The sequence below is a fragment of the Natrix helvetica genome (assembly GCF_964273705.1).
Source record: "Natrix helvetica genome assembly, chromosome: 5".
NCBI classification, from domain to species: Eukaryota; Metazoa; Chordata; class Lepidosauria; order Squamata; family Natricidae; genus Natrix; species Natrix helvetica.
Genome location: NC_138551.1, coordinates 63947732 through 64091910, shown reverse-complemented (window position 1 = coordinate 64091910; position 144179 = coordinate 63947732). Strand labels below are relative to the sequence as shown.

Genomic DNA, 144179 nt, shown 5'->3' with positions numbered 1-144179 from the left:
ACGGACATCAATATTGGATTCGGAACCCTTCGGTATGGATTGGAGTGTGCACAATTTTTGAACTATACTTATGTACATTTCCTGGAAAAATATATGGGAAAATCCCATTCGCGAAAACTCCACTTAGGGTTAGGGACAGCTCTCCTTGAATTTGGAGAGCACGACGGACATCGCCATTGGATTCGGAGCTCATTGGTATGGTTAGGAGGGAGCATGCCTTTTGAGCTGGCGTTAAGTACATTTCCTGGTAAAATACACGGGAAAATCCCATTTGCAAAAATTGCACTTAGGGTTAGGGTTAGCTTTCCATGAACTAGTAGAGCAAAATGGACATCACCATTTGATTTGGAGCCCATCGGTATAGTTTGGAGTGTGCACACCTTTTGAGCTATATTTATGTACATTTCTTTGCCAAATTCATGGGAAAATCCCATTTGCGAAAAATTCCATTTAGGGTTAGGGTTCGCTCTCCACAAACTCATAGGGCAAAACGGACATTGCCATTGGTTTCAGAGCCCATCAGTATGGTTAGGAGGGTGCACACCTTTTAAGCCATATTTATGTATCTTTCCTGGAAAAATACATGGGAAAATCCCATTCGCCAAAATTCAACTTAGGGTTAAGGTTCGCTCTGCACGAACTCATAGACCAAAATGCACATTGCCATTGGTTTCGGAGCCCATCAGTATGGTTAGGAGGGTGCACACCTTTTGAGCCATACTTATATACATTTCCTCACAAAAAACATGGGATATTCCCATTCACGAAAATTCCACTTAGCGTTAGGGTTAGTTCTCCATGAATTTCTAGATCAAAATGGACATCAATATTGGATTCGGAGCCCTTAGGTATTGTTTGAAGTGTGCACACCTTTTGAGCTATACTTATGTATCTTTCCTGGAAAAATACATGGGAAAATCCCATTCGCCAAAATTCCACTTCGGGTTAGGGTTTGCTCTGCATGAACTCATAGAGCAAAATGGACATCACCATTTGATTTAGAGCCCATCGGTATAGTTAGGAGGATGCACACATTTTGACTGCGTATTATGTACATTTCCAGGCAGAGTATATGGGAAAATCTCATTTGTGAAAATTACATTTAGGGTTATGGTTAGCTCTCCATGAATTCGCAGAGCAAAATGTAAATCCCCATTGGATTCACAGCCATTTGGTATGGTTAGGAGGGGGCATGCCTTTGAGCCATACGTATCTACATTTCTTGGCAAAATTCATGGGAAATTCCCATTTGCGAAAAATTCCATTTAGGGTTAGGGTTCGCTCTCCACGAACTCATAGAGCAAAACGGACATTGCCATTGGTTTCAGAGCCCAACAGTATGGTTAGGAGGGTGCACACCTTTGAGCCATATTTATGTATCTTTCCTGGAAAAATACATGGGAAAATCCCATTCGCCAAAATTCCACTTAGGGTTAGGGATAGTTCTCATTGAATTTGTAGAGCAAGACGGACATCGCCTTTGGATTTGGAGCCCATCAGTATGGTTAGGAGGGAGCATGCCTTTTGAGCTGGCATTAAGTACATTTCCTGGTAAAATATATGGGAAAATCCCATTCACGAAAATTCCACTTAGGGTGTGGGTTCGCTTTCCATGAACTAGTAGAGCAAAATGGACATCACCATTTGATTTGGAGCCCATCGGTATGGTTAAGAGGATGCACACATTTTGACTTCAGATTATGTACATTTCCAGGCAAAGTATATGGGAAAATCCCATTCGTGAAAATTACATTTAGGGTTATGGTTAGCTCTCCATGAATTCGCAGAGCAAAATGTAAATCCCCATTGGATTCAGAGCCCGTTGGTATGGTTAGGAGGGGACACACCTTTTGAGCCAGACTTATGTACATTTCTTGGCAAAATTCATGGAAAACTCCCATTTGCGGAAAATTACATTTAGGGTTAGGGTTCGCTCTCCACGAACTCGTACAGTTAAACGGACATTGCCATTGGTTTCGGAGCCCATCAGTATGGTTAGGAGGGTGCACAACTTTTGAGCCAGACTTATGTATCTTTCCTGGAAAAATACATGGGAAAATCCCATTCGCGAAAATTCCACTTGGGGTTTTAGGGATAGCTCTCCTTGAATATGTAGAGCAAGACGGACATTGCCATTGGATTTAGAGCCCATCGGTATGGTTAGGAGGGAGCATGCCTTTTGAGCTGGCGTTAAGTACATTTCCTGGTAAAATACATGGGAAAATCCCATTCGCGAAAATTCCACTTAGGGTTAGGGTTAACTCTCCATGAACTCATAGACCAAAACGGTCATTGCCATTGGTTTCTGAGCCCATCAGCATGGTTAGGAGGGTGCACTTCTTTTGAGCCACACTTATGTATCTTTCCTGGAAAAATACATGGGAATATCCCATTCGTGAAAATTCCACGTAGCTTTAGGGACAGCTCTCTTTCAATTTGTAGAGCACGACAGACATCGCCATTGGATTCGGAGCTCATTGTATGGTTAGGAGGGAGCATGCCTTTTGAGCTGGTGTTAAGTACATTTCCTGGAAAAATACATGAGAAAATCCCATTCGCGAAAATTCCACTTAGGGTTAGGGTTCGCTCTCCATGAACTCATCGACCAAAATGGTCATTGCCATTGGATTCGGAGCCAATCAGTATGGTTAGGAGGATGCATACCTTTTGAGCCATACTTATGTATCTTTCCTAGAAAAATACATCAGAAAATCCCATTCGCGAAAATTCCACGTAGGGTTAGGGTTAGCTCTCCATGAATTTCTAGATCAATACGGACATCAATATTGGATTCGGAACCCTTCGGTATGGATTGGAGTGTGCACAATTTTTGAACTATACTTATGTACATTTCCTGGAAAAATATATGGGAAAATCCCATTCGCGAAAACTCCACTTAGGGTTAGGGACAGCTCTCCTTGAATTTGGAGAGCACGACGGACATCGCCATTGGATTCGGAGCTCATTGGTATGGTTAGGAGGGAGCATGCCTTTTGAGCTGGCGTTAAGTACATTTCCTGGTAAAATACACGGGAAAATCCCATTTGCAAAAATTGCACTTAGGGTTAGGGTTAGCTTTCCATGAACTAGTAGAGCAAAATGGACATCACCATTTGATTTGGAGCCCATCGGTATAGTTTGGAGTGTGCACACCTTTTGAGCTATATTTATGTACATTTCTTTGCCAAATTCATGGGAAAATCCCATTTGCGAAAAATTCCATTTAGGGTTAGGGTTCGCTCTCCACAAACTCATAGGGCAAAACGGACATTGCCATTGGTTTCAGAGCCCATCAGTATGGTTAGGAGGGTGCACACCTTTTAAGCCATATTTATGTATCTTTCCTGGAAAAATACATGGGAAAATCCCATTCGCCAAAATTCAACTTAGGGTTAAGGTTCGCTCTGCACGAACTCATAGACCAAAATGCACATTGCCATTGGTTTCGGAGCCCATCAGTATGGTTAGGAGGGTGCACACCTTTTGAGCCATACTTATATACATTTCCTCACAAAAAACATGGGATATTCCCATTCACGAAAATTCCACTTAGGGTTAGGGTTAGTTCTCCATGAATTTCTAGATCAAAATGGACATCAATATTGGATTCGGAGCCCTTAGGTATTGTTTGAAGTGTGCACACCTTTTGAGCTATACTTATGTATCTTTCCTGGAAAAATACATGGGAAAATCCCATTCGCCAAAATTCCACTTCGGGTTAGGGTTTGCTCTGCATGAACTCATAGAGCAAAATGGACATCACCATTTGATTTAGAGCCCATCGGTATAGTTAGGAGGATGCACACATTTTGACTGCGTATTATGTACATTTCCAGGCAGAGTATATGGGAAAATCTCATTTGTGAAAATTACATTTAGGGTTATGGTTAGCTCTCCATGAATTCGCAGAGCAAAATGTAAATCCCCATTGGATTCACAGCCATTTGGTATGGTTAGGAGGGGGCATGCCTTTGAGCCATACGTATCTACATTTCTTGGCAAAATTCATGGGAAATTCCCATTTGCGAAAAATTCCATTTAGGGTTAGGGTTCGCTCTCCACGAACTCATAGAGCAAAACGGACATTGCCATTGGTTTCAGAGCCCAACAGTATGGTTAGGAGGGTGCACACCTTTGAGCCATATTTATGTATCTTTCCTGGAAAAATACATGGGAAAATCCCATTCGCCAAAATTCCACTTAGGGTTAGGGATAGTTCTCATTGAATTTGTAGAGCAAGACGGACATCGCCTTTGGATTTGGAGCCCATCAGTATGGTTAGGAGGGAGCATGCCTTTTGAGCTGGCATTAAGTACATTTCCTGGTAAAATATATGGGAAAATCCCATTCACGAAAATTCCACTTAGGGTGTGGGTTCGCTTTCCATGAACTAGTAGAGCAAAATGGACATCACCATTTGATTTGGAGCCCATCGGTATGGTTAAGAGGATGCACACATTTTGACTTCAGATTATGTACATTTCCAGGCAAAGTATATGGGAAAATCCCATTCGTGAAAATTACATTTAGGGTTATGGTTAGCTCTCCATGAATTCGCAGAGCAAAATGTAAATCCCCATTGGATTCAGAGCCCGTTGGTATGGTTAGGAGGGGACACACCTTTTGAGCCAGACTTATGTACATTTCTTGGCAAAATTCATGGAAAACTCCCATTTGCGGAAAATTACATTTAGGGTTAGGGTTCGCTCTCCACGAACTTGTACAGTTAAACGGACATTGCCATTGGTTTCGGAGCCCATCAGTATGGTTAGGAGGGTGCACAACTTTTGAGCCATACTTATGTACATTTCCTGGCAAAAAACATGGGATATTCCCATTCGTGAAAATTCCACGTAGGGTTAGGGTTAGCTCTCCATGAATTTCTAGATCAAAACAGACATCAATATTGGTTTCGGAGCTCATCGGTATGGTTTGGAGTGTGCACAATTTTTGAGCTATACTTATGTACATTTCCTGCCAAAATTCATGGGAAAACCCCATTCGTGAAAATTCCACGTAGGGTTAGAGTTAGCTCTCCATGAATTCAAAGATGAAAAGAGACATTGCCTTTGAATTCAGAGCCTGCTGGTATAGTTAGGAGGGGACATGCCTTTTGAGCTGGTGTTAAGTATATTTCCTCAAAAATACATGGGAAAATCCCATTCGCGAAAATTCCACTTAGGGTGTGGGTTAGCTTTCCATGAACTAGTAGAGCAAAATGGACATCACCATTTGATTTGGAGCCCATCGGTATGGTTAAGAGGATGCACACATTTTGACTTCAGATTATGTACATTTCCAGGCAAAGTATATGGGAAAATCCCATTCGTGAAAATTACATTTAGGGTTATGGTTAGCTCTCCATGAATTCGCAGAGCAAAATGTAAATCCCCATTGGATTCAGAGCCCGTTGGTATGGTTAGGAGGGGACACACCTTTTGAGCCAGACTTATGTACATTTCTTGGCAAAATTCATGGAAAACTCCCATTTGCGGAAAATTACATTTAGGGTTAGGGTTCGCTCTCCACGAACTCGTACAGTTAAACGGACATTGCCATTGGTTTCGGAGCCCATCAGTATGGTTAGGAGGGTGCACAACTTTTGAGCCAGACTTATGTATCTTTCCTGGAAAAATACATGGGAAAATCCCATTCGCGAAAATTCCACTTGGGGTTTTAGGGATAGCTCTCCTTGAATATGTAGAGCAAGACGGACATTGCCATTGGATTTAGAGCCCATCGGTATGGTTAGGAGGGAGCATGCCTTTTGAGCTGGCGTTAAGTACATTTCCTGGTAAAATACATGGGAAAATCCCATTCGCGAAAATTCCACTTAGGGTTAGGGTTAACTCTCCATGAACTCATAGACCAAAACGGTCATTGCCATTGGTTTCTGAGCCCATCAGCATGGTTAGGAGGGTGCACTTCTTTTGAGCCACACTTATGTATCTTTCCTGGAAAAATACATGGGAATATCCCATTCGTGAAAATTCCACGTAGCTTTAGGGACAGCTCTCTTTCAATTTGTAGAGCACGACAGACATCGCCCTTGGATTCGGAGCTCATTGTATGGTTAGGAGGGAGCATGCCTTTTGAGCTGGTGTTAAGTACATTTCCTGGAAAAATACATGAGAAAATCCCATTCGCGAAAATTCCACTTAGGGTTAGGGTTCGCTCTCCATGAACTCATCGACCAAAATGGTCATTGCCATTGGATTCGGAGCCAATCAGTATGGTTAGGAGGATGCATACCTTTTGAGCCATACTTATGTATCTTTCCTAGAAAAATACATCAGAAAATCCCATTCGCGAAAATTCCACGTAGGGTTAGGGTTAGCTCTCCATGAATTTCTACATCAAAACGGACATCAATATTGGATTCGGAACCCTTCGGTATGGATTGGAGTGTGCACAATTTTTGAACTATACTTATGTACATTTCCTGGAAAAATATATGGGAAAATCCCATTCGCGAAAACTCCACTTAGGGTTAGGGACAGCTCTCCTTGAATTTGGAGAGCACGACGGACATCGCCATTGGATTCGGAGCTCATTGGTATGGTTAGGAGGGAGCATGCCTTTTGAGCTGGCGTTAAGTACATTTCCTGGTAAAATACACGGGAAAATCCCATTTGCAAAAATTGCACTTAGGGTTAGGGTTAGCTTTCCATGAACTAGTAGAGCAAAATGGACATCACCATTTGATTTGGAGCCCATCGGTATAGTTTGGAGTGTGCACACCTTTTGAGCTATATTTATGTACATTTCTTTGCCAAATTCATGGGAAAATCCCATTTGCGAAAAATTCCATTTAGGGTTAGGGTTCGCTCTCCACAAACTCATAGAGCAAAACGGACATTGCCATTGGTTTCAGAGCCCATCAGTATGGTTAGGAGGGTGCACACCTTTTAAGCCATATTTATGTATCTTTCCTGGAAAAATACATGGGAAAATCCCATTCGCCAAAATTCAACTTAGGGTTAAGGTTCGCTCTGCACGAACTCATAGACCAAAATGCACATTGCCATTGGTTTCGGAGCCCATCAGTATGGTTAGGAGGGTGCACACCTTTTGAGCCATACTTATATACATTTCCTCACAAAAAACATGGGATATTCCCATTCACGAAAATTCCACTTAGGGTTAGGGTTAGTTCTCCATGAATTTCTAGATCAAAATGGACATCAATATTGGATTCGGAGCCCTTAGGTATTGTTTGAAGTGTGCACACCTTTTGAGCTATACTTATGTATCTTTCCTGGAAAAATACATGGGAAAATCCCATTCGCCAAAATTCCACTTCGGGTTAGGGTTTGCTCTGCATGAACTCATAGAGCAAAATGGACATCACCATTTGATTTAGAGCCCATCGGTATAGTTAGGAGGATGCACACATTTTGACTGCGTATTATGTACATTTCCAGGCAGAGTATATGGGAAAATCTCATTTGTGAAAATTACATTTAGGGTTATGGTTAGCTCTCCATGAATTCGCAGAGCAAAATGTAAATCCCCATTGGATTCACAGCCATTTGGTATGGTTAGGAGGGGGCATGCCTTTGAGCCATACGTATCTACATTTCTTGGCAAAATTCATGGGAAATTCCCATTTGCAAAAAATTCCATTTAGGGTTAGGGTTCGCTCTCCACGAACTCATAGAGCAAAACGGACATTGCCATTGGTTTCAGAGCCCAACAGTATGGTTAGGAGGGTGCACACCTTTGAGCCATATTTATGTATCTTTCCTGGAAAAATACATGGGAAAATCCCATTCGCCAAAATTCCACTTAGGGTTAGGGATAGTTCTCATTGAATTTGTAGAGCAAGACGGACATCGCCTTTGGATTTGGAGCCCATCAGTATGGTTAGGAGGGAGCATGCCTTTTGAGCTGGCATTAAGTACATTTCCTGGTAAAATATATGGGAAAATCCCATTCACGAAAATTCCACTTAGGGTGTGGGTTAGCTTTCCATGAACTAGTAGAGCAAAATGGACATCACCATTTGATTTGGAGCCCATCGGTATGGTTAAGAGGATGCACACATTTTGACTTCAGATTATGTACATTTCCAGGCAAAGTATATGGGAAAATCCCATTCGTGAAAATTACATTTAGGGTTATGGTTAGCTCTCCATGAATTCGCAGAGCAAAATGTAAATCCCCATTGGATTCAGAGCCCGTTGGTATGGTTAGGAGGGGACACACCTTTTGAGCCAGACTTATGTACATTTCTTGGCAAAATTCATGGAAAACTCCCATTTGCGGAAAATTACATTTAGGGTTAGGGTTCGCTCTCCACGAACTTGTACAGTTAAACGGACATTGCCATTGGTTTCGGAGCCCATCAGTATGGTTAGGAGGGTGCACAACTTTTGAGCCATACTTATGTACATTTCCTGGCAAAAAACATGGGATATTCCCATTCGTGAAAATTCCACGTAGGGTTAGGGTTAGCTCTCCATGAATTTCTAGATCAAAACAGACATCAATATTGGTTTCGGAGCTCATCGGTATGGTTTGGAGTGTGCACAATTTTTGAGCTATACTTATGTACATTTCCTGCCAAAATTCATGGGAAAACCCCATTCGTGAAAATTCCACGTAGGGTTAGAGTTAGCTCTCCATGAATTCAAAGATGAAAAGAGACATTGCCTTTGAATTCAGAGCCCGCTGGTATAGTTAGGAGGGGACATGCCTTTTGAGCTGGTGTTAAGTATATTTCCTCAAAAATACATGGGAAAATCCCATTCGCGAAAATTCCACTTAGGGTGTGGGTTAGCTTTCCATGAACTAGTAGAGCAAAATGGACATCACCATTTGATTTGGAGCCCATCGGTATGGTTAAGAGGATGCACACATTTTGACTTCAGATTATGTACATTTCCAGGCAAAGTATATGGGAAAATCCCATTCGTGAAAATTACATTTAGGGTTATGGTTAGCTCTCCATGAATTTGCAGAGCAAAATGTAAATCCCCATTGGATTCAGAGCCCGTTGGTATGGTTAGGAGGGGACACACCTTTTGAGCCAGACTTATGTACATTTCTTGGCAAAATTCATGGAAAACTCCCATTTGCGGAAAATTACATTTAGGGTTAGGGTTCGCTCTCCACGAACTCGTACAGTTAAACGGACATTGCCATTGGTTTCGGAGCCCATCAGTATGGTTAGGAGGGTGCACAACTTTTGAGCCAGACTTATGTATCTTTCCTGGAAAAATACATGGGAAAATCCCATTCGCGAAAATTCCACTTGGGGTTTTAGGGATAGCTCTCCTTGAATATGTAGAGCAAGACGGACATTGCCATTGGATTTAGAGCCCATCGGTATGGTTAGGAGGGAGCATGCCTTTTGAGCTGGCGTTAAGTACATTTCCTGGTAAAATACATGGGAAAATCCCATTCGCGAAAATTCCACTTAGGGTTAGGGTTAACTCTCCATGAACTCATAGACCAAAACGGTCATTGCCATTGGTTTCTGAGCCCATCAGCATGGTTAGGAGGGTGCACTTCTTTTGAGCCACACTTATGTATCTTTCCTGGAAAAATACATGGGAATATCCCATTCGTGAAAATTCCACGTAGCTTTAGGGACAGCTCTCTTTCAATTTGTAGAGCACGACAGACATCGCCATTGGATTCGGAGCTCATTGTATGGTTAGGAGGGAGCATGCCTTTTGAGCTGGTGTTAAGTACATTTCCTGGAAAAATACATGAGAAAATCCCATTCGCGAAAATTCCACTTAGGGTTAGGGTTCGCTCTCCATGAACTCATCGACCAAAATGGTCATTGCCATTGGATTCGGAGCCAATCAGTATGGTTAGGAGGATGCATACCTTTTGAGCCATACTTATGTATCTTTCCTAGAAAAATACATCAGAAAATCCCATTCGCGAAAATTCCACGTAGGATTAGGGTTAGCTCTCCATGAATTTCTAGATCAATACGGACATCAATATTGGATTCGGAACCCTTCGGTATGGATTGGAGTGTGCACAATTTTTGAACTATACTTATGTACATTTCCTGGAAAAATATATGGGAAAATCCCATTCGCGAAAACTCCACTTAGGGTTAGGGACAGCTCTCCTTGAATTTGGAGAGCACGACGGACATCGCCATTGGATTCGGAGCTCATTGGTATGGTTAGGAGGGAGCATGCCTTTTGAGCTGGCGTTAAGTACATTTCCTGGTAAAATACACGGGAAAATCCCATTTGCAAAAATTGCACTTAGGGTTAGGGTTAGCTTTCCATGAACTAGTAGAGCAAAATGGACATCACCATTTGATTTGGAGCCCATCGGTATAGTTTGGAGTGTGCACACCTTTTGAGCTATATTTATGTACATTTCTTTGCCAAATTCATGGGAAAATCCCATTTGCGAAAAATTCCATTTAGGGTTAGGGTTCGCTCTCCACAAACTCATAGGGCAAAACGGACATTGCCATTGGTTTCAGAGCCCATCAGTATGGTTAGGAGGGTGCACACCTTTTAAGCCATATTTATGTATCTTTCCTGGAAAAATACATGGGAAAATCCCATTCGCCAAAATTCAACTTAGGGTTAAGGTTCGCTCTGCACGAACTCATAGACCAAAATGCACATTGCCATTGGTTTCGGAGCCCATCAGTATAGTTAGGAGGGTGCACACCTTTTGAGCCATACTTATATACATTTCCTCACAAAAAACATGGGATATTCCCATTCACGAAAATTCCACTTAGGGTTAGGGTTAGTTCTCCATGAATTTCTAGATCAAAATGGACATCAATATTGGATTCGGAGCCCTTAGGTATTGTTTGAAGTGTGCACACCTTTTGAGCTATACTTATGTATCTTTCCTGGAAAAATACATGGGAAAATCCCATTCGCCAAAATTCCACTTCGGGTTAGGGTTTGCTCTGCATGAACTCATAGAGCAAAATGGACATCACCATTTGATTTAGAGCCCATCGGTATAGTTAGGAGGATGCACACATTTTGACTGCGTATTATGTACATTTCCAGGCAGAGTATATGGGAAAATCTCATTTGTGAAAATTACATTTAGGGTTATGGTTAGCTCTCCATGAATTCGCAGAGCAAAATGTAAATCCCCATTGAATTCACAGCCATTTGGTATGGTTAGGAGGGGGCATGCCTTTGAGCCATACGTATCTACATTTCTTGGCAAAATTCATGGGAAATTCCCATTTGCGAAAAATTCCATTTAGGGTTAGGGTTCGCTCTCCACGAACTCATAGAGCAAAACGGACATTGCCATTGGTTTCAGAGCCCAACAGTATGGTTAGGAGGGTGCACACCTTTGAGCCATATTTATGTATCTTTCCTGGAAAAATACATGGGAAAATCCCATTCGCCAAAATTCCACTTAGGGTTAGGGATAGTTCTCATTGAATTTGTAGAGCAAGACGGACATCGCCTTTGGATTTGGAGCCCATCAGTATGGTTAGGAGGGAGCATGCCTTTTGAGCTGGCATTAAGTACATTTCCTGGTAAAATATATGGGAAAATCCCATTCACGAAAATTCCACTTAGGGTGTGGGTTAGCTTTCCATGAACTAGTAGAGCAAAATGGACATCACCATTTGATTTGGAGCCCATCGGTATGGTTAAGAGGATGCACACATTTTGACTTCAGATTATGTACATTTCCAGGCAAAGTATATGGGGAAATCCCATTCGTGAAAATTACATTTAGGGTTATGGTTAGCTCTCCATGAATTCGCAGAGCAAAATGTAAATCCCCATTGGATTCAGAGCCCGTTGGTATGGTTAGGAGGGGACACACCTTTTGAGCCAGACTTATGTACATTTCTTGGCAAAATTCATGGAAAACTCCCATTTGCGGAAAATTACATTTAGGGTTAGGGTTCGCTCTCCACGAACTTGTACAGTTAAACGGACATTGCCATTGGTTTCGGAGCCCATCAGTATGGTTAGGAGGGTGCACAACTTTTGAGCCATACTTATGTACATTTCCTGGCAAAAAACATGGGATATTCCCATTCGTGAAAATTCCACGTAGGGTTAGGGTTAGCTCTCCATGAATTTCTAGATCAAAACAGACATCAATATTGGTTTCGGAGCTCATCGGTATGGTTTGGAGTGTGCACAATTTTTGAGCTATACTTATGTACATTTCCTGCCAAAATTCATGGGAAAACCCCATTCGTGAAAATTCCACGTAGGGTTAGAGTTAGCTCTCCATGAATTCAAAGATGAAAAGAGACATTGCCTTTGAATTCAGAGCCCGCTGGTATAGTTAGGAGGGGACATGCCTTTTGAGCTGGTGTTAAGTATATTTCCTCAAAAATACATGGGAAAATCCCATTCGCGAAAATTCCTCTTAGGGTGTGGGTTAGCTTTCCATGAACTAGTAGAGCAAAATGGACATCACCATTTGATTTGGAGCCCATCGGTATGGTTAAGAGGATGCACACATTTTGACTTCAGATTATGTACATTTCCAGGCAAAGTATATGGGAAAATCCCATTCGTGAAAATTACATTTAGGGTTATGGTTAGCTCTCCATGAATTTGCAGAGCAAAATGTAAATCCCCATTGGATTCAGAGCCCGTTGGTATGGTTAGGAGGGGACACACCTTTTGAGCCAGACTTATGTACATTTCTTGGCAAAATTCATGGAAAACTCCCATTTGCGGAAAATTACATTTAGGGTTAGGGTTCGCTCTCCACGAACTCGTACAGTTAAACGGACATTGCCATTGGTTTCGGAGCCCATCAGTATGGTTAGGAGGGTGCACAACTTTTGAGCCAGACTTATGTATCTTTCCTGGAAAAATACATGGGAAAATCCCATTCGCGAAAATTCCACTTGGGGTTTTAGGGATAGCTCTCCTTGAATATGTAGAGCAAGACGGACATTGCCATTGGATTTAGAGCCCATCGGTATGGTTAGGAGGGAGCATGCCTTTTGAGCTGGCGTTAAGTACATTTCCTGGTAAAATACATGGGAAAATCCCATTCGCGAAAATTCCACTTAGGGTTAGGGTTAACTCTCCATGAACTCATAGACCAAAACGGTCATTGCCATTGGTTTCTGAGCCCATCAGCATGGTTAGGAGGGTGCACTTCTTTTGAGCCACACTTATGTATCTTTCCTGGAAAAATACATGGGAATATCCCATTCGTGAAAATTCCACGTAGCTTTAGGGACAGCTCTCTTTCAATTTGTAGAGCACGACAGACATCGCCATTGGATTCGGAGCTCATTGTATGGTTAGGAGGGAGCATGCCTTTTGAGCTGGTGTTAAGTACATTTCCTGGAAAAATACATGAGAAAATCCCATTCGCGAAAATTCCACTTAGGGTTAGGGTTCGCTCTCCATGAACTCATCGACCAAAATGGTCATTGCCATTGGATTCGGAGCCAATCAGTATGGTTAGGAGGATGCATACCTTTTGAGCCATACTTATGTATCTTTCCTAGAAAAATACATCAGAAAATCCCATTCGCGAAAATTCCACGTAGGGTTAGGGTTAGCTCTCCATGAATTTCTAGATCAATACGGACATCAATATTGGATTCGGAACCCTTCGGTATGGATTGGAGTGTGCACAATTTTTGAACTATACTTATGTACATTTCCTGGAAAAATATATGGGAAAATCCCATTCGCGAAAACTCCACTTAGGGTTAGGGACAGCTCTCCTTGAATTTGGAGAGCACGACGGACATCGCCATTGGATTCGGAGCTCATTGGTATGGTTAGGAGGGAGCATGCCTTTTGAGCTGGCGTTAAGTACATTTCCTGGTAAAATACATGGGAAAATCCCATTTGCAAAAATTGCACTTAGGGTTAGGGTTAGCTCTCCTTGAATTTCTAGAGCAAGTCGGACATCAATGGTATGGTTTGGATTGTGCACACTTATGTATATTTCCTGGCAAAATTCATGGGAAAACCCCATTCGTGAAAATTCCACGTAGGGTTAGAGTTAGCTCTCCATGAATTCAAAGGTGAAAACAGACATTGCCTTTGAATTCAGAGCCCGCTGGTATAGTTTGTAGGGGACATGCCTTTTGAGCTGGTGTTAAGTATATTTCCTCAAAAATACATGGGAAAATCCCATTCGCGAAAATTCCACTTAGGGTTAGGGTTAGCTCTCCGTGAATTTCTAGATCAAAACGGACATCAATATTGGTTTTGGAGCCCTTCGGTATGGTTTGGAGTGTGCACACCTTTTGAGCTATACTTATGTACATTTCCTGGCAAAATTCATGGGAAAATCCCATTTGCAAAAATTCCACTTAGGGTTAAGGATAGCTCTCCTTGAATTTGTAGAGCAAGACGGACATCGCCATTGGATTTAGAGGCCATCAGTATGGTTAGGAGGGAGCATGGCTTTTGAGCTGGAGTTAAGTACATTTCCTGGTAAAATACATGGGAAAATCCCATTCGCGAAAATTCCACTTAGGGTTAGGGTTAGCTCTCCATGAATTTCTAGATCAAAACGGACATCAATATTGGATTCAGAGCCCTTCGGTATGGTTTGGGGTGTGCACACCTTTTGAGCTATACTTATGTACATTTCCTGGCAAAATTCATGGGAAAATCCCATTTGCAAAAATTGCACTTAGGGTTAGGATTAGCTCTCCTTGAATTTCTAGAGCAAGACGGACATCAATGGTATGGTTTGGATTGTGCACACTTTCTGAGCTATACTTATGTACATTTCCTGGCAAAATTCATGGGAAAATCCCATTCGTGAAAATTCCACGTAGGGTTAGAGTTAGCTCTCCATGAATTCAAAGGTGGAAACAGACATTGCCTTTGAATTCAGAGCCCGCTGGTATAGTTTGGAGGGGACATGCCTTTTGAGCTGGTGTTAAGTATATTTCCTCAAAAATAAATGGGAAAATCCCATTCACGAAAATTCCACTTAGGGTTAGGGTTAGCTCTCCATGAACTCATAGAGCAAAATGGACATCACCATTTGATTTGGAGCCCATCGGTATGGTTAGGAGGGTGCACACATGTTGACCATGGATTATGTACATTTCCCGGCAAAGTATATGGGAAAATCCCATCTGCGGAAAATTCCACTTAGGGTTAGGGTTAGCGCTCCATGAATTCGCAGAGCTAAACGGACATTGCCATTGGTTTCGGAGCCCATCAGTATGGTTAGGAGGGTGCACAACTTTTGAGGCATATTTATATATCTTTCTGGAAAAATACATGGGAAAATCCCATTCGCGAAAATTCCACCTAGGGTGAGGGATAGTTCCCATTGAATTTGTACAGCAAGACGGACATCGCCTTTGGATTCGGAGCCCATCGGTATGGTGAGGAGGGAGCATACCTTTTGAGCTGGCATTAAGTACATTTCCAGGTAAAATACATGGGAAAATCCCATTCACGAAAATTCCACTTAAGGTTAGGGTTAGGTTAGCTATCCACGAACTCATAGACCAATGTCATTGCCATTGGTTTCGGAGCCCATCAGTATGGTTAGGAGGGTGCACACCTTTTGAGCTATACTTATGTACATTTCCTGATAAAAGTCATGGGAAAATCCCATTCGTGAAAATTCCACTTAGGGTTAGCGTTAGCTCTCCTTGAATTTCTAGAGCCAGACGGACATCAATGGTATGGTTTGGAGTGTGCACACTTTTTGAGCTATACTTATGTACATTTCCTGCCAAAATTCATGGGAAAATCCCATTCGTGAAAATTCCACTTAGGGTTAGCGTTAGCTCTCCATGAATTCAAAGATGAAAACAGACATTCCCTTTGAATTCAGAGCCCGCTGGTATATTTAGGAGGGGACATGCTTTTGAGCTGGTGTTAAGTATATTTCCTCAAAAATACCTGGGAAAATCCCATTCACGAAAATTCCACTTAGGGTTACGGTTAGCTCTCCATGAACTCATAGAGCAAAATGGACATCACCATTTGATTTGGAGCCCATCGGTAGGGTTAGGAGGGTACACACATGTTGACCGTGGATTATGTACATTTCCAGGCAAAGTATATGGGAAAATCCCATTTGTGGAAAATTCCACTTAGGGTTAGGGTTAGCGCTCCATGAATTCACAGAGCAAACGGACATTGCCATTTTATTTGGAGCCCATCGGTATGGTTAGGAGGGAGCATGCCTTTTGAGCCATACGTATCTACATTTCCTGGCAAAATTCATGGGAAAATCACATTTGCGGAAAATTCCATTTAGGGTTAGGGTTCGCTCTCCACGAATTCATAGAGCAAAACAGACATTGCCATTGGTTTCGGAGCCCATCAGTATGGTAAAGAGGGTGCACACCTTTTGCGGCATACTTATGTATCTTTCCTGGAAAAATACATGGGAAAATCTCATTCGTGAAAATTCCACTTAGGGTTTTGGATAGCTCTGCTTGAATTTGTAGAGCAAGACGGACATCGCCATTGGATTTAGAGCCCATCGGTATGGTTAGGAGGGAGCATGCCTTTTGAGCTGGCGTTAAGTACATTTCCTGATAAAATTCATGGGAAAATTCCATTCGCGAAAATTCCACTTAGGGTTAGTGTTAGCTCTCCATGAATTTCTGGATCAAAACGGACATCAATATTGGATTCGGAACCCTTTGGTATGGTTTGGAGTGTGCACACCTTTTGAGCTATACTTATGTACATTTCCTGGCAAAATTCATGGGAAAATCCCATTTGTGAAAATTCCACGTAGGGTTAGAGTTAGCTCTCCATGAATTCATAGGTGAAAACAGACATTGCCTTTGAATTCAGAGCTGGCTGGTATAGTTAGGAGGGGACATGCCTTTTGAACTGGTGTTAAGTATATTTCCTCAAAAATACATGGGAAAATCCTATTCACGAAAATTACATTTAGGGTTAGGGTTAGCTCTCCATAAACTCATAGAGCAAAATGGACATCACCATTTGATTTGGAGCCCATCGGTATGGTTAGAGGGATGCACGCATTTTGACTACGGATTATGTACATTTCCAGGCAAAGTATATGTGAAAATCTCATTCGTGAAAATTACATTTAGAGTTAGGGTTAGCTCTCCATGAATTTCTAGATCAAAACGGACATCAATATTGGATTCAGAGCCCTTCGGTATAGTTTGGAGTGTGCACACCTTTTGAGCCATACTTATGTATCATTCCTGGAAAAATACACGGGATAATCCCATTCGTGAAAATTCCACTTAGGGTTAGGGTTAGCTCTCCTTGAATTTCTAGAGCAAGACGGACATCAATGGTGTGATTTGGAGTATGCACACTTTTTGAGCTATACTTATGTACATTTCCTGGCAAAATTCATGGGAATATCCCATTCGTGAAAATTCCACGTAGGGTTAGAGTTAGCTCTCCATGAATTCATAGATGAAAACAGACATTGCCTTTGAATTCAGAGCCCGCTGTTATAGTTAGGAGGGGACATGCCTTTTGAGCTGGTGTTAAGTATATTTCCTCAAAAATACATGGGAAAATCCCATCCACGAAAATTCCACTTAGGGTTAGTGTTATCTCTCCATGAACTCATAGAGCAAAATGGACATCACCATTTGATTTGGAGCCCATCAGTATGGTTAGGAGGATGCACGCATTTTGACTGCGGTTTACGTACATTTCCAGGCAAAATATATGGGAAAATCTCATTCTTGAAAATTACATTTAGGGTTAGGGTTAGCTCTCCATGAATTCGCAGAGCAAAATGTAAATCCCCATTGGATTCAGAGCCCATTGATATGGTTAGGGGGGGACACACCTTTTGAGCCAGACTTATGTACATTTCTTGGCAAAATTCATGGAAAACTCCCATTTGCGGAAAATTACATTTAGGGTTAGGGTTCGCTCTCCACGAACTCGTACAGTTAAACGGACATTGCCATTGGTTTCGGAGCCAATCAGTATGGTTAGGAGGGTGCACAACTTTTGAGCCAGACTTATGTATCTTTCCAGGTAAAATACATGGGAAAATCCCATTCACGAAAATTCCACTTAAGGTTAGGGTTAGCTATCCACGAACTCATAGACCAAAACTGTCATTGCCATTGGTTTCGGAGCCCATCAGTATGGTTAGGAGGGTGCACACCTTTTGAGCTATACTTATGTACATTTCCTGATAAAAGTCATGGGAAAATCCCATTCGTGAAAATTCCACTTAGGGTTAGCGTTAGCTCTCCTTGAATTTCTAGAGCCAGACGGACATCAATGGTATGGTTTGGAGTGTGCACACTTTTTGAGCTATACTTATGTACATTTCCTGCCAAAATTCATGGGAAAATCCCATTCGTGAAAATTCCACTTAGGGTTAGCGTTAGCTCTCCATGAATTCAAAGATGAAAACAGACATTCCCTTTGAATTCAGAGCCCGCTGGTATATTTAGGAGGGGACATGCTTTTGAGCTGGTGTTAAGTATATTTCCTCAAAAATACCTGGGAAAATCCCATTCACGAAAATTCCACTTAGGGTTAGGGTTAGCTCTCCATGAACTCATAGAGCAAAATGGACATCACCATTTGATTTGGAGCCCATCGGTAGGGTTAGGAGGGTACACACATGTTGACCGTGGATTATGTACATTTCCAGGCAAAGTATATGGGAAAATCCCATTTGTGGAAAATTCCACTTAGGGTTAGGGTTAGCGCTCCATGAATTCACAGAGCAAACGGACATTGCCATTTTATTTGGAGCCCATCGGTATGGTTAGGAGGGAGCATGCCTTTTGAGCCATACGTATCTACATTTCCTGGCAAAATTCATGGGAAAATCACATTTGCGGAAAATTCCATTTAGGGTTAGGGTTCGCTCTCCACGAATTCATAGAGCAAAACAGACATTGCCATTGGTTTCGGAGCCCATCAGTATGGTAAAGAGGGTGCACACCTTTTGCGGCATACTTATGTATCTTTCCTGGAAAAATACATGGGAAAATCTCATTCGTGAAAATTCCACTTAGGGTTTTGGATAGCTCTGCTTGAATTTGTAGAGCAAGACGGACATCGCCATTGGATTTAGAGCCCATCGGTATGGTTAGGAGGGAGCATGCCTTTTGAGCTGGCGTTAAGTACATTTCCTGATAAAATTCATGGGAAAATTCCATTCGCGAAAATTCCACTTAGGGTTAGTGTTAGCTCTCCATGAATTTCTGGATCAAAACGGACATCAATATTGGATTCGGAACCCTTTGGTATGGTTTGGAGTGTGCACACCTTTTGAGCTATACTTATGTACATTTCCTGGCAAAATTCATGGGAAAATCCCATTTGTGAAAATTCCACGTAGGGTTAGAGTTAGCTCTCCATGAATTCATAGGTGAAAACAGACATTGCCTTTGAATTCAGAGCTGGCTGGTATAGTTAGGAGGGGACATGCCTTTTGAACTGGTGTTAAGTATATTTCCTCAAAAATACATGGGAAAATCCTATTCACGAAAATTACATTTAGGGTTAGGGTTAGCTCTCCATAAACTCATAGAGCAAAATGGACATCACCATTTGATTTGGAGCCCATCGGTATGGTTAGGGGGATGCACGCATTTTGACTACGGATTATGTACATTTCCAGGCAAAGTATATGTGAAAATCTCATTCGTGAAAATTACATTTAGAGTTAGGGTTAGCTCTCCATGAATTTCTAGATCAAAACGGACATCAATATTGGATTCAGAGCCCTTCGGTATAGTTTGGAGTGTGCACACCTTTTGAGCCATACTTATGTATCATTCCTGGAAAAATACACGGGATAATCCCATTCGTGAAAATTCCACTTAGGGTTAGGGTTAGCTCTCCTTGAATTTCTAGAGCAAGACGGACATCAATGGTGTGATTTGGAGTATGCACACTTTTTGAGCTATACTTATGTACATTTCCTGGCAAAATTCATGGGAATATCCCATTCGTGAAAATTCCACGTAGGGTTAGAGTTAGCTCTCCATGAATTCATAGATGAAAACAGACATTGCCTTTGAATTCAGAGCCCGCTGTTATAGTTAGGAGGGGACATGCCTTTTGAGCTGGTGTTAAGTATATTTCCTCAAAAATACATGGGAAAATCCCATCCACGAAAATTCCACTTAGGGTTAGTGTTATCTCTCCATGAACTCATAGAGCAAAATGGACATCACCATTTGATTTGGAGCCCATCAGTATGGTTAGGAGGATGCACGCATTTTGACTGCGGTTTACGTACATTTCCAGGCAAAATATATGGGAAAATCTCATTCTTGAAAATTACATTTAGGGTTAGGGTTAGCTCTCCATGAATTCGCAGAGCAAAATGTAAATCCCCATTGGATTCAGAGCCCATTGATATGGTTAGGGGGGGACAAACCTTTTGAGCCAGACTTATGTACATTTCTTTGCAAAATTCATGGGAAAATCCCATTTTCGGAAAATTCCATTAGGGTTAGGGTTGCATCTCCACGAACTCCTAGAGGAAAACGGACATTGTCATTTTATTTGGAGCCCATCGGTATTGTTAGGAGGGGGCATGCCTTTTGAGCCATACATATCTACATTTCCTGGCAAAATTCAATGGAAAATCCCATTTGCAGAAAATTCCATTTAGGATTAGGGTTCACTCTCCATGAACTCATAGAGCCAAACGGACATTGCCTTTTGTTTCAGAGCCCATCAGTATAGTTAGGAGGGTGCACACCTTTTGAGCAATACTTATGTACCTTTCCTGGAAAAATACATGGGACAATCCCATTCGCGAAAATTCCACTTAGGGTTAGGGTTAGCTCTCCTTGAATTTCTAGAGCAAGATGGACATCAATGGCATGGTTTGGAGTGTGCACACTTTTTGAGCTATACTTATGTACATTTCCAGGCAAAATTCATGGGAAAATCCCATTTGCAAAAATTCCACGTAGGGTTAGGGATAGCTCTCCTTGAATTTGTAGAGCAAGATGGACATCGCCATTGGATTTAGAGCCCATCGGTATGGTTAGGAGGGAGCATGGCTTTTGAGCTGGAGTTAAGTACATTTCCTGGCAAAATTCATGGGAAAATCCCATTCGTGAAAATTCCACTTAGGGTTAGAGTTAGCTCTCCATGAATTCATTGATGAAAATATACATTGCCTATGAATTCAGAGCTGGCTGGTATAGTTAGGAGGGGACATGCCTTTTGAGCTGGTGTTAAGTATATTTCCTCAAAAATACATTGGAAAATCCCATTTACGAAAATTCCACTTAGGTTTAGGGTTAGCTCTCCATGAACTCATAGAGCAAAATGGACATCACCATTTGATTTGGAGCCCATCGGTATGATTAGGAGGGTGCACACATGTTGACCATGGATTTTGTACATTTCCCGGCAAAGTATATGGGAAAATCCCATTTGCCGAAAATTCCACTTAGGGTTAGGGTTAGCGCTCCATGAATTCGCAGAGCTAAACGGACATTGCCATTGCTTTCGGAGCCCATCAGTATGGTTAGGAGGGTGCACACCTTTGAGGCATATTTATATATCTTTCTGGAAAAATACATGGGAAAATCCCATTCGCGAAAATTCCACTTAGGGTTAGGGATAGTTCTCATTGAATTTCTAGATCAAAACGGACATCAATATTGGATTCAGAGCCCTTCGGTATGGTTTGGAGTTTTCACACCTTTTGAGCCATACTTATGTATCTTTCCTGGTAAAATACATGGGAAAATCCCATTCACGAAAATTCCACTTAGGGTTAGGGATAGTTCACATTGAATTTGTACAGCAAGACGGACATCGCCTTTGGATTCGGAGCCCATCGGTATGGTGAGGAGGGAGCATACCATTTGAGCTGGCATTAAGTACATTTCCAGGTAAAATACATGGGAAAATCCCATTCACAAAAATTCCACTTAAGGTTAGGGTTAGATATCCACGAACTCATAGACCAAAACGGTCATTGCCATTGGTTTCGGAGCCCATCAGTATGGTTAGGAGGGTGCACACCTTTTGAGCTATACTTATGTACATTTCCAGGCAAAGTATATGGGAAAATCCCATTTGTGGAAAATTCCACTTAGGGTTAGGGTTAGCGCTCCATGAATTCGCAGAGCTAAACGGACATTGCCATTGCTTTCGGAGCCCATCAGTATGGTTAGGAGGGTGCACACCTTTGAGGCATATTTATATATCTTTCTGGAAAAATACATGGGAAAATCCCATTCGCGAAAATTCCACTTAGGGTTAGGGATAGTTCTCATTGAATTTCTAGATCAAAACGGACATCAATATTGGATTCTGAGCCCTTGGGTATGGTTTGGAGTGTTCACACCTTTTGAGCTACACTTATGTACATTTCCAGGCAAAGTATATGGGAAAATCCCATTTGTGGAAAATTCCACTTAGGGTTAGGGTTAGCGCTCCACAAATTCATAGAGCAAAACGGACATTGCCATTGGTTTCGGAGCCCATCAGTATGGTAAGGAGGGTGCACACCTTTTGACGCATATTTATGTATCTTTGGAAAAATACATGGGAGAATCCCATTCGTGAAAATTCCACTTAGGGTTAGGGATAGCTCTCCTTGAATTTCTAGAGCAAGATGGACATCAATGGTATGGTTTGGAGTGTGCACACTTTTTGAGCTATACTTATGTACATTTCCTGGCAAAATTCATGGGAAAATCCCATTTGCAAAAATTCCACGTAGGGTTAGGGATAGCTCTCCTTGAATTTGTAGAGCAAGACGGACATTGCCATTGGATGTAGAGCCCATCGGTATGGTTTGGAGGGAGCATGCCTTTTGAGCTGACATTAAGTACATTTCCTGGTAAAATACACGGGAAAATCCCATTCGTGAAAATTCCACTTAGGGTTAGCGTTAGCTCTCCTTGAATTTCTAGAGCAAGATGGACATCAATGGTATGGTTTGGAGTGTGCACACTTTTTGAGCTATACTTATGTACATTTCCTGGCAAAATTCATGGGAAAATCCCATTTGCAAAAATTCCACGTAGGGTTAGGGATAGCTCTCCTTGAATTTGTAGAGCAAGACGGACATTGCCATTGGATTTAGAGCCCATCGGTATGGTTAGGAGGGAGCATGGCTTTTGAGCTGGAGTTAAGTACATTTCCAGGTAAAATACATGGGAAAATCCCATTCACCAAAATTCCACTTAGGGTTAGGGTTAGGTCTCCATGAATTTCTAGATCAAAACGGACATCAATATTGGATTCGGAGCCCTTCGGTATGGTTTTGAGTGTGCACACCTTTTGAGCCATACTTATGTATCTTTCCTGGAAAAATACATGGGAAAATCCCATTCGTGAAAATTCCACTTAGAGTTAGGGTTAGCTCTCCTTGAATTTCTAGAGCCAGACGGACATCAATGGTATGGTTTGGAGTGTGCACACTTTTTGAGCTATACTTATGTACATTTCCTGGCAAAATTCATGGAAAAATCCTATTCGTGAAAATTCCACGTAGGGTTAGCGTTAGCTCTCCATGAATTCATTGATGAAAACAGACATTACCTTTGAATTCAGAGCCCGCTGGTATAGTTAGGAGGGCACATGCCTTTTGAGCTGGTGTTAAGTATATTTCCTAAAAAATACATGGAAAATCCCATTCACGAAAATTCCACTTAGGGTGTGGGTTAGCTTTCCATGAACTAGTAGAGCAAAATGGACATCACCATTTGATTTGGAGGCCATCGGTATGGTTAAGAGGATGCACACATTTTGACTTCGGATTATGTACATTTCCAGGCAAAGTATATGGGAAAATCCCATTTGTGGAAAATTCCACTTAGGGTTAGGGTTCGCTCTCCACGAACTCGTACAGTTAAACGGACATTGCCATTGGTTTCGGAGCCCATCAGTATGGTTAGGAGGGTGCACAACTTTTGAGGCATATTTATATATCTTTCTGGAAAAATACATGGGAAAATCCCATTCGCGAAAATTCCACCTAGGGTTAGGGATAGTTCCCATTGAATTTGTACAGCAAGACGGACATCGCCTTTGGATTCGGAGCCCATCGGTATGGTGAGGAGGGAGCATACCTTTTGAGCTGGCATTAAGTACATTTCCAGGTAAAATACATGGGAAAATCCCATTCACGAAAATTCCACTTAAGGTTAGGGTTAGATATCCACGAACTCATAGACCAAAACGGTCATTGTCATTGGTTTCGGAGCCCATCAGTATGGTTAGGAGGGTGCACACCTTTTGAGCTATACTTATGTACATTTCCAGGCAAAGTGTATGGGAAAATCCCATTTGTGGAAAATTCCACTTAGGGTTAGGGTTAGCGCTCCACGAATTCATAGATCAAAACGGACATTGCCATTGGTTTCGGAGCCCATCAGTATGGTAAGGAGGGTGCACACCTTTTGACGCATACTTATGTATCTTTGGAAAAATACATGGGAGAATCCCATTCGTGAAAATTCCACTTAGGGTTAGGGATAGCTCTCCTTGAATTTGTAGAGCAAGACGGACATCGCCATTGGATGTAGAGCCCATCGGTATGGTTTGGAGGGAGCATGCCTTTTGAGCTGACATTAAGTACATTTCCTGGTAAAATACACGGGAAAATCCCATTCGTGAAAATTCCACTTAGGGTTAGCGTTAGCTCTCCTTGAATTTCTAGAGCAAGATGGACATCAATGGTATGGTTTGGAGTGTGCACACTTTTTGAGCTATACTTATGTACATTTCCTGGCAAAATTCATGGGAAAATCCCATTTGCAAAAATTCCACGTAGGGTTAGGGATAGCTCTCCTTGAATTTGTAGAGCAAGACGGACATTGCCATTGGATTTAGAGCCCATCGGTATGGTTAGGAGGGAGCATGGCTTTTGAGCTGGAGTTAAGTACATTTCCTGGTAAAATACATGGGAAAATCCCATTCACCAAAATTCCACTTAGGGTTAGGGTTAGCTCTCCATGAATTTCTAGATCAAAACGGACATCAATATTGGATTCGGAGCCCTTCGGTATGGTTTTGAGTGTGCACACCTTTTGAGCCATACTTATGTATCTTTCCTGGAAAAATACATGGGAAAATCCCATTCGTGAAAATTCCACTTAGAGTTAGGGTTAGCTCTCCTTGAATTTCTAGAGCCAGACGGACATCAATGGTATGGTTTGGAGTGTGCACACTTTTTGAGCTATACTTATGTACATTTCCTGCCAAAATTCATGGGAAAATCCTATTCGTGAAAATTCCACGTAGGGTTAGCGTTAGCTCTCCATGAATTCATTGATGAAAACAGACATTACCTTTGAATTCAGAGCCCGCTGGTATAGTTAGGAGGGGACATGCCTTTTGAGCTGGTGTTAAGTATATTTCCCAAAAAATACATGGGAAAATCCCATTCACGAAAATTCCACTTAGGGTGTGGGTTAGCTTTCCATGAACTAGTAGAGCAAAATGGACATCACCATTTGATTTGGAGCCCATCGGTATGGTTAAGAGGATGCACACATTTTGACTTCGGATTATGTACATTTCCAGGCAAAGTATATGGGAAAATCCTATTCGTGAACATTACATTTAGGGTTATGGTTAGCTCTCCATGAATTCGCAGAGCAAAATGTAAATCCCCATTGGATTCAGAGCCCGTTGGTATGGTTAGGAGGGGACACACCTTTTGAGCCAGACTTATGTACATTTCTTTGCAAAATTCATGGGAAAATCCCATATGCGGAAAATTCCACCTCAGTTGAAAGCTTGATGGTTCCCTTTGTGGAAACCTCTGTCCTGCACTCTTCTTGCAAGAAGCAGATGTCCAGAGCACAATTGGGCCATTTTTTTAGGTCTGGCACTTTGTGTTTCTTTCAGCTTTGGCCAACCACCAAGAATGTTGCAGTAATGCAGTGATTGCTTATCAGAGCAAGGCAGACATTTTAACCCTTTGGGGAAAGATTTGGTTTCCTTTTTACGACCCTGTAATCCCGTTTTATCAGGGCAGAGTAGAGATGACTGAATGGAGATGAATGTTTACTGCTTTACTTCCCGACACCTACATGGCATTCACAGCAGATATTTTCTCTTTGCGGCTTGATAAACATCTGTTACTGTCTAGGATTGAACTCTCAGCCTCCTGTGTTTGAGGCAAACACCTTTACCCCTAGACAGGGGTGGGTTCCGGCAGGCACTTCTGCCAGTTCGCTCATGCGTGCGTCCCATACACGCTTGATGCACACTGTGTGCGTATGCACAGTGCAATTAAAATTGTTCTGCACATGCGCAGAACCAAAAAACAAGATAGTGACGCCTATGACACTGTCCAGAGAACCAGTTCAGGGGTGTTTCTCTATAAACTGAGAATAAAACATTTATAGTTCATTTTTAAAATGTCCATCTATGCATTCATTGACCTGAACTGGATCTTTGGTTTCACACAAGGGAGGAGTTCTTTTTAAATTCATAAATTTAATATTGCAAAAGTTGATGTGTGTATGTAAATAGATTTTTTAAAAAAAAGTTACAATAAATGTAAGCTTTGAACATTTTTTTATATTATTTGGAAGCCCAGAAACTATAAAACCAATAAGTAACCTACATGGGTTATCAAAGGATCAAGTTATTCATTAACACTAACTTGCCAAGCTATAAATAACTATGTTTCTATTGTATGTCATACTATATTGCATCACATTGCCAGTGAATGCCGACAGATGTAATCAGATTATCTAGGTGGCTATTTTTAAAGGCTTGCAATTATATAATAACCCTAACCCTGAATTAAATCTACAACATTTTTTTCCGTAGAGTTTTCAGTCATGGCACAAATGAATGGGCTCTAATTATTCTACTTGAGACTCATAGTGCAAAGATTTAGTTCTTTGGAGAAAAGTATCATGCTGAGAAAGGTGGAATGAAAGAAAAGAGGGTGACCAGCAACAAGGTGGAGAGACAATGAATGCACATTAGGAACAGATCATCATACCTTTTTTAGCTCGCGTGCCACAAATGGGGGAGCGCAGGGGGGTCATGTGTGGGCGTGCCACACCCATAATGGGATGCGCAACCCCCAGTGCGCATGCACGCGCTACAGGTGCTCCCCCTCCCATTTTTACATGCTTTTTTCACCCTCCCCAGGCTCCACAGGCTTTATAAGAGCCTGGGGAGGGCGAAAACAGCCTACAGAAGTTTCAGCGAAGCCTCTGGACAGTCCCTGAAGCCTTCGGAGCACTCAAAACGATCCTCCGAGCAAAACTGAAGTGACTTCCGGTTTCCTTAGACGGTCATTTTGAGCGCTCCGAAGGCTTCAGGGACCATCCGGAGGCTTCCCTGATGCCTTTGGAGCGCTCAAAACGACTCTCCGAGCAAACCGGAAGTCACTTCCGGTTTGCTCGGAGGATCGTTTTGAGTGCTCCAAAGGCTTCAGGGACTGTCCAGAGGCTTCCCTGATGCCTCCCAAAATCCCATTGACGAAAATTCCATTAGGGTTAGTTCTCCATGAATTTGTAGATCAAAATGGATATCGCCATTGGATTCGGACACCTTTTGAGACATACTTATGTGTTGTGACCCAGCAGGATCCTTTGCAGATGCTGAGCGACTCAGATAGCGACGAACCCTATGAGTCGGCTATGGAGGAGGTGGAGGACCATGAGCAGGGTTCAGACACAGAGCAGGGACCAGAGAGGCTGGTTGGCCACCAGGAGGCGCCTGAGGCATGGAGCAGTGGGAATGATCGGAGGGAGTTTGTCTTTGACGCAACATTGAGGAGGGCGGAGAAACGAAGGCAACAGCTGCTCCAGAGACAAGCTCCTAAAAAATAATGAAGCTCTGGTGGTTGGGGCATTGCCCCTCCCAAGAGCTTATATAAACAAAGATTTTGTGAGGAGATTTCTTGCAGGACACAACCGTTTAAAGTAATCTACAGTACGTCTGGTCTTAAGATAGTCAAGAATGCAAGTAAGGACTGTGACATTGATGCTATTATACATCTTGGCACTAATGATCTATCCCAGAAAGATGTACTTTCTGTAAAGAATGATTTCCAGAACTTGGGGTATGAACTTAATAGTATAGGTTGTAGGCTTATCTTTTCAGAGGTTTTACCTGTATATAAGGAACAAAAAGGGAAGGGCCAGCGTGTAGCAGAGTTTAATGTTTGGCTAAAGGAGTGGTGTAAAAGGGAAGGCTTTGGTTTTATTAGTCATGAAGCCTGTAGCTGGTCCAATGAAAAACTGTACAAAAGAGATGGGTTGCACCCATCCAAGAAAGGAACTGAGTTACTTGGCATTAAATTCACAGATTTTCTTGATAAACATTTAAACTGAAGAGCGGGGACAGAGAATTAATAGATACAGAACATCTCTGTCCCCAGCAAACTAAAATTCATAGGGTTATAAATGCATGTAACATAGATGTGTGTGTGGGTAAGATTATCACTCCTGCTGTCAAGCAAAACCAAGCATGTAATAGTGATTGTCATACCATGTGCATGAATCACACAAGTGGCAAGAAAATAGGGGCAGTCAGGCATAATACATGTTATGTAGACAGTAAACACAAGGTCAATCAAAATGGACTCAAATGTCTATATACCAATGCACATAGTATGAGGAATAAACAGGGAGAATTAGAAATTCAAGTAAAAGAGGGCAGATATGATATTATTGCCATTACAGAAACTTGGTGGGATGAAACTGACAAATGGAACATACAGCTAGAAGGATTTAAATTATTTAAAAGAAATAGACCAAATAAAAGAGGAGGTGGAGTTGCACTATATATAAGAAATAACTATGTCTCTACAGAAATAGAGCACAACAATAATGAGAACTATCTTGAATGCATTTGGGTCAATATTAAAGGTTGTGGGGGAAATGACATTGCCATAGGTCTATACTACAGGCCACCCAACCAAGCAGAGGAAGAAGATGAACTTTTTGCTAGTCAGCTAACTAAGGTATGTAGGAAGCACACCACAATAGTAATGGGAGATTTTAACTACCCTGACATCAACTGGGAAACAAACTCTGCACCAAGTGGAAGATCCAACAGGTTCCTAACAAACCTAGCAGACAACTTTGTTTTCCAAAAAGTAGAGAAGGAAACAAGGGGATCAGCCATACTGGACTTAATTCTCACTAACAGAGAGGAAATGATAGAAGGTGTTGAAGCCATAGGAACCCTGGGGGCAAGTGACCATGCAATATTGGAATTCAACATTATCCAAACACAAGTAGTAGAACAAAGTCAAACTAGAGTCTTGGACTTTAAGAAAGCTAATTTCAATAAACTTAGAGAGAGCTTGGGAAAAATTCCATGGATGAGAATCCTCGAGGGGAAAACAACTCAAGAAGCTTGGGAAATTTTGAAAAATGAGATTAGAAAAGCCCAGTCTAACACAATACCAATGAAGAAGAAAAACAACAGCTCCCAAAAGAAACCAGCATGGCTGCATAAACAACTATCTGACAAACTGAAAGACAAAAAAAGTAAGTATAAAAAGTGGAAGGAGGAGGACATAACTAAGGCAGAATATCAGCAAATAGCCCGAGCCTGTAAAGATGAAGTGAGGAAAGCTAAGGCTCACAATGAAGAAAGGCTTGCCACAAAAGTAAAAATTAACAAAAAAAGCTTCTTCCAACATGTTAAAAACAAGAAAAAAGTTAAGGAAACAATTGGTCCATTGCTAGGAGAAAGTGGCAAGAAGGTGACAAGCAACAGGGAGAAAGCAGAACTATTTAACTCATGTTTTGCATCTGTCTTTACACAAAGGGATAAAACAGTCCAACCTATCAAAAGCAGCACCACAAAATTAGGAACACAAATTGAAATAGGGAAGAAAATGGTAAGTGAGCACCTGTCTACCCTAGATGAGTTCAAATCACCAGGACCGGATGGATTACACCCCAGAGTTCTGAAGGAACTAGCAGACGAGATCTCAGAACCACTGAATTATATCTTTCAGAGATCCTGGAACACCGGGGAACTACCAGAGGACTGGAAAAGAGCTGATGTGGTTCCCATCTTCAAAAAAGGGAAAAAATTAGATCCAGGAAACTACAGACCTATCAGCCTAACCTCAATACCAGGAAAGATTCTGGAAAAAATAATCAAGCAACGAATTTGCGAACACCTAGAAGCAAACAAAGTAATAGCCAAAAGCCAACATGGATTTGTCAAAAACAGATCATGCCAGACTAATCTTATTGCATTCTTTGATAATGTGACAAAATTAGTGGACCAGAGGAATGCCGTTGATATAGTTTACTTGGACTTCAGTAAGGCTTTTGATAAGGTAGACCATAACCTACTACTAGATAAAGTAGAAGAATGTGGGTTAGACAGCATCACCACCAGATGGATTGGTAACTGGCTGACCAACCGCACTCAACGTGTAGTTCTCAATGGAACTCCATCTACATGGAGGGAAGTATGCAGTGGAGTACCCCAAGGCTCTGTTTTAGGCCCAGTACTCTTCAACATCTTCATCAATTATTTGGATGAGGGAATAAATGGGGAACTCATCAAATTTGCAGATGATACCAAGCTGGCAGGAATAGCCAACACTCCAGAAGATAGGCTTAAGATACAGAAGGATCTTGACAAACTTGAACATTGGGCACTATCTAATAAAATGAAATTCAATGGTGAAAAGAGTAAGGTTCTACATTTAGGCAACAAAAACGGAATGCACAGGTACAGTATAGGTGATACCATACTCAGTAGTAGTAACTGTGAAAGGGATCTTGGAGTCCTAGTGGACAACCATTTAAATATGAGCCAGCAGTGTGCAGCAGCTGCCAAAAAAGCCAACACAGTTCTAGGCTGCATCAACAGAGGGATAGAATCAAGATCACGTGAAGTGTTAATACCACTTTATAATGCCTTGGTAAGGCCACACTTGGAATACTGCATTCAGTTCTGGTCGCCACGACGTAAAAAAGATGTGGAGACTCTAGAAAGAGTGCAGAGAAGAGCAACAAAGATGATTAGGGGACTGGAGACTAAAACATATGAAGAACGGTTGCAGGAACTGGGTATGTTTAGCTTAAGAGAAAGAAGGACTAGGGGAGACATGATAGCATTATTCCAATATCTCAGAGGTTGCCACAAAGAAGAGGGAGTCAAACTATTCTCCAAAGCACCTGAGGGTAGAACAAGAAGCAATGGGTGGAAACTAATCAAGGAGAGAAGCAATTTAGAACTGAGGAGGAATTTCCTGACAGTGAGAACAATTAATCAGTGGAACAGCTTGCCTCCAGAAGTTGTGAATGCCCCAACACTGGAAATCTTTAAGAAGATGTTGGATAGCTATTTGTCTGAAACGGTATAGGGTTTCCTGCCTAGGCAGGGGGTTGGACTAGAAGACCTCCAAGGTCCCTTCCAACTCTACTATTGTATTGTATTGTATTGTATTGGTCTGATCTATTTCTGTTTGTAACATGCTGGAGAACCTGTCATCTGTATCTGTTGGAGTCTGGGTTGCTGCCAAGGTCTTATCTGTGAGTTCGTGTTTGGGCTTTCAGCCACCAAGATTGTAGTCCTGTTATTAAAGTGTGGCATCCAGCTAAGCCTGTGTCAGCATTCATTACTGGACGAAGGGGGGGGGTACATTTCCTTGCAAAATTCATGGGAAAATCCCATTTGTGAAAATTCCACTTAGAGTTGGGGTTAGCTCTCCATGAATTTGTAGAGTAAAATGGATATCACCATTGGATTCGGAGCCCTTCAGTAGGGTTAGGAGCGTGCACACCTTTTGAGCCAGACGTATGTACATTTCCTGACAAAATACAGGGGAAAATCCTATTCCCAAAAATTCCATTTAGGATTAGGGTTAGTGCTCCATGAACTCATAGACAAAATGGACATCGCCATAGGATTTGGAGCCCATTGGTATGGTTAGGAGGGTGCAGACCTTTTGAGTCAGACTTATGTACATTTGCTCTCAAAATACATGGGATTATCCCATTCGCGAAAATTCAATTTAGGGTTAGGGTTAGCTCTCCATGATTTCAGAGAGCAAAATGGATATTGCCATTGGATTCAGAGCCCATCGGTATGTTTAGGAGGGTACTTACTGTCAAATCTGGCTTATTTGCATTTTGTGGTAAAATACAAAGAAAAATCACTTTGGGGGAACATCCAATTAAGGTTAGTATAGGGCTGCCATGAATTCAGACAGAAAAATCAACATTGCCAATGAATTTGGAGTGCATGGATATGTTTATGAGGGTTCTTTCTTTTCGAGTCTGCCTTATCTGCATTTCCCGGTAAAATACAGGGGAAAATCCCATTGAGGGGAAAATCCACTTAAGGTTAAGCCTTCATTAATTTGGACAGAAAAATGGACATCGCCAATGAATTCAGAGTGTTAGGGTTCTAAATACCATGCAGAAATAAATCATTGTCCAAGGCAAAACATCCTTAATGGTGCAATTTCTTCCACAGGCATGTTAGCACAGCTATGGAAATTCCAACTCTGGAAGTACATGCTCTGGGTTCACCCAGTTGAAAGTTCATGATCTCTCCCCACACCCACAAATCCATCACATGTTCCAATCATCATCTTCCACGCTGGCATGTACACCCATCTTCTTCCGGCCAGGTGTCGAGGTGCTGAGACAAAAGATGACCTTGGCTTCTACAAAAGAATGTCAACAATCCATTCTACAATCCTACTCCTTTCTATTCCCCCCTCCCAACTACTACACTATTGAAACAGCATAGAAAATTATAAGAAAGTGTGGCAGGCCAAAGATCCAAAAAAGAATATAATTACAGGCCTGACAGGCGGCCTCTCCTCAAAAGAAAAACGTTTCCTGCAAAGAGAATAACATAAAAGTTAACATAACAAAATTAACCACCTCTTCTCCACCCAGGGGAACCCCTTGACTTCTCGGGAAACTTCCCATTGAATTGCTTTACTAACTTCTCCACTTTCAGGTTCCCACTGTTTACCCAATTAGCTTCAGACCAAGGGTAACCCTTCCAATGCACTAAGTACTGTAAGAAACCCCTATTCAGCCTGAAATCTACAATTTTTTCCACCTCAGATTGTGTTTCCCCTTCCATCACTAAAGGAGGAGATTGAGCTTGGGTGGATGCTCTTCTGTTAGACCCAATTACTGGTTTCAACAAGCTACAATGAAATTCTGGGTCAATTTCCCCTAGACTTCTGGGTAGACTGAGTTGAACTGTAACTGAGTTAACTATCTTCACTATTGGGAATGGACCTAGAAATTTTGGACCCAATTCCTTGCTAAGCATCTCTAATCTTATGTATTTGGTAGATACAAAAACATTGTCCCCCACACGGTAGGGGTTTAGGAGTGAGCGACGTTGATCATCTTGCTTCTGGTAGGCTTCTGCCGCAACTGCTAGAGCCTTCTTCGTATTCTCCCATCCTTTCTTTAGCATGTCCATCCATTCACTCAAAGACATGAAAGAAGGAGGTTCTCTAGGCAACTCAGGCATGGCAACAACTTCCATGCCACTGGTAATCTGGAAACCCGCTAATCCTCTGCTGCTGTGGACCGCATCGTTGTACGCCACTTCGGCGAAGGGTAGCAAGTCCGACCAGTTGTCGTGCTGATAGTCCACAAAACACCTGATGTATTGTTCCACCACCGCATTGGCTCCCTCTGCTGCGCCGTTCATGCTGGGATGAACCTCTGAGCTCACTTCTTGTGTGGACCCAATAGATCTCAGGACCTCTCTCCAGAACTTGGCTGTGAACTTGACTCTGCGGTCTGAAATGATCCTCTTGGGTACTCCATGCAGGCGATAAATGTGTTTCACAAACATTTTCGCTAATTCGTTTGCGGATGGCAATCCTGACCAAGCAATGAAGGGTGCCTGCTTAGAAAACAAATCAATAACAGTCCAAATTACTTTATGCCCACTGCTGTCTGGGAGTTCCATGATGAAGTCCATTGCGACCTCTTCCCATGGCCGTTTCGGGCTCTCTGCTGCAGGTGCTGTAGGTTCTGGGCTCTTGGATCCAATCATCCACGGCTGGCCTTGTTCCTCCTCCGAGGCCTCCCCTTTGGTAGGACTCTTTGTCACCTGAAGTTGGGGGTCCTCTTCCAGAGGTCGGTTGGGCATTTCCCCCTCCGAGGCCTCCCCCTTAGTTGGACTCTTTGTCACCTTCAGTTGGGGATCCTCCTCCGGAGATTGTTTGCCCTTTTCCTCTTCCGAGGCCTCCCCCTTGGTAGGACACTTCATCACCTTAAGTTGGAGATCCTCTTCCAGAGGCTGTTGGCCCAGATGACTTTTCTGTGCGGGCATCTGGGGCCCTCTCTTAACCACCGTGGCAATTGGTACACACGTTTGTTCTTCGGCAATTCCCTCCTCCGAGGCCTCCCCCTTGGTAGGACTCTTTGTCACCTTAAGCTGGGGATCCTCTTCCAGAGGTCGTTTGCCCAGATGACTTTTCTGTGCTGGCATCTGGGGCCCTCTCTTTACCACCATGGCGACTGGTACACACATTTGTTCTTCGGCAATTCCCTCCTCCGAGGCCTCCCCCTTAGTTGGACTCTTTGTCACCTTAAGTTGGGGATCCTCCTCCGGAGAATGTCTGCCCTTTTCCTCTTCCGAGGCCTCCCCCTTGGTAGGACACTTCCTCACCTTAAGTTGGGGATCCTCTTCCAGAGGTTGTTGGCCCAGATGACTCTTCTGTGGTGGCATCTGGGACCCTCTCTTTACTGCCTTGGTGGTTGGTGCGCACGTTTGTGGCATTGGGGCTGGAGCTAAGCACTCTGACGCTCTGTGGCCAAGTTGACAACAATGGTGGCATTTAATTGGGCCCCACGAGGAATGGAACCTAGTTACATCTCTAAACTCAGGAACCGTTTCATCACACTGCCTTGCTCTCCAACTTGCAGCTGCCCCCTTGGTAAACCCTTCTTCCATGGTGGAGATTGCTTCTCTGTAGGAAGGTGGAGTAAGAACCTTTTGGGGCATTGCAGATGCACCTTGTTCCGCTTCCCATCTTGCAGGCCTGGCTTTGGTAATCCCTTCTTCCATGTTGGTGATTGCTACTCTGTAGGAAGGTGGGGTAAGAACCACTTGGGGCCTTGCAGGCGCACATTTTCCCGCCATCCACAATGCAGGCCTCTGTTTGGTAATCCCTTCTTCCATGGAGATTTCTTCTCTGTAGGAAGGTCTGGTAAGAACCTTTTTGGGCCTTGGAGGGGAGACTGGAACTGGTGGGGAGGTCAATCCCTCGGTTGGCCACTGCCCAGCTTTCTGCCATGGTGCCATCTGCTGAGGGAGGGCAGGTGCCCACTGGCATCCCTCCCATCCATGACCTGGGGTTAAGACCCATCCCGGGGTTGCCTGCTTCACAGGTTGCAGCTCAACCAATGATGGCTGGCTAGGGGGTTTTACGTGCCAAGGACCCTCCTGCTGGCTTGGAGGAGTTATGGGCCAAGTAGGTGCCCTTTGCTGGCTTGGATGAGTTATGGGCCAAGTAGGTGCCCTTTGCTGGCTTGGAGCATTTCCCCATGCTGATGGCAAAGGAGTTGGTAAGTAGCATCTCTTCCATCCAAGTCCTGGGAGGAAAGCCCAATTTACTGCCCAATTTGCTTCATTTACTGGTTGCAGCCCCATTTGTGGTGGCTTGCAAGTGACAGATGCTGGAAAAATTCCTTCTTCCTGCCTCCTTTGAAATTCCCATTTTGAAAGGGAATCCTTCTCCCAGCTAGTTGCAGGGTGACAAGCCATTTCATTTATTGCCATCTGGAAGGAGCCCAAACCTCTGTTCTAGGGTTTTTTTCCCCCCAAGCCTTGTTTCCAAGCTGGGGGGAAGGAGGGGGAGCATGCACTCACAATTTGCTGAAGAAATATTTCTGAGACCTTCCTTCGTCTTGTCGTGTCTCCTCCTGCATTCCTCCTGATGCAATTAAACTGGAAGCAGCATTCCATTGCCTTTGAAGTTCCGCACTCAGCTTCTTATCACCAAAAGCTTCTCATTTATTCTTCGATGATATTTACGCTGTCCCGGTCAGCGTTGGGAATGCCAAGACCCCCAACACCAGCCCCCCCCCCTGCGAGGGGGGGTGCTAGTGAATTATTTTGAGAGAGAGGGTTGGAATAATGTTAGGGTTCTAAATACCATGCAGAAATAAATCATTGTCCAAGGCAAAACATCCTTAATGGTGCAAGTTCTTCCACAGGCATGTTAGCACAGCTATGGAAATTCCAACTCTGGAAGTACATGCTCTGGGTTCACCCAGTTGAAAGTTCATGATCTCTCCCCACACCCACAAATCCATCACATGTTCCAATCATCATCTTCCACGCTGGCATGTACACCCATCTTCTTCCGGCCAGGTGTCGAGGTGCTGAGACAAAAGATGACCTTGGCTTCTACAAAAGAATGTCAACAATCCATTCTACAATCCTACTCCTTTCTATTCCCCCCTCCCAACTACTACACTATTGAAACAGCATAGAAAATTATAAGAAAGTGTGGCAGGCCAAAGATCCAGAAAAGAATATAATTGCAGGCCTGACACAGAGCACATTAGTATGTTTAGGGGGGTTACTTAATTTTCAAGACTGGCTATCTGAATTTCCTGGTAAAATATATAGAAAAATCCCATTGGTGGGAAAATCCACTTAGGGTTAGGCCTCCATGAATTCACACAGAAAAATGGACATCGCCAGAGAATTCAAAATGCAAGGGTACGTTTGAGAGGTTGAATACAGAGAAAAATCCCTTTGGGGGAAAATCCAATTAGGGTTAGGCCTCCATTAATTAGTACAGAAAAAATGGACATCATGAACAAATCTGGCGTGCATAGGTGTGTTTAGGAGGGCACTGACTTTTCGAATCTGGTTTATCTGCATTTCCTGGTAAAATAATTGAAAAAATCCTATTGGCAGGAAAATCCACTTATGGTTAGTATTAGCTCACTATAAATTCAAAGAGCAAAATGCACATTACTAACAGATTTGGAGTGTTTGGTTATGTTTAGGAGGGGGTTCACTGTTTAAGGGTACCTTATCTAGGTTTCCCAGTAAAGTACATGGAAAAATCCAACTAGGGGAAATTCTATTTAGGGTTAGGGTTAGACTTAAGTCACCATAAATTCAGAGAGCAAAATGGACATTACCAATGGATTCGGAGAGCTTGGTCATGCTTAGGATGGGGGTTCACTCTTTGAGCCTGCCTTATATAGGTTTCATGGTAAACTACACAGGAAAGCCCAACTGGGTATGTTTACGGTTAGGATTAGTGTTAAAGATAGGGAAGGGTTAGGATTATGGTTAGGGTGAGGTTTAGGATGAGGTTTAGGGTGAGGTTTAGGGTGAGGTTTAGGATGAGGTTTAGGATGAGGTTTAGGGTGAGGTTTAGGGTGAGGTTTAGCGTGAGGTTAGGGTTAGGTTAGGTTAGGTTAGGTTAGGTTGGGGTTAGTGTTAGGGTTAGGTTAGGGTTAGGTTAGGGTTAGGGTTAGGTTAGGGTTAGGTTAGGGTTAGGTTAGGGTTAGGTTAGGGCTAGGGTTAGGGTTAGGGCTAGGGTTAGGGTTAGGTTAGGGTTAGGTTAGGGTTAGGGTTAGGGTTAGGGTTAGGGTTAGGGTTAGGGTTAGGGTTAGGGTTAGGGTTAGGGTTAGGGTTAGGGTTAGGGTTAGGGTTAGGGTTAGGGTTAGGGTTAGGGTTAGGGTTAGTGTAGGATTAGGTTAGGGTTAGGTCATCATTAATCCCATTGCTGGAAATTCTAGTTAGTGTTAACGTTGGCTCAATATAAATTTGGAGACCAAAATAGACATTACCCACATATTCAGAGAACTTGGTTATGCTCAGCAGGATGCTCGCTGATTGGGCCTGCCTTATCTAGGTTTCCTGGTAAAATACATGGGAAAATCCAACTGGGAGAAAATCCATTTAGGGCTAGGGTCAGGATTAGGGGTTCAGGTTATGGTACGGGTAAAGGTATGGGTATGGGTTAGGGTTAGGTTAAGTGTCAGCGTTCCAAATATCATGCAGAATTAAATCAGAGTCCAAGCCAAAACTGTCCTTAAAGTTCTAATTTAATACGTCAGCCATGTTGGCAACAAACTGTGGAAATCCCAAATCTGAAAACTTCCTGAGATTCCACCCAGTTGAAAGTTCATGATCTTATCCCCACACCCATAAATCCATCACATGGTCCAATCTTCTTCGGCCACGCTGGCATTTCCACCCAGCTGGTTCCGGTCAGGTGCAGAAGTGCGGAGACAAAAGATGACCTTCGGCTTCTAGAAAAGAATGACAACAACATATTCCACAATTCTACTCCTTTCTATTCCCCCCTCCCAACTATTACACTAATGAAACAGCACAGTGAAATAATACAAAGTGTGGCAGTCCAAAGATCCTAAAAGGAACATAACTACAGGCCTGACATTAAGGTTAGGTCATCATAAATTCAGAGAGCAAAATATATATTACTCCAGAATCAGATAATTTGGTTATTTTTAGGTGGGTGCTCACTGTTTAAGCCTGCATTATCTATGTTTCCTGATAAAATGAATGGGAAAATCCCATTGCAGGAAGTTCTAGTTACGATTAGGATTTGGTCACCATGAATTTGAAGATCAAATTAGACATTATCAATGCAGTCAGATTGCCTGGATATGCTTAGGGTTAGGGTTAGGGGTTAGGATAGGCGTCACCATAAATTTGGAGAGCAAAATAGAGATCATTCTCATGCTTAGGAGGGTCTGCACTGTTTGAGCAACTTACAAACACAAAAAGCCAATAAAACCCTGGAAAATAAATATTCATAACAAGAGTATCAATTACAATTTTGAAAAATGGGGAGAAAGTCATTTTGTAAATTTCATGTTATATTTTCCTGCCTGGAGGTTTGGTCCCCTCTAGTGTCCCATTTCTGTATTTACAAAGTTTATATTTTCTTTTTTCTTTTATTTTCAACTTTCAGACAATGATCTCATTCCTAATAAACAAAACAACTTGTGTTTTGCTTAGTCAATTTTTCAAAAGTTATAACATTTAAAATTCATCTGGTCCCTTAATCCTTTAAAAACTTTCTTATGTTAACTTCTTACTTAACTTTTTTGCCATTTGCAGGCATTGTTGTTGTCTTGTTTAATCTAAAGAAGGATTAGGGGTGGCACAGCAGTGTTCCAATTTCTAAGGGGCTGCTGCAAAGAAGAGGGGGGTCAACCTATTCTCCAAAGCACCTGAAGGCAGAACAAAAAGCAATAGGTGGAAGCTAAGCAAGGAAAGAACCAATCTAGGAATAAGAAAAATTTCCTGATAGTAAGAATGATTAATCAATGAAATGGCTTGGCTTCAGAAGTTGTGGGTGCTCCGACATTGAGGTTTTTACGAGGAGATTGGACAACAATTTGTTTGAAATGGTATAGGATCTCTGGTTTAAATAAGAGGTTGGACTAGAACAGTGATGGCGAACCTTTTTGGCCCCAAGTGCCAAAAAGGTCACGTGGAAAAATCATGTGCATATGGGTCTGCACTCCAGAAATGCCAAGCTTCTGGGTTCTAGAGCACATATGCGCACGATGATCAGCTGGCTGGCGTGCATGTGCAGGCCAGTTTTCTGCACTGCTGCGACACTTAGGACAGCTGATCATTGCACGCACATGCACACCAGAAATCCGGAAGACAAGCAGGCAAGGGCGCACATGATGGGTGACATGGCTTCATGTGCCACTTTGAGCAAGTGGGCCATAGGTTCGCCATCACGGGACTAGAAGATCTCCAAGATCCCTTCCAACTCTGTTAGTTTGTTTTATCTTCTTTTAAACTTCTTTAAACTGCTAGTTAGCTTTTATTCTATTTTGGGAGGCAGTTTTACTTACCAGGTTTTTTTTTTTCAAGTTGAAAGACCTTTTTTTTAACTAAAATAAGTGTAAATCAAAATGTGATCAGTAAGTGAAGTGGATGAACCTGATGTCCTTAAAGGCTTCACCTCAGTTGAGAGCTTGATGGTTCCCCTGTGTGGAAACCACTGTCCTGCACTCTTCTTGCAAGAAGCAGATGTCCAGAGCACAATTGGGCCATTTTTTCATGTCTGGCACTTTTGTTTCTTTCAGCTTCGGCCAACCACCAAGAATGTTGCAGTAATGCAGTGATTGCTTAAGAGAGCAAGGCAGACATTTTAACCCTTTTGGGAAAGATTTGGTTTTCTTTTTATGACCCTGTAATCCCGTTTTATCAGGGCAGAGTAGGGATGACTGAATGGAGATGACTGTTTACTGGTTTACTTCCTGACACCTACATGGCGTTCACAGCAGATATTTTCTCTTTGCGGCTTGATAAACATCTGTTACTGTCTAGGATTGAACTCTCAGCCTCCTGTGTTTGAGGCAAGCACCTTTACCCCTGTACAGGGGTGGGTTCTGGCAGGCACTTCTGCCAGTTCGCTCATGCGTGCACCCCATACACGCTTGATGCACACTGTATGCGTATGCACAGTGCGATTAAAATTGTTCTGCACATGCCCAGAACCAAAAAACAAGATAGTGACGCCTATGACACTGTCCAGAGAACCAGTTCAGGGGTGTTTCTCTATAAACTGAGTATAAACTATAAAAACATTTATAGTTCATTTTTAAAATGTCCATCTATGAGTTCATTGACCTGAACCGGATCTTTGGTTTCACACAAGGGAGGAGTTCTTTTTAAATTCATAAATTTAATATTGCAAAAGTTGATGTCTGTATGTAAATAGATTTTTTTTAAAAAAGTTACAATAAATATAAGCTTTGAACATTTTTTTATATTATTCGGAAGCCCAGAAACAATAAAACCAATAAGTAACCTACATGGGTTATCAAAGGATCAAGTTATTCATTAACGTTAACTTGCCAAGCTATAAATAACTATGTTTCTATTGTATGTCATACTATATTGAATCACATTGCCAGTGAATGCAGACAGATATAATCAGTTTATCTAGGTGGGTATTTTTAAAGGCTTGCATCTATATAATAATCCTAACCCTGAATTAAATCTACAACCTTTTTTTCCGTACATATATATCCAATTTCAATTAAGCTCAGTATTTGTCTATAGTACAGTATTTATATATTTCATTAATTCTATCAAATACTTTATCATGTACGAGGAACCCCAGTTTTTGCTCCCTTGGTCTGCTTGGAGGAGAAACAGAGGAAAGTGTAAATGAAAAGTGTGAATTTCTCATAATTCAAAATATTTTAATATTTGTGTACATTAGCTTGTTCTAATGACAATGCAGATAAATGTCTGTTTAGCATCTATTAATATTAAATATGACAGTATCTCGATAGAAGAAAATGCAAAGGATCTGCAAGACCTCATATTAAAAGTTAAAGAATACAGTGAAAACACGATTGGTGTTAGAGATATACCATGAACAACTAAAATACCATGAACAACTAAGAAAATAGATCACTGAACAAATTAACCTAGAGTTTTCAGTCATGGCACAAATGAATGGGCTCTAATTATTCTACTTCAGACTCATAGTGCAAAGATTTAGTTCTTTGGAGAAAAGTATCATGCTGAGAAAGGTGGAATGAAAGAAAAGAGGGTGACCAGCAACAAGGTTGAGATACAATGAATGCACATTAGGAACAGATCATCATAGAGACAATCTGAGTGGTCCAGTGGTCGGATTCAAATCTTTTTGCTACCAATTCTGTGGGTGTGGCTTTGTGAGCGTGGCAGGGGAAGGTTACTGCAAAATCCCCATTCCCTCCTGATCAACTGGGACTTGGGAGGCAGAGAATAGATGGGGGCGGGGCCAGCCAGAGATGGTATTTACCAGTTCTCCAAACTACTCAAAATTTCCTCTACCGGTTCTCCAGAACTGGTCAGAACCTGCTGAATATCACCTCAGGTGTGATCACTGAGAATTGATATACTGGTGTCCCTTCATTATCATCATCATCATCATCATCATCATCATCATCATCATCACCGTCACTAAATAAATGGCAAAATGCTAGATTTAAGATTCAACTGTTGACATAAAGTAGTATTTAATATTTGGATCCATTGGACATGCATTTTATTTTGTCGATCTCAAATGTTACATTTTGCTGGTGAATCAAAATAGTTAAGAAGCAATAGCAAATATTTAGATAAAACCCAGGTTATTTTCAAATGTTAAATGGAACAACTACAAATTCTGATGAATTCATATAACGTTTGATTTTCCTCACTTTCTAGAGACAAAGTCCTATCCAGGATATCTTGGTCAGGCTAAAGGTAATAAGATAAGGAATGTAGAAAATCAATAACTGACAAAATAATTTGTAGGCAGTCCCAAATACAAGATTTAAGCAGATAAAGAATGTACAAAACCAAAATTCCAAATACGTCCGAGCACCCCCCAAAAAATCAAGAATTCTGGTATCAACGTAATCTTTAATGCAAAGACATTGTGGGGCCATCATTAGGAGTTTTGACACTAGGCCTGCAAGGATGACATCTTTGCTTCAAGTGTCAACCATTAAGTCATTTAGAATAAAGTCCTCGTTGTACCCAAATTTATCCCCTGATTGTTGGAAATGCAATCACAAGCCTGGAACATTCTATCACATGTGGTGGACGTGCCCCAACACAAGGAAGTACTGGTGCAAAATTCGAAAGTGGTTAGAAGAAATCACTGAGCGAAAAATAGAACTCAAACCAGAAGCGTTCTTACTAGGACTGCTGGATCAAAAAATGGACAAACAATCTCAATACATAACCATACATATACTCACAGCAGCCAGGATTGCCTTCGCACAAAATTTGAAAAAAACTAATACACCCTCAGACGAAACTACAATCAGGAAAATACTTGAGTGTGCAGAAATGGACAAAATGACAATAGAACTAAAAGAAAGAGAAGAATCGGACTTTTATAATGTTTGGAATAAAATATACAAGTGGCTAGAAATTAAAAGCCAAAACAGGAAATAGAGAATACAAATAGATGGAGATACCAATAATGAATATTACTATAAGGGTTTATACTATGCTTGTTACATCATAGGACAAGGCTATAGTAATAGGAAGGCAATGCAGAAGGGAGAATTATAAAAGCTAGGCAAGAAAGCCGATATTGAAAGATGTAAAATTACTCTATATTGTTATGTATGTTCCGTGTTTTGTTTTGTTTTGTTGTGGCTTTTTTTTCCCTTGTTGTGTCTTTTTTACTGTTTTTAAATATTAAAATATTCAATAAAAATTATTTTAAAAAATAGAATAAAGTCCTCCTTCTTGCTAAAGTTCTGTTCCTGAATGGAACATTCACTGCTCACGGTCCCTTATTGCCAGTTGCTTAACAGATGTTATAAATTATGGCAGACCCACCAAAAGCTACTTATGACCAGATTCCAAACTTACACCCCCCACCCCCCTATGTACCTTTTCCCTAACAATCAACTGCAGGGATGATACAGTGCCACCTTCTACCTATCTTCCACCACCATCACTGGCAAACATTTCCCCAACAGCTTCCAACTGGCCTTAGGCCTGATCCCTACCAGGCCCCATACACTCCTTCTCAGTTATCTATGTTTCCAGTAGCCAAATTGCATTCTTGGAGCTGTAAATATAACCACTGCTTCTAGAATCATGCCACATGGCCGTATAACGAAACATCCACTCTAGCACTCTCAGGGGTCTCCAAATGGTGGAGGGTGTTTAGCTTGGTGGGATGGGAATCAGGCCTAAAGCTTTGGAGGGGGGGAATGCAATGGGGGTGAGAAAAGGCCTTTGGGATTCAAGGGGCAGGAAACAGAGCACAGGGTGTCATGGGGGGGGGGGGCGCTTGGGAAGTCCAGGGCAGGTGAACTTGGGCCTGTGCTAGGCCTCCAAGGGCCTCCCCCAAACTTGAGGCACCCTGTGTTCCACTTAACAACTGCCTATTTATTAAATGGTTGTATTGGGAGAGCAGGGATGGGAGATCATTAAGTGAGATGCTTCATTAAACAGCCATTGCGACATGCTGGTTTAATGGGCAGGCTTCATTACAGCTGTATCTCAAGGACTAGCTGTATTGCTAATTTACCAAATCATCTTAGTATCACACATCTGATTTAATAGTGTGCTTTGATGAAAACAATCTTGTGAAAGTCGAATGTTAAGAAAACTTTGGACATAAAATTTAAAAGCAAATTGGTTCACTTCTACTGACCAAGAATAATACAACAATTAATTCAAAATAGACTAATCTTTAAAACTTTTCATGTCTTTGTTAGCTTTTGGCAAGTATTTCCTGCTGCAGTTATAAAACCACACTGGAAAAGAATCCTATGTGATATATTTACTTATACAAGATTTCACAATATTCAAGAGACCATTATGAGATAAGCAAATAAGTAGGGGAAAACACCAACGGACAAATACTTCCTTATGTGTCGTGGCATCATTGACCTTGTAATCCTGGAACAGATCTTCATATAACTATTTTCTAAAACTAAATAAATGGTCGTTTTACCATTTAATGCACTTTTCTGTATAAGTTTTAAGAATCTGGGGATTACTTAAAACAATTAAGAAAGTGAGGAAAACTGTTTTAAAACAATCAAGGTGAGGGAAAATAACAACAAACTTTTTTCATGGTAATTCAGAAAACAAAATTCAAAGGTCTTGTCTTATGACAAAAGTATACTTAGTCTGATATGAAAGCAATTGGCAAAGTTAGCATTAAGAAGAAGATTATTCAAACTTCAATTTTTCTTGATCTTAGCCTTCCAGTGTGTTACAACGGAATGAGTTACACAACCAGCCATTGACCATCTGAACTAACGTGCAACTTCAGGTGTGGCAGAGTAAGCAAAAATGTTCTTAGGATAAACTTCTGTTCTTTAAGCCCCACAGATTATAAACCTTGATTAATAGTACATAGTACTATGTACAAAGGAGGAAGAACATTAAGAGTTGTATACACAGGGTTGAACTGATGTATATTTGCAACTTGTTACATGTCTAATTGTTTGTCTGTGCTCATCAGTTCATATTGTATTTCTGATCAATGGTTCATTTCAGGAGTGGGTTCCAGCAGGCACTACTGCCGGTTCACTCATGTCCGTGTCGCACACACATGCTTGATGAGCATTGTGTGCACATGCGCAGTGCAATAAAAATGCTTCTGCGCATGCACAGAAGCAAAAAACAAAATGGCAGTACTTATGGCGGCACCTGGAGAACCAGTTCAGGGGCGTGGCAGGCCTGAGTCTCTACCACTACCGGATGGGCCGAACCGGTCCGAACCAGTAGGAACCCACCACTGGTCCATTTCTAAATGAATATAACATAATAGGTTTCCTTGTGTTAGATACTTGTCTGCACACATCTAGAAAAGAATATTTTAAGATAAAAATCTGACTTTAAGCAATTTCTATATTTTGGTTTGCACAGAAATGAGACTTTAGCTTTTGTCTCAACTAAAGGATATATCCAGGGAAGCAGGTATTAAACTAGTGTTATAATGCTGATTATTCAAACTCTCCTATACTATCCTAATCACTGGAAAACAAAGATTTTAGTTCATGGATACTTTGGGGTGTATCCTGTAAATTTGTGGTTGCTAATCACAAAAATAACCTGTAATTTAACCTCTCAAGGAGCGTTTTGTTAAAAAAAAATCTTCTGTTTTTGCCAGAATGATTTAACAAATTTCTTTACACAGGCTGACCACCTCATTTTCTGTGCTGGCATTGACCGTTTGTTAATGGCCTTGGCTTATGAGCATGATCCATTAGAAAGGTGTTTCTTTGGGAATCCATCATTGCTGGCCGTGTATTGTTGAACATTTCAGTGAGATGCTTCAGGCACTGAGTGCAAATGAAAATCATCAGCAAAACACTTTTAGCGCCGGGGAACTCATACAGCCTGTCCAAAGCATTATCCCATTAAATACATTGTCATCATTAAAAGTTAATTTCATACTTCTCAAGTTTCCTATGAGATACAGTCATTCTGAAATTATATTTGCATTCAGTTGGAAGGAGGTCTATCATCGTCGCCAAATGATTTTCAGGAAGCAAACTTTCAAAAAAAGGTGTTGTTCAGTGACCAAGGATACAGCTGTCTTTGTGTGTGTTTGTGTGTGTGTGTTTGCTTTTGTGTGTGTGTATTAGAGAGAGAGAGTTTTAACTGACCTTTTTGTTTCTTTCTTCTTTTATTATTGGCAAAAGAAACAGTAAGCCACTCCCTTAGAAGACTCAATGTATATAAGAATGCAAACTGTCTTTATACAAAAGGAAACGACCCAGAAGAACATATACTGCCATGGGACTCACCCTATTTTTAATGCTAATTACGGAATTACTCCAGGATGCTGGCTCAGGTAACATACCTACTATGCATCTATACTGAACTCTGTGAGGTAGTTTTCCAAGGGCAAAGATTAGAATGAAGTTAATATCAGGAGTAGGGAAATGCTGATTTAACTGCTAATGATAATCCTGACACAATGCACAAAGGCTAACAGTTTTATTATTTTATTAGTTAATGGTGGTATTAAGTACTTTTTAAAGATAGAATTTAAGAAGACGAAATCCAGAAGGTAAATGTGTAAGTCTGCTGTACTTAGGACCCACTTGGTGAAGTTGTTAAATCCTTTGCATATGTTACCAATATAACAGTGGCATGACAGCAGAAACCTGAACTTGCTTTTAATTGGGACAAGCAGATTTGGGGGACTACGGGTTTGCAAAAAAGAAAAAAGGGAGCAACAAGAAAAGGGGTGATTAGTGTCTTTCTCCACTGTTGTTGTTCAATTTACGCCCACAACACCAGGAGTCTTTATTTATTTCTGTTAGCTTAATGACAAGTGAAAGGGATCAAAAATGCTATTCAAATGACTGAGTTCCAGATGCAGCTGTAGCTTTCAAGCAAAAGAATAGATGCCAAACAGAAATGGCTGGAGGGGAATGGATTCATTTCTTATATAATACAGATTATCAAAATTAGTATTCCTTCTAAAAGTACTGATAAGGACTTAAATATGCATGAGCATGTAGTGCCCAGCCACTTTCTCATACATAGCAAATGTACTATCAAATCTATGTCTAAATTCCACTATTCCAGACTATGGGTAAGGACTGCCCTGAAGAAAGTTTCCTTCATTCATCCCCCCCAAAAGTAGTTATTTTACGAAGAAAATATACCTGTTTGACTACATTTGTTCTTCCTAACATCATGTGTTTTATATATATAAAAAAGTTTCTTGAGAATTTATTAGCTGTAGTTGCATTCCCGCCTAGGCTGGACCATAGCATCTCACCAGTTGTGCATGCAATTGACTGACTGATGGTTTGGGAATCACCACTCTTGAGAAGGAAGAAAAGAAGGAAGGAAGGAAGGAAGGAAGGAAGGAAGGAAGGAAGGAAGGAAGGAAGGAAGGAAGGAAATTCCAGACTCCGTAGGCAATCAATCAGTGAAAACTATCATTGATTAGTCCAGAATAAGCTATAGCACAATATTTAGCTGCACAGAAAACATGTATCTGCATTTGCCAATAAAATGAAAAGTATGAAATATATCAGGTGCACCTGGTCTGTTAGTTAAAACCAATAATATAACAACTGAGCGATATAATAGATCATGATATATCTCAGGTTCTCAATCTCCCTTGAACTATAAGGACAGATCCAGGGTATTCAGATTTGGGATATTATAAAACTAATCCTTCAACCCCACTAATGGTAAATCCAATGTTACCTTTTTGTATAAATTAAAGCGCTTAGAAATATAATAATAGTATTAAATATCACAGCTGAAATATTTGGGCTACTTTTGGACAGGGGTCACTGTCAACAGCGATAAATCAAAAGTAGTATTAAGCAGAACTTTTTTGCATGATAATTGCCTTGCAAACCTTATTTATCAGTAAAAGCTATTGATTTCCATCTGATTCAATTATTTTTAAAAAAGATGGGAATCAGACTTCAATCCAAAATGAATAAACCAATTAGATTTATTTTGGACCACTATATCTGATCTGGAGAAATTCAAGCAACCACAAGATGGCAGCAAAGAATAAGAAGTTTCTCTATAGAGCATTTTAATTGCCATCTTGGAGTTGACCAGATATTTTTTCACCTGGATGTGGTAGCTTTGTAAATATAAATTTCTAGTTGAATTAATGCAAGCACAAGATGTGAGTATTGGGTTTCAGTAGTTTTTTGTTTTGTTTTACTTCGATTGACCCACTTTTAGAGCAACTATAAATATGGCAAGAATCCCTAACGTTACATTGGTATAATAATGGATTGCTCATTTTTTACATTGGTCAGGTTACTAAAAGTAATGATTTATCTCCCCTTTATGGAACTATGCCTTATACCTTAATTTTGGGGATTAATTTTTTTGATTTTTTGATTTTGATTCTTTTAGTCAATGTCCCTGTGTATGAATTCAGTATTCTTTGTACAGTGCAATCAAAGGGTTTGTATGCATTTGGAAATTATTATCATAATAGCACTGATGGTGATCATTATTGTAATAATCTGCTCTTTTAATCTCAATTTAGTGCCAGCTCTATCTACCGTGGGGACACCTCCAACTCCAGGTTAGTGTGACTGCATACAACACGAGGTTAGTCTGATGGAATGTCAGACTTATTAAACTTTTTTTTTTAATCTTAGCATATATGAATCTTATATTTCATACCTTCTTATCTTTAGTAAAGCAAAATGAGCGTCTAGGAAAAATGTGCTTTTTGCAAAGGCAAAAATTTCCCTTTGAAAAATGCAACTTTCTTTTACATCACATCCCCAACCACATATAATCAAAATCAATCACAGGAAGATTCTCATTTAGATATGGGGAAGAAATTAGTCTGGTGCACATTTTAATGAACATTTTCAATTATTTTGTATTTTTACTCTTATATACCTGTTCAAAATTGTATTGGGAAAATTGTTTGTGAAAATTGAATTGCAATGCAATATTCTTATGCTATTTGTCATGTCCCTCAAATGTTTATATTAAGGAAGCACACTTAAAAAGCATGCATATTGATGCTAATGACATTCAAAAATGCTTTGTATTTGAGTAAATGTCTTGCAAAACATTATTGTTAATCAGAAGTGCATGCAAAAATATGTAGAAAAGAACTGTGCAATTGTAAAACCTGAGAATTCAGCTTAGAATTAGATGTGGAACTTGGATGTTTGTCACAGAACATAAAGCAAAATAAAAATAAGGCACTTCCAGGGTAGCTTGGGAAAAAAAGTACTTACCAGTAAGTGGTATGAATTTTCGCAGAGTTTTCTACTACCCTTCCTTAAAAATACAGTAAATACATATAAATACCTACTATTCTGCCATTTAAAACTCACTTTGCATTAAAGTACTGTTTGAAGAAATTTTCATTCTCGGGGTAACCTATATGATAGTTTTCCAGATGCTGGCACTATAATTCCCAGAACTCTCCGAATATTTGATATACACCCAGAATCAGGGAAGTCTATTCTGTGAATTGAAAGAACTAAACCTACCCTATTTTATTCACTTCTAGATGTAAATAATACTAATGTGTTCACTCTGGTCTTGCATAGGGCTGTCTCTGAGACTTGCCGGCACATACAACTATTGTGAGGGACGCTTGGAAGTGTATTATGAAGGAGCCTGGGGAACTGTCTGTGACCACAACTGGGATATAAAAGATGCTCAGGTTGTTTGCCAACAATTAGGATGTGGGAATGCTGTAGAAGCCCTGCCCTGGCCTAAATTTGGCTCAGGCTCAGGCAAAATTGTCCTAAGTGATGTGCAATGCAAAGGAGATGAATTTTTTCTATGGGATTGTGAGAACCCTGGATGGGAAGTGCATAACTGCAGTCATCAACAGGATGCTACCGTTCTCTGTACAGGTATGTGCGGGTTTTCTTAAGTCTTGATTTTTTTACTGGAAGTGTGGAATTAATATGGTTATTCACTAAATAGTACTGTAGAGCAGCGGCCCCCAACTTTTTGGGCACCAGGGACTGGTTCTGTGAAGAAAGGTTTTTTCCATGGGCCAGAGGGAGTGTGTTTTTGCGTGCTGCTTAAATCCCCTGGGGGGGGGGTCACTTGTATGCAAGCCCGGGTTGCTGGCATGCCACGGACCAGAGCAGGTCCATGGACCGGGAGTTGGAGATCCCTGCTTTAGAGGCACTCATAGGATAAGATGGTTCCATAACTACAGATATCCATTTTATTGTTTCTTGTTGTATTAGTTGCTAAAATCCTATAGACCAGTGATGGTTAACCTTTTCCGGACAGAGTGCCCAAAGCACAGTCATGCATACACAAATGTGTGTACGCGCACCTGAACCTCCAAAATGCAATGTGTGCTTGTCCCATGCACATACGCCCCACCCCCCCTTGCACATGCCCATGTTCCCCCCACAGCCCGCACATTTGGGCGCCCTGCACACACCCCACCCCCATGCATATGCACACGCTCCCCACATCCCCCTGGTATGCGCGGCAGAGACCCAAAGACCAGCTGGCCGGCGGGAGGCACGCACGTATGCACAATGGAGCTGAACTGGGGCAATAGCTCACGTGCCATCAAAGAGGGCGCTGAGTGCCATCTCTGGCACGCGTGCCATAGGTTCGCCATCACAGCTATAGACTTTAAGCAGCATACGAAATTGGAAAATCTATAAAACCTAAAATATCAAATCAAACAGACATCTTAAAGTAAAACTAACTTGTAAACAACACAAATCGAACAAAAAGAAATACAATAACACTGATACATCAAGCCCAGCCCTGGGATCAAAGCCAGGTTTTAAAAGTTTTCTGGAACCCTAGAAGAGAGCAGGTTGTCCTTATATATTCTGTTTCAGAGGTTGGGGCCCATGACGAAGGAGGACATTATTCACTTGAACTTTCCAGGTGATCAAACTACTCCTTCACTTACAACAGCATTTGGGACCAGAATTTCTCTCACAAAGTGGGCTGGTCATAAAGCATAACCGCATCACAAAGGGTGGGCAATTCCTGCAGTCCCAATTGCTGTTGTTAACAGAATCCCAGTTTAAACTATTAGTAGTGTCTTACCAAATGTTACACTAAAGTATGCTAAATGTGGGTTTCCTCAAATGTCCGTGTAATCCCTTTTAGCGATATTTTCAGTAAATCATTCAAGATGAACCATGGGTCTGCAATAGAAAAAAGAAACAGAACCAGTACTTGAAGGCAAATCTTGAATGGCCCTTCCACATATTCCCTGTTGCATACTGTATGGTCTGTTGGTTGTTGCCTCTTTCATGGTAGTTCCCATGGCATTCTGTTACTATTTGGATAAATGTGAACATATGGAAAGAGATAATCATGTGGGAAGTTCTGATCGTTTATCTGTTGGTCCCCTAGGAAAGGCAGAGACTTATTTGAGAATGTCTGGTATAATCAAATTCTCCTTTGTGAAGGCAGAAGTTCAAACATTGTTTGAGCAATTACTGATTGAATTCTAAGGAAGAGGAAACCTTATTACATAAAATGATCATTCTTAATTGTTCAGTTAACCAGTGTAGAACAATGCTATTCCACAACTCCAATGTCATTGACATTTCCCACTCTTTCAGTGCTACACAATCCAGAAGTAAACTGTAGAAGAGCCTCAAATACTAATAATGTTAAAGTTAAACCTCCAGAGCAGAGGTGAGTTTCTGCTGGTTCACCCCTGATTGGGAGAACTGGTAGTGGCGGTGGCAGGAGGCTCCGCCCACCTGCCCGGATGCTTTTGCGCTTCTGTCCATGCACAGAAGTGTCATGCGAGCTTACGAGCGAACCGGTAGTAAAATAAATTGAAACCTACCACCGCTCAAGAGCAATCACGACATGCTCAATTTGCTCAGCATTTGATTTGCATTTGAAGGCCATTCTAAACAGGTTCAGAGAACAAAATACAGGTAGGTCTCACTTAACACACCACAACAGGAACCAGCAACTCTGATACGAAACAATGCAGTCACTGAATGAAATATTACATGACTGTGCCCAGCTTATAATGTCAGCTCTGCTTCAGTAATTAAAAGATTTGTCTGTGGTTGTTAAGTGCAACATCATGTGATCATGGCTTGCAACTTACTGTAGGCTTCCCCATTGATTTTGCTAGTCAGAAGCTGGCTGTGAAAGTCACAAATACCAAGCATGTGATTGTGGGACACTGCAACCATTGTAAATGCATGTCAGTTGAGAAGCAACCATATTGTCATCATGTGACTGCAGGGATGTTGTGATGGCCACAAGTTTGAGGACCAGTTGAGGCCATGAGAATTTGAATTGTCACTGAACAAGGCAGTCATTAACCAAGAAGCATGTGTAATTTTTTCCTCTTACTTATCTCGTTTTTCTCAGTTCAGTTTACTATTTGTGCTAAGCAGTGCCTTAAGCAAAGATCTTAAATAAAAAAGTTTAAACAACACCATGTGATAATGATTAATTAATCATTAATGCTTTAATTTTATAAAAATTGTTTTTTTACAGATGAAAAGTATAAACCAGGTAAGTTTTCTTTTTCATGTTTATGAATATTTTCCTATGTTCTTACATAATAATAATGTACCAAACTGTGGAGCATCTCATCAAAGCAGGTATCCTCCAGTTTTCATCACTACTTGTGGGAAATAGGTTGCAAAGGGCTACTTTGGGAATATTTTTTACATTAAAAGTCTTCACAATAATAGTGTTAATGATTCACAGTGTGGAGTTTGGTATCAACTTTTGAATGCTTATGATTTTGCAAGTTCTATGGAACTAAGACCACTATAATTTTTTTATAATTATAGTTCTTAGGGAAGATTATGAATAAAACCATTAGTAGATATTACTATGGATATGGTTAATTCAAAATTCTGAAATTCTGTTCATGTAGGACTGCTTTACCTTCAAAAGTCAAAGTGCATTGCTCAGAACCAAATGAAGAAGGCAAAGAAGCATGAAATTAATATGCCAGTGATAGAAGTCTGATGACAAAGTCATAACCAGAAATCAATATGGGTTTGGCAAAAAACAGATCATACTAGACAAAACTTATTTCATTCTTTGACAAAGTGACAAATTAGTAAGCCAGCAAAATGCTGTGGATATAATTTACTTGGACTTCAGTAAGGCATTTGATAAAGTAGATCACAACCTACTACTTCATAAAATAGAAAAATGTGGATTAAACAGCATCACTATCAGATGGATTTGTAACTGGCTGACCAAACACACTCAATGTGTAGTCTTTAATGGAACTGCTTCTATATGGAGAGAAATATGCAGTGGGGGAAATCCAAGATTCTGTCTTAGGCCCAGTACTCTTTAACAATTTAGATGAAGGGATAGAAAGGGAACTCATCAAACTTGTAAATGACACCAAGCTGGCAGGAATAGCCAGAAGATAAGCTCAAGATACAGAAGGAGAGGGATCTTGGAGTGCTAGTCGATATTTAAAGATGAGTCAGTTTGCTGCAGCTGCCAAAAAAGCAAACACAGTCCTAGAATGCATTAATGGAGGTACAGAATCAAGATGACAGGAAGTGTTAGTGTTACTTTATAATGACTTGGTAAAACAGCACTTGGAATATTGCATCCAGTTTGGTGGCCAAGGTATAAAAAAGATGTTGAGACTCTAGTCTAGAAAGAGCAACAAAGATGATTAAGGGACTAGAGACTAAAATATAGAAAGAGCAACAAAGATGATTAAGGGACTAGAGACTAAAATATAGAAATAATGGTTACAGGAATTGGGTATGTCTAGTTAATAAAAAGGACTAGAGGTGATTTTATAGCAACATTCCAATATCTAAGGGGCTGCCACAATGAAGAGGGGCCAACTGAAAGCAGAACAAGAAGCAACAGATGGAAACTAATCAAGGAGATAATCAACCTAGAACTAAGGAGAAATTTATTGACAGTTAGACAATTAATCAATAGAACAATTTGTCTCCAGAAGTTGTGGATATTCCAACAATGGAGGTTTTTAAGAAGAGATGAAAGAACAATTTGTCTGAAATGGTATAGAGCTTCCTATTTGAGCACGGTGTTGGGCTAGAAGACCTCCAAGGTCCCTCCCAACACTGTTATTCTGTTACTTCCAACTTCTAAAACAAAATCTATTTTTTTCTGTGAACAAAAAAAAAGATGAATTTCAGCAAATTCTTCCAGATAAAAGCTGGTAGCATGCCATACCACTCACAATAGCTAATGAAAAAGAAGAGTTTAACAGCAGCAGATGTAGTGATTCAGCAGACAAGAGTCCTATTTAGATCAATATAATTATAGAAAACTAACACCCGGAATATAAACAAAATTCTACAAAGTTCAGCATTTGCATGACCTTTTACCATTGCAATTCACCAGCTGTTTTAGTTTTTAGTGCACATTGCACAACCTCAATCATATGATGTTAAATATTTGATTACCTGACAATACATGAAGATGTTGAACTTTATTGAGGTGAAGAGGGAAATAGTTTTATTTGTCCATATTTGTGTGCTATCTATAGACATAGATGTAAATAGGTTGCAGATTTAATAATCACATTTTATTATATCTTCCAGCTGGAACTGAAGGAGATGGTGAGTGTGTGTTTGGGGTCTTTTCTTTTCAACAAAACACAGTAGCTTTTAAAATATTTTGCATGAAATGAGTTTCTTTAAAACTTTCAGTAAACTATGAATGTACAAAGTTCAGCAAATGAAAATCCTCTGAATGTAATCAACATTTCAGTTCAGTTGATTCATTCAGATAAAGATTGGAAGTGAATAAAGATTGCTTGTGACCTCTTCCTGAAATTTTACTTTTTTCCTAATTATTGTGACTCTCTATTCTCTAAAGAATAGGGCACTATGGATTAATAACTTGACAAAACTTACTACTGTTTCTTAAAAGCAACTTAGAGAACTTACTCTTATTAAACTACATATCTCTCTCTAGAATAGCATGCATGACATGCAAAAGATTGTTAAAGAGTTATTATTAAATATGAAATAGTTCCACATTAAAGGCCTAAAACTGCATCAAGTAGTACAAAATGTAAGACCTGTGGATCACATATGACTTGATGGAGTATCCAATGAACCACACAAATCCCACAATCCTTGAGACTTTCCAATCTTTTCTATGGAGTCTTTGGTGCTCACTGAGCTTTGATGAGCCCCAAGGACTCTACAATTCTGAGCTACAGTACATGTATTTTCTTCTATTCTTCTCTTCCTCACCCTTCCTGCTGATCTAATCCCTTTTGCTTTGCCTGCTACTCTTGTTGTTAGTTGTGAAGTCGTGTCAGACCCATTGCGACCCCATGGACAATGTTCCTCCGGGCCTTCCTGTCCTCTACTATCCTCAGGAGTCCATTTAAGCTCACATTTACTTCTTTTGCCATCAAATTTTCCCAGGCTCTTCTCCAATGAGTCCTTCCTTCTCATTAGATGGTCAAAGTATTTGAGTTTCATCTTCAGGATCTAAAGAGTAGTTAGGGTTGATCTCCTCTAGGACTGACCAGGTTGATCACTTTGTAGTCCAAGGGATTCGCCTGCTACTCTATTTCTGGCCAATTCCTCTCTTTTATTTGCATTGCCCAGCCCACTGGCCTCTCCTCATCCCTGGCTGCTTCTCTTCTAGTTTCTCCATGCAGCTCGTCAGTCTTCCACCAGGTTCTACCCAGTTTGCCTGTTCTCCTGAGATCTTTTCACATCGTCTCTATCCATACTTGACCTTTTCCAGACCTCCCATAATCCTGTAAACTTGTTGAAAAGGTTGCAACTTCTTTTCTATCTGCAACTTTAAAAAAATAATAAAAGTCGCAATGACACTGAAAGCTCTCTTTTAAAATTGAACATAGCTTTCCTGACTACAGGAAGTCCTTGACTTTCAACAGTTCATTTTGTGACCATTCAAAGTTACAACTGAAAAGTCACTGAAAAAAGTGACTTATGACCGTTTTTCACACTTACGATCATATGGCATCTCTTTGGCTATATGATCAAAATTCCGATGCTTGGCAACTGGTTCATAGTTATGACAGTTGCAGGGTCCCAAGGTCTTGTGATCCCCCTTTGCAACCGTCTGTCAAGCAAAGTCATGGAGAAGCCAGACTTATTTAACAATCGTGTTACTAATTTAACAATTACAGTGATTCATGTAACAACCAAGAAAGGCAAGAAAGGTCATAAAATGGAACAAAATTTACTTAACAACTGTTTCACTTAACAATTGAAATTTTGGGCTCAATTGTGGTTGTAAGTCGAGGACTACCTGAACTGACTAAAATGCAGTTCCCATCATTCCACTCTTTTTGATGGGGGACACAGATGAAAAACAAAGCTCAACTTATGCATTGTTCTTAATTTTGAAAATATGTCTATAATCAGCTGTGCTGACAGCAATCATTTTTGCTTTTCGTCCCCTGCTAAAGTGGTGTTTATGCAGCTGGTGGATGGTCCAAACCAATGTGCTGGTCGTGTTGAAGTCACTTTTTTTAGCAACTGGAGAAATGTGGTTTGCGGTGACGATTGGGACATAAGAGATGCTCAGGTTGTCTGCAACGAACTGCACTGTGGCACTGCTCTTGCTGCTGTGACGGACGGGTCTTTTGGTAAAGGGAACGGAGGCCCTTTGATGACTAAAGTAGATTGCTCTGGGTCGGAATACTTTTTAATGTCATGCCCACATGAGTATCGTCCTGCTACATGTGGAAAATACAACGATGCTGCTGTTATATGCTCTGGTAGGTATTTTCTTCTGCTTTATGAACATTGCCAGATATATTTTGCAGGTCATCCTTCTCCTTCATTTGTATTGTTTAGTCAAGTTATTTATTTATATGTTTATTACTATAAATTATTCAGTGCATAGCTCATCATCATGCATCATCGTGAAACTATTGAGCATGTCAGTTAGTAAGATTCAACATTTCATTTACTAAATGGTGTATGCAAAAAGGTTAAAAATAACTTCAGAAATAATCTGTCCTTTTGGCAACTTTTAAAATGCGATTTAATGTTAAGCAAAGCTTCATGAATTACTAGTAGCTCTCCTTTCTTTGGAGCATGTATTCAGCTGCAATTTAGTTTTTTTCACATCAACAATTCTCTTTGCTTAGAATTGATCATAGATTCATTGGCAATGAACTTTTGTTAATATCTCATCAGAGTTCTCTAGAGATGGATCAGAAAAAGGGTTTTGTTCAATGTAAACTTCTTTAATGTGTACCTATCTACACATTAAAGGTACTCATTATAGACATTCTCTGTAGCTTTTTGCTCCACGGGTATTATTTGAGTCAAAATACATGGAATCAATGGAATCACACTGACAGCATGATAGAAGTTGCTGTCCAGAGATCTTTCTCAAATTAATATCAATTAATATCAAGCACATTAAGCCCCAAGAGCAGCTATTTGTAATAATAGTTGAACAACCCTTCTATTTTTTTAGCTGCAATCTTAGAAAAGTCTCCATAGACTTTTATTTTTTTTTGAGATTCCATAACTGTCTTGAATAAGAGTAATCTTTCTAAGCAAGTTTGCTTTGCTGTTAAATCAGTTGGGGCTAGAATTTTGAGTCTTCTAAAAAACTAAGCAGGGTAGGTTTTGTTTTTTTACCTAAGCCATATGAGTCTTAACCAACTAAGCAATGACTAAATTTCATTAAAATTTTTGGAACAACAAATAGTTATGACTAAGCCCTGCATCATTGCTCTCAGCAAATCATGCCGGATTTTAGCTGGAATGGAGCTACTTTCTTGATTGTTTCCTTTGTTTGTTCCAAGAAACCCATACCCAAAAGTTTAGCTGAAGCCTTTTTCATATTAATAAAAGCTTTAAAATATTATAATAAAGAGTTGGCTTGATTTCTATCACAGGGATTTTCAGAGATAGTGTCTTGTTCCCTACAGGGAATACAGGACTAATCCTGTAAAAAAGATAATTCCCAAAAAAGAAAGCTGCAACAAGTCAAGTCATTTATTTATCTATCTCACCGTCATAAATTATGACAAGGATTTTCTAAAGCCTCAAGCAAAAGTGTTACACTAATCACTTGCTTTCTCAACTTTAAGTTAAATTAACTGAGGAGTGAATCAGAAAGTTTATGATGTGAAGTATTTCTTAACCACGGACCTATGGTCCTTTGTTAGAAGGACATCATGACCTTGCAGTTGTTTGAAAGATGATGGTGAAACTGACAATGATGGTGATGATTTAAACTTGTATATGTCCTTTTTGATCACTCAATTTATCTCCATTTACAGATTCTGGATTGAAACCAACTGGAATGCCAGGTAAGGTTGCAGTTAATTGTAATACTGTTGAAATTAATATACAATAATATTAAGTCTGATTACTGAATATTTTGAAAATGACCAAACTCAGGGGGGAAGTAACATTTCCACACAATTCAAATTACCAATAGGACATAAGCTCTTCTGCATTAGGTTCAGGTCACAAGGATAGTCTGGATGGTTTAATCTTTGTAACAAGAGAAAATGCTGCTTCCTTACCATAGACACATCTGTAGGATTTACAGTGTGTCTCAATGTTAGCTGCTTTCAGATGCATGGACTTCAAGTCCAAGAATTTCCCAGCGAGCCATAGTCCCTTCTCAGAAGGGCATCATCTATGGGTCTTGCAATTCTTTGAAAGATGATGATGATGATTTAAAATTGTATAGAATAGAATTCTTTATTGGCCAACTGTGATTGGACACACAAGGAATTTGTCTCTGGTGCATAAGCTCTCAAAGTACATACAAAGAAAGTAAATTAGTCATACATCATAAATCAAAATTATAATAGTTAAATCATAAGATACAAACAAGAAGTGATAAATCATGACACCAGTAGGAGGTGGTGGTAGGAAAGATGAGATGAGAAAGATGAGATGACAAGGATAATAGCAATGCAGCCTACTACATGGGTAAATATCATTAGGCCTATGCTGTGGGAATTAGGTGTTAAGCAGAGTGATGGCACAGAGGGAAAAACTATCTTTATGCCTAATTGTTTTGGCATGCAATGCCCTATAGCAGGTTCCTAAGGGGAGAAGTTGAAACTTATGTCCGGGATGTGAGAGGTTTATAGATATTTTCTAAGCCCTCTTTCAATTTTGTGCAGTATAGAGATCCTCAATTGAAAGCAGGCTGGTTACAATTGTTTTTTCAGCAGTCCTATCTGTTTAAGTCTGTCCCCGTCCTGTTTGGTTGCTGTGCCATATTAGACAGTTACTGAGGTACAAATGACAGACTCAATAATTCCTCTATAGAACTGCAGCAGCAGATCCTTGGGCAATCTGAGGTCTCTGAGGTGATGGAAGGAGAACATTCTTTGTTGTGCTTTTTTAATGATATGCATGTTCTTTCTAAACATTCAATCTATCTCCATTTACAGGTTTTGGATCCAGCCCAATTTTTGTTTAGCAGGTAAGTTTCCAATTAGTTGGTCTATTAATAATATATATTATTACGGCTGATTACCGAACATTTTGTAATGATCAAATTCAGGGAGGCAAGATTTACACACATTTACAATTACTTTTAGGGTTGGAGAATTCTTGAAGTCCACACATCTGAAAGCTGCCAAGGTTAAGACACATCGAGTTAGAGAATTCTCCCATTTTTTTCCACTCAGTTCTTCCACCTTCCCCTTGGCCAGTCTTCTCATTTTCATTGATTCAACATCAACTCCCTTTTAGATTTTGTTTTAGGAATTCTAAACTTTTACAATACATCCATATTCCAGATGTATTTGTCTTAAATATTTCCCAAGTGCATTTCTAAATTTTGCAGATGTTAAACAGCATTCCCCAGGTTATTGCATGTTCCTTGGGAAAAGATACAAATCCAGCTAAGGCTATATCAAGGTCCTGCTGGGCCTAAACATGTGGATTCCTGTTGGAATAACCCAGATCCTCAGAATTATAAAGATATTTCATGGATCTATTTTTTCAAAAAGTTCCAGGTAATAAGGCAAATAAGGAGTAACAATCCCTTAGATTATTTTATTTTTATTTATTAATTTTTATATTTACTGATAGGATTTACAGTATGGGTTTTGAATGTATTGTTATTTTTCAGATTTTCATTTTTATTAACAATATTTTTGTATGCCCCAACAATTGTGTAGTTCCTAAGCACACAGCCTACTGCATCTAAATGGAATATATGCTATAAACCCAGCTGGAAATGATAATAAAGAGAATACTTGAAGCAGGAAGTATCAAGATTTGAGAGAAAATTGTCAGGAAGTTCCTGCAAAAATGATTTTAGTTGGCAAGCCAAAATAATTTACTTATTTAGTCATTTTGCACTGACTGATCAAATATTCCACTGCAGAATTCTTTCCAACCAGTTAATCATCTTCAGCTACAAACTAGTCATTGCTGGTTTTCTCAGAAATTTTTCATATATTTGCACATCATAGTACATAATGATCCTTGGGATGTAATTGCCTTTCCATAAAATTGTAGATTAGTGGTTTGATGAATTGTCAATGTAAACTGTGCGTTTCTCCAATTTCAGTACACTGACTTTGGAAGATTATGTTGTTATGCATTGACTGAGGAAGCACATGAATAGCTCTCAGATCTGGAATGAACCATCAGCTAACTTCACATTGATCTATTAAGGTTAGGCTGCTGATGAAGCAAATCAGTGGCCTTTGATACTATGTAAGTCAACTCAATTAGAGAACATCCTGTACAATGACAGAAAAAAGGCATAGACCATGAGCCTATTATATTTCTTACATTCACAATAGCACATCCTGGATGGAACTACCAAGGGACAGTAATGTGGTCCTTTATATGAAAGTTATGAATAAAAGCATTGGCTTAATAGAGTAAGCAAGAATGTCTGTGCATGTGCATAGTATAGTGTGCACAGTATATAATATACATCCTATATAGTAAAATAAATGGTATTTAAGCTTCAAACTAGCCTCTATCTGAAAAAAATAGAACATTTTTTTCCAGGAATAACACATTATATGAGTGAAAGTGCTTTAATTAAATTACAGTAGGTTTTTTTTTAAAAAATATCAGCATAGGTTTAGGACTTGCATATGTACAAGTCATTTATTTCCAATATTTTCATATTGTTAACAGTTGTATCTTCAGGAAATATCAAGCTACTAAAAAATGGAATACTGCAATGTATGTTACACAGGTAGTTTATCTTGGAGATTAGAATGGATGATCACTAAAGTGGTAGAAACAGATGGGAGTATCCAATAAAAAGACATAAAAAATAACATATGGAGCTCAGATTGAACTGTGTGGTCCTTGGTGATCTCTAGCTTGGGTGCTTGTTTGTTGCTGTTTCTTACATAACTAGATAACTTTATCAGTGCTAGTGACTATGGAGTGTGTTCTTTGTTATAGAATAGTTTGTGTGGGTAGAAATGAAGTTTTCTCCTTGGTAGATCCTTGATTAGGATATTACTTTCTGCTTGATTGTTTTTCTGGTGTTAATCCCTGCTTATCTGGGTGTAGGCTGCTGGAGAAGATGTCTCTTTTAGCTTTTTTTATTGTCTATTTTGAATTGTAGCTCAGAGAGCACCAAGGACTCCACAAAGAATACAAAGCACACAGTAAGAATAGCTAAAGTATTAGCTTCAACACTTAACCTATTGAAAAATTATTTTATTCAGCAATACAATACCACTAAACATAGTTGGATAGTTGGTCAAAATCTACTGTTTTCTGTACCAGCACAGAGATAATATAATCAGTCCAGTGCCTGCTTGTAGCATGAAATCCAGCTCATGTCTCTATTTAATGGTCAATTTCATCAGGAATAACTGTTAGAATAATGTCCTCATTCCCTCTGCGTACTACCATATTGAGTGTACTCTCCTTTTTGATAATGTCACTGACATCATTGGCAGAAATTATTGGATGTCCATTAATGCTTATAATCACATCATTTTCTTTCAGGCCTCCTCTGAAATAAACGAGAAAAAATATTAGTCTAATAAAAGATTCACACCTGCTTTCTATATCAAGATACTTCAAGATATGGGAATCATAATTCAATCCAAGAAACTACTATTTGGCCAATATAGTATATGTATGCTTACTTTGGGAAAAGAAAGGAAGTTTCCAGTGACATTAGACAAAACAAGTGTGAACACGCATCCCTTAATAAAGAATCCATGATTACGTACCTCTCATTATAAAGTTTTGCCCAGAGTAAAGAAAGTTGATATAATAATAATAATTAATAATAATTAATTTGTATGTACTACATGGAACATATATAGGATGTTATTTCCCCCCACCCCCTTTTACCTTCTACAGCATCTTTATTGCCTTGTTGGTTCAACTCTCTCACTACATAAGCATAAAACAGTATGAGAGTCTTTGTAGTATATATTTAGATTCCTGTAACAGATTCCAGAGAGAGCCAACTGGTACAAAATGCAGCTATTGCCTAATGCCCAATCGTATGAGCTTATCATTTTATACATGAGATAGATTAAAAATTAAATTTGAAACCTGGCCTATTTGTAAAGATCCACTTTCTGAGGCACACTGGAAAGATCTTTTAACAATTCCAAATTGTGAAATGGGTTTCCTTCAGAATTAATATTGATTTCATCTCTATATGTTTCTAATGGCAGTTTTAAAAATAGTCAGGTTCATTTTTAATCTCTGCTATAATTTCCGTCTTGAGGTTTTGTTGAAAGACAGCATAAAAGCAACATAAATATTTAATAAGAAAATAAGCAGATTTTGGGACATTGATTTAAAATTGAAATAACAATTGTTCTACACTTGTCTAATTGTTATTTAATTTATCTAATATATAATTGTTAATTTAGAGAGGGGGTTAGTACTTCAATGATCATTTTAAAGAAGTAAAATAGATCCAATTTCCTTTTTTTAGAATCTTTTAAACATTTCTATGAAATAAACCTTACATGATGTCTAACGGCTGCAACCTTCATTGCCTTCTTTTACAAACTTTTCTTCTGATTGAGAAATTAAAGTTAGACCTCTAGAGCAAGAGTAAATCTATCCATCAAGCTTGACCACGTTCATGTTGGTGGCACTGAAGCTAATGAGAAGAGTTCAGCATTCTTTCCCCCACCTCATCTTGTCCTGTCTTGTAGACAAACTCCAGCTATGCCTTACGGAAAGACAAACCCACTTAACAAGCGGAGACATGAATCAACCCCCGAGCACAGATATTTTATGTAGCCACAAAGTTTTCATAAGGTTTGCTCATGCAAAGAGAAATACCTTACACAAGCAGTTCTTTCAAAAGAAGCATTTTAAGGAATTATTAATTTCTTGACAGGCTACCATTTACAGTGCTCGGGAAGATCATTAGTATGAAATGAAGAAAATGAAGAAACTTCATCCTTGCTGTAGGTATGACAGCTCCAGAAAAAAATAGTTTAATAAGGAGTACACATTCATTAAACATTAATGTTAAGTAGGGTAAATTGTGATAATACTTTCAAGCTATGTCTGAAGCGGCGAAGACTATAAAGAAGAAGAAATGAACAGTTCTCTTTGAAGAATTAAGCCTTTGAAGAAATAAGTACAGAGATTACCTGAATAGTAATATGCCTTATGTGTCAAAAGAATGTTCATAGGATTGCCATTGCATACACTCTTCACTTCTAACTTACTCAATTGCAAATTAGTTGTAACTCTAGTGCTACCCAGAATCATTCTGGAGTCAGGCAGCACCAAAAATGAATTAAAGTAATAAAATTCAGAACTTCGGGTTCTGGTCATTCTTGCCTTATATTTCACACAGAACCATCTAACGAAAGGGAACGATAGCCCTTTTATGACATTATGATGTCATAATGGCTCAGGAATTCTGAGACTTGAAGTCCACAGTGGCCATTGTTCCCCACCTTGATCTAACTCTTCCCATTAAGAAGCCTTAAATAGTATTATTTCTAGTGGATGGAGTTATGTGATGCATCTTCAACAATATCCTGATAAATCTGAACATCAATGCAGACTATTAGCGAATAGATACAAGGTAGAGCCAAGAACTAAGAACACAGTGAGCCAGATCTTATACAAATCACTCATTTGTTTTGCCTTCTTTCCTTCCCTACCTCATCTGTAATATGAAGATAATATTATTTGAAAGGTAACACATGTATAACACTTTAAACACTGGATAGTGCTACACAAAAATGACTATATAATTGCATTTCATCAACATTAACTTTTCTGCATTGTATTCTAAGCTCACTGGACATGGCACAGACACTATATGGGTAAGCATATATAACAAGTGACCTGACATCAAGCTATAACAATGCCAGTAGAAGCCTTGTTCAATGCAAATGATGGGCTTCAGCTACTTTTGAGTCCTACTACTGAAATCTTTTTGCAATCATAAGAGCAGCTAGAATTGGCAGCAGTTTTTAAATCATAGAATTGAGGATCTAGCAGGTTTTCTCAAATATCTCACAGACGATTCTGTTAATATTAATTCCTTATTTATTTATTTATTTTATCAAGGTGCTTATAAAAGTTATACAGGTGAAACTCGAAAAATTAGAATATCGTGCAAAAGTTCATTTATTTCAGTAATGCAACTTAAAAGGTGAAACTAATATATGAGATAGACTCATTACATGCAAAGCAAGATAGTTCAAGCTGTGATTTGTCATAATTGTGATGATTATGGCTTACAGCTCATGAAAACCCCAAATCCACAATCTCAGAAAATTAGAATATTACATGCAATCAATAAAACAAGGATAGTACATAGAACAATATCAGACCTCTGAAAAGTATAAGCATGCATATGTACTCAGTACACACTTTTCAATGGCCTTTTCCTGACAAGCTGTCTCCAGGCTGCGGTCATCCCTGCTGCTTGTGCACCTTTTTCTTTCACACTTTTCCGTTCCACATAACTTTCTATTAATGTGCTTTGATACAGCACTTTGGGAACATCCAACTTCTTTTGCAATTACCTTTTGAGGCTTTCCCTCCTTATGGAGGGTGTCAATGATGGTTTTCTGCACAACTGTCAGGTCAGCAGTCTTTCCCATGATTGTAATTCCTACTGAATCAGACTGAGAGACCATTTAAAGGCTCAGGAACCCTTTGCAGATGTTATGGCTTAATTACCTGATTAGAGTGGGACACTTTGAGCCTAGAATATTGCACCTTTTCACAATATTCTAATTTTCTGAGATTGTGGATTTGGGGTTTTCATGAGCTGTAAGCCATAATCATCACAATTATGACAAATCACGGCTTGAATTATCTTGCTTTGAATGTAATGAGTCTATCTCATGTATTAGTTTCACTTTTTAAGTTGCATACTGAAATAAATGAACTTTTGCACGATATTCTAATTTTTTGAGTTTCATCTGTAAGTTATAAATGAAAGATAAGCACCTTGATAAGCACAAAACAATAATTCTTCAACTTACATCTCAGCTGGTGTGTCTGGAATTACTTCAACAATATAGGCTCCAGAATTAACATCAGGGAAATCTTCATAGCGTTCCCTAAGTTCTTTAGCTTTACTGGAGAAGACAAAAGACATGAGTTGATTATTTAGTGGGGACATAATGATACTATCAAAAGATTTATAAAAGGAACAGTTATGTTTATATGCATCAGAAACAATTAAGTCATTTAGCTTCTGAAACATTAACAAATCTATTAAGGAATAAACAAAACAAGAGACAAAATTCTTTCACTTGTTTATTGGAATAAACATTGCTGTCCATGAAATAAAAATATGTTTTGCTCACAATATGGAACAATATTTTGCCTAGAAGTTCATTACTGGCTCACACTAAGCAATTTTGTTTCATTTTTGCAGTCGAATGAAAAAGAAATCAGAAATACATCAATCGGGGTTTTTGTCAAATATATCCCCCAGAACTCCTAGAACGGAATGGGACAACTTGCCCCGGCCAACTCACCATAGGACAACTTGCTGCAGGTCAATTCAAGATTCAAAAATTAAATTAATTTCAATGGAACTGTGGCCAACAATAATAAAAGAAAATCAATCCAGAAATACAAGAGTTACAATACTTTTGACAAAAACGTGATCACCAATAATACAAATAACTGAATGAAATGATCGATACAGTGCTGAATTCTCCTGCAGTGAGTTGGCCATGATAAGTTGACTGTGGCGAATTGTCCTAGATTCCTCCCAGAGACTGGTTCATCAGGTCAGGGATGGGATCCTGCCGCCTATTAGGACAATCACTTTGCCAGCAGGATCCCAAACTTGTCTCCCCCCCAATCCAACATATAAGCACTCAAACCCAACTATCTCTCAAATATTCATAACTACCACTATCCTCAGTGGCCCTGGCCTTGAGGTTGGTAAAGGACCTGAAACATGCCTTAGATTTCACATAAGGCCAGGCAAGGTTTTGGTGATGTATGTCACATATTCTGCCTTGTGCAGTAGATAGATCTGCATGAATCAGATATACTTGCTTTGTGGATGGATTATGGATAAAAATGATGCTGTTACAAATGGGCCTGACATTAAGCATCAGGATTCTGAGTTCAGGAGTGCCTGCAATCAAGACAGTTGTAGTTTTAAAACCTACCCCTGACTGAGAGACATCATTCGAATGCCAATGTATTTTTTCTTAGTTACAGCTTTTCCTGTTTCAAAAAGACAAAAAAAAGTATTATTCCCCCTCATCTAAAGCAACAAAACAAAAAAATCTAACATACTACAGATTGTGATTTGACAATCATCTGACAGACTTAACAGAATAACAGATTAAACAAAGTTGGAAGGGACCTTGGAGGTCTTCTAGTCCAACCCTCTGCTCAAATAGGAAATCCTACACCACTTTAGACAAATGGTTGTCCAATCTCTTCTTTAAAACCTGCAGTGTTGAAGCATCCACAACTTCTGGAGGCAAGTCGTTCCACTGATTAATTGTTCTAACTGTCAGGAAATTGACCCTAACACCTTACAGGTAGTTACAACCATGTGTTTAGCGACCAGTTGAAGTTACAACTACACTGAAAAAAGTGACTTACGACTGGTCCTCATACGTATGACTACTGCACCGTCCCCAACATGGTCATGTGATCAAACGTTGGTTGCTTGGCAACCAGCATCTATTTATGATGGCTGCAGCATCCTGACATCATGTCTATCTTCCCAGTTGGCTTCTGACAAAGTCAATAGGGGAAGCTGGATTCATTAGAATGTGTGATTCACTCAACAATTTGCAGTGAGTTACTTAACCGTGGCAAGAAAAAGATCATAAAACTGAGTGTGGTTTACTTAATATACCTTGCTTAGCAACAGAAATTCTGGTCCCAATTGTGTTTGTAAGTCAAGGACTATCTGTATATACACATTATACAATAACATATAGTGCTTTCTTGTCCTTATTTTTGCAGTAATCATTACATGCATTTTTCCTCATACTCAGTCTCTTTCATTTTATCATTGCACAATGTATAATTTTTCAAATGTAATTGGCGTAGTCTGTAATATAATTCCTTTCACTCTATTCAAAGCAGATTTCACATCCTCTTTTCTTATATCCAATTTCTATTCATTCCATTTCTTTTCCTATAGGCATTTTATTATCATTATATTATTACTGCACTTCAGGTGCCCCTAGTTGATGGGAAGCAGGCAACAATATGCTGATTTTCAAGGCCATCTTCAGATTAAATATACCTAGTTTGCATAGAGTAGTACTGTATAATCATGCTTGGTATATAAATACTATTAAGCAAACAAATCTGAACTTCATTGGTGTTTGTAACATATTACAAAAGACTGATCATTCTTGCATGTGGTCAGGATGTGACTAAAGCTGGTAATTTATTTTACCAAAAAGCATTATGTGACAGCTTCTATTGACCAAAGCAATAATGAAACGCACCTTTGATATTAATGGGTGCATCTAATAAAAAGGTAAGATATAATATCTTAATGCTATTTCACATAAATAGTACAATAAAAAACCAGGACACTAATAAGGAACAGATGATATGATTTCTTCAATGATGTACTGGCTTATTAATTGGGCAGAATTTAGAAACTTACCTTTCAAAATTCAAGCCCGAGGACTTCTACCTTTGTCTCCCTACTATTGCATAGTATAGTACAATACCTTTGGATTGTCGGTCATATGAGTCAGTAAGGAATTTTTTAATTTTGTCTGATGGTATTGCAAAGGAGATTCCAGCAGTGACCTTCAGAGTATTAATACCAATCACTTCCCCATCCTGTAATAATGTGAATAGTTAAGTAAGCATAAATCTTCAAACAAAGGCTCCAATTCCTATTCTGTAAATTTCATTAGCACTCTTATCTGTAATTTATTCGTCATATAGCATCAATAGTTTTAAACTGATTTTCAGCGAGACACTGAATATTGCCTTCAAAATAAAATCTAGCTTTATTTCCAATTTGGGTGCAACTGGATGACAGTATCCTTAAACTTTTTCATGCCAACTTGTTGCAGTCACAAAATGGACTATATAATCAATGCACATTCAAATATGTACATAGTACAAAATCTGAATTCTGAATTTCAAAGGCAACACATAGAATCAAGAATGAATGATTAAATAAAATCTATTATTTGTGGGGGACATGGAAAAAAGTATTATTATTTATAAAGTCCCAAACCTCAAAGTTTTAAATAAAAAAAAAACTTACCAAGTTCACCAAAGGTCCTCCAGAATTCCCATACTGTAAAATTTAGGAAGAAAATGCCTTTTAATCTTGCATTTACACTGATTTAGAAATATATTTTATGTTTTGAAATATATTTGCTTCCTAATGCATTCTAGAAATGATCTTCACATTTACTTATTCACAGAATTTCTTAAAGGGAAGTAAATAGTCAAACTTAAATGGAATAAATATAATAGAAGGTCCTTCCAGACAAATTGACTTGTCTACTTCTGTTTGAAAATGTTTAATTCATGATCAATTTAGTTATTATGTGGTAAAAAAACATGAAATTGGGAGTTGGTAAACCCACAGTCATTATAAATAAGAAGACTACACAGTATAATTCTGGAGTTAATTAATGCAGAATAATTGCAAAAGTCCTTATGCCAAATAACTAATCCAAAAGATGAAGACGAACTGAGTTTTAACAGATCTTTCCAGCACTGCCAATAATCAGTGCATTGCTCTATGATAAATCAGGCTAAACTATACATGCATAGTCATAAAAGGATTAACACCCCACAAGTACCAGTAATCAAAACCTTAAATAAAAGGAAAATAAAATAAAAGTGATAGATTTGAAAGGTATGTCAGGACACCAAAGACCCAACAAAACAGTGTGATAAGCCAAATGGAGTTCTTCTTGTTCGTCAAATCTTGAGAAGCTATGCAGGTCAGAAGTGGTTATTATTGGATGAGAAGTCACAAAAAATAGAGTGCCATAGGATAGAATGGAAAGCAAAGACAAAGAAAATCATGACATCCCCAGAAAAGTCAACGGTATTATATGCTTTTAATATAGAAGTATACATTAATGTAAGATATTTATAAAAGTGTCCTACATTGATAATGGCATCTGTTTGGATGTAGTCCATATCAGAGTTTCTAAGTCCCAGCTCTTTGCCTCCTCGCTGGGTAGTACTAACAATCCCAGTAGTGACTGTATTTTGGAGAGAAAATGGACTTCCAATTGCAACCACAAATTCACCAGGCCGTAACTCTGCTGAACGTCCAAGGAGGAGGACTGGAAGCTTCCTCTGCAAGTAGACATGGGGAAAAAATTGGCATGAAGCAATAAGATCACAGACATAGAAGCAGAGCTTGGTTTACACTTGGTTTAGAGCTAGTGGTAAGTGAACCTAAACCCACAGTAAGAAAAAAAGCAAATAATTTCAAACTCATGGATGTAAAACAGATGGATGGGAGTGGAGATTGACAAATACAATATAAAATTCTTTTAAGTCTTATTTTTCTGTTGCAGCTTTGAACCAAAAACCATTACAGATAGAGATACACACACAAATGCGTAACTGAGGCAAAATTATGAGCACAAAACTGAGAATTGTGAATGGGGAATATACATAAAGAATGTAAAAATAACTCTTGAATATTGTTCTGCCGCTATGCACTGTATATGAGACTAGAGCTGTGGATTGATCAAAAAGTTGCATTTAGGCATTATGATTCTACAAATGATAGCTTGATAGTATCTTTTGCAAACTACAAACAAAATCTACAAACTAAAACTGAACATCAGTGCCCTTCTTAGAGAGTAAATCAGCATTTTTATCTTACACCATGATTCTGCCCAATACATGCGCTAAGGAAAAAAGAAGAAAATGATAATAACTAATTTATTTGGGAAATTAAGCAAAGAAAACAAATACATAAACATTCATAGGCTGACCACAATAACAAAATCCAATTGCTGTCCATTTGTTCCATAATGTTCTCAAAGTGGAATTTGTCCATCCTTAGATAATTTGAGCAAATGATACATAGTATGTATCATTTGTACAGCAGGAAAATTTTGCTAATTTGCCAAAATTAATGTCAGACCAAATCCTGATGAAAGTAGTACATTTCCTGATACAGACTTATATTTACACATCCTTGAATTATTTCTAGGAAGAAAAAGAAGATTTGTAATAAACAGTTGATGAGTAATATAATCATTTACAGTTGTGCTGAGTCTTCAAGTCCAGTCCAGCATTGGTGAAATGTTAGTTTGGAGCCAAGAACTGTTCACATGGGTGATTCAACATGCTTTCTGGAAAGCTTTCTCTTTTGTGGTATTAAAGCAAAATCAGCTGCAAAAAAATTCGTCCATCAGCAGAGGTTTTAAAATATAGTTTTAGAAAGCAAAATATGTAGGATACTGAAAGTTTCCAACAAATATATTTTAAAAAATTTACCTTCGAATAATTGTGTATGAGATGTTCATTTCCAATGTATCCTTTATCCTCTATCAGCATGGCAAATACTTCTCGTAAACTAAAAAGCCTTCTCTATATTTTATTAAAATACATCTTATTCAGCTCATAAAGTAAATCAAACCATGGCAAAAACCTAAGGAAGTCTGCCTGCTTTTACATAGGAATTTTAAAGAAATAGAACTGATTAACCATATGAACATTTGCCAACATGCTTACTTGCACTACAATTCTTTCTTCGACACTATCTGAAGATTAAATGTGATTTAAGCATTATCTCCATATAAAAGTGTTCCCAAGCAGTTTCAACAAAAAAAAAATGTTAGGCATAAGAAACGAAGAGCTGTTAACACATGTGCAACTGTCCAAAATTGTTAGCATTAACAACTATCACCCTGACACTGAGAAAAATAGGAAGTAGAATCCATATTTATAAAGCTGATCAGTGCTTAACAGAAATAATCCGTTATGTTGCACTCAGTTTATCACTCATTTTGCTGCCTGAAATAAGAATGTCACCCCACCCTCATTCCTTGTACACTAGTTAACTACTAAACTATTATTATTAAATATTATTCAAGAGTGATTGTTATGTACCCAGAGCGTCCACCAGCAGGTGGCGCTCGATAGCTCGACCAGCAGCTCACCCCTGATTGGCCCAACCAAGCAATATCCAAGGCGGGACAATCCTAGTGTTCCTATTGGTTGCCGGTCTGACAGCTGTGGGTATAAATAGCTGTCAGCCCGGCATGTTCTTGTTCTGTTTTACTGGTGTTAATAAACAGTTAACCGTTGCAGTAGTCGTTCAGTTATTTACCTCAGAACTTAAAAGTGATCATTTAGGAATATCTTCTTTTCTGAAAGCCACAGGCTAACTTTGGGCCTAAATCTTCTCAAGTACGGTATCTTGTTGTTTCCTCTCAGTATCTGTCATACAAGACAACTACACTATTAGGCCCACTTATCGCCAAATTCTGAACTATGGGCCAGATATCCTGTTCATATCACTCTTTGCCAATGGAAGGCATAAATCATAAGTGTATATTTAAAGCCTTTGCTAGACTACAGATTAAAAGAATGAGTTCACACATCATACTCTATTAATGGGTTTAGCCTAATGTGTTCAGCAAGCCATAATTTATTAGAGTTTTTTAATGTAAAAAATATAAAAGCATACTTTTAATTCATGTATGAGTTAATAACATCAACAGATTCTGAATTATAATTTGTTTTTACAAAAATGAAATCAATCTAGCAAAACGTGCTATCTCCTCATTCTAATATGTCTCAGCTGCATTTTTATTTGCAGGGGCAAATTTTCAAGCATTTAAGTTTATTTGGCTAATTAAATGGAACCAAGACTCTGCCTTAATCAGTTAACAGATCCTTTCTCCAAATTTGTAACAGAAGTAAATCATTCCGAAATAAGTTTGTTGTTGTTGCTGTAAGAAAAGAAAACTTTCCTCTGTAGTCTGTATTTTTGAGAATTTGAGTTCAGATTTGTTTTTAATGTTTTCTCCCTTCATCTTCTTAATCAAGAAGCACCTACTTGAACTATATAGTTAAAATTTGAGTCTTATAAATCTACTGCCTGAAATGACATGCCTCTCAGCAATGTTCAATGGATAAAGAAAAGGTTAGACATGCCAAAGACAAATCTCCTCCTGTGCCATGCTGAGTCAAGATGTAGCCCTAGAGCAAAACATCATTTCTTTTTCTCAAACTCTTTTTTGGGATCATCTAATAACATTTCTACTATGGTATCCTTCTGGCAGGGCTGATACTGTACGCATTGGCAACTTATTGCTTTAAGTTTGGAAATACTAATTTACTTTTAACATAATTAATTCCAGTGAAAACATCACTTGCAGACTCATATAGAGAAAAGAACAAAGCAAACCTAGCTTGAATTTTGAAGCGAGCAACAATTTCCCAGTAGTGTACAAGTTCAAACAGGCTGAAGGAACATCAATTGAATTTTCCTCACAAGCAAAGGACTAAGAAATATATATTTGGAAGCCAGAATAATAGAGAAACTTTGTTCACCAGTCACTGGATTGAATATAATGTAGATGTCATTCCTATTTTCACTAATGAGAGCAGTGCTTTTGAGATCGTATCCCAAACTGATAGGCTCCCCACCAGGCATGAAATCCTCTTATCTTCGCTACCGGTTCGGAACCGGGAGCGCGCATGCACGCTTGCTTCGCTCGCGGAGCTTCTACACATGCACAAAACCTTCTGTGCATGCACAGAGCATCCATGATGACATCTGGGCAGGTGGGCGGAGCTCTCGCAGCTGCTACTACCGGTTTGCCTGAAACGGGGTGAACCGGCAGAATACTACCTCTGGTCCCCACGATTTTGAGGTTTGCTACTGAGGTACACTTTTACACAAGAAGATTTTGGGACGCCATAGCACTCCTGTCATTAATATTAATAGTGCTCCAGGATCCCACGATATTCCTAATGAGACAATACCATTTTGAAGAAAATTGAAATCTGAGCATTCCTGCAGTAAACTGAAAATAAAAATCTATAGAAAAGGAACAATATAATTTTTGCAAGGTTATTTTGATATTTAGAAAATAATATCAGAATAGATAGAAATATTCAAAGGCCACTCTGTGCAAAACTCTCCTTATGTATCAATAATACATCCCATCTCCACTGCAATCAAGATATCCACTGGCAGTGACTTGCATAAGAGGAAGCTGCAGTAACATTGGACAGCAATCTCTCTCTGGGCATGGGAGGCCAGCTTTTAGAAAGCCCTTTCTATATTAAGGCAGGAACACTGTGTTATTTCTTAATGCCAACAGAAGCAATACACTTCTAACTTTAAATTTTAGAAGCCTGCAATAAATGTTATTGATCAGATTCTAGGGAATCCTTAATTCTCTTCTATTAGAGATCCGAGTCTAAATGTACAAAAGAAAAAAAAATCCCACTTTAAAATCGAACAGTGAATAAGGCACCTAAGGAATGTATGATACGGATCACTTCTGGTTCCTGTAGGTGACCGACGTGTTGTCCGCTGCTCGTCTCCTTGGTGGGCTCCTTTTAGGAGCACAGGGGGCCCTGGAGGGGTCTTCTGCCGTAGGGCGGCTTGCTGGAATCCCCCAGACACGGCGGCAACCGGCGAGGGTGTTTCCAGCCTCGGCCCAGGAACCGGGGAGAGGAGGGGGGGCATGAAACAGCTGCCGGCTGTCTGCCCTTTCGCCGAATGGGCTCCGGGAGGAAAGAGTTAAGTGAAAAAAGAGCTGCTGAAGTGCCGGTGGGGAGAGATCCGCCCTAACCTCCTTGATCATCGTTAACAGATATGGAGCAGACTATTGTAAATTTTTGTTCAATCCATTTGAAACCGGAAGATTAGAGGGGGGTGTTTCTTTCTCTTTACCCGCCCCCTCAGACAAAGCGGCATTTGAACTATCTCTCTCTATATCGGAATGGAGAGAGAACAAAGGCTGGCTTGCCACTTGTACTAGCTATGTGAGAAAGATTACTATAGAACAGCGGCCCCCAACCTTTTGGGTGCCAGGGACCAGTATTGTGCAGACTGATTTTTCCATGGAGCGAGAGGAGCGGGGTTATGGTGTGTGGATGGGCTTCGCTCACTTGTGCAGACGGCTTCCAGTGCTGGTCCAAGGCCCAGGGGTTGGGGACCCTTGTTATAGAGCAGGGGTGTCAAACTCAATTTCATGGAGGGCTGCATCAGGATTGTGTTTGACCTCAGGGAGTGAATGAGTGGTGGCTAGGGGGGGTGGCCAGCTCAATGTCACTCATGATGTGGGCGCCTGTGGTGGCCCAAGCACTCTGCCAGAGAAAATGGGCTCCCAAGCTCCATTTTTAGCTACGATGGCCTCCTGCAACCCTCTGCCAGCAAAAACACAGTTCAGGAGGACTGCCCGTGGCCCTCGCATGCTCCGTTTTCAGCTGTGATGGCCTCTTGCAACCCTCTGCCAGTGAAAAGGAGCTCAAGAGGGCTCCCTGCGACCCTTCCAAGCTCAGTTTCCGCTGGCAGAGGCACCCCAGTCCAGTACTTCGCTGTTTCCAAGGCAGCCCCGTAGGCAAAATCTAAGCACCCCGGCAGGCCTATGGGCCTTGAGTTTGACACCTCCCTGCTATGGAGGGTCAAGATACAGCAAAGACTGGATCCAGTTTATCCTGACCATTGTACTTATTCTGCACATTCACTTAATGATCAGGAATAGAAAGAAATGTGAACTTTTACCCTCCCCATTTCTCCTTTGCCCATCAATTTGTCTGCTCAGTTCATGTAGTTCGCTTGGTTTCTCTTGCTCTGTGGTTACTGTTTGGGTGGCCAGAGGGAATACACTTTTTTTCTCCCTGTGTACACAGACGATGGAAATCAGTAAAGCAAACTTTACATGCTTGTTTATAAGTATGCTAATAAATGGCAGTTATGAAGATAAATTAAGTCACATTTCAGAAATTAATTTACTTTTTGATATTGGCGTTGTTTTTTAGACTTAGTTATTCCACAGCTTCAGAAGGCAATTTTTTTTCTTTATTTGTATATTGTGGCAGTAGTGATTAATTAGTTTTTAAACACATCAGAAGAATTAAGGCCTCCTTCAAAGCAAAAATCTGAGCAGGAAATGACTGAAGAGAGGGATTGCCAGTAAGTATGAAAGCATTTGATGAAAGCATTTGACCCTTACTGTCTATTAATAAGCCTGGCATAAGCTAATTCTCTCTATGTGGTTGAAAAACACATGGCAATCAGTGTGGGCATGAGAATTATGGAAGTGTAACAAGACATCTTGAAGAATGATGTATTGAGAAAGGCCGTGTTGCATAAGTTACCAGTATGCATGTTTCCATTCAGGTTCTGCAAACAAGCAAGTATTTTTTTTCCTTTCTGTAATTAGATCCTATTTATTAGTTGACACTGTACTGGATTTGAATTAATGATGCACAATGCACCATAAAAACTATGGTAGTATTTATGACTGTAGTTGGGTAATGAATTAGGTTAATTATTGCGTAGAGGCAGGACTTCCCTCGACAAATACTCTTCCTTTCTTTTTCATATATGTGATTGAAGCCTAAAAAGTGAAATTCACTATGGTTTATTGCCACTAGTCAACTTTTTAAAGCCAGTCAAAATAAACCACATCTACTTATATACGTTTCAGTAAATCGTATATATGCAACTGCATTAGAATTATGACATAATTCTAGTGCATAATCAAATTAAAAAAATAAAGTTAATGGTTCCAAATTCCTCATATTAAGAAGAGAGCACGTAAGCCAAACGCTTACTTAGGCTTCTTTTCATAATAAATCATTCAAAACCAGCTATTTTCTGTGCATTTAGTTGCCGACATTTTCTTTCATACAATATCTGTATTTATCTGTATATCTTTGGCTGCACATATAGCATTGGTATCAGGAATTACATTAACTTTGAACTGTGTGTGTGTGTGTGTGTGTGTGTGTACATATATATATATATATATATATATATATATGTATATATGTATATATGTATATATGTATATATGTATATATGTATATATGTATATATGTATATATGTATATATGTATATATGTATATATGTATATATGTATATATGTATATATGTATATATGTATGTATGTATATATGTATATATATATATATGTATATATATATATGTATATATATATATGTATATATATATATGTATATATATATATATATGTATATATATATATGTATATATATATGTATATATATATATGTATATGTATATATATATGTGTATATATATATATATATATGTATGTATGTATGTATATATATATATATGTGTATATATATATATGTGTATATATATATATATATATATATATATATATATATATATATATATATATATATATATATATATATATATATATATATATATATATATGTAAATACTGATATGGCATAGCTAAACATATATATAAAGTATTTCTTTTCAAATAAAATAATTTATATCCAAGATTAAAACACTTAATCTACCCAGGTTACATGAGCAGAAAAGTAAATTTAATTTCTTTGAAATTAAATTCAATGCCTGGTAACTTTACAAACAAGTTCATGTAGTTTTCTTGGCTGTAATACAGAAATAGTTTGGCACTACTTTGCTCTGGGATATTTTGCCTACAATGCTGAATGGATGTTGTCCATACAAATACTAACCAGTCTGGGCCTTGCTTAGTTTCTAAGTCCAGCTAGGTGCTGCCACCTGCTATCAACTTAATAAAAGTACAAGCTTATAAAACATTTTTTGTCATTGATACTAATTATCCCCTCCTCATCGATTCAACTAAACCAGGGGTGGGGAACTATGGCCCTTTTATGATCTGTGGACTTCAACTTCCAGTCATAAAGGTTTCCCATCTCTGAACTAAACCAAGTCAGGGAAATAACACCAACAGCAGAGCAATTTAAGGTACTGAAGATTTCTGGGAATTTCTAAGATGCAAATAGATAGCTCTTCTTATTCTTTCTTATTAAATCTGAGATAAACAGTTGACAAATCCTTGTCAGGTGTCTAAATCCAGCAATATTTCTGGATGACATATACAGAGGTTCTAAATTTTCCCTAGATAAGCTGTCAAGTTAATAATAAAAAAACAGTTGGGTAAACTGTGAGAATTTCTTAGCTTCATATTCAAATTATGCACATTTTTTTCTATTTTAGCAGATTTAGTGTGGGAGGTTTATTCAGTTCCATTTGTTTTGGCCTTTAATCAACCAGAGTGGATTCAGAGGATATGAGCTGCATTCATGATGGCTCTTTAGCCAGTTATTTTTTGCTGAAGAAACAGAAAAACTTCATTAAACTTTGAAATCTGACAGGGACATTCTGCTATCCTTGTGAACCAGAGGTTGGTTGCTGCCGATTCGGCCTGCATCAGGCAAACCGGTAATAGCAGCGGCGGGAGGCTCCGCCCAGCCGCTTCTGCACACGCACAAAAGCGTTGCACGCACATGCGCCCACGAGCGAACTAGTAGTAAAAATAATAAGAAACCCACCACTGATGTGAACAATGGTGCAATAAGCAGACACACCAATAAGCAAATACAAAAATAAAATCATATAATGTGTGAATGAGGATTTAGTATAAATCTTAGTGATCCAAAACAGCAGCTCTTCCTTTGGAAAAGCTTTACTATTTGCTCCAAAGCATGAAAATTGCATTAAAGTACAATTCCCATTTAACAAATTTTAGATTTGGTTAAAAGTAAAAATAATTTTGCTCAATATTTTGATTCTTGTGAGGATGATTCCCTTAAAATGAAGTAGGGTACGTAGGATTGAATAAAGAGGCATTTAGGATTCTTTGTAAAATAAGTGAACAGTGACAAATATTACAAAATAATGAATAGATAACAGGAAATATCAATTGATAGTTTCATATTCAACTGATGAGTTATTAATTTGACTAGAGGGATCACTGGACTCCCTTCCTTATGTTCCTTCTAAGAGTGATGCTTTGTAGAGAACACTGGCCGCTCCCTTCATTTTCTTGTATCACTGATTTCTAAAAATTATCCTGTCTCTCTTTTTTCAGTAAGCATTTATAAAGAGCTTTGGTCTTTCTCTACATATTCAAATCCAGTATTATGGACAGGAGCATCACAGAAATGTCAGAATGATGAAATGTGCATCATGATGTCATGATGCAACTAGAAAAATTCACATTGGTATAATTTGTCATTTGATTCTTTATCTTCCTCTGCTGATACCCATCGTACAGACTATCTCAATGCATACTATAGCACAACTTTATGGAAAGTTCAAAGAAATAGGTTTCTAATTTATGCTGATGACTTTTCCAAGGGAAAAACAAATAAATAATTAGAAGCTAGTTCATTCCATTGCAGCCCATAGCTCAGTTCTTTGTTAATTTTTTTCCTGTTTTTTTTGTAAAAGAACGTTGGTCCTTACCTGAACGTCTCATTTTGGTAGACGAGAGGGAGAGGTGACTCCTGGTATATTCTCACAGCCTGATTGGTCCAGAAGACGTGCGTGCAGCCAAAATGGCTGATGGAGGACTCTGCGTGCTGCAAACGGCTTTTTTCCTTCAGCCGCATCTTGAAAAGGCTTGCTGCGGCTCACTGCGACCAGGGGCGGCTTGCAAAGCTAAAATTAATCACCCACAGCCTGATCGTAGCCTCTGGCCAGCAGCCCTTCCTGCGTAGCTGCGAAAGGAGAGCCTGACACCCCCGCAGTTCCAGGGATCGGTCAGAGCTCCCAAAGACCACAGAAGGACAGTGGAGCCAATTTTGCTCTGCCCCCGGCTTGCTGCAAGATGAAGGACCCTGTCCCTGCAAGTGGCAGCTCAGACAATTTGGAATTTAGAATAGCCAATATATATCTAATTAATATAATTTTTTACTCACTCTGGGAACTCATACAGTGCTTGGACCAAAGACTGAGAGGAACTGGGAACCACAGGGAAAGAAGGAGGTTAAAAGAGATTTCCTCAGTCTTCTAGACCAATCAGGCTGTGAGAATATCCCAGGAGTCGGCCCTCCCTCGAGTCTACCAGAAAAGCATCCTATTCTTAGCCACCAATGAAAGAAAAACTGTTATAAGAACACAACTGTTTTTGAAATGTCAGTATCATGGAATCTTACATCAAGTCTTCATGTGTTTTGACCCAGATATCTGAAGGATGACGGAAAATATGCTGCAGGAAAAAAAGTTAAATGGATAGATTCAACAACAATTTGAGCATATTAAAATATTCCAGTTATGGAAAATTATTAAAAGACAATATTTCAATCATACAGCTTGTCAAATTGCCATCGCACATAATTTTAATCCACTAAAAAAAAGAGTACTAACTTCAGAAAAAAATTAAAACAGTATAAAGCAGTAAGCAACTGCTTTTAATATGTAGAAATCTTCATTTAACTATTCAATCCTATTTTTTTTTCTAATATTTCTATTAAAAAGTGAAAAAATATGCCCTTTACAGTAAAAGGAACTTGTTGAACAATGCCCCAAACAAAGCATTTATATACACTTTATCAAATTAAAAGGTTTTAAAACCATGCAGTATATATATTCTTACTAAGAATACCTTAAAAAATATTAATGCGACTATATATAGCTTAGTTTGTATTAGCTAGAAGGAAGAATTTCCTGCAGCACATTATTTCCAGAAACAATGCTTGAAATAATTCAGGAAACAATGCTTAAAAGGAAATTGCTGAACTCAGCTACTGTATGTGTCTATCAACTTATTTCCTCTGTTCACCTTTGCCAAAACTCGGTCTCACAATATCTATCATCCCGTGATCCATGCATAGCCGGAAAAGGTTTATAATTTCATTCAGGCATTACTGAAAGCAGAATGTTCACTGTCCATGTGAGCTTTCTAGTCAAGCTTCATCGGATTTCTGCCTATACCCTGAATTGTACAGTTGTGCATGTGAAACTTTTTTCCCACTGTAAACCTTTATGCCAAATGTGCAAATATCTGCAGGAAATTCCTATCATCTGAATGATGGCGTGGAAGAGCAGTGTTTTGCTAGAGTGGTCACATGGTATAACAAATATGTGGCCAAAGGGGAGTGGGGTGAATTCTCCCCCCCCCTCCAGCGATAGCTTGCCACTTTGATTCACAAGAATGCCTCAAGGTCCCAGATAAGACAATACATGTGAGTAGTTGCTGCCAATGCTTATAATAACAACCACTTTTCTATAAAAGGGAAGCTTGGCTGGTAGAAAATTCACTGTATTTGTCTTTTGGAAAATGGTTGATTCGTGATAACCATAATGCCCACAATGTGCTCTCAAAATTCCAAATATACCAGGTCCAAATGTTTGTCTATTCCTACCCTAATCTTTCCTCTCCCTCTCTTTCAAACACCAGTGTTGAGCAATTCTATTTTGTGATGTATAGCAAGAAACTATTAGGAAGAATGCTGGTGTACTGTCCAGTCCTATTCTAATCCCTGTTTTGCTTGAATCAATAAAGGTTATTTCTCATTTTGTGTAGATGATTCCCAGAATGCTGATTTAAGAGGACCTAGATTTCCAGGCTGAAGTCAGTAATTCAGGATGTTTTGATGCCAATCCTGGGAACATTATACAGCAGATAATGGATTAGCTGATTATATTTTTCAAGTGGCCAGGAAGACAATTAACATTTCTCTGTTGTGGTCTGTTCTTAGACTGTAATTGATTCTCATGAATTGTAGTTCAATAGATTCCTTTTCATGACACCCTGCCCTAGGCCCTCTGGAAAATGTAAATGAAATCAAATACAAATGATTGTACCCAAATATACCTGTTTAGAGCAGTGCCTAAAGCACTTCTGTATACTCTAAACAACTGAAGCAAAATTGAAATGAGCTAGGAATATCTATGAAACCTGTGTCCAAACTAATAAATTACATACTAAAGCTATGGTAATTATTCTACTTCTTTTGGGACACTGATGATAAGCTTGTTTCCTTTTGAATGAGCATACAATAATGAATGACATCAAGCTATTATCAAATTCTCTGAATTTTTATTTCAATCTATGTATATCCCTATGAAAATTCCTCTGCATATATGTCCAATAAGTTTATGCCATGTATGTAAAATGTCATTCAGCTTATATAATAATGATCGAGCTACTTAATACTTGCTGAATATCCCTTCAAGATCTGAAATTCTAGAATAAATATTTGTGTACCTGTGTATTTCATTTCCTGAACAGCAGTGCGGAAATAAAAGTATCTTTTAAAATATGCCAAACACCAGCAATGCATTAAAAGGCTTTGAAATTGCATGAATTTAATGATATTTCCAGCTCATGAATTTAATGGCAAGCCACATGAAAACCAGAATGGTTTAGAAGGAAATCAAATGTTACACTTCAGTCAACTTAAACCTGTGCCAGAATATGATCTTCAAAGCAAGTGAATTATCTATATTTAATTATGCATTCTGCTTCTCAAGGTCAAATTGTAGAATTAGGACATACTTGCATAGGAAGTCATGTTCAATGGACCCGTGTCCCTCCTGGCTGGTACTGGCATCCTGGGAGGTGACACGAGGGTGGCTTCTGGGCCTGGTGAACGCCTCATTGGGTGAGGGCTTCCTACCAACTGCCTTGAAAGAGGCGGTGGTGAGGCTCTTGCTCAAGAGGCCTTCACTGGACCCAATGGAGCTGGCTAATTATCGTCCAGTCTCCAACCTTCCCTTTTTAGCGAAGGTTGTTGAGAATGTGGTGGCACAGCAATTTCCACGACACCTTGACGAATCCGAATATCTAGACCCACGCCAGTCCGGCTTCCGACCCGGGCACAGCACAGAGACAGCCTTGGTCGCGCTGGTTGATGATCTCTGGAGGGCCAGAGATAGAGGTTGTTCCTCTATCCTGGTCCTATTAGACCTCTCAGCGGCTTTTGATACCATCGACCATGGTATCCTATTGCGCCGGCTGGAGAGGATGGGAGTCGGAGGCACCGTTTTACGGTGGTTCGGCTCCTACCTCTCCGACCGGTCGCAATGTGTGTTGACGGGGGGGCAGAGGTCGACCCTGAGGTCACTCACTTGTGGGGTGCCACAGGGGTCGGTCCTCTCGCCCCTCCTGTTCAACACATATGTGAAGCCGCTGGGAGAGATCATCCGTGGTTTTGGGGTTGAATACCATCTGTACGCTGATGATACTCAGCTGTACGTTTCAACCCCAAATCACCCCAGCGAGGCTGTCGAAGTGATGTCCCGGTGTTTGGAAGCCGTCGGGGTCTGGATGGGGGACAACAGACTCAAACTCAACCCCTCCAAGACTGAGTGGCTGTGGCTACCGGCACCTCGGTTCAGTCAGCTGACTCCAACGCTGGCCATAGGGGGCGAACAACTGCCCCCTGTGGAACGGGCGCGCAATTTGGGCGTCCTCGATGCCCGGCTGTCAATGGACGATCATGTGGCAGCCGTGGCTAGGGGGGCGTTCCACCAGGTTCGCCTGGTGCGCCAATTGCGCCCCCTTCTGGACCGGGATGCCCTACGCACGGTCACTCATGCACTGGTGACGTCTCGCCTGGACTACTGTAATGCTCTCTACATGGGGCTTCCCTTGGGACGCGCACGAAGACTGCAGCTAGTCCAGAACGCAGCCGCGCGGGCAGTCATGGGGAGTACTAGGTACTCCCACGTAACACCGCTCCTGCGCGAGCTGCACTGGCTACCTGTGGTCTTTCGGGTGCGTTTCAAGGTTTTGACCACCATCTTTAAAGCGCTCCATGGCATAGGGCCTAGTTACCTGCGGGATCGCATCCTCCCACATACATCCCTGCGGCCAATTCGCTCTCACAGGGAGGGGCTTCTCCTGGTGCCGTCCACTAGGCAATGCCAACGGGCGACACCAAGGAGTAGGGCCTTCTCTGTGATGGGCCCAACCCTCTGGAATGACCTCCCCCCCGACATTAGAACCACCACTGACTTCCGCTCCTTCCGGCAGAAACTGAAGACATACCTGTTCCGACTGGCTGGTCTGGCATAATTCTTAACGTCTACCTCCTGGCATATATATTTCCTACTGGTTTTTTAGGGGACTTAATTTTATAAGACACTGGGGTTTTAAACTGTATATCTTAAATTATTTATTTAGCAATTACAGTTCTGTCTATTTTATCCTCCTCTTATTTATGTATTTATCCATTTAATAATTTTTAATTGTTATTATGTATGATGTTTTTGATATGGACTGTACACCGCCCCGAGTCCCTTTTGGGAGAGGGGGCGGTCTAGAAGTGCTAATTAAATTAAATTAAATGTACTCGTATTGGACTCTTGCATCAAAGAAGAACAAAACGGACAGTCACTGTAGAGATAGAAAATATCTTTTATATTTTAGATGGCCCCATATTAAAAAGACACAATGCAGTGTTCTGCTTGCCTTGGTCTAGCAAAAGTCCTTTTGACATATCGATTGAAGAGCATTCTGAAATATTATATTCAAATCCAAAATAAAGAATGCATAACCATGAGGACTACTGTAACCTCTTGTCCATGGTCTATAGTTCAAGTATTTCTCATTGTAAATCTGTACAGTAATAACTTCTTAGTTCATCAGATGTGTAATACTTGTTTGTTTTGTTTGTAAAATACAATATATCTGGGAGCAGGAGACTTTCAATTAAACATTTTAGGACATATATGATTTGCATTTTAATCAATATGTCAATTGGAAGACTGAATTAATGCCAGGATAGCAATTGTGTATTTTCCTAACTCCGTAAATCAAGGGTCCCCAACCTGATCCATGGACCAGCACCAGGCTGTGCTAACACATCCCATGTGTGGGATGCAGGCAGCACATGAAACCACGCCCCTTCCAGTCCGTGAAAAAAACTTTCTCCATGGAACCAGTCCCTGGTGCCCAAAAGGTTGGGGGCCTGTATCTTAAACCAATCCTGTTCTAGATGGGGAAAAAAAGATAAGAAGGACCTAAATATTTGGTTCTTGAATTTATTTGCATATTTCCTGGTTTTCAATAAGGGGATATGACTACCGATACAAAGGAAAGGAACTGCTTTTTTAGTATAACTTTTAACAAGAATGTGTGGCTATTCTTCAGATAATAGATGCACCTGTAATATTTTGATTAACATAAACTCACCTGAGTATCTATTTTTATTAGTGCAATATCTGCTTTCTCATCAACGTCTTTAATTTTAGCATCATATGTCACACCATTCTTCAGTTCCACTTTCACTCTGTTCTTATTGGTAACCACATGAGCATTTGTAACAATCAGTCCATCTTCAGAAACAATGAATCCTGAGCCACTGGCAGCAGGAACTTCCCTTTTTGTAAAAGGCAACCTAAAAGACAACGCCAATATCAAAAAGTAAATTAATTTCTGAAATAACAACATCCGTATGAATCCTTGATATTCGTATGTTATTCTGCCAATTTCTGTCATTATTTATATATTCAGCATCTTCAAAACGCACAGATCACTATGTCCCAAAGGTGCCTTTTCAAAAGGAAACTGCTTGGTTTTTCCTTGAAGACATTTTGCTTCTCATCCAAGAAGCTTCTTTAATTCTTCAGTTCAAAAGCATTTTTGAGACAACCATGACCTGCATGACTGAGAATCCCCATAGATACAGATCAGTACATTTTTACAAAAGGTGAACAGTACTTAAGAGCATCATAAAATGTTAATTCAAAATAATGTTATTTTTAAAATCCATATAATCAGCAGGACCAGCAATGCAGTTTGCATATCTTGTTTACCTGCGAAACAATTCTATATGAACCACAGCGGGTGCTATCTTCTCTACCACATCTGCGATAAAATTGTACTTATACCGTAAACTGTTGGGATCTTCCTGACCTGGAGAGAAAGAAAGATAGAAAAACATTTGTCATAAAGTATCATCATGACCTAAAGAAAGGCACACAAAATTACTAATTGCCCATAATAAAGGGAAGAAAAAATTTAATTTCTAAGAAACTGATTAAAAAAAGTAGGAAGATTATTAAAAACAATTGTAGCAACATTTATGAGAAAAAGTACCATATAGCAGACAGGATAGTTTAGGTTCCTGTTCAAAACATACTTGCCCAAACAAACTACCAAATATGTGAGGTTATGATAAAGAGAGATTTCATATTAAGGAAAAGTTGTTTGCTTTATAAGTTAACTCTTGGTAGATCATAAATGCCACTTATTTTTAAATTGTACTTTAAAGTTTGACTATGCAGGTAGCTTTGGACTTACAACCTTCATCTAGCAAGGATTTGAAGTTATAATGGTGCTGAAAAAAGTGACTTACAAATTGTCCTCACTTATATTAAGTGCTTCTACATGCATCATCCTCATCCTCATCTTCTACCCAGTGATAATGGTAGTATGGAGGCCATTTATCAGGACTTTGCTACTTAGTGTAATATGCAGCAAAGGCATCTCAGTTTACAACAGCTCCTTATTAGTATAACATTAAAATATATTTTATTCCTCCTGATCATTGAGCATAGTTTGCAGGAGTATGCAAACTATTTAAATTCAAGTATTTTGAATGCGAAATAGATACTTTTAACTTGAAATTATTTTCACTGGAAACACCCTGACACGATTTCCATTTTACTGGAAGCATTTTGAACTTGAAATACTTCCAGTAAGATTAAAAAGAGCCAATCTGGTCTGTTTTGAATTTGAAATGTTTAGCAATCCTACATGAATCCACAAATTGGCTTCCTTAACAAGACATTTGTGATTACATTTCTGTCCACTCTCTCCCTTGAGCGAAATTGGGAGAGAAACAGTATGTCTTATTGGTGCAGATACAAGGGGCAGTAACTGTTTCTTCTGCCTCTCAAATTGCTTATTGTGCTTTCTTAATTTCTCAGCAGACTCTACATGTTGAGACTATAGGAAACCTGGAGACACTCAGAAACCCAGAAGCAATTCTGTTGCCAAATTTTAGTGATTTCCAAAGATTTTCCACATATTTGAAAATTATAACAAGGCGGTTTTAAGGCCTTCTTTCTAGCATGACAAAGGCATAAAGTTATCACAGAAAAAAAAACCAATAGTATTAAAGCTGAAAAGAAACAACAGAAAAAACTACAGATAACATCAAATGGTTTTCCCCGTTTTAGATCTCTTAAAGCAATCCAATGGCTTCAATAAATTAAATGGTTATCCTCAATAACTTGAATGGGGGGAAAAGATGCTTCTTTAGAACTATACTGATTTCCTTGTTCTATTACTGTGCTGCCAAATCCAATCTATCAATCTAATGAGTAGTGACTGAATATCTTCATACCTGCACATGTAAGAACCCTCCTAGTCTTTGAAAAAAACTAAAACCTCTTTGATGGTATTAATGTTGATGTTGTGTGTAAGCATCCAAGTAATGATGGTAATCAGATCCTTTTCATTTTATTTTCATAATATTCCGAAGGACCAGTATTTAGGCATAAAAGTTCAGTCACAGCTGCCATAGAAGATAATTAACAAAAAATGTCAACATCCAAAAGCAGCCAACGAAAAAGAAAACCTACCAAATTCTGCAAGGCCAGCATTCCTTGCAGCATATAGAGAAAGAGCAGAATGCTCTGATAATGAAAGCTTCATGAATTCTTTTGCTATTTTTCCTTAATTGGAACACACAAAAATTATTTAAAATATTAAATAATATTCCCATTAAATTATAATGGGACTGGGTGTTTATTAATATGATTTATTGGGTTAGGGATTTTTTTTCTTTTTTGTCTTCACTGTGCGTTGTATTGTGTTGGGGGTGAGGAAGCTCAACCAATCTCACTGTACATATATTGTGCACTGACAATAAAGTATTATTATTATTCACAAGCGGTGAGTTCTCCTACCAGTAAATCCCACAGCTGCCAGACTCTGGACCAGATCCAGTAGAACAATGTCTCTCATTTCACATAAAGGATATTTGCATGAGAACCTAATACCCACTTAGGAGATTATCCAAACAGTAACCAACACAACACAGGGAGTCCTCGACGTACAACAATCTGTTAGTGACTGTCACGTCATGGGGATCAAAATTCAGATGTCTGGCAACTGAGTCATAGTTATGATGGTTGCAACGTCCCAGGGTCATATGATCATCTTTTGCAACCTTCTGACTAGCAAAGTCAATGGGGAAACCAGATTCACTTACTAACTTAATTATAGTGATTCATTTAATAATTGTGGCAAAACTAACTTAACAAATGTCTTGCTTAGCAACCAAACTTTTGGGCTCAATTGTGGTCGTATGTCAAGGACTACCTGCAGCGCAATGCCTGCCACTGCTGAAAAGAGATAGCAAATAACAGTCTTATCAAAATCTAAGCAAGCACCAGCCCTGTGTTTAACTGCCACAAACACTCTACTGCAAAGGTGACCAACCTTGGTAACTTTAAGACTTACAGACTTCCTCATGCTGACTAGGGAATTTTGGGAGTTGAAGTCCACAAGTCTTAAAGTTGCCAAGGTTGAACACTCTTGCTCTAAGTATAATACTGAGGAACCTCCAAGTCATCTACTCCAGGTGGCAGCATTCCATTACAACTGCTAGAATCATTCTTCAAGTACCTTCTCTATCTCTTCCTCACTTCATGGACATCAGTTTGATAGATATAATATCCCTCTTCATAGATCTTCAGAGCAATCTCAAAAATGTAAAGCCATAATTGAAGACCCTCTCAGGAAGATACCTGATATTCTGCATTGTTGTCAGAATTGCTGTCAAGTACGATATATGAGGAGGATTCAGAGACAGAAGGTCAGGAGTAAACTGAAGATAGTTTCACAGTTATTTTTTCAGCCTTTCTATTTGTGACAGAAAATTCAATTTCTTATAAAATAATATAATTTATTTTCACCCACGCATTATTTTTGTCAGAACTGTTTGACTGATCCAGATTCCTCTATACCAACGATGGCTAACCTTTTTTGGCTCACGTGCCACAAGTATGGCGAGCGCAGGGGGGTCGTGTGCGGGCGTGCCGCACCCATAATGCAATACGCGACCTTCCCAGTGCGCATGTGTGCACATCGCGCGACCCCCCCATTTTTACATACTTTTTTCGCCCTCCCCAAGCTCCAGAGGCTTTATAGGAGCCTGGGGAGGGTGAAAAGAGCCTCCGGGCAGTCCCTGAAGCCTTCGTAACACTTAAAACCACCCTCCGAGCAAACCGGAAGTGACTTCCGGTTTGCTCAGAGGGTGGTTTTAAGCACTCCGAAGGTGTCAGGGAAGCCTCCGGGCAGTCCCTAAAGCCTCCGGATGGCCAGGGGGGGCTCTTGTCACCCTCCCCAGGCTCCTATAAAGCCTCTGGAGCCTGGGGAGGGCGAAAAATGGCTTTAAAAAAGGTGAACTCAGCTGACAGGGAAGCGCCTCGCGTGCCCTGACAAATGGCTCCACGTGCCACTTGTGGCACGCGTGCCATAGGTTCGCCATCACTGCTCTATACGATAATTGAAGAGGGCAGTGTGATTCTGACTTGATACAAAAGATAAGGAGCCAATCCTCTCATTCATTCAGATTAATTCTACCTAAAATTAATTTCTTAGTTTCACCGCACATAGGTTTTGCAAGCTGAAAAACGTAAGAGGAAAAATTACAGATTATTGGTAACAGAAAAAAAAGATAGATTATCAGTAAATCAAAATTTACTATTGATGTTTTAGAAGCAAATTGTCCACTTATCTTTGGATATTAATACTTTAAGTCCAATGTTATATAGGGAACACATATACTTAAACTAGCAGACATTTGTGTGTATGTGTGTGTATGCATGAAACATTGAAATACAACTACAAATCAAGTATAATCAGTTATGTACAATTAGAGGATTCAGCTTTGTAAAAGATTAAATATTTAGTACCGTGAACTGTGCAGATAGCAATCATACTGTATGATCCTAGTTTTGAACTTGACACATATTTCCTATTTGCCATTTTCTTATTTATGTTTATATTAGATACAGATATATTTAGGGCCTCTTATACAAGATGGTCAACAAATGCTAATTGCCAGTATCTTGAATTCCAAATAATTATTACAGATTCCCTCCATCATGATCACAAATCAAATGAAAAAGTAGTATCATGAACTATGACAATTTAGCCAGAATATGTCAGCATTTAATAGTTTCCAATAACAAAATGAGCAATGATTTAATTGCATTCAATCTAAACACAATTTTATCACAAATATATGGGCGCTAGAGAGACTTCAACTGATACATATATCGAGAAAACCACTTATGTAAACAGGAAAAATCCCTTGCACAGGATTACTTGCATGTATCGATATGGGGAGGGGGGGTGGCCCTACTAACAGCATTAAAGAGAAAGGCTGACAAAGAAGCTTGGCAGCAACTGATCATGGCAGCAAGAGGAAATGACTCAGCAACCTTCTGGAGATTAGTTGCAGCATGTGTTACAATTGCTTGAAAAGTTGTTAGGTTTTTATTGTTGCTATTTTATCTTTGGGGCTACTTAATGTGTGTTCTCCTTATTTAAATAGCATTTTTGTTTTCTGGTGAGCAGGGTACTTTTCTGATTTGTGGTATACATTATAACAAAGCTTCCCTTTTTGTGGTTTTGAATAACTCTCAAGTATTCCAGGGAGATTTTACTCTCTTAATTTCTCATGCAACTTCCTTTTTGCCAATTCCCTTATTTTTAGAGAAGTTCTTTCTCTTTTGAAATCTAATGGGTTGAATTACTTGCTATTTTTTAATTAATATACATGTATTTATTTTTGTATAAATCAGGTGAATAATTATCTAGTCCTTCAGTCAGTTCAACAATACTCATGCTGTGTTTTGTCTAGATCAGGACTGTGAAGCCACCAGCCCGCATCACGTGTTGGCCACACCCATGCCTGGTTTAGCGGGGGGGGGCAGTAGCAATACATCATATGAGACTGCCATGACGATGTGAGTTTGACACCCCTGGTTTAGATTGTTAGCTAGAGTGAAATCTCTGTTCTAGACCACCACTATTTATGACATTTAGAAATATCACCTATTCTTCGTTGCCAGAACATGAATTGCTATAATTAATGTAAGGAAAATTACTCCCTCACTTTAGAAGTCTGTTTTTTTAAATTTCTATATGTACCTATGTATCTCACAAAATTGTATGATTTTTCTGGATTCTAGCTGTTACAACTAAAGAGGAAACTTTATAATTGCTATAGTACATGAATCATTTGATTATAAAGATATGGCAATTTTCTCGCATCCACAATTAAAAAGTTCTGAAGCTGAATAAAATAAACCATTCTATTTTGGATTACTACGTTGAGATACTGGCAGGATAAGGTTGCTGCCTCTTTTCTTTTCTGCTGCTTGTTTTTAAAATATATTGTTCTGCATTATATTTTGCAAGAAAGGGCACCATACACTGATTTTAAAAATTAAAAAAAGTGCAATGTCCTAAAAGTGTTCTTTTTAAAATGTTTCTTATCATTCTGATGTTCTCTTTTCACTTCAGTATTTCTTACCCATCTGATCTTCTCTTATGACTTGTTTCACATCATATGAAAAAATACCGGTACATACTTTTCTTCCTATTCTACAATTCCACTTAAGACATTTTAACGGATGAGCTAGTAGAATCTGAATAAGAAATTCAGAGTTTCTAGTCTCATTTCCGGCTAGACTAGTTCTTTTAAATATTTAATTTTTACAAAATAGACGATGAAGTCATAATGTTGGTTCCATAAATTCTCATACAGGAATAGCTTGGTTTTAAACAGGAAACCATCTCCTTGCTAAATTGTAACCACAGTCCATGATGTATGAAACAGCCAACTATCTTCATGATTATACAGACACAAACTGCTTTAGTGAGAAGTAGGTTATTTCTAGGTGATAATGTGAAATATCACATTATCAACTAGAAATAAGCTATTTCTCACTAAAGAAAGGAGTCTAGAGATAGGTGTAGGCAATACTGTATAGTTCTAGAAGCCATTCTCAGTGGAATGTAACCACATGTTTTCCAACTTCCCTCAAAGTGCTAATGATAAAGCTTCCAGAAAGTTACATTAGAAGTAGAAGTATTTTAAAAACATTTACTGATCTTCAGAATCAACTAAGAAGAAAGCTTTCTAATGAGACAGCAAGAAAAATAAATCAGATAAGTCTAGAGCATGGCTGTCAAACTCCTGGCCCATGGGAAAATGCATCATGCACTGGCCACACCTATGGCCAGTTTAGTGAAGGGGGAAAAGTCCCGATACACAATGTGACACTGCCGTAACATGAGTTTGACACCCCTGTTCTAGAGTCAAAAGATTAAATAACCTAGGGTTGACATATATTTATTGCATAATGAAAAATGGGATTTACAGCAAATAACTTTGAAATCAAGCATGTCTCTGAGACTTTATTCAGAAGCTTATTATGAAACATAATCTTCATAAATCAAGGGTAATAAGCATATTCAAAGATATGCTTAAATATTATGCATACTTTAACAGAGATTTGGAAATGATGTGGAGTTTTTTTTGGGGGGGGGGGATTTTGTGCACCGAAAATTTTTGCGTGCATCGAATAGCAGTAATGCCGGCAGTAACCCACCAATGATTTTACTATCAATTAAAAGAATACATAATCAGTACAAACTGATTTGAAGTGTTTGGATAATATAAAACATGATAATAAAGTAACAAATCCCTTAAATATTATAACAAAATGGTGCTTTATTGTTTTGGCATTTATTTACATTTTGGGGGGCTTTACTTAAATTTTTGACATTTATCTCTTAGAAAACAGGATGCAACCATTCAATTCAGTAAGTGGGCATTTGATAAGCTTTAATAATCAGCACATTAGACATTCTTGTTATGAATACAAAGAACCAGTTGTCTGTAGGGATTTTCAATGAATAAAAAGGCTGCTGTTCTAAGTACCTCAAATATTAATTTTTTCCTTCCATTCAGTCATGACTTGGAGACTGCCTGGACAAGTCCCTAAAATTTACTTGGCAAAGTTTTTCAGGTTTGCCATTGCCTCCTTCCTAGAATTGAAAGAAAGTCACTAATCCAAGTTCTCCCAGCTGGCTAAGGGGGGACAAGAACTCACAATGTTTTGGTTTCTAGCATGATGTCTTAATCACTATACAAACTGACTTGCAAAACGCTACAAATGTAATGGCAAAATGAAATTCTTATAAATTAAATATAAATTAAACTTTGTTAATTGTAGAAGGTCAAATTTCAAAACAATAGTTCCTAGAAAACTAAATTTAAATATTGTATTGCTTTAAACAGAAGTTTTCAAACTGTGGGTTCAAACCACCCACAATTTAGGAGGCAATGCAATTATTTTTAAAAAAAGTTCAGTACTGCACAAGCAGAATGACAGTCCTGGTCAAGCTTAATCCATGCACCAGTCTTCACTTTGCCTGCAAAAGAATTTACAATACTTCAATATAAATATGTTTCAATATAAGTTGAAAATGTAATTTATAATATATAAATTGTATATTTACTTTTTGCACAATCCTAATCCTCCCCCACTCCAAAACCATTATTTTTGGTCACTTGAGGAAATATTACACAAATTCATTTATCACCCCTAGTATCATCACAATACTACAAAGTTTGGGAAATCCTGGTTCAAACCATCATTTCCCCCAAAATTGGCCACACATTAGTGACAAGCACATTTGAAGTTTATTTCTAGCTCTTATGATTTTATCCCTATACTGCCATTATAACCCGTTGGGGAAAAAAATCAATCACTCTGTGTAACAGTAGTTACACGTATTATTAAATTTAACTTTTTAAGATTCTCTGTCTGATCAAAGAATACTGACCCACCTGTCCCCAAGACTTTGTGAATGGATAAAAAGCAAAGGGTTCTCAGCATTTAGCAACTTATGTACTTCAGTAATTATTACTCTATTATTCTGATAACAATTAATGTAAGTTATCACAGATGTGTTTAAGAGCTTATTTGCATCAATTTGCTCAAGCAAATTGATTTTTCAATAAGCCAAATGCCTTTTCAAGCTCCTCTCCTGTTTAAGTGGCTTCAATTGTCTTCAATCCACATTTTGTGGAAGAGAATCTAGTCTTGCTTTCTAGTGTCATTCCCATATATAATTTATGTGCTGCAATTTGCCCTCTAAAATATTTTAGCTATCATTAGTAACCAGCTCATCATGAATTAAGTGCAGATTATCAAATGCACCAAAACAAGAGAGGGAAAAAGAGGAACAGTAGTGTAATTCTCTTTGTGGCTCATCACTGAGGATCTGCCTTAATAACCTCTCTCAAGGGTGGAAGGGAAGCAAAGAAAAATCAGTCTTCATCTCGCTCCAATGGTGTATTTTGTACAGCTATGTTATTAAGTTAACCCTAGGAAACATCTTAAGAAATTGTTCCAGGATGTTCATCATATTTATCTGATTTTATCTTCATAGGAACAACTGCAAGTTCCATTCAAAATGTTATTAATTTTATTTTTAAAAACAAGTAGGTTATGATTGCCCCAAATTTGTTAGTGGGTTTTTTTTTCTACCTTAACTTTTAATTGCAGCAATGACATTGCTGCCAAAAGCATTTAGCATCAAGTACTATATCACACAAGGCAGAATCAAAATTATAACATTTTAATTTCTCATGTTGATTTTATATTTTATCTCATCAATGTTTATAAAATGCGAAGAAATGCGAAGAATAAATTGGAAAATATATCATAATCCCCATGGAGTTACCTTATCTTTTAGGAGCAAAAGTGGTGGTTCATCACAATCAAGGATAATTTGAAATGGCTTTTCAAAATATTAGCAAAATGGCTAACAAGTCTATTTTTCTGTAGAAATCAATAGATTACACTTAATGTTCTGCCTTGTATGCAATAAGAAATAGAGCTGTGTTAGACAACTTTTGCCTCTTTTCACCAACACGCACCTTGTCACCATCTTATCTGGCTGTTGCATCTTTCTTTGCCACTTTGCCAAAGATGTAATGAACTCTAATTGGCTAACAACTCTTAGTTGTTCTTAGTTCAACTGAGTGGAATAAGAAAATTGCAATTTGCACCCAAGGTCTCCTGATCATGAGAGCTATTAAGCAGTAGAACAGCAGTGGACTAATGGGTGCGCCATCAATGAAGGCTTTCAAGCAAAGATTGGACATTTGTTTCAGGATTCCTGTCTTGGGTAAGGAGTTGGCTTACATCCTTTTCAACTTTAAGATAGTATAAAAGTATTTAGCTTGTAAAATGAATTATAATACAAGAGTAATACCTAGTCATTCTGAACAATCTTTCTCTGATGGCTTGTCAAAGTTCAGTTTCCTTTTTTATATATCAGTGGTGTATCACTATTGACAATACAGTTGTAACAACATTAAATTATAATGATGCTAATATTTTCATTGTTTTCTTTTGATTTATAGTTCAAACACATTTATCAGCTGATTACTGAAGACTGGTCAGAGGTCTGGTTAGACATAACAAGACTTGAAAAATATGTGTTTGTAGTTCCAGGAATAATTTACCTCCTAGATATCTGTCAAATAAATTCAAACAAGATTAGTCAAAAAAACAAATATGATAGACCCAGGATGACGAACCTGTGGCACGCGGAGCCGTTTGTCAGGGCACACGAGGTGTTGCCCTGTCAGCTAGCCAGTGTGTGTGTGCGTGCGCTGGTCAGCTGAGTTCAGCCTTTTTTAAAGCCATTTTTGTCCTCCCCGGGCTCCAGAGGCTTTATAGGAGCCTGGGGAGGGTGAAAACAGCCTCCCCCCCCCCCCGAGGCTTCAGGAGCCTCCGGAGCACAAAAAACCCGGCCCTATGGGCAAACTGGAACAGACTTCCTGTTTGCTCGTAGGGCCGGTTTAAGTCCTCTAGAGCCTTCAGGGGCCTTCCAGAGGCTTCCCCGAAGGCTCAGGAGGACGAAAAATGACCCAACGGACAAACCGGAAGTCACTTCCAGTTTGCTCGTAGGGCTGTTTTTAGTCCTCCAGAGCCTTCAGAGAAGTCTCCTGAAGGTCCCTGAAGGCTCTAGAGGACTTAAACCGGCCCTACGAGCAAACAGGAAGTCTGTTCCGGTTTGCCCGTAGGGCCGGTTTTTTTGTGCTCAGGAGGCTCCTGAAGCCTCAGGGGGGGGAGGCTGTTTTCACCCTCCCCAGGCTCCTATAAAGCCTCTGGAGCCCGGGGAGGGCAGGTCCCTGAAGGCTCTGGAAGACTAAAAGCGGCCCTACGAGCAAACCGGAAGTGAGTTCCAGTTTGCTCATAGGGTCGTTTTTCGTTCTCCGGAACCTTTAGAGAAGCCTCTGGAAGGCCCCCGAAGGCTCCGGAGGGCTTAAACTGGCCCTACGAGCAAATTGGAAGTCCGTTCCTGAACTTATGGTTTGCCCAGAGGGCAGTTCTTTTGTGCTCCAGAGGCTTCACGGAAGCTCCTGAAGCCTCCGGAGAGCCTCTGGGGGAGATGCTGTTTTTGCCTCCCCAGGCTCCTATAAAGCCTCTGGACCTTGGGGAGGGCGAAAAAAGCTTCCCAAAATTGGAGGGGAGAGCCTGTCATGCGCTCATGCGCGCTGAGGCGTCATGCACTGCATTATGGGTGCAGCACGCTCACGCACGACCCCTCTGCTCTCCTCCTGTTTATGGCACGCGAGCCAAAAAAGGTTCGCCATCGCTGGCATAGCTAGAATACATTAATTTGACTAAAAATTGTATGTTAATATACTGAGATTATTGTTACTTATCCTACCATTCTATGTTTTAAGAGGAATAAAAACATTTATGCTAGAATTTATCCTTGAACTATTTCAAATTTAAAAGCATACAATAGTTACCTGCCACTCCAATAAAAAATAAGGGGCATTTCAGGAAACCACTATAGATGAAAAGAGATTTTAACTCAGCTAACAAACTCCATTTCTTGTAGTGGTTAAGTAGATTGGAAGACTGGGAGTTCTAGTCCTGCCTTAGGTGCAAAGCCAGCTGTGTGACAGGCCAATGTTTCTCAACCCAACGAAGCAGTGGTGAAATTCAATTTTTTTTACTATTTTTTACAGTTCTGTGGGTGTTGCGTGGTGGGCGTGGCAGGGGAAGGATACTGCAAAAGCTCCATTCCCACTCTACTCCAGGAGAAGGATAATGCAAAATCCCTATTCCCCATCCCCACCAGAAAAATATATTAAAAGTCAAAAAGACTGACCGGAAGCTGATGTTGCGGTGACATGACGGTCAATCTCGGGGCTCCGAGACCGCCGCCGAAATTCCAGGACGGTCCAACTGGACCTAAACCGTCCCGAAGAAACGGTGATAGGAAGGGGCATATCCTGTCGATCCCAGAGACACCCGCAAACTCTCTGGTGATCCAGGAATAGCCCTTTTGCCAGCAGCTAGGAAGCAGCCATTAAGGCTGGCGAAACTGCTGACAGCTTTGGAAGTGAAAGTGCAGGAGACAGCGTGTCGTTCATGGTGAGATTTTTACCTTTTTTCTGATTTATGAGAACATCCTAAATGAAGAGAATTAATTTAAAATAAAGACTGATGAGAGAGAGTAAGCGGTGAACATAAGGCTACAGTCAAAGTGAGTTTTTCCCCCTCCTTTTTACTGTTGGAAGCCTGACTGGACTTTCTAATCAGCACAGTGTTAAATGAAGAGGCCTTTTTTTCTTTTCTTTTTTCCTGCCTTTTATTTTTTGGACTGTTTGATAACTAAGATCTATTGTTCCACTGTTTAGGAGTCTTTTTTTATATACAGCGTTTCTCATTTGGCTTTTTATTTTTGCTTTTTTTGCTTTTCTCTTAATAAGGCAGAGAATGCAATACAGAAAGGGAAAGCTTTGGATAAGTAACACTGCCACCTAGAGGCTTTGAAACTTTGTTTCTATTTTTCATCTGAATGAATGTTTGGAAAAGGTTGCTCGCCGAGGTTACTGGCTCAGCCAGGATTGATAGGAGAAGAGTTATTTACACAGGTGCTCACTCTGAAATTTTCAGTCCTTGAAATTCTGCCTGGAGAGAATAGATAACAACTGTAAGAGTAAGCCTGGAGTGATCTTGAAAGACTTTCATTTTATAAAAGTTTTGAATTTATTTTTCTTTTGTTTAGAGAGCTTTAACTTTACAAGAAGCCTTGAAACCATTTCTTTTTCTTTTCTTTTTTTGCTGGTGGCAATGTTTACTTCTTTTTGCTGTGAAGTTGGGTTCCGTATCTGTTTGTTTTCAATTTTTGGTTTTTTAAAATTGGATTATGGCATAGAAAAGATTGAAGATTTTTATTCTCTTCTATGGGTTTTTGTTTTTTGTTTTTCCTTTTCACATTTTTGATAGTAGATTTACCTACTGTCTCCGTTTTGCTTTCTTGTTTTACTCTTGGCTTTTTTTGCACAGAATCTTCTTCCCTTTTTCCTCGGCCTTTTTGTTTTCTTCTTCTTTTACCTTTTTTCTTTTTTTAGCCTTTGATCACCTTATGATTACTCTAGATTACAATTGAATTTTATACCAAGTGGATTACAATATAGAAAAAATTGAAGATGAGTAAAAGAATAATAACCACCGGCTCTGCAGCAACAACACCCTCCTCCTCACCAGCAGGAGGACAAAGATCAATACAGAGAATGTTTTTTTTAAAAAAAACAAAATTTTTATTGGTTTTAGGAAAAATAATCAGGAAAAGGGATGGTGGATGAAGTTACAAATTTTGACAGTTACATTATGCAGGAAATGGCCCTCCCCCCATTCTCATAACTTTCATTTATTAATACCTTAAATTGTTGCTACTTAATAGTATTTTGTCAGCATATAACCTTTTATCTTCAAATAATTTCAATCATTTTATATCAAACAGATTTTTTAGTTCATTTTTGTGATCTGAGTTTTCTCAATGTTGCCTCTTCTCCTCCCTCCAGCAGGGCTCCGGCACCTCCCGTGTCCTGTATGTCCCGTGTAGTGTCATCAGGTTTATCTAGGAGGGCTTTTTTTTTCCCATGAAGGCCTCGGCCTCCATAGTTGTGTTGATTCTAACTCTCATGTCCTCCCAGAATATTAGCATACCTTCTGGCAAAAGCCATCTGAACCACACCCCTTTCTGGTATAATTTCTTCACTAGAAGCGAATATTTTTTTCTTTTATCTCTAACTTTCTTTGGGATTTGTTTTAGAATGGCTATTTCTCTATCCTTGTATTTTAATGCTTGCCCCCTTTGTGCACTCAGAATCTCATCTCTTGTAGTCTTTCTAAGAAATTTAATGTGGACCTCCCTTGGAACGTTATATGTTCTGGCGTATGCTGAGTTTACTCTATAGACCAGGTCCATGTCCCACACCAACTGTTGTCTGTCTTTTTTAATATATTCAGCCAGTAAATTTGTCATAATATCCCTCAGGTCCTCATCATCAGCCTTGATTACATTTTGAAATCTAAGAAAAAAAGACATCCTTTCAAATTCCATTTTTGTCTGATGGTTCTCAAGTTCTTGGTTTCCTCTCTGGACCCCCTTCACCTCCCCCCTCATCTCAGCCGTCCCCTCCTCCAAAAGTTCCAGTCTCTGTGAATTTTGGATCGTTCGGTTTTGGTTCTCTCTGAGTTGTTCGTTCATTTCTTTCAATTGGTTTTTCAAATCCTCCTGCCCCTTTAAGAGTTGTTGAAACATCTGTTGAAAGTCCATGGGCTTAGGCTGGAGCAAAGATGTTAGTGTCTGTTGTCCACTGGGGCTGGACATTGAAGACGCTGGGGCAGAGCCAGCAAAACCCGATTTCCCCTGTGGTGGTCTTTTGGGTGGCATTGTAGTAAGAAGAACTCAGAGGCGACTGTGCCAGTACAGAGAAGAAACAGTTGTAAGAGTGAATAGCCGAGAGAGATCGCGAGGCAGGGAGTCCAGACAAATAAAGACCTTTTCTCAATTCTAAGTCCAGGCAATAAAATCCATTGTTCCAAGTCCAGGATAAAGTGTAACAAGAGATATCTCTGAGTATCACGGAGACAAAGACAAGATGCCAGCAGTTTCTGTGGGTGGAGTCAAATTTCAGAGTACATGAAGACGACGGAAGTGTGCCATCTTGCCCTGCCAGCTCCGGGATCAGAAGGCAACAAACCAAAAGTTTTCAAAGTTTTCCAAAAAGACAGATCATCACCTCATTTTCACAATTGCAGTAAAATAAATCCGCTATTTGCTATGAGCGTGACTTCATTCCAGAGCTCCCTCTCCTCCTCCTCCGGGGGCAGAGAGCAGTTTAAAGCCGCTTATCCAAGGGGGGGAATCCCCCCCCTCCAGCCACACTTCCCAGGAACGGGTTGAAAGTTTTTTCTAAAGAGCTGACAGTCTTTTTGTTTTTCCTTCAGTCATAAAAGGGAACGGGGGGGGGGATATCCATCTCACCGCATTGTAACTGCGTCCTTCAAATCGTCAGTTTCGCCCAGCTGCCTCAACGCAAAGACGCAGAAGCGCCTCCCCTTTTGCCTCCCGATGCCTAGGGAGATGCAGGGAGGCCCCCCCTGGCTGCCGCCGACACAGGGGGTCCCCCGCTAAGCCGCCCCCTCAGCAGGAGCCCCTACAGGGCTTCCTGTGCCCCCCCGATCAAGGGGGAGCCCACCAGGAGCGTGCGGGGCGAGCAAAGCATGCCCGTCGTGAACCGCAGCCGGAACCGGAAGCCAGATCAATACAGACAATGTTACAACAGGAAAAAGAAAAGGGAGAGAAGGCAGTTACCTTAGAGATGATTATGCAAGGAATTCAGAATTTGCAAGTAAAAACAGATGCCATCGAAAAGAGAACAGAAAACATGGAAAAAAGAATTGAGACAATAGAACAACAAACGAGAAACATTGAACAACGAACGGAGAACATGGAACAAAAAGCAGTTAAAACTGATGAAAAAAATTGATAGTATTCAACAAATGGTGATGAAATATGAAGATAGACTACAAAAAATTAAAGAAAAAGGTGACCAAAGAGAGAAGAAAATTGGGGAGATTGATGATAGACTGAGTGTGGTTGAAAAAGATAATATTAGAATACTGAATTGGGAGATGGAAAGGTCAGAATTTTTTCTAAGATTCCAAAACAGGGAAGAAAAAGGTGAAAACCTGTTACAAATAATGATAAAAATCTTGACAAATGTCCTCGAGTTAACCCAAGAGAAGATGGCCGATGCTATAGATGAAGCATTTCAAGTTTGTACAAGATATGCAGCGAGAAATGACTTGCCAAGGGAAGTTCATGTAAGGTTTACCAAGAAAGCAATTAGGATGTAAATACTTCAAAAAGCAAGAGATAGAAAACTGGAATACAAAGGCAAGGAGATTGTAGTTTTGAAGCAAATACCAAGAAGAGTGAGAGAATCAAGAAGAAAATATCAATTTTTGACTAAAATTCTACTCAAAAAAGGTGTTAATTACAGATGGTAGATACCAGAAGGTTTAATGTTTGTATGGCAAGGACAAAGATATAGAATAAATTCAATTGAAAAAGCAGAAGCATTTTTCGAAGAACATCTCAGAGGGAAGGTTGAGGAGACTGGACATAAAGAATTGGTGACAGAATCACGAGCAGTGTCTTCAGCTTCGACTGAAAAAGAAGAAGGAGCAGTAGATGGGATCGAGAAGGTGCTGTAGGTGGTGTGGATATTCGAGATCTACAGAACCTAGAGCCACCACAGCAATAAATCCTATGTATAAAACATAAATATGGAAGAGAAGAAAATGATCTCAATTAACATAAATGACCTTAATTCAGCAAATAAAAGAAAGAAAATATTTCACAAACTAGGGAAATTAAAATTGGATATAATTTGTCCACAAGAAGTGCATATTCAAAAGCAATATGAATACTTATTAAGGCAACCAAATCTGGGGAAAATGTTTACTTCATTGGCAACCTGTAAGAAAAGAGGAGTGATCCTTTATATTAAAGATACAATCCCAGAGGAACAAATTTATACAGATGACGGAAGAATTTTGATGGTGAAAATAATGGACAATAATAAGAAAATGCTCCTAATAGCAATCTATGCACCTAATGATAAGCAAGATGAATTCTACAGAAAATTACACAGGAAAATAATGGATTTGGATTACTTAAATATTTGTATGATGGGAGATTTAATGGAATTGTAGATAAAAATATGGACTATAACTCACAAAAAACAACAAAGTCAAATAGAAAGATACTCCCTAAATCCTTTTTTTAAATGATCGATGTGATAGGTTTAAAGAATGTTTGGAGAGAGAGAAATCCTACTTAAAAACAATATACTTTTTATTCAAATAGACATTTATCTTATTCTAGAATCGATATGATATGGGTAGCTACTGAATCAGCCTATAACATACAGGAAATTGAGATTGAAACAAGTACTTGGGCAGACCACAACCCAATAATAATTAAATGGAAAGGACAAAGAAAAAGATCTAGGTGAACACTATATTAAAAGAGAAAGACTGTACAGAAAATGGAAAAAGGAATTGGCCTTTTTCTTTAAAGAAAATAGAAAAGAGGAGACATCAATGCAGAACCTCTGGGACACAATGAAGGCTTATACCAGAGGCCTGATAATTGATATACAAGGAATTATAAAGAAAAGACAAACACTTAAAGGACTTGACAATGAATATAAGGGTCTTGAAAAAGAACTACAGAACTCCCCACAAAAGAAGGACATTAAAGTAAGAATGGATACAATTAAACACAAAATTGGGTTAATGAAAAAGAGGAATTAGCCCCCCAAATTAGGGGTGCTAAACAGAATTACTTTGAAAATGTAATAAACCAGGCAGATGGTTGGCATACAAACTGAGAAAAGAGAGACTCAAAGAACATATTGCAGTTAATGGATGATCAAGGACAAACTTGTTATGGGAATGATGAGAAGAAGAAAATTATACAAGATTACTACTGTAAACTATATGATCATGATAATACAGAATAGGCAGTAGTGAAACAATACTTACAGGAAGTCAACTTACCTCAGATACCCAAAGAAATTGTAACAATGCTAGAAGGCAAAATATGATGGAGCTAACCAAAGCACTTAAAAAACAAAAGAATGAGAAGGCCCCAGGCCCGGATGGGCTACCAGCGGAATTTTATAAGACCCTGCAGGAATCGTTGTTTCTTCCATTATTAGAAATTATGAATGAGGTGATGTCAGAGAGGAGAATACCCAAAACATGGTCAGAAGCATATATTACACTTTTACCAAAGGAGGAGGCCGATTTACTACAAATTAAGAATTACAGACCAATCTCCTTGTTAAATGCATATTATAAATTATTTGCTTCAATATTGGCAGAACGACTTAAAAAATACTTAAGTGCTTTCATTCATTTTGATCAAAATTGGTTTCTGCCAAAGAGACAAATTAAAGATAATATGAGCATAATCTTAGACACTTTGGAATATTATGAGGCACATCCTGAAAAACAATTGGCATTGATGTTTTATGATGTTCAGAAGGCATTTGACAACGTGAATTGGCACTTTATGCTGTTACAACTGGAACAGATGGGCTTTGGTGAGAAATTTACTCAAGCCATACGAACTATATATTATAAACAAACAGCTAAAATAATGATAAATGGACATCTGACAGAGTCTATTGAAATAAAGAAAAGGACGAGACAAGGCTGCCCATTATCACCATTACATTTTGTCTTTATGTTAGAAGTTTTAAATAGAAAGGTAAGAGAAGGAAAAGAAATAAAAGGAATGAAAATCAAAAAGGAAGAATACAAGCTACAAGCATTCGCAGATGACTTGGTCTTCATTCTAGAGGATCCATTAGAAACAGCACCTAAATTGATAGAAAGAATAGAAGAATATGGAAAAGTAGCAGGATTAAAAATAAATAAAGACAAAATGAAGATCTTGACAAAGAATATGTCAACAAGACAAAAAGAAGAGTTGGCGGAAATCTTGGAGATGCAAGTTACGAACAAGATTAAGTATTTGGGGATATATTTAACAGCTCTCTTAAAGACAATAATTACTATAAACTCAAACAACAGATCACGATGGACCTGAAGAAATGGGAAAATCTACAACTTTCGATGATAGGGAGAATATCTGCAATTAAAATGAATATTCTACCTAGAATTTTATATCTGTTCCAGACGATTCCAATTAAACTAGGGAAGGAATATTTTGATGATTTAAATAAAATAGTGCTGAAGTACATATGGCAGGGGGGAAAAGCAAGAATAAAACTAAAATTGTTACAAGATGCAAGAACACAAGGAGGATTGGGCCTGCCCAATTGGGAACTATAGCACCAGGCAGCAAGTTTGATGTGTGTTAAAGGATGGATAACACTAAGGAATACCAATTATTGATTCTTGAAGGACATGATCCATTGTTGGGATGGCATGCCTTTTTATGGTACAAGGGAACTAAAACACAGGGGTATTTTAGAAGACATTACCTACAGGAGGTTTTGCTACTAAATTGGGAGAAGATTAAAAGACAATATTATTTAAAAATTCCAGTCTCGCTATCAACTATTGAAGCCTTTTCATACACAATAATATACAAAAGGGAACAAACAGTTAGATATGGTGAAATATTGAATACAGGGGGTGAATTTAAATCAATGCAAGATCTGGAAAAGGAAGTTATAAAGATGAATTGGTTTTCATATGTGCAAATGCAATCTAGATACGACAAGGACCATAAAGAGGAAGATTTTTATGATAAAATGACTGAGATATATAAAATTTTGATGGGTACTGATGAAAAAGTAATTTAAAAACTGCATGGACACTTACTAGAGGTTAAGTTAAAGAAGAACAAGTTAAAGGAACTATGATTTTGGCCATGCAATTGAATTAGAGAAGTGGCAAAATTGTGGTCCCAAAATTACAAAATGACAATGTCAACAGCATATAAATAAAATTTGTATAAGATGTTTTACAGGTGGCATCTACCCCCGTGGAGAATAGCAAGAATGTTCAAGAATAAATCAGAAAAATGTTGGAAATGTTATCAGACACAGGGTTCATATTATCATACGTGGTGGACTTGCACAGAAGCTAAAAGCTATTGGACTAAGATCCACACATGGTTGGAGAAAATGACACAAAAACATATAGACTTTAAACCAGAGACTTTTTTATTGGGAATTATACCAGAAATATATAATAGAGACTTGAAATACTTGATTGTAAATGTTTTAACAGCAGCTAGAATTGTATTTGCAAAAAATTGGAAAAATGAGAAAATACCAATGCAGGAGGAAATTATTTAAAAAATTATGGAATGTGTGGGAATGAGTAAATTGACATTTGAAATTAGAGAACAAGATGAACAATTTTACAAGGTTTTGGATTTGTTTTATCAATGGTTAGATAAAAAACCATGGCAATGGAAAAAGTGGGAAAACTTTTTATATTTTAAGAATAATAGAATGATATATGCAATACTATAAGGGTTTAGCACTGTTAAACAGATTAGAATGATGTTATAGAATAATGTTGTATGTATGATTTCAATACATAGAATATTTTGTTTAAAACATAGGAATAATAATTGGAGTTGAACTATTGAGGCAAAATGATGTATGTCTGGATTCAATATTCAGAATATCTTGTTTAAAATTAAGGAATAATAATTACAGTTGAAAAATTGATATTTAATAATAATGTACTTATGTTTATCTAATGAACAATTTGTGGTTCGATATATAATTGTAAGTGGTGACCATGTGAAGGACGTACAAAATCTTGTAACCAAACGACACGCTATATGAAATGGTAGAAGGTTGTATGTGTTTTATGGTTTTTGTTCGTTTTTGTTTGTTTAAAAATAATAAAAAATAATTTTTAAAAAAGTCAAAAAGGCTTAGACAAAGGTCTTTAAGCTTGCAAGGGAAGATAAAACCAACCAAAAGATTTGGAGATTGTTTCAATAAGACAGAGAAAAACCAGAAAAGTATAAGGGAACAAATTAGGAAAGGTTACTTGGAAGAGATGTTAGGATGACATGAAAAAGGTTGACATCCTCAACTAGTAATTGGCTTCAGTCTTTTCTCTAAAGGGGAACTCTGATCAAATACAGCTAAGCAGAAGTGACACAAAAAGGAAATGGCAAATTTTAAAAAATAGCAAACTATATACATCACTTCACATCCCCAAGACCAGATCAATCACATCGACAAGTCTTGAAGAGGCTTGTGAGCTGTCATCTTAAAGACAAATATCTGTGTTATTTTAGAAATAATGGTATATCTCATCACTCTTGATCTTCCAAAAGTCCCTAAAGATCAGGTTATGTCAGTAGGTCTGGGGACCCGAGATTATGGGTGAACTTGTGAGGTGGTTCCCTTATTATTAATATTCTTCTGTTTATTAATATCTTTTCTTGTTTCACTTTGCTTTTATACATTTAATTTTTTAAATAATTATTATATAATGGTTTTAACTAATGATTGTCGTATTTATCTACTGTTTTTATTGAATTGTTGCACGCTGTCTAGAGTCACTTCCCATGAGGTGGAGGGATTTTATAATATAAATTTATTTATTACGGTATTAAATAAATTAATAATAATCCCAGCCAGCCATGCTTAATAGAATATTGCGTGCAACTCTGGGCATTCCAGTTTTGAAAAAGTATTGAGAAAATGAGCACTTCTGGATGATATCAAATCAAACCATAAGGGCCTTGAAAGAAAGAAAACAATAAAAGAATCTACATGCTATGTAGATTTAGTACTAGAAGAGAATCCTTTAAGGTTACTTGGTAACTATCATTTAGAGGACGGTATAGGCTTGTTGAATACTGTACAGATGAAAAGTCAAGAAACAATGGGTCTAAATTGCAAGGCAACAGATTCCAATTGGATATTAATGGTAAAAGTATTAATGGTAAAATCTGTTCAACAATGGAGCAGGCTGTTTTAGAAAACTGATTCTCCTTCTGGGAGTATTGAAGCAGAGACTGAACAGACATATGTTGCAAATACTATGTTTAGAATTCTTATATTGGGCAGGTGGTTGGACTAGAATTCAGAGGTGTCAAACTGATGGCCCACGGGCCGGATGAGTCAAGCACAGGCCACGCCCTTGCCAGCTTCGCGAAGGGGGAAAACATTGCGATATGTCATGTGACAGCAATGTGACGCAGTGAGTTTGACATCCAAGGACTAGATGATCTCCAACTACATTGCAGCCTTTACATTCTGTTTTAAACTCTGACTCAGCCTATTGTTTAGCAAAATCTTCTATAGAGAACCTTATATATAGTTAATAACTGTAACCAATGTTTCTGCAGTTATTTTTGCTGCAACAGGATGAGATCTGTTTTTCCAGCCTTTTCCTACTGACACACAGACAAAGCATCAGCCAAAGGAAATGCACTCCTATATTCTCCAAACATTCCTAATTAGTAAATAGCCATACATACACTTTCCAATCAAAGGAGCAAAATAGTGCAGGATTTTTTAAAAGAAAAGTGTGTAAACCCTATCAGGAAATCCAGGAATTAGATAACTGGATCAAACATTTATTTCAAGAATATCACTCTATTCAACTTCATCAAGTAATTTGGATCATAGCTGGGATGGATAAGAGGAAAAGAAAATCAGCAACACGTTGAAGAATTTGAAAAATATTGAAAACTGTACAGTTAATAGAAATCAGCTTTTAAAAGTTATACATAATATACTGTAGGAAAAGGCAGGATTTCTATCATCCTATTGTCTGCTTTCTATCTATTATTATTATTATTATTATTTATTTCTCAGATGTTCAAGGGAAATTTCTAAACAGTACTGACTTTTAAACATCATCTTCATTTTCTCTGTTTCATTAATAGCATAAACATTTAAGTCCCAATTCATAACTTAATTTACATAGATACAGCAGCCCGGCTTTTCTCACTCTAATATGCAAAAAAAGACCCAAAAATATTAAAGGAGCTTTTTTTTTCCTGCCTCCTTGCTGATGTCTTCAAATATATATTTTCTAAAAAAATTTAAATACATGTATCTCAAATATTTAGCTAATAAGAAATTCCAATGGTCTGTGGGAAGTTAGCTGAAGAAGACAGTGTTTAAGTAAAACTCATTCCTGATGAGTGGTTTGATTGGGGAATGTTTTTCCTGATGCCTGGTGATATGTTGAAAAAGAGACAGAAGAAAGCCAAAGAAGAAATACAAGGGGTTAGAGTTTTCGGCAAATAAAAATTGTGTGGATTTTGTGGGGACCACATACCTGCAGGAGCACATTTTGTGATATTATTAGCAATATCAACTTCCAATGGGGCCTTATGATTGAGTGATGCTCTCTAATGGTGTGGAGAAACACCATAGCTTGAAAATGCTGGCTAGAAAGGCAGATTCTCCTAGGCGCTGCTTGGAGTGTGGACACTTGGACACTCCCGCAGCGCCTAGAGAATGACCATTCAGGTAAGCCAACAGTCATTCTAACTCAGGAGTGGATGACAGGATCCACCATTGGTCAGCCATGGAAAAGCAGACCATGCTGGATAAGCAGAACAAGGAGAAGGCTGTTTTTTATGGAATGTAATTCCTGAACAAACAGGGATTCTTTCATTATCGTCTTTGTAAAAAAAAAAAAAAAAAGCTCTGGGAAGCAGATTAACTGTAAATTTCTATATATCATCATTAAATTGAATAGAGTTAAGGTAAGTGTTAAGATGAATGAGTATTAAGAAATTAGTGAGCATTAAGAACAGTATTAACTCTAAGACAATCCAAACAATTTTGTGGCTAACCAGGATGAGAATCCAGGTTTCTTTTGGCTAGTGCCAAAGTGTTTCTTGCTGCCATTTCTCAGAATCTTTTACAAAGAATCAGAATTTTTTTAAAATTAAAGTTGCATTTCCAACTGTCTTGTGACAAAATGCATCATGCTAAATGGATTACATTTTGATAAAACAATGATAGCATTGCTAAAAAAATGGTCCACATATCTGTAATAGCTATATAACAAACCCTAAATCTGCTATTGAAATCCGGGTTAAATTTTCCTTTAATTTGCCATAAATTGCTAGAGTCAAGGACGTTAAGTACAATATATATAGTTGTATTTGTGCTGATAAATAAAATAAAGGGAGACTAGTATAGATCCATTTCAAGCTATTTAGCTCTCATCAGCTAGCCATACCCTTACTGGGATTCGAACCTGGGCTGTATTACATATTAGGCAGGAGTCTTAGCCACTAAGCCACAGGCTCTCCTCTTTTATCAGCTGAGCCAGGGAAATAGGTATGTATTTGTGTTACAACCCCTGGTATGCCCAAATATGGGAGGAAGCTCACTACTCCCTCTTTCTATCCTTCGGCTCATCACAGAAATCCATCCAGGCAGAAAACCATATTTTTATTTTTAATGTTGCCTTTTTATATTTGTGTTGTATTTGTGCTGATAAATAAATAAAGGGAGACTAGTATAGATCCATTTCAAGCTATTTAGCTCTCATCAGCTAGCCATACCCTTACTGGGATTCGAACCTGGGCTGTATTACATATTAGGCAGGAGTCTTAGCCACTAAGCCACAGGCTCTCCTCCTTTTATCAGCTGAGCCAGGGAAATAGGTATGTATTTGTGTTACAACCCCTGGTATGCCCAAATATTCGAATCCCAGTAAGGGTTTTCTGCCTGGATGGTTTTCTGTGATGAGCCGAAGGACAGAAAGAGGGAGTAGTGAGCTTCCTCCCATATTTGGGCATACCAGGGGTTGTAACACAAATACATATGTACGTACATACATACATACATACATACATACATACATACATACATACATATATGTTTATTACTTATTAATAAACAAATAAGTAATATTAATAATACTAAAGCTACACCAGTGTAAGCGGGAGTCACATAAACACATATTCAGTGCACAGCTAAATTCTAGACTGAAATGATTAAAGTCTAGAATTTGAGACATACATTTTTAAAGTCTATAAAAAGAAGATTGCATATATTACTGGATAGTCTAAGAATGTATATGAAATCAGGTTTCAACTATGCAGGAAAGAGTTATGTAAACAAGCCAACTTGGACCCTACCAATTACCTATAAAACAGAGGGAATGGGATGGTTTGAAATGCAAGGATCATATATGAACTTTCTCCCTGTTAGAGTTTTCCATTCCAAGCTATATTATTTTATTATTATTTCTCCTTCATGAGATTTATATAAGCAAAATGGAGGCATCAAAAAGACTATAAAATTATATTTTCAATGGAAAAATGTAGGAAAGGAATAGGGTTTTACTTCCTCTCCAATCTGCCCACTATATCTACTGTGACCCAGGGCTTATAAATGTCCATAGGACTGAATCTACTAGCTTGATCCAGCTTTAAAAAATCCTCTGTTGCTGGGATTTATAGGGTAATGTTAACTGGATTGTGGCCTAAGCAGGTAAAAACTAGTAAGGGCAAAACTTGTTTTTTTCAGTCATGGTCTCATCAAAGAAAATATTTATCTCTAGGAAATTTTTCGTAAGAGCCAAACCAGATGTTTTACCCAGGTAAACAAAAGTCTTCCAACTTTTTAATGAAAAGCAACCACAGGTCCCTGCAAGTATAAGTAAAGGAGCAATAGCTGCTTAACCCTCTCCTTCCAGCTGCCTATTGTTCTGTTAAAATGCCCAGCCATTCATTTTCCATCCCTAGAAAAAAGGTACTTGTATTCATGATTTCCCTAGGCAAGCAGAAAAATGACTCATATGTAGTTAGAAAATTAAATACGTGAAAAGGGTTAAGCAGCTATTTGGCTGCCAATGGTTATGGTTATCCTCCAAGGTTGTTTTGATCTTTAAAAACTTGATATGTATGATCATCATGGATTCTTAACCTATGATGACTTTTGAGCCATGCAAAATATAACATAAAACTGAACTAGGGGTGTAATTTTATACATACTTTCCAGGAGGTAAGACCCAGAAAACACATCTGGACTTCTCAGTAGATATTTGTTTATTTATTTAGCTTCTTCTTCCATTAAAAGGAATCCTGAAATACCCTACAGCGTTACAAAATAAATCAACCTAAGAACCACAGTAAAACATTATAAAACATACTGGTTATTTATAAACTCATTCTGGGTTAAAAAAAACACCCTGATTTGGGCTAAAAGTAACACTTACAGATAGATACATATTATAAAGTATATATAAATTATATAGTACTGTACTAATATACTCTTACTTACTTGGCTTTGTTATACCACTCACTTCCACTACGGCTATTCTATTAGTTCAAATCATGCATTAAAAACACAAGTAAAAATCACATCTGCTTGGACCAAAATAACTTCTCCAACATGCAAAAAAAAAAGTTCAACAGGGACAATCTATTCTATTTATTTCAAAATGAAGAAATCAAACAAATATATTTCCCTTCACACTCCCTTGGATCAAAAGCCAGATATTTGCCTAACATATAAACTAGTTTAAAGGTTGGTCCGACTTTTCTATTCTCACTTAACAAAACTGAATCCTCTCTTTCTGAGCTGTGATGTTTCTTTCACTGTCCTTTCACTATTATATCTTGTCTAGCTTGTTGTCTTCTTTCCTTGGAACATCCTTTTTTTCATACAGATGTCCTCCATCTGTCTGTTCCTTCCATGACCCAAGCCCATTCAGCATTCCTCAGCTATGTTGCATCTCCAACTATGTACTTTTTTTCCTTTCTAGAAGGTCATGGACACAACTATTATCGGTATGTTGGAAACCAGGAGTGTAAATTCTCCTGGGCACCGCAAAGTAGTCGTTTTGTTATCATTTAAATATGCCAGATAACATTTATCTTAGCACCCCTTAGGAAATGAGGAGTTCACGCCCAGCTCAAATCTCCCCCCCCCTTCTTCAGTCAAGAAGAAAGAAGCTAAATTAAGCTTTAAAAATAAGTTAGCATCGTAATAGCATTTTAGACTATTACACACACACACACCCAAAAAAAAGCGACTAAGAGAGAAGAATACAAATCTAACTCAGCGCCAGACATCGCGCATGGTGGGATTTGGGGGAAGGGGGAAAAAGGCAATTTGCTTTAACTATCAGGCGCATCTTCGGATGCGTTGGGCTCCAATATCCCCCACCACAATATTTATGGATGTTGAAGTCCAACGCATTTCGAGACCCGACAAAGGCGCGAGGAATTAGCAGGGAAAAGTTGAAAGGTGCACGCCCTCCCTCGCCCCGCCGAAGCTCTCACCCTGACCGCAGGCGCCTCTCTGGATGGCGATGACGGGCGGCTGATGCTGGCTTTCGGAGCGCTGGCTAGCGGTCCGCAGCTGACACAGGTTGCCGTAGCTCCTTCCATCGCTGCCACACACCGGCTCGTTCCCAGCACACACGCAGTGGCCGCCTTTCGCTCGCCTGCGCACCGTGGCCGAAGCCGCCACTCCGGGGGCCCCAGGCGAGAGCACGCATAACAGCCCTTCGGCACACGACGGCTCCCCGAACGGGGACCCTCCGCAAGACTCGCCCTCTTGCGCGGCACACACGGGGCAGCAGCCGCAGGAGTCGAGGGTCTGCCCGCTTCCCGCGCACTGGGCGGGCACCTCCGGGCACCGCGCGCGGTCGCAACGGTCAGGACAAATCCGCTCTTCGTAACGTCGGCCGAAGGCTTGAGCCCAGCCGCCTGGGAGCAGGAGCAAGAAGAGGCACGGCCACAGAAGGGCTTTCATTTTTTATTCACAAGAAGGCGCGGAAAGTCCACCGAGGGAAACACGCGCAACGGATCGGGACGGCGCGGCCGAAGTCGGGAGGGAAGGAGGGTCCCAGCGCGGGGAGAGCCGGGAATTGGAAACCGTGCCTGGCAAAAACGCGGAGAACAACTGAGGAGGGAAGCGCTGCTTTAAATGGAGCCGGAGCCGGCGCCGCCGGAGAAGTTGGATGAGCGCGTGGTTTGAGGAGCCGTCTGGGAGGAGACTTGGCGCCGTTATGCAAGGCCCGAGAAGGGAAGGAAAAGGCTTGACGCGCCAAATGGGAGAGCAAACTGCAGCAAGCACACGGAATTTCCCCCCCCTCCCTTTTCAGCGTTTTTTTTTAAGTATTTTTATTAATATTGAAAGGCCTGGTTCTGTCGTTTATATCAGGTGAACATACTTGTCGTAAGAGATTTTTTAAATATATTTTTGTAATTGTTTATACCTAGCGGAGCAGGCGGTGTTATCAGCGTTCCCTTAACTCTGTTGTGACCCGTTTTCTATAAGTAGATAATCCTATCAGCCAACCTAGAGTTCCATACTTAGCTCAGATCCATCCTGCTGCCTGTGGAATGCTCCATAAATGTTGTTGTTTAAAACACAAACACACACACACCATTTTAAAAATTCTGGTCCTTGGTTTTCTCCCAATGCTTTTGTTCTTGAACTTCTTTCATTAGATCTTGCCACCAGATGTTATGGAATATTCATGGGATTAACACCTGCACTGGTGGCATGTACAGATGTATAGCTGATCTTACGTCCTGTGCAAATAGGACCAAAAAACCGTTGGCTTACCTGAACAGTAGTTCTCTGGGCCCTGCGGGAGAGTCCAAGCATGGGTTAACACAGTCTATCTGCCCTAGGACTGAGTAGATTTTTCTTTGACAACGGCTCCCTTTGCCTCATTGAGCTCAGTTTAAAAACAAAGGTCTTATCTGTTGCAGGACGCCTGTCCAATAATCAAATTAGAAGTAAAGAGTCTTGAACACCTTGCTAGGCCCTGGGTGGGTTTGGACTCTCCCGCAGCGCCCAGAGAACCGTTCAGGTAAGCCAATGGTCTTTCTCCTGTGCGCTGCTTGGTGAGTCCAAGCATGGGACACACCCAAGCTATTGTGTTGCAGAGCGGGAAGTGTCCAGGTTGTCCGGAGCTGAGGCAACTTTCTGCAAAACACGTCTTCCAAAGGAGGCTTCGGCTGAGGCAAAGGTATCAATTTTGTAATTTCTAATGAAGGCAGTGGGAGACGCCCACCTAGCCGCTCTGCAAATGTCAATGATGGATGCTTGGGTCGCCCACACTGCTGAAGTGGCAGCACTCCTTGTGGAGTGTGCCGTAACCTGACCTGGCACGGCCCTGCCCTGATGTTCATAGGTCATCTTGATGCAAGCCCATATCCAACGCCCAATGGTCGAAGATGAGGCCTTGCGGCCCAGCAACCCAGGATGAAATGACACAAAGAAGGATTTGGAGCGTCTAAAATCCTTAGTCCTCCTAACATAAATGCGAACAGCTTGCCTAATGTCCAACTTATGCCAACTACGCTCTTTGGGATGCGTAGGTCTAGGGCAAAAGTTGGGGAGAATCACTTCCTGGCATCTGTGAAAGTGAGTGTTCACCTTAGGTATAAATGTGGGGTCAAGTCTCAAGATGACTCGATCAGAATGGATCATACATAATTCTTCCCTGACAGAAAGAGCTGCAAGCTCTGAGACCCTTCGAAAAGACATAATCGCCACTAGAAAGGCAGTCTAGTCAAATGAGTCAAGAGTCAAATGGCGAAGACTTGCAGTTGAAAGGGCGTGCCCGTTAGGGCCCGCAGAACAAACGGCAAATTCCAGGAAGGATAACGGTGTGCAATCTGAGGACAGATATTGACCACGCCCCTCAGGAAGCTCTTGACCTGAGGGATCGGGATGAACCCCTAGTGAGGATGGTGGACAAGGCAGCGACCTGGCGACGGAGAGTGTTGGGTGCCAGACCTTTGTCCAACCCCTCCTGAAGGAAGTCTAGTAGTTGTGGTATTGAAGCTGAAATGTCTCATACCACGTTATTTGCACCAGGCTGAAAAGATGACCCATGTCGCTTTGTATATTCGTGTAGTGGAAGATCTTCTGGACGCTTGAATAGTCTTGATGACCTTGTCAGAAAGATTCCTCAGAAGCTCCCCCTCAAGTGCCAGACGGCTAATTGGAGCCACTGGAGATCCAGATGGCAGATGGCCCCCTGGCTGAGATAGATCTGCTCCTGAGGAATCCTCTACAGTCTCTGGATGGAGAGGCTGACAAGGTCCACATACCAGGAACTCCTGGGCCAATGTGAGACCACGAGGAGGATTTCTGCTCCCTCCACTAGTAGTTTGGCTACTACCTGCAGAATAAGTGGGAGGGGAGGAATTGCCACTTGCACCTCAGCGCATCCGTCCCCTCAGCCTGGGGCGAGTGGTAACAGGAAAAGAACCTTGGCAGGTGTGTGTTGGCATGAGTAGCAAATAGGTCTACTTGTGGTTGGCTGAATCTCCGAACTATCTATTGGAACAGCTATGGGTGCAGACGCCAGTCGGAGTTGTCGATTGCCGGCTCAGCCAGTCTGCCTTCACGTTCTTGTCCGGGATATGTGGTCTGCTCTGATGGACGCCAGATGGTGCTCTGCCCACCTGCCCAGAGACTCCGCCTCTGTCATGAGTCTCCTGGAGTGGGTGCCGCCCTGCCAGTTTATATCAGCCTTTTGCTATGTTGTCTGTTAGTAACAGTACATGGCGGCCCACAAGCTGTGTTGAAAACCGTCGTAGGGCGAGCCTGGCAGCTATCAGCTCCAGCCAGTTTATGCTGTGAGCTGCCTCCCTCTGTGTCCATCTGCCCTGCATCAGCTGACCCTGACAATGGGGCCCCCATTTGTAGTGGCTGGCATCTGAGGTCACCACGATTATTTCGGGCTCCTTGACCTGGCACCCCTTCTCTACTGCTGCTGATCACCACCAGTTGAGGGAGCGGATCACCTTCTGTGGCGGACAGACTCATCTCAGGGAGTTGCTGTCCTTTGATGTCTGCATCGGCAGGAGGAACCACTGTAGTTCCCTGGCATGAAGACGCGGCCAGGGAACTACCTTTAGGCAGAAGATCATGATGCCGAGAAGTTGTGAGAGTTTGATGATCGGCACTGACCTGAGCTGCCAGCACTGATGTACTCTGCTCCTGAGGTTGCGCAGACGGTCTAGGGACAGAAACACCTGGCAAGAAACCAAGTCTATGATGGTGCTGAGGTGCTGGATTTGTGTGGTCGGCTCGAGATGACTCTTTTTCCGGTTCACTGAAAAACCATGCTGTTGCAAGGTGCGTATGGTCACCCAAACATCTCATTGGGCCTGGTTGTGGTTCAAGGACTGAATGTTGTTGTCTAGGTAGCATTCCAGTCAAATTGGACGGGACCAGAGGTGGGCCGTCACAGCTGCCAGAAGCTTTGTGAAGGTCCTGGCTGTGGACGAGAGGCCGAAGGGGAGAGCCCTGTACTGGTAATGCCTCCCATCGTAGTGGAACCACAGGAACCTCCTGTGCGACGCATGAATGGGAACGTGCAGGTAAGCCTCTTTTAAGTCTATGGAGGTGAGCAGGTCTCCTTGCCTTATGCAATCCAGGATGGAGTGGAGGGATTGCATCTTGAATCGCTTGTAGGCCAGATACTGATTCAGGCACTTCAAGTCCAAAATGGCCCTCCACCCTACTGAGCTTTTCGGGAGCAGGAAAAGAATGGAATAAAATCCCTGCTTTTCTTGTTCCCTTGGTACGGGTTCTATGGCCCTTATTTGGAGAAGTTAACGAATCTCCACCTGCATGAGGGATCCCTTTAGGGGATTCTTGGGAGTTGGACAATGAATGAATGTCCATTGGGGAAACAACAGAAGTTCTAAGACCAGACCCCTCCTGATTGTGTTGAGAACCCACGAATCTGTGGTAATTTCCTCCCATTTGTCAGCATAAAGTTGCAGCCTGCCACCTATGGGAGGGACGCAGTGATGGTCACTTGCCGCGTCTGAATTGGCAGGAGTTGAAACCACCACGAAATGGCTTCAGAAAGGAATGCTGTTGTTGCCTACTTCATGTTCCAAAGGAATTCCTATCTTGACCCCTGTCACCTGCCTGAGAGTAGGGTCTATGGTAGGAAGAGGAGGTGGACGCCTGAGCGGACTCCTGTGTTCGAAAGGTCTGTTTTCTAAACGAACTGGAGTTTTTCTGCTCATTTTTCTTAAGAGTGGCCGGAAAGACCTTCCGTTTGTCCTTCGTCTCAATCACAAATTTGTCCAGAGCATCCCCAAAGAGCTATCCCCCTTTTGAAGAGAGCAGAAGCAAGCTTCCAATTTGCTTTCTAGTCTGCCTGCCAGTGGCGAAGCCACAGAAGGCGGCGCAAAGTTACATTGGAAACCAACATGTGGGACGCGAACTTTGCAGCATTCGACGAGGCGTCGGCCAAATACTCCACTGCAGTGATAATTTTACTGAGATCGTGATGCCACCGAGATCACCAGAGGGAGGTTTGGATCTCAATTGTCTTAGCCAGAGCAGGGAAGCCCTAGTGAAGAAGGAAGCAGAGGTGAATGCCCTGATGGCCCAGGCAGCTGCCTGATGCATCTTATGACAGGCCTTCTCAGAACTTTTGTCTTCTGCCTTGAGACCGTCCAGCAAGTCCGCCAGCAGGTTCGAGTTGTAAGTCAAGGAAACCACCGGGGCATCCCCTCCGGTAACTTCAAAATATCCTCCATCCTAGTTTCTACAGAATACAGAGATTTATCCCCACCGCTAGGATTGGTCAAAGTACCGGGCTGTGCCCATTGTCTTTGGGCAACATCCATGAATAAATTTGGAACCGGAATCAGTTCCTGAGTCGGAGCATTCTCCTTGAAAAGATCTTCTTTGGAGTCCTTAGAAGAGGAGGATGGCACGGTCATACTCTTAGGAGTAGACCCTAGCTCAGTGGATGCTTTGGCCTTGGGTAGAATGGCTTTAAACAAGGATGGCTTAAACAACCCGGTGAAGGCGGGCTTATCGGGAGGAAGATCCTCATCCTCAGATAACTCAAATTCCTCTGTCTCGTCCTCCTCCCAGACTGATTCCTCTGTGGCCACTGAGGTGCCAGGAGAGGCTGGGGCCTGGTCCCTGACCTGAACTGGGGGCGGTCTTGATTTAGATGTTCCCACCACATGGGCATCTTTCTGCCGGATCCCTTCGGCTATGCCCTGGGAAATGGCTTGGACAATCATTTCTTTCATCTCTGTGGACAGGGCTGGTCCTTTATCCTCCCTGGGTCAAGCCCTAGACAGAGCGAGCCGGCCCCTGTTCCTAACTAAGCCAGCTCTCTCCTCCACAGGGAGGATGCCCTGAAAGGGTTCCAGTTCCTCTCTGAGTGATGAACTGGGTGATTCAGGGTAGCCCCAGGAGGCATCGGGGGAGGAATCCCGCAACTCCTCCCCAATTGATAAGGGAGACCTGTTCCCGAGGCGAACAGCACACAGGAGAAAATGCAGTTTTAAAAAATGACATGCTTATGTTTGGGAATTAACATAGTTGGCCTACTGGCGAAGGAACTGAACAATGTTTTGACTCTGTTAGATGCAATGATGATACCTAGGATGCCAATAAGCACAGCCTCAAAGAATGTGACCTTTCCTCACATTAGCCTACCAAATTTACTCACCATCTGAATCTATTCGTTTCTACGACCTCCCTACTTTGTATTTCAGTTTGCAAATACTCATATGAAAAATAGTTATAAGGCAACCCAAAAATATTTCTATTAGTTTATCAAAATGTTATTTTTCCAGAATATTTACATTAGTTGGCTTACATGGCCTATGCTTTTCAGAAAAGAACTGCTGTAGGTCATAATTTGAGATGCACACTTCCAATGGAATCAGTATATTCTGTCCTTCCTGGAAAGTTTCAAATTTCTGGGACACAGAAAAGCATTCTCTTTGTCCTCAGGATACCTTCTTATGCTGCTGCTAATACATTTGCAGTATTGCTGGAATACAACCAGCCTACTACTTAGCTAAGGAAAAGTTAGGACACTTACTGACATTCAAGACTGCCTTTTCAAATGCTAAGTGAAGATACAGTGTTGCAAATTTGTGCTCAGAAAAATAAGTTAGAATCCTTAGAATGCCAAGTGAGATTCCTCCTTATATCAAACAAGATGGTGATGCAATATTTTTCCTATTCCTATTGTTATGAATAGGAAATACTATGGAAAATATAGGAAATGCTACTGAGGGAGGCAAGCAAAGAGCATCCCAGAAATCTCAGCTTGGATTCTTTTTACTGTCCTATAAAGCCATTAATTAACCTATGAAGATGGCAGCTGTCTGTTAGTTGCTTTTAATTGTATTTTTGTTTGCAATTCATATTATTTGTAAACTTTTTGTGAGTACTTTTAGCCTACAAGGGATGATATAATAGATACATAAGGGAAATCAGTGTCAATTTTTGTCAGTTTGTCTTAGAATGGGATCTGAACTGTATGACTACTTTGATACTATCTCAAGAGAAAAGAGCTGCTTTGAGCATAGCTCCAGTATTAAGGCAGGAGTGAGGTAGCTATAGCTGGCCAAGTACTATTGAATCACAATTCCTGGTAGCAGGACATTTGGCCATAATAATCAGAACTTTCAGAAGTTCTAGTTCAGTTACCAGATGTTCCCTCTTCTCTCATATTATTAAAAACAGGACTCCTTCCAACAGCATATTAAAATGCATATGGAATCTCAAACAGGATTTTAAGCTAGAAAGACCAGCTTTACTCAGGTTGGAAGCTTCCTTCCAGATTATGCAGCTTAAAAGGGTTCTCCGTCAATTTTCTAATTTTGGGTGTTATAGTATGGTATTATACTATTTCTAAATTTTATTTATCCAATTTAGACACTGCTTATGTCACATGCAGTGTCTGCTATTTAACCTTTTTTGAATTTTCATCTGAACTTTTAAATATGTATCATGGAGAGTTGTCAATGTTTCTTGGGTAAGCTATGGTTTCTGAAGCTTCATTCTTAAGTATCATTCAAGGATAACTTGTCATGTATGAGGACTGCACATATAAAACATGTGTACAAATTGGCATACTTAATAACATAATGACAGCAAATCATACCAAAATGTCTTCAACAATAGTTTTTTACAACCTAATTTTAACCACTCAGGAGCATTGCCTCTTTAAAATGTTTCTGGTAATAAGATTAGTTGTACTAATTAAGCTAAGTTTTTTAATGTTTGCTTTTTGATCAATTAAAAATATCACTTTTAAGATTTTTGGTGAATCTGAAGGCCCGAGCAAAGTTTGCAAAAATAGTTTCATTCACTGAACAATTTGTCTTTTGAAGTAAACTAAATGTAGTAGTCTGGTAAGATTATTATAGTTCATTATTTATGTCAATTTATTAACAAGTGTGACATTTACAGAAAACACCACAGGTTCCAAATAAGTTAACAATTTTCTTCAATTTTATATAAAAAAGTACTGTTAAATTAAAAGTCCTGACAATTTGCCAACCACAAGCATTTCCCACACTATTGAATTACCTAAGCAGTTTGATTTTAAAGGAATCCATAAGATGCTGCTGTGATTACACTTCACTATTGAAAACTGATAATATTCAAAGAATAAAATGAACATGCAATGTGGAAATTGTACCAGAACCAGTAAACCTAGCACAACATCAAAGTATGGCAATACAACAAACAATTCAACTCAGTTTCTTCCATAAAATACCTAATGTAAAAAATAAGGTCTTTCATACATTTGCTAAATCTGTTACAAGTTAAAATGTATTCTCCTGAATTCGACTGAACAGAACATATACCTTAATTCACATGTAACTGAGAAGGCAAATAAAATGTAATTTACAAACACTGCTTGTAAATATTTAGCTTATAATTGAGAAATATAAAGGTACTGCTGTATTGGAGCAATCTGAAATAACATCACGGAAATTTGGCATTCTACTATCTTTTTAGGCCTTGTCCATTTTTATTTAAATTTTTAATATCTACAGATTTGATCCGCATAACTTCCTATAAATGTAGTTAGTATATTTAACAACAGAATAGATGTATTCTTGAAAGGCAAATTCTTCAGCAAATTTCCACAATCACAATAGCTGGATTCTGCGATCCAACCTGTTTATTTGATGACAAACAGAATTGTAGCTAAGTGGGAACAACAGTGAAAATTCCCCTGAGACAAACTTAATGAAACATCTGGAAAGTGACTGATTCAGTTTGTGCCAGTGATACAAAATACCTATGCCTTTTGAGTTTATGTACAAAAACAAAGTAGGGTGGCAAAAATGTTCTCTTTTACAAGTGCCAAATGATTCTTCTTGCAAATATAAACACTTCTTAGATAAAGCCTGAGAATAAGATTTTGAGGGGAAGTTATATTTGGAGAAATTAATTTGGGAGCTAAAGACCATTTAGTTAAAGGCAGTTAAAAGGACCATAAATCAAACACTTAGGCATTAGCACAGACAAATGAACTGCAAATGAAATTGTCATGTTTCAAAATGCAAGTCAACCCAGCACATGACTATAGAAGAGTTGGGTGTACAAAATAGGATATACATGGAAATAAACACATAATTTGACTTCTAGTATTACTTTATACACCCTCTTTTATACATATGGCACACAGAAAGCAGGTATGGGCCAGTCTCTCTCTCTCTCTCAGCCCAACCCACTTAGCACAGTTGTTGAGGAAAAGAGGAAGAGACAGGAGTATTGGGTATGTTCACCCCCTCAAGTTACTTATAAAAGTAATAAAAGTGGGATAAAAATCTAATAAAATAAAAGCAGGAATGTGCTGGTCACTGCTTAATGGTTCTTAAACTGTTTGATTCAATTATTCCTCTTCCTTGTTCCACATAATGTCACTATCCCGACCAAAAAAAATTCCAGACTGTTGTTTTACACAGACATCTTGGCAACTTTGGTCCCAAACTGCATCCTTGACTCACAAACATGCAATTGCAAATTGCTTCATTACTCTCAACTACCCCATTTGGGGAAAATTACCATCCACCCACCCCGACCCGTTTAAGAAGCACTGGTCTAACTGAAGTTCTCTAATAGATTAAATAAAAGGATTCTTGCTCCCATTGCTACTATAATTTAAGCAAGCAAATAACAAATATTTTTTTAAAAAATTAGAGAATCTTTCAAAAGCTGTGACAATATGAAGGAAAATATATTTCCTTCTTGAAATGGAGAGGGTTGTAGAATCATTCCCTTTCTATCTTTTTAGAAGATTAGTGGAAATTTGAAGGGAACAGCACACTTCTGCTCTTAATATAAGGGAACATCCCATTCAACTAATTTGAAAATTTTAGCTTTTTCCCCACTAAGTCATAAAAGAATGCCTACTTCACTAGAATAGTGGAGGATTTTTTTGCTTAAATATCTCCATTCATTCTTTAGAATTTCTCAAGCATAACTTACACAATATATTATACAATGGAAAATATGAATTGCATAAAGAAGCAGCATGTGAAACTTTGGGCTTTTTGTTGATTAAACAGATTTTTTTCACTACCTATCTATAAAATAGTGCATTCTCTTTTTGATCAATTATCCAGCATCAGCTTCTTAAGCCTATTATTATTGTCACTGGAATTGAACAAATATCCAGTTTGAAAATCATTATGACCAGCTCAGATACCAGTAGGCTGGAAATTGCACAAGCATTTCACCTTATACACATGCTGAACCATATCAAACAAGGCTCAAAACCAGAAAAATAAATCTATCTAACCTCCAAACTTTTAACATATCATGAAGAAAGAACCCACAGGCACTTTTAATAAATACAGTGCACAGAAGTTACAGGCCACAGTTGCATGATGGAATAATTCAGTACCAATTAATAGCATGAAGCAGAGTTTGTTCAGTCTTTTACTGACCAAAATATAAAATGGGAACCAGTTACAACTCACTGAAAGGGGGGGGGGAGGGGAGATCACACAAGAGAAAACAAAATTTGGAACGATAGTTTTAAATAATTACTGCAAAGCCCATTATAAAATATTTTCATTAAACCTTTAAAAGATTTAATAGTTTATGTTCCCTAGTTTTTTAAAAAATGTACATAATACCTTTATTTTGGTGGTCCATCAATATCCAAATGTGCAAAAGTTACAATTTATCTTTAGGAGTGCATCAAAAATAGGCTTAATATTCAAAATAGCTGTATTATGGTAATGTAAATTTCACAGCACCAGTTTTCTGTAATTCTAAAGGATTTGGATTCTATGGAAGGGCAGTGATTTACAAAGCATTTATCAGGAGCTCCAATTAAATCAGCACATTTAGATTATCGTAAATAATCTCTGGGCCTTTCTTATAAGCTTTCTTTTCTCATAGAGATTCTCACTTATTGTACTTTAACAAATATTATACTTGTTATGAGCAGTTTTTGTGCCTTGAATACATAGATTGCTCAAATCTAAGTATTCATTGTAAGGAAAACATACCTCATTTCAGATACTGCAGCATGGTGCTTTTCTTAATATTCTTAACATGAAATATTCTTAACATGAAAAATCTCTTTGCATAGGAAAAGTGCATTTACATTGCCTCTACTGTTACACTCTGCAGTCCTGACAATCAAAGAACACTGTATACATAGATGCCCAAAAAACCTGTGCCAATATTTTTAGAAAATAAGCCGATTTGGTTGACAATAGCCTTGAATTACAAGATCATTAAGCTGTAAATTGGCTTTAAAAAATAGAATTAAGGAGGTTTTTTTTTCAGTTTTGCCAAACTGATGATGAAGAGCAGCTGGTACCTTGCTTAAATAACTTTTAGATCAAGTATTATATTTCGGCCCCTTGCTATCAATAAGATTTGTCATCAGGGTACAGAAAAAGCAAAAAGTCCGCTCTGATACACAGTGCAAGGTAGCATATAACTACTAAAACATACAAAATTTTGAATGTATGCATACACAAAGGTCAACATAAGCAACATTCTATGTTTTGTTCTTTCTATCTTTGGCTAAAAGTCTGAGAAAGGAAATTCAAGGACCAAAACAATTCTTAATTTTCCAGACTCTTCCCCATCATTACACATCACTAACTGGAAGGCTTGCATCATCGAGATCCACTGGATCAGGATCCGGTTCCTGAGTGCCATTTTTATTTTGAGGTTCCAATAGGGCTTGCAGAGTCACTTTGGAAGTTGAGTTTCTTGAAGGGACAGCCTGGATCTTGAAGCTCCCTGGTTTGGCCGTGGTAAAAGATTCATGAAATCTTCGCTTCTCCAAGACAGGGGGTTTGCTGTTAAGGGTTTGGACCAAAGTGGGGCGGTGAGTGGTTGTGGAATGTGAGGTGGCTGCTGCTGTTTTTGCAGGACAGCTGGATTCTGAACAGCTGGAATGCTCCTGTAAAGGAGAAGTAATTATCTGATTAAGTTGGTCATTTACTCTATGTTAATTACTCAATTCAGACCTACTTCACTGAAATAATGAAAAAGGAAATACAAAGCAAGGCATGAGAGCACAAAGCAGAAGCTTTTCCGATGCAGCACAATGTTAAGACTGTGAGCATACAGCATTGTGAAACAGCAAGCTGAAACAGCCAAGACAAATCCCTAAATCTAGCGTGATATCTTTTAATTCTGACAGTGCAATTGCACCGAGTTATTATGCCCAATGCTGTCAATCTCCCAGCACAACAGATTTCCCCCTTACTTGCCACATGCCCATTGTGAGCATACCACCAGCAGCATTTTGAAGAAACTGTCAATTCTGAGAATTTGCAATAAGATTAAATACTTCTTGAAATCTAATCCTAAAAGAATTTCAAGAAACTAATCCCATAAATTCATGCGTGTATTCACTTGTAAAAAAGAAGTATAATTAAATTCTTAAAATTTTATGTGAATTAAACTTCCACTATTAAGGCACTTTATCTTTTTGTTTATCTGTGCTTCATTCCTTAGTTATTTGTTCTATGAAACCGTAGTAATATCTGATTTTGCTGGTCAATATTTCCAGAAAGTAATATAATCTATGTAGTTTGGATTTTTCTATATTGTACTTACAATGGTAGCTGTTGCTTTGGTAGTGGACTATTTATTATAATCAATATTTTCATATTAAATATGATCATACCATTATTGAGTCTGCATTTTAATACTATGTTTAATGAAAACTGCAGAAGATAATTTCTACAATAAGCAGGAAACATCAAAGAGTATTGTCTAGACTTTGCTAGGCTGCAAATATTGTCAATTAATGTGAAAACTGAGAAAATATTCAGAAAAAAATTCTGAAGAGTATTGAATAATATTCATCAACTAAAATCAAAGAGCAAGGTATACTGAAAATTGACAACATCCTGTATTGGAGCAGTTGGGAATTTCAGCTATAATTACATAGGAATATGAAGCTTCTTAATGAAAGATAATAAGACCATAGCAGTCTACCTTTATGTTCCAGAATTGTTATCCATTTCCTGCCAAATTTTGGAATTAGTGTTCCAATGTTCTACATCTATTTATCAATCAACCTAAAGTGGAAGCTTCTGCCAAACTGAAAATTCTAACATTTGCATTAGACCAACAAGCAAAGACTGGTTTAGGATAACATTCCAGAATGTGCTTCTACTTTAAGCTATATTGTGCCTCATCACATGTTAATACTTCTATGAACAAAATATCTCTTATTTTGAATGGTAGGCTTGATAGAAATTTTTCCATTTCTATTACACAAATCATTAGCTGAAGAATATGGCTGCTTAGCTAGATTCAGAATTAGCTTGGTCAACATACTTTTATAATGATGAGCAGATTATCCAGATAGGAGACTAAACCTTAAACAGGTCTAGAAACATCTATAGGAATCCTCTAAGTGAAGGAAGATGAAGAAGAAATTTGGTTCTTTGTTTTAAAGTGATCAGAAATAAATATGTTTACCACAAAATAATTGTGTAAAATAATTGCCAAATACAAACTTCTTTTCTAAAGTGAATACTCTATAAATATTTCTATAACATTTTAAAATTGAACCCAAGCAAGATTTGTGCTGCAGCAGCATTTCAAATATTTCAATTTGTAGTTTTGTGATGAGATACAAATTTTGTGATTAGAATGTAAAAAACTTATATTGATTATTTTGATTAACCATAGGTTAGTTAATCAAACTAATGCACGCTATAACAATCCCTGCATCTTGACTAATGATCCCATGCATATTTAATGTAAAAACCATGCAGGTTGGTCAATTATGTTTTTCTTAGTGTGCATGTTTATGTGCACACATTTAACTATTAGGTTCCGAGAGACTTTTACGTAGCTGTGTTTTAAAATGATTAAATTCAAATATGAACTCTCATGCAAATTAGGCCAAACGTAGTTTCTGTCTCCATGTATTTGCTACTAAAGCTTTTCTTCTCAATGAAAGGAAGTGAATGTTTGCCATTCTGAAAAATAGATTTTATTTAGAAAGACCAAATTTATTAGCCAATGGAGAATGTTTCAGAAGTTAGTAATTTCATGGTGATAATGATCAAAAGAAGAAACCACAAGATTAAGTTCATCATTTTATATAATGTTAATAAATGTTTTGGATTTCAGCCCTCTGATGAAATGGCAGGTTTACATGAGAGCCCACATACGTGCTGCATTCACCAGTTCTTGATGTATACCTCTGTATACAAGGATTCGACAGCCTTCTGGCCTGCCGCATCTGGAACACAGTGCAAAGCTAAGATTAGAGTAACCTAAACTTGAAAAGACAAAGGGAGGAAGAGAGGAAAGAAAAGGAGGAAAGAGAAAGAAAAGAACTGCTAATAGCCACTAGTAGAGTTATCCCACCACAAAAAAATTGAAAACACACCAAAGACACAAAGAAATGCCCATTCCCAATAACCTTTCCATCAACCAGAATGCATCCATTCCCAGAGAGTGTTTTTAAAAGATAGTGGCAATTAATTAGAATATTTTAATCAATTTTTGCAAAAAAAAGTTGAAATTTGGTATAAGAAACACAATTGTTTTAATATCACCATGCTGTACAGGCTAGAATAAACTTCTAGTATATTGGCAGAAATTTAAAAAAAAAATGCTATAAATGAATGGCTAAGAAGAGCTTTAAAAAAGAATCACCAGGGCAATTATATACTCAGTAGTATAAGCATATGTTTGATTGAAAAAATATGCCATCTATAGTACAACTACATAATTACTGACACTTATAACAAACAGTTTGGCAATGTTAGCTGTTCAGAAAAGAAACCTATAATCTTTTTGAATTACAAACTCTCTGCTAAGGAGATTGAAAAAAAAAGTTTCAAAGAATTCTATTCCAAGGTGCTTTAATCAGTTTAGGGTTGTCTCAAGCACAAAATTGAGAAAACGATCATATAAATTCATAAATTTCATTGTGGTCAAATTAAGAGAGGAGAGTTTAAAGTCAAATAATACACAAAGACAGAAATAGGGTTTTTTTTAAAAAAAGATTAGCATTGAATCAAAAACATAACAGTCTATGCAAGTTGTAATGCATGCAAATGTGTTACCCCACATCTAAGAAAGGGTTGACTAATAAAAAGAGTATGTGAAGTATTGATTATTGCTGAAATGTCATAATTTAAGCTGTTTAAAAACATACGGAAGCTGCTGATCTTCCAGGTCCCCGTTGGGCTACTATTGCACCAGAAATTGCTTTAATCCAACTATGCATGTCTTCTGGGCTATCGGCCTAAAATAAGAATAATAAAAAACTTTTGTGGAATTTCAGTTTTAGATTTAAAAGTATTTTCCTATACAATATACGAATATGTCAAACATTTTCCTCATGAACAGATTTAAAACATTTAATCTAGATCGATAGAAACAGACTTTTTCATGAAAAACATGAAGATTTACTACAATAGTGTATTTAAAGCAGAGTTCATGACATCGCGGCCACTATTTTGGAAATAGTTATATAAAGCTACTTCCTGTAAAGAAAAATCCTGGCAGGTGATCATAGCTATTTTCAGATATGTTTCAATGAATAGGGATATGAAAAGCCCATTAATAATTATTACAACTTCCTTGTTACCAACCCAACTACTGAAAAGGGTTCATCAGTATGTTATTTAACCTCAATATGTACTGAAATTATGTGAATAATTTATAATGTTCTAAAAAAGGAACAAAAAAAGAAATTGAAAATTTTATTGGAAAAAGAAGAAAAGTTTATAAAACTCAAGTAATTACAATGAAAAGGATAATACTCCAATGCATTAAAAAATCTCAGAAACAAACCAACAGACCATTTATTTATTTATTTATTTATTTATTTATTTATTTATTTATTTATTTATTTATTATTCATATTTATAGACCGCCCCCTCTCCCGAAAGGGACTCGGGGCGGTGTACAGTCACTAAAATGCGTTATAAAATACATACATAAAACAGTTAAATAATTAAATACGTAGGTGGAGGAGGTTGCAAGACTGTATATAGAATAATAAATATAGTACATTAAAAGCTTATTAAAACCCCAAACCCAATTAAAATATCCCCGGGAGGTAAAACTAAGAAAGTGCCAGGCCAGCTGATTGAAATAGGTGAGTCTTTAATTTTTGCCGGAAGGAACGGAGGTCGGTGGTAGTTCGAATGTCTGGGGGGAGGTCATTCCAGAGGGTTGGGCCCATCACAGAGAAGGATCTACTCCTAGGTGTCGCCCGCTGGCATTGCCTAGCAGACGGCACCAGGAGGAGCCCCTCTCTGTGTGAGCGGATAGGTCGCAGGGACATGTGTGGTAGGATGCGATCCTGCAGATACCTAGGTCCTATGCCATGGAGCGCTTTAAAGATGGTAATCAATACCTTGAAACGCACCCGAAAGGCCACAGGTAGCCAGTGCAGCTCGCGCAGGAGAGGTGTTACGTGGGAGTAACGAGTACTTCCCATAATAACCCGCGCGGCTGCGTTCTGAACTAGCTGCAGTCTCCGGATGCGTCCCAAGGGAAGCCCCATGTAGAGGGCATTGCAGTAGTCCAGGCGAGACGTCACCAGCGCATGAGTGACCGTGCGCAGGGCACTCCGGTCCAGTAGGGGGCGCAATTGGCACACCAGGCGAACCTGGTGGAACGCCCCCCTTGCCACGGCTGCCACATGGTCCTCCATTGACAGCCGGGCATTGAGGAGGACGCCCAAATTGCGCGCCCGCTCCACAGGGGACAGCTGTTCGCCCCCTATGGCCAGCGATGGGGTCAGCTGGCTGAACCGAGGCGCCGGTACCCACAGCCACTCAGTCTTGGAGGGGTTGAGTTTGAGTCTGTTGTCCCCCATCCAGACCCCGACGGCTTCCAAACACCGGGACATCACTTCGACAGCCTCGTTGGGGTGGTTTTGGGTTGAAATATACAGCTGAGTATCATAAGCGTAGAGGTGGTACTCAACCCCAAAACCACGGATGATCTCGCCCAGCGGCTTCACATATGCATTGAACAGGAGAGGCGAGAGGACCGACCCCTGTGGCACCCCACAAGTGAGTGACCTCAGGGACGACCTCTGCCCCCCTGTCAACACACATTGCTTCCGGTCGGAGAGGTAGGAGCCGAACCACCGCAAAACGGTGCCGCCGACTCCCATCCCCTCCAACCAGCGCAATAGGATACCATGGTCGATGGTATCAAAAGCCGCCGAGAGATCTAATAGGACCAGGATAGAGGAACAACCCCTATCTCTGGCCCTCCAGAGATCATCAACCAACGCGACCAAGGCTGTCTCAGTGCTGTGCCCGGGTCGGAAGCCGGACTGGCGTGGGTCTAGATAGTCGGATTCGTCTAGGTGTCGTGGAAATTGCTGCGCCACCACATTCTCAACAACCTTCGCCACGAAGGGGAGGTTGGAGACTGGACGATAATTAGCTAGCTCCATTGGGTCGAGCGAAGGTCTCTTGAGCAAGGGTCTCACGCAGTAGGTAAGTATCCCTCACCCAATGAGGCGTTCACCAGGCCCAGGAGCCAGCCTCGTGTCACCTCCCAGGCTGCCAGTACCAGCCAGGAGGGGCACGGGTCCGTTAAACATGTAGTAGGTCGCAGCCGTCCACGCAACCTGTCCAAATCCTCGGGGGCAACAGAGTCAAACTCCTCCCAGAATGGTCTCTCAAGACTCGCTGTTGGCAGCTCATCTGGTCCACTGACGGAGGCCCACCCGCTCCGGATCTGATCGATTTTGTCCTGAAGATATTCTCCAAACTCCTCTGCTCTACCCTGTAAGGGTGTCTCCCGCGCCCCCTGCGACAAAAGGGAGCGGGTCACCCTAAGCAGGGCGGCAGGGCGGTTATCCGCGGACGCAATAAGAGCAGCACAATGTCTACGTTTGGCCGCTCTTATTGCCACAAGGTAAGTCCGCAAATAGGCTCTTACCTGTGTTCGGTCAGATTTGGAGCGTGAGGACCTCCACCTGCTCTCTAGACGTCTCCTGTGGCGCTTCATCACCCTAAGCTCCTCAGTAAACCAAGGAGCCCGGGTGGGTCGATGCCGCAGGAGAGGTCGCAAAGGCGCCACCCGGTCCAAGGCCCCAGTCGTCGCCCTATTCCAGGCGGTCACCAGGTCCTCGGAGCGGGAGCGGGACAAGGCTACAGGAATTGGCCCAAGCTCTGTCTGGAATCTATCAGATTCCATCAGGTGCCTGGGGCGGTACCAGTTTATAGAGTCTGGTTCCGCCTCCTCGCGGTGGGGGATAGCGCCAGGGAAGTCCAGCCGGAGGGATGAGTGGTCTGACCATGACAGGGGCGTGATGACTAAATCCCCTATTCCCAGATCACTCGTCCACTGTTCAGATACAAAAATGAGGTCCAGTGTGTGGCCCCCTTCGTGAGTGGGGCCCTGCACTAATTGGGTCAGGTCCATGGCCGTCATGGAAGCCATGAACTCCCGAGCCACCTCGGAAGCCGCTCCCGTTGACGGCAAGTTGAAGTCCCCCATGACCAAAAGTCTGGGAGTCTCAACTGCCGTCGCTGAGATTAGCTCGAGGAGCTCGGGCAGGGCTGCTGATGCATAGCGAGGAGCCAAGTATACAATCAGCAAGCCCCAAGTTTGTAATGACATAGCATCACCACAGCACATAGACCACCTAAAACCCTCCGAAACATCTTAAGTAAACCAAGAGACCCAGTAGTCAAAAAAAGAAAAAGAAAGAAAGAAAGGGAAAAAACGGGAGTAATCACATGCAATGTAAGAACTGTGTAGGACACGTAGGCAAACATTAGCAGAGCACACCTATAAACACCAACTACAAGCAGGAAGCTATGATGAAAACTTAAACTTACAATACATGGGCTAGACTCAACCATAGTTTCAAATGGAAAGCTGTGAACAAGATCAAGCTAAATCCAAAAATGCTGGGGAATTCTTGGCTGCTTGGCACTGAGACAAATAAGCCATCAATAAACATATAAGCCACATTTTCACACCATCCAAAAGAGATAATTAAAAAGTTAAGAAGAAAACAAAAGGCCAGAATTCATCCTTTCCAACAAACAATATCTAGATAAATTAATATCAGACAATCAATCAAGTCAAAAAATGATACCCTAAGCAAGGAACTGCACCAAGGAGAAAACAAATCAACACTGGCAGAACAAGCTATTCTATATAAACAGGGAGCAAACCCCACTTATTTTTACTGAAGATATGACCTAATTATGTAATGAAAACAACTGTTCAGCAAGTACCAAGGACTTCATAGTTGAACTCTGAGTTACACATATTATCTTCTATTAGTATAGCACACCACTGGAAAAATCCTCTCAGCAGGCTTTTTAAGAAGTTAATCAAAGCATTTCACTAGACCAGTTATGTCACTCTAAAATACAGATGAGAATGAAAATGACTCGGTTCTACCATACTACTGAGGTATTTGTTACCAGTCGGTGGATAACATAGTTCCTTAGCACCTTCCTTGATATTTATGAAGCTCACTTCCCTCACCTAACAATATTTTTAATAAATAGTAAATCATGAATGGACATATTTGTAAAAATCGTTAGGTCCCACTTCAGTTTCTTAAGCCTCCTTTAAAAAGTCATGGATACTTGCAATCAAATGCTTTGCTAGTTGGATGGCTAATTGATTGTGGTATAGAGCAATCTTCCCAGCTTATCTTCTGATAAATGGGTATTTTATTGCTAGTCACCAAAATAGCCATTTTGTGAATAGATAGATTTCCTCACAGTAGACATTTTGTGAAAACACCTACTAAATGTTCTCCACTTTAGATGTTCCCACTAATTCTCTGCAAATTGGGAGCTCCTAGTTCATGCTCTTTTTAGTTGCAAAATTAAATAAGTTGCGGCTACATATTTGAAAGGAAGTGAGTCTGTTATCTTACATAAAATGGATAAATAGACTTACTTGTACATAAAATGTTCGAGAAGTTGTTACAATTTCAAAAAGATTGTCTCTCATCATAATATCACTGAAAAATATACAAAAATGTAAATGTACATATTATTAAAATCAAATTCTAGCTCAAGTATCTGGCATAGAAAAATGTATTCTATACACTTTTAAAGTATGCTTATGATCATATTTCTCCTTCTCTTTGCTTTAGGACCTGCAAAGATCATAAATGCAAGGACAGATCACAAAACTATTTTTTTAACCAGCGTTGTAACTGTAAATAATTGTTAAATGAGAACCACTTGCACTATATAGATAATCCTTGATTTATGACAATTGGGATTTCCGTTGCTAAGACAGTTGTTAACCAATGGTGTAATCCTCTGAAGTCTGCTACTGGTTTGGTGAGTCTGCTATTGAGCATGTGCTTTGCATGCATGTGTGCCTTAGGCACGCCAGCGCAGCACTCAAAGAATATTTTTAAGCCTTCCGAGTCTGCAAAGGTAAGTAGAACAGCGAGGGGGGGGGGATCTGCTGTGACATGTGATTTAGATTAGCTAGAAAGCAGGAAATCCAATGATTCTAGCTAATATAAATCACGTGTCACAGCTGATCGTAACCCAGCTGATCATCGGAAATACCAGTTTGCCCGAACCGGTAGCATTTCACACCTGTTGTTAACTGAATCCGGTTTCTCCCATTGGCTTTGCTTGTCAGAGCTGGCTGGAAAGATTACAAATGACGATCATGTGGCCCCCGGACACCGCAATAATCATAAATACATGCTGGTTGCTAAGAGCCAAAATTCTGATCACATGATTATGTGAATGCTGTGACAGTTGTAAGTGGGAGGACCAGTCATAAGTCACTTTTTTCAATGCCATTGTAACTTTGAACAGTCACTACAAATGGTTGTAATTCAAGAACTACTTGATTGTACAGTATGGCATATAATATACTCTACCTCCATTCTTCTACCAACAGCTCAATGCAGTTACATTATTAAGACTCTAGATAAGCATGTTATAGCCACTGTATTTGAAGTTATGACCAGACTGGCTAGTGTTTAGATTATACGTAGATTATTATCATCTTTCATAAGGGTAATAATTAGACAAAGACAAAGCTAAGACATACACCTGTACTTCCAGATTTACCTACTGTATTTACCTATTGTACCTCTTTCTTTCAAAACTCAAGGCAAATATGTCTACTGCTGAATCTTACCTAAGTTTACTCCTCAAATTAAACAAGGCAAACATGGGATAAAAAATACATAAAAGGTGTCCTAAGAAACTTCATAATGCCATAACAGAATCACTTGATAACTTACGAACCACATGCTTTGCTGTATTATTTGTGTTTGTAGCTAGGAAATCTTTAGGAAATAGTTTTTTTAGCCCCAGACTGATTTTTTATTCTTTTACAAATGCGCTATTTGACATATCCTGAAAAAATAATGCAATGAATCCTTTCAAAATAATATATCTGCTATATCTCTATTTTCATCCATCCTTCTACCCAAATGCCTTCCATAAGAACATAAGTAGTGCCCTGATGAATGACACCTCTGGTCGTCTAGTCCAGCAGACTATTTTCACTGTGACCAACCAACAGCACAAAAAAACACTAGTTCCCCAGCAGATGGCTTTACAGCAGCAGTCAAACTGCTATCAAAGTTAATAATCATTGTTCCCCCTGACTTTTCATGAATTGATCCAACCCTTTTTTAAAAACCAGTGTAGCATTTTTGGCACCATATATATAATTTAAAAGCTGCTCACATTGAATGTCATTTGCCATTTTGATACTCGTTCCATTAATATGCAGAGATCCCTTTGAGCTCTTAGTAGTCCTTTATTACTCTGAAAATTTTAATATCATCAGCAAATTTGGCTCATCTACTAGTTAGATTTAATTCCAGACAATTTTAAATGTATTAAAAAGCATGTGTCCTTTCAAGTCATGCTCAAGGTGACTATTTCTCTGCAGTTTTTTTTAAAGCACTCCTTGGAAATGAGTTGCTTCTGAGTTTTTTTTTTAAAAAACTGCCCAATCTAATCATATTGTTACTTGATCATAAAGCAAATGAAATGCATTCAATTATGATGAGAAATAGCATGACAGGGGTTCTTACTCCAATTACAAATGATTTGATACCTTTACAATTCTCACCTTTGTTTACATTCTTGGACTTTATGAACTTCTTTCAGTGGTATAACCCGAAGAGGCTCCTTATCCTGAAAAATTAGAATCATTACAATTCTATCAAGTAAAAACCAAAAATATGTGTTGTACAAACCTGTTTTGAAAGGAAAAAGCCAAATAGAAAAATTTATTGACAAAATAAAAGCTATATGGACAAAAGGATAAAAGCATACACATTTTCTACATGAATTTGGTTAACAGAAATAACCCAGTTTCTTCCATTCCAGGTTGATTTCCTAGAGAAAGGAGGAGCCCAGAAAGAATTCAGTTAGCTAGTTAATATTAAGATATTAAAGATATTAAAAGGAGACTGAACAGTTTATTTCAGTATTCCAGATTAACATTCTGTAAAAATGATACAGGTAGTCCTCATTTAGTGACTGCAATTGGGGATCAGCAATTTAAAATTTAAACAAAGCAATTCTTAAGTTTAAAAAAAATGTGACAGCAATTGTGCTTTTGATTTTACTTCAACTTGACTCCAAACAGATAAGTAAGTCCAAATGGCAAGAAAGGTTTCCAGAACTCAACTCAGAAGAAACTGTGTAAGAGTTAATTTTATAGCCCTTTTTCTCCACTACTCTGGCCTTTGGAGTGCTCACCCTGGTGCTGATATAATTAGCAAGACAATGGTTCTTTTCTTTATCATGCTGCCTCTTCCCTCATGAGTTGAAAATCCTTCCTGCTGAAATCCCAAGCAGCATTTTCAGCCCCTGAATAATGAGACTCTTGTGCATGGCCTGCAAAAGGCCTCCCAAGACTTTCCCTACCCTCCTGGGGCAATCTGTGCTCCTTACCTTACCTATGCTGCCTCCCTGCTCAGAAGCTAAAACTCTAGCTTAGATTTTGGCTCCCTCTTGTCTCTAGATGGCCAAAGAATGTCAAGTCTCTTACCTGCACATTACTCCACCCTGAAGTTCAGGTTGCCTATTCTTGCACTCCTACACAAAGGTGCAGAGGGAACAACTTTGGTGGGGTACAAGAATAGACCTCTGATCTTCAGGATCTGAGTTCTGTTTGTCTACCCCGCTGGAGGAGTTTAGTTCCCCTCAGCAGGCAACTCTTTCAGCCAGCCCCCAGAAACCACCTCTCGGGGAGTGCTCTTAGTAGATGGACATAGCAGTTTGTAATCTTTCTTCCAGCTCCCCCATTAACTTTCTGGGAAATCAGCAAAGATTACAAATGGCAATCACATGATCACAGGGTGCTTTACGACCAATCATAAGTATGAACATGATTATGAGGAAGGGGAAGGCCATGGTGCTACATGTTATGACAGACTGAGGTTCTTTACAAGCCATCAGGCACCTTTTCCAAGGCCACTGTAACTTCATACCAATGTTAAACAATAGGTGGCTGTGTCCAGGACTACCTATAGTGAAAAACTGATTAGGGTGTCATCGAATTCCGGCAGTAGCTGAATGGCAGAGAGTGTTCTAACCAACTAATTAAGGTCACAAAGAGCAGAACTTGTAATTGCAATTTTTAGGGACATGTTGCACTCTGGAAGAAAGCAGTTTAGGAAAATCTCTCTGCTCTGACAGAAAAAGAAAAAAAAAGGTCAAAATTACTTTTTCATTACCATCGCAACTGCAAATGGATACTGTCCATGGCAGTCACTAAACAATATATCATGGTTACCAAAGTAGTATTACATTATAATCCTTTTCCTCCTTTTTCATTACTTTATAGATAATATAGTAATGTTTTATTGGGAATTACTTACATTCACCAAAATTAGATGCCTGCTATTGCAAAATTTTGCTTACATTAAAAGACCTTTTAAAATAATCTAGTTATACCAGTAGTACACATATTAAAAACATATTGTAGCACTCAAATGTAGTAAAATAATATTCCAAGAAGCTTGTTAAATACAGTAATCTAATTCAGCTACAAAACTAAACTAGGTTGATTACAATAATACAATAGCAGAGTTGGAAGGGACCTTGGAGGTCTTCTAGTCCAATCCCCTGCCTAGACAGGAAACTCTATACTATTTCAGACAAATGGCTATCCAACATCTTCTTAAAGACTTCCAGTGTTGGGTTATTCACAACTTCTGGGGGCAAGCTGTTCCACTGATTAATTATTCTAACTGTCAGGATATTTCTCCTCAGTTCTAAGTTGCTTCTCTCCTTGATTAGTTTCCACCCATTGCTTCTTGTTCTACCCTCAGGTGCCTTGGAAAATAGTTTGACTCCCTCTTCTTTGTGGCAACCCCTGAGATATTGGAACACTGCTATCATGTCTCCCCTAGTCCTTCTTTCTATTAAACTAGACATACCCAGTTCCTGCAACCATTCTTCATGTTTTAGCCTCCAGTCCCCTAATCATCATTGTTGCTCTTCTCTGCACTCTTTCTAGAGTCTCCACATCTTTTCTACATCGTGGCGACCAAAACTGAATGCAGTATTCCACGTGTGGCCTTACTAAGGCATTATAAAGTGGTATTAACACTTCACGTGATCTTGATTCTATCCTTGATTGCTAATTGCTTGAGTACTTGCATGTCCCCTTTCACTTCAAGAATCTTTTCTTTCTTTCTTTATTCTGTACAAACCTGAAACGTACAGTAACTAAGCAGAACTAAGGTTCAAAGCAGGATTGGGAGACCTGAAGGACACTACAAATATAATTTCAGATACACCTTCAGGATATAAGTTCCCACTTTCACTGTAGAGAAAAAAACTAGGATCTTTTCCATATAGAATAGACATAATACAATTTTATAATTTACTGGGCTTGAGAAGTGGTTTACACATATAGTTTCTGTTTCTACCTAACCACATAGAGAAGAGGGAACTTATGAGCTTAATAATAGCTTAAGGATCAAGAATTACATCCTATTAGTCTCTTTAAAGTAACAGGGCAATCTATAATTTAAAAGGACAAATATTATTTAAACGTTCAGGCACTATAAAATATAAACACTGTGATTTTTGGAGAGACACTATTGTGCCTAACAGCTACAGATTTCAGAAAGATCTGAGCACATAATTTTCAAATGTGCCAAACAGAGAATTGCAATCTATATGGAGCTGGATGTCTCAGATACAGAAAAAGTACATAATTTCTGAAGATGAACAAAGCCTCCAGTCAAGTTGACCAAGATGTTTTCTTGACAGAAATAGCAGCCTTTTTCAGGATGGTTGTAAAGATTTCTTGGTAGTTTTCCATTAAGCAGGACTAACCCTACTTAACTTTTTAGTTAAATATCATGATCAAACTGGCTGCTGAATTTCTGAACCCACCCAGGCCCAGCTATGTGATGTCACATGTGATCTCCCAGAGTAACCTCTCTTCAAAATGTGCCATCCCTTGACATCAAGACTTTGCCCTGATGTATTTTAGAGGAAAAGAGGCATATTTGAAACAGAATAAAAATGAGCTTGTGAGAAGTGTATTTTAATTACAGTAAGAAATTATTATACATGCTTATTGGTAGAATATATAAATCAAAGTATTTAGCCTGGTGGTTTAAATTAACAAGGACAAGACACTAATAATTTTTTAAAAACACATTTCTAATTGCTGTAATTATTTTTGGTTATCCATTCAAAATTAACATAATCTGGCCAAATATCACACCATTATTTTATAGAGTGGGAATTAAAACTATGATAATTAGCCATATTAAATTTCTGACCATGTTGAGTGATGAATGGAAATATGGATTTGATGCATATTCATGTATTCAGGTTCTGATCTAATGTTAATTCTTGTGTAAGCAATAAGTATTTCAGGATTTCTGAAAACTTTACAGCACTAAAAGAAACACATGAACAAATTTGAAAACATTCTAATTTGTGATAGAATAAAAGACAGCATAAATGTATTAATTTTTACATTGTTTTCTTTCACGCAATATGGTTCAGAAGATACGTATTGATCTTTTTCTCAAACTGGCAAACTAATCTTTCAAAACCTTTTCTGGGCGCCATCATGTGGTTGCTGTAAGGAAAGCAAGTGCACACTTAATACTTCACTGTTAACTCCAAATGAAATGAACATGGTAGAAGGACACTTCAGAAACATTTCACATTTCAAGAGCAAACCTGTTCATCTGTTCTTTCAAATATTAACTGCCAGAAATGTGACTACAGTTACATTTTCAGAAATAGTAAGTAGTAGGTTTTTTCTTCTTTTATCACAATGCTTCACTTTGAACAAGATCCTGCTCAGAGGAATCTGTGTTGTGTTTTAGTATAAAATTTTCAGAAATGGAATGCTTCTTGATGTTCTGTTAAAAAGTATATGCAACTTGACAGTTTTAAACATCTTCACTGAAATCCTGCATACTTTCTTAGGAGTAAATATTTGGAGGATTGTTTCAAGTACACTTATCTTAACACCGGTAATTATTATTGATAACTCATTCTGTAGCCCATTGACACTATAAATCTAGTAGTATCATATATAGGAAGAACTATCGTATTTTTCGGAGTATAAGACGCACCTTTTCCCTCCCAAAAAAGAGGGTGAAAATCTGGGTGCATCTTGTAAACTGAATACAGCATTTTTAGCCTCCTGAAACCCCGCCCCCTTTGCAAAAATGGCCGTGCATAGCCTTTAGGAGGCTTCCAGTGTGCTCCTGGGGGCTGAGGAGAACAAAAATGAGCGAAAACCGGGTCATTTTGCTCATTTTTGCCTCCCCCCTGCCCCCAGGCGCACTCTATAAGCCTCCTAAAGGCTATGTATGCCATTTTTTGACCAAAACCAAGCCCATTTTTGCAAAAAATAGGCTGTTTTGGGGAGGTCTGCAGAGTGCAAAAACTTTTTAAAAAAAATTTGCCTCTTTGAAATCTTGGTGTGTCTTATATTTCAGTGCGACCTGTGAAATTTCTTAATTTTCATACTTTTTCATGCATCCAGTTTAAACAAGAAAGGACTCTAGTAGCAAACCTGAATCTAGCACCTCTCACACAAGATTCAAGGTCAGCTCTTCATGGGAGTCTAGACAGGAAACCAAAACCATAAGTATTCATATTACTTTCATTGTAAGAATCTTGCAAGTCTGAAAGCATTTTGCTTCCCCCTTGCTTTTATTTTCCAGAGAACTAGAAGGATCCCTTCAGAGACACTTTCTTCACCTCCACTCCTCCTGTGCCCTAAGATACTTATCAGACTGTTCTCTAGGCTGCAGTTCTTCCTCCTTCCAAGGTTATTCTCACAGCCCATAACACAAGGTGACGAAGAAATCACTTTAAAACAACTGACATTAATAATTTATTAAATATTTTCAATTATTTTTCTAAAACAATGCTTAGCAACCTAACATAAACATGTAAGCTTTTCCCTGTTAAAAATTTCCCTGTTAAGAGTTTTAAACACACTCTATGTAGATAAAGAACAAATTAAAATGTTATCATTAGCATATTTCTTTCACTAGTGAGTGTACATATGCAGTACTTGATATTTTCAGAATATTTTTCCCACAAGGAAGGGTATGCAAATTGCTTTGCGTGATCCCATCTATATCAAAGCATTTTCTGGGATACAATAGCATAATTAAGACTTCTAAATCTCAAGAGATTATAATCCGCAAAACAACTCATATATGGTCAGCAAATTTCACAAATCAAGACATAATTCCCGACATTCAGTTAAAAGCAATCTGAGAGTTGACAGCCCTTCCTTGCAAGTCGGCCGAGTAACCTTTCAGGTTCATTTTAAAAAATGAAGCTGAGCACCTGTATGGAATGGGCAGTGAAACCAATGGAGAAAGTAACAATAGCATCTTCAGGGGAAGTTCAATGTCATAAACATGTTTAGTTTAATGTATTTGGTTTAAACAAAAACTTAGCCTTAAAACTTAGAATAGTGCAAAAGGCTTGAGGGCAAAGCAGGCAGTCCATGATTTGCCCACAATGTCCTTACAATCTTCAGCAGAAAGTATTAGCATATTTGTGCAGATGGGGATACTCTTATCCACTATAATAGTAGCAATAATAAAATTCCCACAATAAAGCCAGAATTATATTTTACTAAAATGGAATAGCCCATATATTCTAGAGTTGGATCTCGTTACATTTGCAGATTGTACCTCTCCTGAAGCACAAATGTCAGTTCCAATGCTTTAATGCATAAAGACAAAAGACAAGAAAACCTCAAGGAATCAGCTGTAACACTCCCACAACAGAAGCAGAGAGACACAATTTGATCCACCTTGATATTATGGTGCTGGATATTCTCTTACCAATGGTGGATGAGACACAATCTGAATCATGAAACCCCCTTTCTGAGATGCTCCTTAATTATTAGCCAATTTAGGCCATTCTTCCACCATCAGGTGACAAAATGAAGGTTGAAATATGTTCCCCCTTGATAGAAAGAAAGGGTCAATTGTAAGATTGCTGAATCAGACTTCCAACCCTACTGAAAAACCATTACGTTCTGAGAGCCTATAAGTAGAAGTTAATGAGTGTCCTTAATGAGGACATTGATGAGTTGATTTTGCTTTGTATTTTATTCTCATTGATAAAACATAATAAATATATTTAACAAAAAAAAAGTGAGTTGATGGAACCATGGAGGAATAACCAGGAATACTCTGCAATGATTAAAAGGCATGCTCCTATTTTAAAGTCTCAAACTCTCTTGCTGTCATTTCTTCAGGCAAACTTTCTGGCACTATTGAATAATATTCATACGCTCAGGCAGAAAACTTCACCTGTTATACCTCTCTATCTCTCACATAGTTCTGATACTGCTGACATTTTAGGTTTGTTATCATGCTGGCAACCCCTGAGATATTGGAACACTGCTATCATGTCTCCCCTGGTCCTTCTTTTTCTTAAACTAAACATACCCAGTTCCTGCAACCGTTCTTCATATGTTTTAGTCTCCAGTCCCCTAATCATCTTTGTTGCTCTTCTCTGCACTCTCTCCAGAGTCTCCACATCTTTTTTACATCGTGGCGACCAGAACTGAATGCAGTATTCCAAGTGTGGCCTTACCAAGGCATTATAAAGTGGTATTAACACTTCACGTGATCTTGATTCTATCCCTCTATTTATGCAGCCTAGAACTATGTTGGCTTTTTTGGCAGCTGTTGCACACTGCTGGCTCATATTTAAATGGTTGTCCACTAGGACTCCAAGATCCATTTCACAGTTACTATTACTGAGCAAGGTACCATCTATACTGTACCTGTGCATTCCGTTTTTGTTGCCTAAATGTAGAACCTTACTCTTTTCACCATTGAATTTCATTTTATTAGATAGTGCCCAATGTTCAAGTTTGTCAAGATCCTTCTGTATCTTAAGCCTATCTTCTGGAGTGTTGGCTATTCCTGCCAGCTTGATGTCATCTGCAAATTTGATGAGTTCCCCATTTATTCCCTCATCCAAATCATTGATGAAGATGTTGAAAAGTACTGGACCTAAAACAGAGCCTTGGGGTACTCCACTGCATACCTCCCTCCAGGAAGATGCAGTTCCATTGAGGACTACACGTTGAGTGCGATTGATCAGCCAGTTACGAATCCATCTGGTGGTGATGCTGTCTAACCCACATTCTTCTACTTTAACTAGTACTAGGTTATGGTCTACCTTATCAAATGCCTTACTGAAGTCCAAGTAAACTATATCGACAGCATTCCTCTGGTCCACTAATTTTGTCACATTATCAAAGAATGCAATAAAATTAATCTGGCATGATCTGTTTTTGACAAACCCATGTTGGCTTTTGGCTATTACTTTGTTTGCTTCTAGGTGTTCGCAAATTCATTGCTTGATTATTTTTTCCAGAATCTTTCCTGGTATTGAGGTCAGGCTGATAGGTCTGTAATTTCCTGGATCTATTTTTTTTCCCTTTTTTGAAGATGGGAACCACATCAGCTCTTTTCCAGTCCTCTGGTGGTTCCCGATGTTCCAGGATCTCTGAAAGATATAATTCAGTGGTTCTGAGATCTCGTCTGCTAGTTCCTTCAGAACCCTGGGGTGTAATCCATCCGGTCCTGGTGATTTGAACTCGTCTAGGGTAGACAGGTGCTCACTTACCATTTTCTTCCCTATTTCAATTTGTGTTCCTAATCTGATTTTTGTGGTGCTGTTTTTGATAGGTTGGACTGTTTTATCCCTTTGTGTAAAGATAGATGCAAAACATGAGTTAAATAGTTCTGCTTTCTCCCTGTTGCTTGTCACCTTCTTGCCACTTTCTCCTAGCAATGGACCAATTGTTTCCTTAACTTTTTTCTTGTTTTTAACATGTTGGAAGAACCTTTTTTTGTTAATTTTTACTTTTGTGGCAAGCCTTTCTTCATTGTGAGCCTTAGTTTTCCTCACTTCATCTTTACAGGCTCGGGCTATTTGCTGATATTCTGCCTTAGTTATGTCCCCCTCCTTCCACTTTTTATACTTATCTTTTTTGTCTTTCAGTTTGTCAGAGAGTTCTTTATGCAGCCATGCTGGTTTCTTTTGGGAGCTGTTATTTTTCTTCTTCATTGGTATTGTGCTAGACTGGGCTTTTGTAATCTCATTTTTCAAAATTTCCCAAGCTACTTGAGTTGTTTTCCCCTTGAGGATTCTCATCCATGGAATTTTTTCCAAGCTCTAAGTTTATTGAAATTAGCTTTCTTAAAGTCCAAGACTCTAGTTTGACTTTGTTCTACTACTTGTGTTTGCATAATGTTGAATTCCAATATTGCATGGTCACTTGCCCCCAGGGTTCCTATGGCTTCAATACTATGGCTGTAAACACTATGGCTTCAACACTATGGCTGTAAAACAGGTCCTTTTTCCGTTGACAATTTTGCAAAGCTAATCTACAAACTTTTAGCCACTGGAGATAATAGGAAGACCAACTTATACGACAACACTATCTACACTGAAAAAACTGATTATTTCTCATCTAAAGCAGGGGTTCCCAACCCCCGATCCATGGGGCTGGCACTACGCCGTGGCATGCCAGAAACCGGGCTGCACAAACAAGTGAAGCCCCATCCACGGGATGCCGGCAGCATGCAAAACCACACATCTTCAGTCTGCAGAAAAACCTTTCTCTTCAGAACTGGTCCCTGGTGCCCAGAAGGTCGGAGGTCGCTGATCAAAGGTATTTATACTCCTATCAAGAAATCTTCTAAAAATAGAAACACTAGTCTATAAATAATTATTAGACCTTTATTGCTAGTTATGTCTTTTGAGAATAAAGCTGATCAAGACCAAGTAAAGCTCAAACAGAAACTAAAAGGACAAAACAGCCACAATTAAAAAAAAAAACAGCCATGTCAACACGTGTACATTTTTCCTGCTTAACTTTACAAACTGTCATCATCGATAGTCACAAGATAAATTACGTTTTGGATTTTTTTTTCTATTTTTCTATTTCAAATTGAAAAAAATATAATACAATATACAGAATATACAAGAATAATTACAAGGCATGAATGAATCAAAAAGTAAATAATTTTCTGTTCAGTTATAAATCAATACGACATACAACATTGTTTATAATGTACATTAAAATATATTATCAATACCAAAAAAATAAATCTGTTTTTTTCTTATTTGAAAATGTTTCAATGTTTCAAATTAACAAGAGTGGTTGTCTATAGTACTAAAAAAATTAGAGATAAAGGGAGTGGCATTTTTCTAATATTCTAATTTATTGTCTTTTAAAACTGCCTTCCATCTTTTTTTTTAAACCAACACTATAAACCATCCTTATTATTTCTAGTTCCATTATCTGTGGTAGGTAAATACAGATCAGGATTTATTATCTGCTGTAAATGATTTTATATAACTACAGGTTTTGGAGTGTGTTTCTGTTTGGAGAAGAACTTCCCTTTGAAGTATTTTTTTGGTATATTTTACATATGTGCAATATAAGGGACAGGCTTCTAGATATGGAGATACATAAAATGTTATGTTCACCACCTTGTAAGGATTCAGGAGTGACCTAGACAAACGTTATCACATACCTAAGAATCCTTCTGTTGTTTGGGAAATAGGCAGAAAGTATACAGTTCAGAGAAGGCACAAGGTTTTGCTTTAAAAGGCTAAAGAATAAATTGAGCTCTAAAATGAAAGTAATCCAGTTGTTAAAATTTCTGTTAACTTAATATCTGTCTCTTTTAATATATCTTCCTGACTTTATTTTCTCAAAGTTGCTCATTCTATGCTTTAATTATTCACTGGCACCCTTGAAATAATGAAAAGTATCTGTATAACACAATTCTAAAAGTTGGCATTAGGTTCAAACTAGGATAGATAACTATAACAAAAGCTTTTAATTATTCATCTTTAAGTCAAAATGAAATCGATGTGCATAACATAAAAGAAATAAAGTGCATACATTATCTCTGCGTGTTTAGTTATTAAGAATTCATGTTTTTCCCCAGTATATATTTTAGAAATATGACTTATACTAAATACTTACTCAAAGCACTAGGTTATGTATGGAAAGTGATAATACTATTATTAATTCCACATTAAACTATCAGTAGTATCATTATATTGGAATCTAACCATTGCTCCATTCACTATACATTATAATGTCCACCAATTAAAGGCAATAGATACAAAGGCAATTATGTTCTAAATTCTATTTCTAAAAACTGAATTTTCCATCAAAATAATGGAAACAATGCAAATATGCATTAACACATTTGGTCAAAATAGTTCTTCTGAAGTTTTGCTTAATCAAAAAGATATAAATGGATACCTACCAGTTCTGATTTAAAATAGCCAATTGAGTTTTCATCAAGCTGGAAATACCTTCTTTTCCAGTTCTTCATCTATGTGTACAAACAAA

At 39.1% G+C, this 144179-nt stretch overlaps 3 protein-coding genes and 1 long non-coding RNA gene across 6 annotated transcripts in view; 2 read left to right on the top strand and 2 right to left on the bottom strand.

Annotated features, from left to right (window-relative positions):
• Window positions 1–46052: 46052 nt before the first annotated feature.
• Window positions 46053–49702, top strand: LOC309393974. The gene is made up of 3 exons (XR_014175668.1): window positions 46053–46179; window positions 48367–48405; window positions 49397–49702. It is a non-coding gene; the product is annotated as an uncharacterized lncRNA (long non-coding RNA).
• A 4666-nt stretch (window positions 49703–54368) lies between these two features.
• LOC309392810 (T-cell differentiation antigen CD6-like) lies at window positions 54369–64833 on the top strand. Its single transcript, XM_081954285.1, has 5 exons — window positions 54369–54391; window positions 56230–56541; window positions 58066–58095; window positions 59200–59231; window positions 61745–64833. Exons 2-4 carry the CDS (start codon window positions 56238–56240, stop codon window positions 59226–59228), a joined length of 363 nt encoding a protein of 120 aa, XP_081810411.1. The 5' UTR covers window positions 54369–54391; window positions 56230–56237; the 3' UTR covers window positions 59229–59231; window positions 61745–64833.
• On the bottom strand, window positions 59808–112025 carry HTRA1 (HtrA serine peptidase 1). Its single transcript, XM_081954284.1, has 9 exons — window positions 111338–112025; window positions 84952–85051; window positions 84329–84533; window positions 69329–69523; window positions 68469–68501; window positions 67918–68032; window positions 66379–66436; window positions 65230–65325; window positions 59808–61751 (listed from the first exon to the last, which is right to left on the bottom strand). Exons 1-9 carry the CDS (start codon window positions 111810–111812, stop codon window positions 61583–61585), a joined length of 1446 nt encoding a protein of 481 aa, XP_081810410.1. The 5' UTR covers window positions 111813–112025; the 3' UTR covers window positions 59808–61582.
• Window positions 112026–119219: 7194 nt separating this feature from the next.
• PLEKHA1 (pleckstrin homology domain containing A1) overlaps window positions 119220–144179 on the bottom strand; it is a 47116-nt gene continuing 22156 nt past the window's right edge. The window contains exons 8-13 of one of the 3 annotated variants that reach the window (XM_081954383.1): window positions 144094–144162; window positions 133392–133456; window positions 131229–131292; window positions 126484–126573; window positions 125489–125559; window positions 119220–123252 (exon numbers count right to left, since the gene is read on the bottom strand). In XM_081954383.1, the coding sequence (XP_081810509.1) occupies window positions 123039–123252; window positions 125489–125559; window positions 126484–126573; window positions 131229–131292; window positions 133392–133456; window positions 144094–144162 (573 nt within the window). In that variant the 3' untranslated portion in view covers window positions 119220–123038. The remainder of the gene's footprint in view (window positions 123253–125488; window positions 125560–126483; window positions 126574–131228; window positions 131293–133391; window positions 133457–144093; window positions 144163–144179) is intronic. The other 2 variants (XM_081954384.1, XM_081954382.1) reach the window with 2 other exon arrangements.

Coding starts and splice junctions, on each gene's coding strand:
- LOC309392810 (XM_081954285.1), top strand. CDS start 56,238: ATGCAGCTGGTGGATGGTCCAAACCAATGTGCTGGTCGTGTTGAAGTC. Junction 56,542..58,065: donor TGCTGCTGTTATATGCTCTG/GTAGGTATTTTC, acceptor CTCCATTTACAG/ATTCTGGATTGAAACCAACT. Junction 58,096..59,199: donor GAAACCAACTGGAATGCCAG/GTAAGGTTGCAG, acceptor CTCCATTTACAG/GTTTTGGATCCAGCCCAATT.
- HTRA1 (XM_081954284.1), bottom strand. CDS start 111,812: ATGAAAGCCCTTCTGTGGCCGTGCCTCTTCTTGCTCCTGCTCCCAGGC. Junction 66,437..67,917: donor ATATGACCGACAATCCAAAG/GTATTGTACTAT, acceptor TTTTTGAAACAG/GAAAAGCTGTAACTAAGAAA. Junction 61,752..65,229: donor CCAGACACACCAGCTGAGAT/GTAAGTTGAAGA, acceptor CGTTTATTTCAG/AGGAGGCCTGAAAGAAAATG.